The 113179-nt window shown below is 39.6% G+C and overlaps 1 protein-coding gene across 1 annotated transcript; it reads left to right on the top strand.

Moving 5' to 3' along the window:
• Positions 1-39868: 39868 nt before the first annotated feature.
• MAP3K1 (mitogen-activated protein kinase kinase kinase 1) lies at positions 39869-108037 on the top strand (the record flags this gene model as incomplete). The annotated part of the gene is made up of 20 exons (XM_080692488.1): positions 39869-40326; positions 77704-77854; positions 81086-81286; positions 84589-84789; positions 85280-85396; positions 86009-86157; positions 88582-88703; positions 89289-89370; positions 89489-89672; positions 92113-92391; positions 94434-94555; positions 97115-97206; positions 97450-97639; positions 97936-99220; positions 99575-99727; positions 100856-101018; positions 101808-101939; positions 103580-103722; positions 104586-104717; positions 107888-108037. Exons 1-20 carry the CDS (start codon positions 39884-39886, stop codon positions 108035-108037), a joined length of 4491 nt encoding a protein of 1496 aa, XP_080548614.1. The 5' UTR covers positions 39869-39883.
• Positions 108038-113179: the final 5142 nt, after the last annotated feature.

Here is a 113179-nt window from a genome sequence, read left to right on the forward strand (position 1 = left end):
AATTCACTAAATCTGGGAGTATCAAAGCAAGTACCTACATAACAAAAGTAGTATTTGGGACTCAGGCTCCCAGCATTCTTTTATTTTGTTCAAAGAGAGAAAAAAAATCTTTAAAAAGAAAATGAGAAGACCCTAAGAGGCCAATGCAGTCCTCTTCACACTTTATACCACAAGTAATTGTGTGTGTGTAATATGCTCATAATAATTACACAGATATAATTAAACACATGTGGAAAGGCATACTTCATTAACAAATTAACCTGTATTTTACAATATTTGATTTTCTTAGAAGACCAAATCACATTGACATATACAAACAACAATCAAAAAACGAGAAACTTGAGCTTGATTGTTCCTTGTTAAAAATTCAGTATTACAAATTATGTAAATAAGTCCATCTCAAGTAATGTCCATCAGTACATTCCATCTTAGAAATGCTTCACCAACAATAGCTAATGAGCTTACACCACAAGCTTGTGAGGTAGGCAATCTTATCTTTGTTTTGTGGATGGAGAAACTGAGGAAGAAGGAGGAACTGGCTTGCCCATGGCAGGGCTCAGCCAGCTACCGATGAAGAGTAGACTCTACGTAAAGACAATTCCTTTAAATTCTTGTCTCTTAAAAATCATGAGACACAAAACCAAACCAAAGGAGAAAATAACTCAATTTATAGAAACAAGCTTTGGTAAAGGAATAGGTACTTTTTAAAAGCTAAGGGCAGAATTGTGAAAACTAATCATTTGTATGCACCCCAGTTTCCTGCTTAATTGCCCCACCTCCTCTAGGTTATCTTTTTAGTCGATGAGAAGTTGATGATAACTTTGTCTTTTGAGCTTATTTTCTTTACTTTTTAATGAGCAGGTTCTTGTGGAACCCCAATTTGAATATATAGTAAGCTTATGCGATATCTAGCAAACATGGCTTTCCTTTTGTTTACATAAATTAATCTTCAAATTCTCAGCAAAGGGAAAGAGAACAGCTCCCATCTAATCCCCAAGCCTTCCCTAAATGATTTCAAAAGCTACATCAAGTGTGAATCTGTAAAGTGAAATCCTTCATGAGTTTGTAAATAGCTTTAAATAAAGCCCTCCAATAGTAATCTGGCATGAAGAGCTTGTTTTAGTAATTACTAGCTAAGCAGCTGTTTTGTTAGCATCTTCAGCTTCTTTTACCCAAGAAAAATCGGAACACGAATCACGCAGACAAGAGAAGCCAGATTGCTTCCTACAGTAGATGTTTTTATAGGTTTTTCTCACAGGGCTTTTGCAAGTTTCAGAAAAGTAAACACACACACACACAAAAAAAAGAGATCATTTTGAAACATCACACTGAAGAAAACATTGGCCAATGATATGGCCTATGTATAATTCAGTGAATTTTGTATTTCATGTGTCTCTGCTATGCTGTAGTCAGGTATGCATGATGAGAATCCAAACTAGCAAAATATGAGCCAACTCCTCTGAGGCCGTGAAAAGTCTGTCATATGCCACGGGAGGGTAAAGTAGGATTGACTTCTCTAGTCAGTGACTCCAGAATGCCAGTATCCTCACCATTTGGTGCTGTCCATTTGGAAGTGACAAGAATAAGAAGCGTATGTTAATCCATCATTTCTAATATACTAAGTATTTTCTTAGCACTTGAGATAATACATTCATAAGAATGCTATGTAAATTACAAATAGCAGTCCCTTTTGTGGACAGGGATGGCATATATTTCAGTAATATGGTCATCTTTAAGCACTTCCTTGAATTCTTTACCAATAAAAAAATCATCATCTACCCCAATATCTGCATATATGTTCATTCATTAACAAATTATATATGTATACTTCTCTACTAATATATTACATACATTAGAAGAGGCACAAGAGGAAAATTGAAAAAATGATAAGAAAATAAACAGGAATTCTGTTTCTAGTGTTTTCTTTCCTGCTCCCAATGGATTACCATGAAGACTATTATTCTACTGCAACATAAAGTTCATTTAAAAAATAAGGGATAATAATTATAATTAACATTTGCATAGCATACGTAAATACTGCTAAATATTACTAATTCCTGTGCTTTGTATACATTAACTTGTTTGGTATTGGCCTTATGCAAGAGGTATAATTATTATCTCCATTTCACAGATGATGAAATTGAGGCATAGACTGATCACTTAATTTATCTATGGCCGCATAATTACCAAACAGCAGGGAAAAGATTTAAACCCAGGTAGCCCAGAGTTAGACTCTAGTTAATCTGAAACTTGAAGGCTTGGCAAGTTATTATACTAACCAGTATATAATAGAGGCTCATATGTATCAGCTCCCGTAGCACCTACATAATGGCACTTGTCTTACCATAGTATAATTGGTTTAAATGTTTGTCTCCCCCACTAGACTGCAAAGTACTTGAATACAATACTGAAGTATTTTTATATTTACATTGCAGCACTGAGCACAGTGCCTGAAAAGCACTTGGGAGGCATTTATTGAATGAATAGTTAGATAAAAGAAAGAAAATAATTTTAAAAATGAAAAGATGGATGAATTTAACTGAATTATTAAATATCCACTAAAATTTGAAGGTGCTTGAAATAGTGATAGGAAACTCTCCTAACTAGCAAAAGTATTCACAGACTTTCTTCCTAATAAGAAATTGATGTGTTGTTAAACCAACATGTAGAATAAATAATCTGCCAGTGATAGCCACACCTCTTCACATAGGAATACTGTCCCGTTCATGAGCCTCCAAGCCCTTGATCTTAGAGAAACCAATAAAGGTGAATGAAGAAAAATAAGAATGTTGTTTCTGGAAAGAATATGTCTCTCAGGAGTCTTATTCATGTTTTCTCTAATGAAAAGAACAAAACAAAAGGAGAATCTACCCTCATGCTCTGAAAGCAACAGGAAATCTGTTTCATCACAAACTTAACCTGGATACCTCTAGATTTAAATATACATAAATATATATATATATACTTAATTACATATATATATACTTAATTACATATATATATATATATATATATATATATATATATATATATATATATATATTGCCATTCTGGGCATTCTACCTCCAAGAAACACCCCTACCTATTTTTTTTTTATTCTTTATTTCTTGACAGGGTCTCACTGAGTTGCAAAGGGCATCACTAAGTAGCTGAGACTGTCTGTGAACCAAGATCCTCCTGTCTCAGCCTCTCAAATGCTGGGATTACAAGCATGTAATGCCACCATGCCTGGCTATATATTTTAAACATACAAATAAATATAAGTGCATATATTAATGAAGGGCTCACCTTTATGAGTTAGAATCCAGGTTTAATCTAGTCTTAATCCTGCATATGTGTTTACACTTTCATTAGCAATATGCTTTGGAATACAAAGCTACAATGCAAGTTACCCAGACTATAAGACGGACACGTATGCACAAACCAAGAAAGTTAGTGTTTCCTTCTTTTTTAGTGGTAAAAATCAGCATTATGATATGATAGCCAAACCTTGAAAAGTTTCCTCTTATATTTGAAGGTGGAAAAACTTCAGGGTGCTTTGATTCAAACACACATTCTAATAAAATGTATGATTATTTCACAGTAATAACTTCTGTACATAGCTTACAATATAAAATCCTTTTCATCAAAACAGTGACCATGGACTTGCTTTAATATATCAAATTACTACTTAATGTAATATGATAAGTTTCATCTAAATACTACAATTTTTTTTGGTGGTACTGGGGTTCCTGGAAGCCCTTCTACATCTAGGCTACACTCCCAAACATCATATATATATATATATATATATATATATATATATATATATATATATATATATATATATTGTTTCTTTCTTTGTTTGCTTTGAAACAGGGTCTCTTAAGCCAGCATAGCTGGCTTCAAACCTGGGAGATCCTCCTGTCTCTGCCTCCCAAGCGTGAAGATTACAAGCGTGGGCCACCGCGCCCGGCGATACTACATAATTTTGACTGAACTCCATTGCTTTGTATTCTTTCAAATGCAAGGTAGTTTTATAGAAGTTGAATTTTGACCTTCTTTGTTAAAATTAATATTTGGCCACATTTAATTAGGCTGATTTGGAGTTTCATTTAGCAAGCAGATATAGTTCTCTTTGTTCTATACTATTGCCTACCAAACTTATATCACTCTGAGAGCTATGCATGTCTTGTCTTTATTTTCCTCTCTCCAGGTTCATGTCTGCTACAGTACCCACAAATTGTTATTGACTTGAATAACCACTAAAGGACTTAGCAAAGCTAGTGTTTTTCAGATGTGTTATTTGTTCTGATACATAGAGAGGGGGCAGAGTTCTGCAACTTAAAGTGTAGTTAAGTGGACCCTTAAAGCAGTACAGCATCACCAAAGAGCATCTTAAAAATGCAGAATCTCAAAACTCAGGTACTTTACTGTGTGTTTGAAACAACTGGAGATTTTAAAAGGCAGATTCTGGTTTAGTAGGTCTGGGATGGAGCTGAGGATTCTGTGGTTCAGGGAGCTCCCAAGTGATGCCTGTTCAGCTATTCCTCAGATAACTCTGAATGGCCAGGCCTAGGAAATGATCCCATGATGACTCTGCATCTGTAAGGTCTTCTACCTCAAACAGAGAGATTTACTGGGAAAAGTCAGTAGTTGATAAAAACAAAAATTGCTAGCATATCATTTGTAACTAGCCTTTAGGTAGACCATGATATTCCTCTGTGGGAAGCCATTAAGGCCTTCCCCTAGATTGGTGTCTCTGACTCAGCTGACTGTCCTTCGCCCAGAGTCAACAAGGTTTGGGGTTATGGAAAGTTCAAAGAGGTCTGAGAGAAGATCAGGTGGTGATGACACGAGGGTACTGATAGGCCTATCTGTAATGTGTGTGTTTTGTATTGGTCTTTATTGTATTCTGGTGGTGGTAGCATGAGAATGTTGATTGACCTGTAGCTGTGTATAAATACCTCTGGAAAAACAAACCCAGGGGCGGCGTCGGCACAATAAAGACGAGATTGACCCAGAAGTTGCATTGGCCAGGAGTGTTGGCACAATAGAGAATACTGACCCAGGCATAGTCGTCGACCCATAGGAAATATTGACCCACGAACGGGGGTCGACCAGTAGAGATAGTAGGCTGGCGGCTCCCCCGCGTTAGGGTTAAAAACTCTTCATCCTCGCGCCTCACTTCAGAACCCTACTCTTGCCGGCTGGCTCCGGCATTCCTCTGCTCTTTATCTCCATCTCCTAAGTAAACACTCAATCATGTTATATATTCTACTTGTTAATGTTATTAAGACCTACACTTGTCATTTGAAATAGTTATTTTTAAGACAAACGAAGAGATAAAAATATAGCTGCCAAGTTAAAAAGGAGGACTTGTCTGTTAAAAATGTTTTAAATCTTACTGTGATTATTATTAGTTAAGTGTCTACCCAAATAAGGAACTCCTGAGCATCCTCAATTCTAAATTGTTAGTAAAAACCTTGGGAAGTCACCTAATTTATTTCTTCACCTACAAAACAGTCTTAAAATCACCAAAGCATGAATGTCAAATGATGCCAACAAAATACATTGATTCCTCAGTATAGACAGTTCTCAGAGTGTAGTCCCAGGCAAAGCAATATCAGCATCCCCTGAGAACTTTGTTAAAGAAACCAGTTCTCAAATCCCACTCAAGATATACCAAATAAAAATCTCAGGGTAGGGCCTGGAAATCTGTTTTTGACAAACCTCAAGTGGTTCTGATACATGTTGAAATGTAAAAACCACTGCTTTCTCTATAAAATGCAATTGTGATCATTCTTAATCAGACTTCGCCACATTTTAAAGGATTTTTCTATTGTTAACTTAATTTCACAGGATTGTGTGAGACAAAGAAATTTTAATAGTATAAAAGCAATATGAATTGATTCCAAGATATGAATATGAGATACTGGGGAATCTCATTTTCAACAGATAGAAATGCTTAATTCAAAACTAAACTCCAAAGAAATAATAGGAGCTCTCAAGATGCAAGAAATTATACAGGAAAACAAAGGCAAAGAGAAAGCAAAGGTTGACACTATAACACAGTTATTGGGTTCAAATGCTCATATAGGGACAAGATATGTGGCCTGAGCACACAGTTAGTAAGGAACTAAAACTGAGACCACTCTATAAGTCTAGGGAGGTACCTCCTCAGTAAAAGAAGAACTAGACAAACAGCCCTCTGCCCAAGAAAGCTGGTCTTTTCTTCAAGCTTTGAGTAGAAAAAAGAAGAATTCTGTGGATGACTCAATCCCAGTTGGGCCATGTATGCATGCAGAATCTGGTTTGACATTTAATATACTGTAGGAGGTAGAGATCCCAAAGTAAAATCCTCAAGCCTATTGGTACAGCAGAAAACATGAAATCTCCTAGTCGGGGTGTTTTCACAATCAGGAAGGGTAGGAGACAGCCCTAGAAATTTAGAGAAAAAGTGTGAAAAATCATTTTAAAACAAAAGAGTCTACCATTGAAAAGACTTTGGCTGAAGCTGGGCGTGGTGGCACACGCTTGTAATCCCAGCATTCGGGAGGCTGAGACCTGGAGGATTGCGGTTCGCGGACAACCTCAGCTACTTAGTGAGGCCCTGTGCAACTCAGTAAGACCCGGTTTCAAAATAAAGAATAAAAAATAGGGCAGGGGGTATAGCTTGGAGGTCAAATGCCCCTGGGTTCTCTCTCCAGATCCGCAAAAATAAATAAATAAATAAATAAATAAATAAATAAATGACTTTGGCTGAGAGAAAACTACAGATTGCACCTTAGTAGAAATAAAGTTGCATCCAGAAGGAATTACCTTCAACTCAACAATAACAACAACAATTACAAATAACCTGATTATAAAATGAGCAAAAGTGGGAATAGATCTTTCTCCAAAGAAGATAAACAGCTAATAGCATGTGAAAATGTGCCCAGCATCATTAGCCATTGGAGAAATGAAAACCAAAATCACAATGAAATACCATTTCACACCCACTGACTGCTATAATCAAGAGGCTGTTAGCAATAAGTGTTGGTGAGTATGTGAAGAAATTGGAACTCTCAGACACTGACTTTGGGAATATAAAATGATGCAGATTTTGGGAAAATATTTTGACAGTTTCGCAAAACATTAAACAAAGTTACCATGTGACACAGCAATTCCTCTCCAAAATGTATGCCTATGAGAATTGAAAATATACCTCCACACACAAAAAGAACAGCTTTCATGAATGTTCACAGCAGCATTGTTCAAAATGTATCAGAGGTGGAAAAACTGAAATGTCCAAATGATGAATGGACAAAATAAAATAAATCCATTCAATGAAATATTTTCAGCCATAAAAAGGAATACAGTACTGATTTGCACTGTAACATAGCTGAACCTTAAGAACATGCTAAGTGAAAAAAAGCCAGTCACAGAATCACATCTTACAGGATTATAGTTATGGGAAATGTACAGAGTAGACAATCTATACTACGACGAAGTAGACTACTGTTTGTAGTAGAAAGTAAAGGCTAATTAATGTGTACAGGCTTTTATATGATAGTGGTAACAATATCTTAAAATTAGACAGTGATAATGGCTGAAAAACTCCATGAATATGCTAAAAAAAAAACCATTGAATTTTATACTTATAAATGGTGAATTTGGGCAGGGGTGTAGCTCAGTGGTTTAACACATTCTTAGCATACCTGAGGTATGATCCTCATATATGGAGTTTGACCCTCAGCATTAAAACAATAAATAAAATCGTGAATTCTATACTAGGTGAATTATGTCTCAAAAATTATTATAGAATTTAAAAAATAAGAAAAATGGATGCAGATAAGTAGAGCTTAGGGAGAAATATATAAACTCATATGGATACATTAGAAAAGATGAAAACTAATAGGTTAGTTTCCAACTCAAAAAATTAGAAAAATAAAACCAACAAAAGTTGAGGGAAATAAATAATTCAGGAAGAACAAAAATTAACAAAAAGTATCAATAAAAACAAATTCTGAGGCTTTGTGATAAAATAGATAAACCTCTGTTCTGACTGAAAAAGCCCAAATTAAAACACTAGATATGGTTAAAAAAATTAGAACATTTACTGCAAATATAGCATAGATTTTAATTTATTTTATTTATTTATTTTTTTAGATTTGCCAATGTGTCAAAGCCTTTATTCCTTTTTTTTATCTTTTTTATTTTTTTTATTGGTGCATTATATTCATACAACTTATTGGGGTAAAAAACTTGTGTGTACAAACATGTACTCATCGCTGATTTAACCCCTACCCAAATCCCACCCCATTCCCTCCCCGTCCCTCCCTCCCTTGCTTGGCTTAGTGATTGACTTCGATATGTTTAAATACATTGTGAGCTTTAGAGATTTTCCTCTTCCCCCCTCATTTCTCCTCCTTTAGGTTGACTTGTTTGCTCCTCTTTTCTCCCTAACTCTCACATATTAGGGAAAGCATCTGATTTCTTATTTTTTGTGACTGACTAATCTCACTTAGCATAATGTCCTCCAGTTCCATCCATTTCCCTGAAAATGATGTAATTGAGGTTTTTTTTTGATGGCTGAGTAAAATTCCATTGTGTACATATCCCACAGTTTTGTAATCCATTCATCTGTTGATGGACATCTTGGCTGGTTCCATAGTTTGGCTATGGTGAATTGTGCAGCTATGAACATAGATACACATGCATTAGTCTGGTAGTTTGGTTTCTTTTCTTTTGGGTAGATACCCAACAGTGGTATTGCTGGATCAAATGGTAGATTTGTTCCCATTCTTCTGAGGATTCTCCATACTGTTTTCCAAAGTGGTTGCACTAATTTGCAATCCCACCAACAATGTCTTAGAGTTCCCACTTCTCCACATCCTCGCCAGCATCTGTTGTTGTTTGTGTTTTGAATGATGGCCATTCTAGTTGGAGTTAGGTGAAATCTCAGGGTAGTTTTGATTTGCATCTCTCTGATTGCCAGTGATGTTGAGCATTTTTTCATGCATTTATTGGCCATTTGAATTTCTTCTTTTGTGAAGTGTCTATTTAGTTCATTTGCCCATTTTGTTATTGGATGCTTTGTTTTCTTAGTGTCGAGTTTCTTGAGTTCTCTGTATATTCTATATATTAGTCCTCTATCAGTGGTGTAGGTGGCAAAAATCTTCTCCCATTCTGTTGGCTCTCGACTGAGATTCTTGATAGTTTCCTTTGCTGAACAGAAGCTCTTCAGTTTCATGCAATCCCATGTATTGATTCTCCTTTAATTTTTTGTGCCTTTGGGGTCTTGTTGAGGAAATGTTTGTTGTCGGGGCCCACTCGGCAGGACCGAGGTGGCACCCAGGCTTGTTGCCAGTGTGGACTCAAGATGGCGCCTGGGCTTGCAGCCAAGTCACGAGGCTCACGAGGCTGGCGGTGCCCTGAGCCTGCGCAGTGAGCCCTATCAGGTGCCTTACGGATGATTAGTGACGCAGCGCCTCGTGCTACCACCTGCCCGCCCAGGAGAAGGTTAAAAAGCGCGCATGCCCTAGCGGGCGAGAGCTAAGAGGGTTGGTGGACAGGAAGAGCAGTTTCTTGGCGGACTGCTCTGGGCTCCGAGCTGGGACGGACATGTTCACAAAGCCACCACTGTGACCGGTGTGTGCTGCAGCAGAGACGTAGAGTGCCACGGAGGAGGGTTGGTGGAGTGATGAGGGAGGAGATAGAAGACTGATGTTTTTACCTGAGAGGGCGTTGAGAGAGCATTAAAGAGGAAGGAGCTTCATCAACAGAGTCGGCGTTCGTGTGTTTCTTCCCTAGGCTCTGCTGGTCAGAGCCCTAGGGACGCGACAAGTGGTGCCGAAACCCGGGAACGAGGAAGGGACAAAGAAGGGACGAAGAAAAGAAGAAGAAGAAGAAGAAGAAGAAGAAGAAGAAGAAGAAGAAGAAGAAGAAGAAGAAAAGTTCGCAGGTAAGCGACAAAATAAGATAAGGCTCGCGGATAAGCGAGGCTCGCGGATAAGCGAGGGACAGCGCTGTGAAGGTTCGCAGGTGTTGCGACGATAGGAAATAAGGCTCGCGGATAAGCGAGGCTCGCGGATAAGCGAGGGACAGCGCTGTGAAGGTTTGCAGGTGTTGCGATGATAGGGGTGTAGGAGTAAATAAGGCTCGCGGATAAGCGAGGCTCGCGGATAAGCGAGGGACAGCGCTGTGAAGGTTCGCAGGTGTTGCGACGAAAAGGTCTAAGGTTGCTAAAGTGAAAGCAGCCATTTTAGAAAATTTGAAAGCGAAAGAGATTTCTAAGAAGGAAGAAGCTCTGTTAGAATCTTGGTGCAGATTTCATAGAAAAAAGAAACGCCCTGAACCTTCCGCTCCTCCCCCTCCCTCTCCTAATCCGCCACCATAGATGGAAGACACCTGAGGTTAGTTGGAAAAAAAAAAAAAAAAAAAAACTTAGAAAATGAAGAAAGAAACTAAGATAGAAAATGAAGGCGCCTAATATGTAAATAGTAATAAAGGATAAGTCAGAAGATTAGTTCCTAACGTAAGAGTTGTAAAAATATACAATGGGTCAAAAATAAGTTTTTTGTTTTTTGCATATATGTTAGAAGATATGCTCTGTGTTAAGTTTCCTAAGGAAGAAAGGAGTGATATTCAAAGAAGGCTCAGATCCAAAAACTTTTCTTTTTCCCCATTCATCAGCACAGGCAGTGGAGATTTTGACAGTGATTCAAGTATTTATGCTCTATGATTCCACTCCATTCAATTTAATTTCAGATAGCTTATATGTAGTACAGGCACTTAATAGCCTTGAATGTGTAGGACATATTGAGGGACAATCTACTATTCTTCTATTATTGGCTAAGTTACAACAATATATTTGGAGCCGAAAATGTTCCTTCTATGCAACTCACATGCGAGCTCATTCACGACTTCCTGGACCGCTTGCTGAAGGCAAGCATAGAATGGTCCGGATCCAGTGCTAACGTGGGGTCGAGGGTTGGTGTGTGTTTTCCCACAGGATAAAGACTCGCCGATTTGGGTTCCTGAAAGATTGGTACGCCATGTACAGGAGCCAATGGAGGATGTCAAGCGACAAATGGATATTGCTAACTCTGTTGGTAATGTTTCACATTAAAATGGGTGAAAAAGATCTTTGGGGAATTATTTCTACTTTCCCTCTTCCTTTACCTTGGTTAATGATAGTTTAGGTTGTTTTATTGATACCTGTTTTCTGACTTTCTGCTATGCTTCTATGCACCCTTGGAGACTTTGGAATTTCTGCTCTTATTGCTGTAATTGTGGCCTCTGTGGCCGTGGCAGTTATTGCAGCCACTATGAATGCTCTATCCTCACATGTGGCTGCTGGCATGGCTCAGCAAGCTCAATTATCTGGACTACATATATAACGTATGTGCAGTAAATTTCTCCCATGCAGGCAATTTGTCTTGTCAATTAAGCAAGATGCTTCTGGGGACTTGGAGCCGTGAATTTGAACATACCATGATTAAGCTACGAGCGTCCATTGCTGCAATTAATTCTACCCGCGTAGAAGTCGCCGCAGTACAACAATGGATGGACTTGATACATGGAACATTGGGTTTTTTAAAAGACTGGGGTGGCATGGCGTTCTGGGCATTCTTGCTGGTGGTAGCATGATGTTTCCTGGTTGGATATATCAGGCGAACTCGACAACGCACACTGCAACAACAGCGCATATTGGTGCAAGCTATGGCAGCCCTTGAAGCTGGCTTATCTCCCCATGTACGGCTCAGTATGCTGGATCGGTAGTCAGTGACAGGTAAGATCGTCCCCGGGACCTTTCAACCTAAGACAGGGAAACAATCATGCTATTGTTCTCCCAATGACGGGTAAGAATGGTCCTTGAGGGTCGGCAACCTAAGACAGGCACGATCCCGAGCCTTATTTTAATAAAACAAAAAGGGAGATATGTCGGGGCCCACTCGGCAGGACCGAGGTGGCACCCAGGCTTGTTGCCAGTGTGGACTCAAGATGGCGCCTGGGCTTGCAGCCAAGTCACGAGGCTCACGAGGCTGGCGGTGCCCTGAGCCTGCGCAGTGAGCCCTATCAGGTGCCTTACGGATGATTAGTGACGCAGCGCCTCGTGCTACCACCTGCCCGCCCAGGAGAAGGTTAAAAAGCGCGCATGCCCTAGCGGGCGAGAGCTAAGAGGGTTGGTGGACAGGAAGAGCAGTTTCTTGGCGGACTGCTCTGGGCTCCGAGCTGGGACGGACATGTTCACAAAGCCACCACTGTGACCGGTGTGTGCTGCAGCAGAGACGTAGAGTGCCACGGAGGAGGGTTGGTGGAGTGATGAGGGAGGAGATAGAAGACTGATGTTTTTACCTGAGAGGGCGTTGAGAGAGCATTAAAGAGGAAGGAGCTTCATCAACAGAGTCGGCGTTCGTGTGTTTCTTCCCTAGGCTCTGCTGGTCAGAGCCCTAGGGACGCGACAAGTGGTGCCGAAACCCGGGAACGAGGAAGGGACAAAGAAGGGACGAAGAAAAGAAGAAGAAGAAGAAGAAGAAGAAGAAGAAGAAGAAGAAGAAGAAGAAGAAGAAGAAGAAGAAGAAGAAGAAGAAAAGTTCGCAGGTAAGCGACAAAATAAGATAAGGCTCGCGGATAAGCGAGGCTCGCGGATAAGCGAGGGACAGCGCTGTGAAGGTTCGCAGGTGTTGCGACGATAGGAAATAAGGCTCGCGGATAAGCGAGGCTCGCGGATAAGCGAGGGACAGCGCTGTGAAGGTTTGCAGGTGTTGCGATGATAGGGGTGTAGGAGTAAATAAGGCTCGCGGATAAGCGAGGCTCGCGGATAAGCGAGGGACAGCGCTGTGAAGGTTCGCAGGTGTTGCGACGAAAAGGTCTAAGGTTGCTAAAGTGAAAGCAGCCATTTTAGAAAATTTGAAAGCGAAAGAGATTTCTAAGAAGGAAGAAGCTCTGTTAGAATCTTGGTGCAGATTTCATAGAAAAAAGAAACGCCCTGAACCTTCCGCTCCTCCCCCTCCCTCTCCTAATCCGCCACCATAGATGGAAGACACCTGAGGTTAGTTGGAAAAAAAAAAAAAAAAAAAAACTTAGAAAATGAAGAAAGAAACTAAGATAGAAAATGAAGGCGCCTAATATGTAAATAGTAATAAAGGATAAGTCAGAAGATTAGTTCCTAACGTAAGAGTTGTAAAAATATACAATGGGTCAAAAATAAGTTTTTTGTTTTTTGCATATATGTTAGAAGATATGCTCTGTGTTAAGTTTCCTAAGGAAGAAAGGAGTGATATTCAAAGAAGGCTCAGATCCAAAAACTTTTCTTTTTCCCCATTCATCAGCACAGGCAGTGGAGATTTTGACAGTGATTCAAGTATTTATGCTCTATGATTCCACTCCATTCAATTTAATTTCAGATAGCTTATATGTAGTACAGGCACTTAATAGCCTTGAATGTGTAGGACATATTGAGGGACAATCTACTATTCTTCTATTATTGGCTAAGTTACAACAATATATTTGGAGCCGAAAATGTTCCTTCTATGCAACTCACATGCGAGCTCATTCACGACTTCCTGGACCGCTTGCTGAAGGCAAGCATAGAATGGTCCGGATCCAGTGCTAACGTGGGGTCGAGGGTTGGTGTGTGTTTTCCCACAGGATAAAGACTCGCCGATTTGGGTTCCTGAAAGATTGGTACGCCATGTACAGGAGCCAATGGAGGATGTCAAGCGACAAATGGATATTGCTAACTCTGTTGGTAATGTTTCACATTAAAATGGGTGAAAAAGATCTTTGGGGAATTATTTCTACTTTCCCTCTTCCTTTACCTTGGTTAATGATAGTTTAGGTTGTTTTATTGATACCTGTTTTCTGACTTTCTGCTATGCTTCTATGCACCCTTGGAGACTTTGGAATTTCTGCTCTTATTGCTGTAATTGTGGCCTCTGTGGCCGTGGCAGTTATTGCAGCCACTATGAATGCTCTATCCTCACATGTGGCTGCTGGCATGGCTCAGCAAGCTCAATTATCTGGACTACATATATAACGTATGTGCAGTAAATTTCTCCCATGCAGGCAATTTGTCTTGTCAATTAAGCAAGATGCTTCTGGGGACTTGGAGCCGTGAATTTGAACATACCATGATTAAGCTACGAGCGTCCATTGCTGCAATTAATTCTACCCGCGTAGAAGTCGCCGCAGTACAACAATGGATGGACTTGATACATGGAACATTGGGTTTTTTAAAAGACTGGGGTGGCATGGCGTTCTGGGCATTCTTGCTGGTGGTAGCATGATGTTTCCTGGTTGGATATATCAGGCGAACTCGACAACGCACACTGCAACAACAGCGCATATTGGTGCAAGCTATGGCAGCCCTTGAAGCTGGCTTATCTCCCCATGTACGGCTCAGTATGCTGGATCGGTAGTCAGTGACAGGTAAGATCGTCCCCGGGACCTTTCAACCTAAGACAGGGAAACAATCATGCTATTGTTCTCCCAATGACGGGTAAGAATGGTCCTTGAGGGTCGGCAACCTAAGACAGGCACGATCCCGAGCCTTATTTTAATAAAACAAAAAGGGAGATATGTCGGGGCCCACTCGGCAGGACCGAGGTGGCACCCAGGCTTGTTGCCAGTGTGGACTCAAGATGGCGCCTGGGCTTGCAGCCAAGTCACGAGGCTCACGAGGCTGGCGGTGCCCTGAGCCTGCGCAGTGAGCCCTATCAGGTGCCTTACGGATGATTAGTGACGCAGCGCCTCGTGCTACCACCTGCCCGCCCAGGAGAAGGTTAAAAAGCGCACATGCCCTAGCGGGCGAGAGCTAAGAGGGTTGGTGGACAGGAAGAGCAGTTTCTTGGCGGACTGCTCTGGGCTCCGAGCTGGGACGGACATGTTCACAAAGCCACCACTGTGACCGGTGTGTGCTGCAGCAGAGATGTAGAGTGCCACGGAGGAGGGTTGGTGGAGTGATGAGGGAGGAGATAGAAGACTGATGTTGTTTTTACCTGAGAGGGCGTTGAGAGAGCATTAAAGAGGAAGGAGCTTCATCAACAGAGTCGGTGTTCGTGTGTTTCTTCCCTAGGCTCTGCTGGTCAGAGCCCTAGGGACGCGACAGTTTGTCTGTGCCTATGTGCTGTAGTGTTGGACCTATGCCCTCTACAAGGAGCTTCAAAGTCTCTGGTTTAATTTCCAAGTCTTTGATCCATCGTGAGTTGACTTTTGTACAGGGTGAAAAAGTGGGATTAACATCCAATTTTCTGCATATGGTTAACCAGTTTTGCCAACACCATTTGTTGAAGAAGCTATCTTTTTTCCAGTGTATGTTTTTGGCCTCTTTGTCAAAAATAAATTGGCTGAAAGTGTGTGGACTTGTTTCTGGGTCTTCTATTCTGCTCCATTGGTCTATATATCTGTTCTTTTGCCAGTACCATGCTGTTTTTATTACAATGGCTTTGTAGTATAGTTTAAAGTCAGGTATTGTGATTCCTCCTGCGAGGTTTTTGTTGCTGAGAACTACCTTGGCTATTCTGGGCTTTTTGTTATTCCAGATAAATTTAAGGACTGATTTTTCTATGTCTGTGAGGAATGATCTTGGTAGTTTAATGGGCATTGCATTAAATCTGTAGATCACTTTTGGGAGGATGGCCATTTTAATGATATTTATTCTTCCAATCCATGAACATAGAAGGTCTTTCCATCTTCTAAGATCTTCTTCGATTTCTTTTTTCAGTGTTTTATAATTTTCTTTGTAGAGATCTTTTACCTGCTTGGTCAAGTTTATTCCTAGGTATTTTATTTTTTTGTGGGAGATCCTGAGTGAAAGTGTTTTCTGAATTTCTTTTTCAGTGGATTTACGGTTGGTGTACAGGAAAGCTTCTGATTTTTTAAGATTGATTTTGTATCCAGATACCTTGCTGAATTTGTTGATCAGTTCTATAAGCCTTTTGGTTGAGTTTGTTGGGTTTTCTAAATATAGTATCATGTCATCTGCAAATAGTGAAAGCTTAAGTTCTTCTTTTCCTATTTGTACTCCTTTGATTTCCTTTTCTTGCCTTATTGCTCTGACTAGAGTCTCTAGTACTATATTGAAGAGAAGTGGTGATAGTGGACATCCTTGTCTCGTTCCAGTTTTTAGGGGGAATTCTTGAAGTTTTTCCCCATTTAATATGATGCTGGCAGTGGGCTTATTGTAGATTGCCTTAATAATGTTGAGATATGTTCCTTCTATTCCAATTCTCTGCAGTGTTTTTATCATAAATGGATGTTGAATTTTATCAAATGCTTTTTCAGCATCTATTGAGATGATCATGTGGTTTTTGTCTTTGATTCTGTTTATATGATGAATTACATGGATTGATTTTCGTATATTGAACCAGCCTTGCATGCCTGGGATGAACCCTACCTGGTCATGGTGAATGATTTTCTTGATGTGGTTTTGAATGCGTGTTGCTAGTATTTTGTTTAATAGTTTTGCATCCAAGTTCATCAGAGATATAGGCCTGTAGTTTTCCTTCCTTGAACTGTCTTTATTTGGTTTGGGTATTAGTGTGATGTTGGCTTCATAGAATGTATTTGGGAGAGTCCCGGTTTTTTCTATTTCCCGAAATAGTTTGAGTAGTATTGGGATTAGTTCTCCTATAAAGGTTTTATAGAATTCACTTGGGAAACCATCTGGTCCTGGGCTTTTCTTTGATGGTAAGCTCTTTATTGCTATTTCAATCTCTTTGATTGTTATTGGTTGGTTTAAGTGTTCTATATCTTCTTGACTCAGTTTAGGAAGGTTATATTTATCTAGGAAGTTGTCGATTTCCTCCAGATTTTCCATTTTGTTGGAGTATAGTTTTTCAAAGTAGTTTCTGATAGTCCTCTGGATTTCTACGCTGTCAGTAGTAATGTCTCCTTTTTCATCCCTTATCTTCATAATTTCAGTTGATTCTCTCTTTTTTTTTAGTTAGGTTGGCTAGTGGTTTATCAATCTTGTTAATTTTTTCAAGAAACCAGCTTTTGGTTTTGTTGATTTTCTGTATTGTTTTTTTATTCTCTATTTCGTTAATTTCTGCTCTAATTTTAATAATTTCCCGTCTTCTGCTGGCTTTGGGGTTCAATTGTTCCTGCTTTTCAAGGGCTTTGAGGTGTGTCATAAGGCTATTTATTTGAAGATTTTCTGTTTTTCTTATGTGAGCACTCAGTGCTATAAATTTTCCTCTTAATACTGCCTTCAAAGTGTCCCAGAGGTTTTGATATGTTGTTTCTTTATTTTCATTTGTTTCTAGAAATTTCTTGATTTCACCTCTTACATCTTCTATGACCCATTCTTCATTCAGAAGTGTGGTGTTCAGTCTCCACATGTTTATGTTGTTTCTCTGGGTCTTCTTATAGTTGATTTCTAGTTTCATTCCATTATGGTCTGAAATGACACAGGGAAGTATGTAACATTTTTTAAATTTGCTAGTGCTCATTTTGTGTCCCAGGATGTGATCTCTTTTGAAGAAGGTTCCGTGAGCAGCTGAGAAAAATGTAAACTCTGCTGTAGTTGGGTGAAATATTCTATATGTGTCCAACAGGTCCATTTGGTTAATGGTGTTCTTTAGTTCTGAGACATCTTTACTGACCCTTTGTCTGGAAGATCGGTCTAGTATTGTGAGAGGTGTGTTGAAGTCTCCCAGTATTATTGTGTTGGGATTTATGTGTGACTTCATGTCACAAAGAGTTTGATTTATTAAAGTAGCTGCCCCTATGTTTGGGGCATAGATGTTGATTATTGTTATTTCCTCTTGCTGGACTATTCCTTTTACCAGTAAAATGTGACCTTCTTTGTCTCTTCTAATAAGTTTGGGTTTGATGTCTAACTTGTCTGATATCATAGTTGCTACTCCTGCTTGTCTTCGAGTACCATTAGCATGGATTACCTTGCTCCAGCCCTTTACCTTGAGTTTGTTCCTATCTTTACTTGTAAGGTGTGTTTCTTGTAAGCAGCAGATGGATGGATTCTGGCTTTAAATCCATTTTGCCACTTTATGTCTTTTTATTGGGGATTTGAGGCCGTTTACATTCAGTGTGATTATAGAGAGATAATTTTTAATTCCCAACATGTTAAGATCTTCTGTTTGAGATACTGTTTATTCTTCTTTGCTTAGTTGTCTGATGGATGGGAATTCTTGTTTCTTTGGTTCTGGCGTGTATTACCCATTTCCTCTTTGCAGTTAATCTCCTTGAGTATTTTCTCTGGCGCTGGTTTTGAAGACATAAATTCCTTCAGTTGCTTTTTGTCATGGAAGCTTCTTATTTCCCCATCTAATTTGATGGATAGTTTTGCTGGGTAGTAAATTTTTGTCTGGAAGTTGTTTTCTTTCAGAGTTTGGAATATGTTACTCCAAGCCCTTCTGGCTTTCATAACTTGGTTTGGGAAGTCTGGAGTGATTCTAATTGGTTTGCCTCTGTATGTCACGTGGCCTTTTGTTTTGTTTCCTTTAAGATTCTCTGCTTGGCTTCCACATTAGTCATTTTGACAAGTATGTGGCGTGGGGATCCTCTTCTCCGATCCTGTCTAAAGGGAGTTCTATAAGTTTCCTGGACCTGTGTATCGACCTCTTGCTCTTTGTTTCGAAAATTTTCTGCTATTACTTCCTTGAAGAGATTGTTGATTCTTTTGGTTTCACCTTCTTTTCCCTCTCTATTCCAATTATTCTTAGGTTAGCTCTCTTGAAATGGGCCCATATTTCTTCAATGTCAGATTCCTGCTGTCGGGTTTTTTTTTTTTTTCTAAATTAGAAACTATGCGTTCATTTTTAGAATGATCATCTTCAAGAAGCGAGATTCTATTCTCCATGTGGTCTAATCTGTTGTTTATACTTTGAATTGAGGCCTTTACTTCATTAATTGCATCCTTTATCTCTTTTTGACTCTCTCTAAATTCTTTTCGAAAGTCCTCTATTATTTCTAAAGTTATTTTCCTAATTTGATCTTCTAGAGATCTTTGGATTTCTGTGTTATCAGATTCTGATGTTGTGGGGTTGTGGGCATTCACTGCTCCATTGTTATTTCTCTTTCCCATGATTTTGGAAGTTTGTGCCTTCTCTGGGTTCTTCCCTGAGTCACTACGAGTTCACTTAAGATGCTCTGGATCTCGAGTCTGTGGTATCTCAGTCACCACTACTCCTTTACTGGGTTGTATCACAAAGTCTCAGACCCAGGGAGTCAATCAAGGCTGCTTAGACAGTGGGGGTTGCCAAGTTGGGCATTCTCCAGTGGGGAGTTGTGACTATGGTATGATATCTCTGCCACTGCCACTCCCCCACTGGGCTGCACTGCTAAAATCTCCGACCCAGGGAGACTATCTGCGCAAGTCCCTGGGAGTGCAGTACTGGGATTTCTCCCCTAGGGGCTGCAATTTGACTCATGGTTGTTGAGTGCGCTGATGGAGCTGTAGTGAACTCGGTGGATTCACTGCTGCCGCCACTGGCAATATGGCACCACTGCCACGCCCTCAGCTGTGATGCGGCGTATTTCTTCTCTGGTTTTGAACTCTGCTCTGAGTCCTTGCCAGTTGTGCTGTGCCGGGCCCTTAGGAGCTTTAGATGTTCCCTGCACCAACAAAACTGCTGACTGCTGCCTGGCTGTTCAGCACCTGCTCACCTCGGCTCGCTGTCCACCCCTCCTCTCAGGCGCCTGGTGGCTGGTTGAGTGGGTTGGTCTAGGGCCGTCTGGTGAACTCGCCGCTGCCGCCAGCAGTAAGACGCTGCTTTTGCATCCTAGGCCGCGAGGCCAGAGTACCTCCTCTCTGGATTTGAACTCTGTTTTGAGTCTCCCTCCTCTCTGGAGCCTGGTGCTGCTAGGGGAGATGTAGGCCGCGCCACTCCGGCCGCTCCGCGCCGCGGCTCTGGCTGCTCTGCACCACCTCTGGCTGCTCCAGCTGCTCCGGCCACTCTGCACCACGGCTCTGGCTGCTCTGCACCGAGGGTCTGGCCACTCGCGGCTCTGGCTGCTCCGGCTGTTCTGGCCGCTCCGCTCGGCTGCTCAGGCCACTCTGCTCCGCGGCTCCCCCAATCTGCGCTGCGGCTCTGGCCGCTCCGGCTGCTCCGGCCGCTCCACACCGCGCGGGCGCGGCACTTCGGGCTGGTTTTTTTCCGGTGTCTTGTTTTTCCAGCCCTTTTTCTCTGTCCCTTGTATTTACCGTTTTTATTTCTTTGCTGGTGGTGTTTTCTGGCTCTGAAAGGCGCTAGTTTTGTGGTAGTAGAGTTGGATTGTTAGCGGGACTTGTAAGTGCCGCTTTCCTCCATCCCATCTTCCCCGAAGTCCCTTTATTCCTTTTTAAAGGGCCTCTCAGGCCTTCTTGCCAGCCGCCTTTAAAAATATGGAATGCTTTACAAATTTGCGTGTCATCCTTGCGCAGGGGCCATGCTAATCTTCTCTGAAAAATAGTGATTTTACTAGAAAAAAATCTATCTAACTTCTATGGAGAAAATTATATTCAATAAGAACATGAAGGCCTGTATATTTGGAGAAAATCTCCCTCTATTTTCCTGTAGTAACTTTTCCAATAGTACTTTTGTAAGTTTATCTACCCAGTCCCTACATGAGGATTTTAGTGAGTGATAGGATACTATACCCTTTTGGTGTTATTTTCTCTACTGGATCAAGGTAATTTGTTAAATTGTTCCTGGCATTGGAGATCTGCTCTCCTTCTCATGCTTCTTAATTCCAAATGACATGAAGTAGCAGAGCTTCTATTTTGCAAACTCCAATTTTCCCTAAATTCCAATGTCTTCTAAAGTTAAAGAGAAAGGGAGTAATGTCAGCAGACCATGTTTTTTATAGATCTAAATCAACATTCCCTAACCACTCTTATCAATAATAAAAGCGATACTTTGGTCACTATCCATCCATCTCCTACAGAGCAATTGTGAGGCAATAGGGAGATAGTTAATGTTCCCCTAAAATCCCAACATTACCTAGTAAATAATCTTGAACGCTGACTATGCGCTATGCACTGTTCTAGGTTCACTTTGTGAGTTAATATTCTTAACTCCCCCGTAAAACCCTAAGATAAGTACCACGATTATTCTTCATTTTTACATGCAAAGAGGCACGCTAAGTAAATGAAGCGGTACACCATCTCATGGGCAGAGAGAGCCCCCAAAATAGAAGCCAATTATCTCTAAATTAATCCATAAATCCAATATGAACTCCAGTGAAGATCCCAACCACTAATTTCAATGATCTTGATGATTAATTCTAAAATACATGAATAGAAGAAATAAGAAGAAAAAGCAAGAAGATGTTGAATAAAAACAATAGAGAGCAAGTGCTTCATCCTACTAGATATTAAACTTATTAAGATAAATCCGTGTGGCAGATAAGTAGATCAATGGGAGAGATTAACAAGTCTAAAAATAGAATTGGGATCTATGAGAACCTGGTGCCTGGGCAGAGGAAGCTTCAAATCTGTGAAGCAAACAATACACTATTCTAATTAGGGATCTATATGGAGTAGTAAATCAGGCCTTATAAATTAGGAACAATATAATTGGGCTTCACCTCACAATATTACAGATTTAAATCTATGCTAATTAAAGGTAGATAGAGGTATAAAGGTATGACAAATAAAACTTTAAAACCTAAATGTGCCTTAAAATCAAATGTTTAGGCAACAAGAGATAGCATACCTAAAATTAAAAGGCATTCACATACTGAAAGAAGACACATACCTGGAAAGTTCTCAGGATCCATTATCCCTAATGTATACTTCTTAGAATCCTACAATTTATTGTTTGTTTGTTTGTTTGTTTGTTTGTTTGTTTATTGCAGTGCTGGGGATGGAACCCAGGGGCATTCAACTTCTGAGCTACACTCCCAGTCCTATTTTTTATTCTTTTTTTTTTTGTGTGTGTGTGTGTGTGTGTGGTACTGGGGGTGGAATCCAGGGGCTTTTCTGCCTCCAGGGTATATTCCCAGATCTATTGTATACTTTATTTGGAAACAGAGTCTCACTAAGTTGATGAGCACCTCACTAAGTAGCCAAGGCTGGCTTTGAACCTCTGCAATCCTTCTGTCTCAGCCTCCCAAGGCCTGAGATTACAAGCGTGCATCACCATGCCCGGCTCTTATTCTTTATTCTTTATTTTTTGTTCAGGATCTTTAAATTCACACATTTTCTTTTTTAAAAATTTTTTATTGGTGCATTATATTCATACAACATAATGAGGTAAAAATCTTGTGTAGACATACATTCACACATCACCCAGCCAGCCCCCACCCAGTCCCCCCCACTCCCTCCCCATCCCTCCTTCCCATGCTTGGCTTAGTGGTTGACTTCAACATGTTTAAGTACATCGTATGCTTTAGAGAGTTTCCTTCTTCCCTCCTCCCATACCCTCAGTTAGGTAGTCTTATTTGCTCCTCTATAGGATTTCCTTTTTCATCTAGAGTTCCTCCTATGACCCATTTCTCCTTAGCTTTCGCATATTAGGGAAAGCATCAGATTTTTTGTGACTGACTAATCTCACTTAGCATAATGTTCTCCAGTTCCATCCATTTCTCTGAAAATTATGTAATTGTGTTCTTTTATGGCTGAGTAAAATTCCATTGTGTACATATCCCACAGTTTTGTAATCCATTCATCTGTTGATGGACATCTTAGCTGGTTCCATAGTGACTATGGTGAATTGTGCAGCTATGAACAAAGATACACATGCATTAGTTAGGTAGTTTGGTTTACTTTCTTTTGGGTAGATACCCAGAAGTGGTATTGCTAGATCAAATGGTAAATTTGTCCCCATTCTTCTGAGGATTCTCCATACTGTTTTCCAAAGTGGTTGCAGTAATTTGCAATCCCAACAACAATGTTTTAGAGTTCCCACTTCTCCACATCCTCGCCAGCATCTGTTGTTTGTGTTTTGAATGGTTGCCATTCTAGATGGAGTAGGTAAAATCTCAGGGTAGTTTTAATATGCATCTCTCTGATTGCCAATGATGTTGAACATTTTTCTGGCATTTATTGGCCATTTGAAGTTCTTCTTTCATGAAATGTTTATTTAGTTCACTTGCCCATTTTTTGATTGTATTATTTGTTTTGTTTTAGTGTTGAGTTTCTTGAGTTCTCTGAATATTCTAGATATTAGTCCTCTATCGGAGGAGTAGGTGGCAAAAATCTTCTCCCATTCTGTTGGCTCTCAGTTGACAGGATCTCACTAAGTTGTGGAGGGTCTCACTAAGTAGCCGAGGTTGCCTGCAAACCACAATCCTCTGGTCTCAGCCTCCCGAATGTTGGGATTACAAGGTGTGCACCACCATGCCCGGCCTTAGAAATGGATTTAAACGCTATAAGGAACAACAACAAAATGTCCATAATTTTTCCTCATAGATCCATGTAGAATGCGTTGCTTGAATGCGGATCGCTAGGGGTATGCCCTCAAGGTGACTGTGGGACTCTGGACCTTTCCTCTTCCTCTTTTATTTTCTGGGCATAAAAAATTGTTTTGCAACCAGGCATCCTCATCATTGCTATCCAGTACCCCCACTAGAGGCCTAAAAGCAACAAGTGCTCCAAGAGAAACCTTTTCTCATAATTTAATTATCACAGGTATTTTGGCAATGAAAAACTGACGAACCAAAGTTGTTCCTAGCAGAAGCAGAAGGCTTATGCAAAAGATCAACACGAGCATATCCATTATGCAGTTCTCTGATAGCAGACTAATTGTTAAACCTGAATTACAAGGCACTTCATGGGCTCTGCCTATGGACAAGGAAAGGCACTGGCAGACATAGCCCACCCAGGATTCTGAGTGTGCGGATGCATGGATGAAGATGCTTTCTTATTTAGCCCTTTGGAAAAGGCACCAAACAAATTAAGATTTGAAAGACACTGTTGTAATACAGATATAATCTGAAGAATCCATACTCCTGTTGTATGTAGAAAGTTAGGAATAAACCCTGAGCTTCTAAATGGTAACTTACTCACCACTCCCAAGGAACAGAATTGCAATAAAACATCTAGAAATCTAGACTGGTATGATGGCGCTCACTTGTAAGCCCAGCATTCGGGAGGCTGAGACCAGAGGATCGCAGTTCGCAGGCAGCCTCAGCTACTTAAGTGCGGCCCTCTGCAACTCAGTGAGAACTGTTTCAAAATAAAGAATAAAAAATAGGACAGGAGTGTAGCTCAGAGGTCGAATGACCCTGGGTTCCATCCCCAGACCCGCAAAAAAAAAAAAAAAAAAAATATATATATATATATATAGATAGATAGATAGATAGATATAAATTAAAGCAACAATTGTTGATAACTTCAGGAAAAATGACAATTGTTTTTTATGAATTAGCTATGAACAGTGGCCATGATGATGGAAACACCAAATTCTCACAAAATACAAATTAAACTTCAAGTTCAACTTAACTGTGAAAGTAGATGGGATGTGTGGTAAGGATGTGCTCTAATGGAAACACAGCAGAGAATGCCTAGAATGGCAGAATGAAGAAGGGGAAACACAGCATATTGAAAGACACATAAAGGTAAGCATAAAAATAAGCAGATGAAAGCGGTGACCGCAGCTACCTCTGAGGGGGATGAAATGTGGGAAGGGAAGCAGAGAACCATTGGTTTTTATGACTAAACTTTGGAAAATATTTGAATCTTTAAACTGGTTTTTTTGTTGTTGCTGTTGTTGTTTTTGCAGTACTGGGGATGGAACCCAGGGGCATTCTACCTGTGAGCTACGACCCCAGCCCTATTTCTTATTCTTTATTTTGAAACAGGGTCTCACTGGGACATAAGCTAGTAAATGATCACGGTCCAAGAATAACTGAATCTCTCAGGCAACATGGGAAAGGTTCAGTGTCTCCGTGTGGAGGAGAGACACTGAGATGGCTGAAATTTCAAACCAGTTAACCACGTGGACAGGTATACTTAGAGGGGGAAAAAAAATAACATTAAGCGGGACGCGGTGGTGTATACCTGTAATCCCAGGACTTGGGAGGCTGAGACAGGAGGATCAGAGGTCCAAGGCCAACCTCAGCAACTTAGTGAAAACCTCAGCAACATGGGAAGATCCTGTTTCAAATTAAAAAGAAAAAAATTTAAAGAGCTGGGAGAGTGGCTTGTAGGTTAGACGTCCCTAGGATCAATCCCCAGTACAAAAAACAAATAAATACATAAAATAACATTATACTGTTCATATCATCCGCATCACACAATTAGCATATTTGTATATACTGTGTTGTTTTCCAATTATGTAAAGTAAAATTTAGTACTTTAAGCCAGGTGTGATGGCGCACACTTGTGATCCTAGTGCTTGGGAGGCTGAGACAGGAGGATCGCACATGTTCAAAGCCAGCCTCAGCTACCTAGTGAGACCCTGTTTCCAAATAAAGTATAAAATAGGTCTGGGAGGCTGGGAGTGGTGGCGCATGCTTGTAATCCCCGCGCTTGGGAGGCGAAGACAGGAGGATCACATAGGTTCGAAGCCAGCCGCGCTGGCTTAAGAGACCTTTTTCCAAATAAAATATTTTAAAAAAGGTCTGGGAGTATAGCTGGGAGGTAGAAAATACCCTGGCTTCCACCCCTAGTACCACCACAGGGAAAAAAAAAAAAACTAGTACTTTATTTGTGCTATCACTTTCACAAACTGTTTTAAATCCCCATAATCATCATCATCAGTAGTAGTAGTAGTAGTAGTAGTAGTAGTAGTAGTAGTAGTAATACCAGGGGATTGAACCCAAGGGCATTTTACTCCCATCCCTTTTAGCTTTTATATTTATTTATTTATTTATTTATTTTTGTGGTCCTGGGGTTCCTGGAAGCCCTACCTCTGGGCTACACTCCCATACCTATTTTATATTTTTTTATTTGGAAACAGGGTCTCTTAAGCCAGCGTGGCTGGCTTTGAACCTGTGTGATCCTCCTGTCTCCGCCTCCCAAGCGCAGGGATTACAAGCGTGCGCCACCACGCCCAGCTTTTATTTTATTTTTGAAACAAGGCCTTGTTGGGCTGCTGAGAGTCTTGATAAGTCGCTGAGGCTGGTTTCCAACCTCTGACCCTTCTATTGCAGCCTCCCAAGTGCTGGGATTCCAGGTGTGTGCCACCACGCCCAGGGTCCTCATTATTATTTTCACGACGACATAAACTCCTAACTTCTGAATGCTTTCTTGGTTCCACAAAAGTAGGGATAGAGTAGATTCTCTATAAACATGCCATGGTCAATTGATGACTAAAAAACCAGGCTTCATTGATAGTTAATAAGTAGAGAAAAAAAAACCCAAATCTATAATTTCTAAAATTACCTTCTAAGTGCTTTGCTGTGTCCTGCTTTATGGGGAAATATGACTAACACCCTGTAGTACTTTCTATGTTCCAGACATTGTTTCAAGTGCTTTACATATTTTAATTGTTCGCACCTCACACTGATTCCATAAGGAAGACACTATTATTATCTTCCATCTGCATATTTTAAAGATGAGGAAACAATTTCACGAAGAGATTAAGTAATTTGTTCACGATTGCACAGTCAGTCAAGATTTAAGCCCAGGCGCAGTGTGACTCCAAAGTTTGCACTCACATATATGTATTACATGTTCATACAGACATGGCATGGTACTATTATGTAGTATCAGTTCCTAGCAGCATACCAGGTCGTAACGTGCAATGGTTCACAGACTGTGAAAGGGATTAGAGAAGACAAAGAAACTTAGTATCTGCAACAGGTGTCCACATGCCAGGAGCAGGAAACAGAGGTGTCTACACTGTGGGGCTGATAGCCAAAAACAGAGTCACTCAACAAGTCTAATAAATCTCTACCCTACAGGACTATAGCAAAGTTCCGAGGAAACTAAAATGTGGGGAAAGTACCCAGGAATACAATAAATAATTCAGCCAATTTATTATTTGTGGAATTCATTTTTGGCGAACTGATTTGTAGCAATTCACTGTCTGTGAAATTATATTTGCTGCATGGACCTACTTCAACAGCTAGAACTGGAATGAATAAGCACAGGTTCAGGTCTGCAATCTTCTACCCACAGATCTTGAATCCTTTCTCACTGCAAGCTGTAAGGAATACACTTTACAGTGTAATTTCCTCTTCTTCCACCACCACCACCTCCTCCTCCTCCTCCTCCTCCTCCTCCTCCTCCTCCTCCTCCTCCTCCTCCTCCTTCACACACACACACACACTCACATTGTCTCATTTTTTCAGGCAATGCATTCTAATATTTCCTACTGTATTCTTTTCTTTTGCTTTTAAATACTGGCTATAATTCAATAACACCATTTCCTAATCATTCAACTGGTTGTGACCTTCAATTTAGAAACCCTTATTATAGCCAGGCATGGTGGCCCATGCTTGTAATCCCAGGATTTGGGAGGCTGAGATAGGAGGATTGCAGGTTCACGGCTAGCCTCAGCTACTTAGTGAAGCCCTCCACAACTTCGTGAGACTCAGTTTCAAAATAAAAAATAAAAGCCAGGCGTGGTGGTCCAAGCTTGTCATCCCAGTACTTGGTAGACTGAGACAGGAGGATCGCCGTTCTCAGCCAGCCTCAGCTACTTAGTGAGGCCCTCCACAACTTTGTGAGACCCTGTTTCCAAATAAAGAATAAAAAATAGGGCTGGGGGTGTAGTTTGGAGGTAGAATACCCTTGGGTTCAATCCCCAGTGGTGCAAATAAATAAATAAATAAATAAATAACTACATAAAATATGTAAAAAAAATTTTTTTAAAGAATGAAAAATAGGTTTGGGAGTATAGCTCAGAGGTAGAATGCTCCTGGGTTCAATCCTCAGTATCACACTCAGTATCACACTGTATTAGTATGTACTAATACATAATATATATATATTATGTATTAGTACATAATATATATATATTATGTACAATATTTATAATAGTTGGATATACCAATTCCCCTAATCTGATCATTACATATTATATACATATATACAATGTACTAAAATATCACACTATGCTTCCATAAATATGTGCAATTATGTGTCAATGAAAAATTGTAAAGTTATATTTTTTAAAGAAGAAAACCTTATGACAGAATACCTATTTAACCTTAACTCTACAGTAGAAGGCTAATATTCCTATAGAACCAAACGAACATGTTAAATGCCATTTGGGAGAAGATGCTGGTACAATTCATGCCCAGTCTCTGGGTACCGTTCTCCACTGCAATAAACTGCTACTCCAAACCCTGCTGTCTGGCTGTGGGAAGATTGCTCAGCTGCCAATGGCTAAGGCAGCCACTATGGCTGGGAGGTTGCTGAGGAGCCGGCTGAGGAGCTGGGAGGGACATGCCTTGATGGAAAGATACCTTCTCAATGTTCCTCCCTTTCCCCTCCCAGACCTACCTGTCTCACTTTCCACTGGCACGCCTTGCTGTCTGCCACCTTGGAATTGCTCATTTCCTTGCTCCACTAATAAACCGAATCCCATCTTAAGCTTTTCACTTCCTATTCTGTCTGGAATTAAGTTGCAAATCTTCTGAGGCTTCTTGGGGGATACAGTACTGACAGTGAGATGGTCAGATGAGATAAAATTTACTGCTTTATTTTTATTATTCACCTTGTTCCTTTTTCCCACCCGTAGGCCCTGGAGGGAATGATAGAATTGCACATAGATTCTTCTGATAGGGTTTCCAGTGCAATAAATTTGATTCATCATTGTTTCAAGAAAAACCAGACTTTGTTTATAGTGACTGAGCTTTCAGATCATCCAGCTAAAGCCACTCTTTTATGATGCTATTTCTGATTCAAAGACATGTAAATGTGGAGGATGATAAAATCCACGCCAAGTGCTATTGCACAAAGTTTCTTCATTTCACCACGCATTTTAAAAATTGGATACTGATTATACTTCAAGTGTAAAATGCTGAGGGCCTATTCTGCCCTTTTGAGTTCAATTAAATTTTTAATTACGCAGTAAAGGGAAGCATATCAGGAAGGAGCCACAACTTTTAACCATGACTCCTCTCAATTTAAGAGCTAAGTAACAATGAAATTTTTATCTGCAAGTCTTCACTGAGGAGGGGACTATGCGGTTTTTTTTGTTTGTTTGTTTTGTTTTGTTTTGGTGGTACTGGGGATGGAACCCAGGGGCCTTCTACCTCTGGGCTACACTCCCAGACCTATTTTTTTATATATATATTTTATTTGGAAACAGAGTCTCTTAAGCCAGTTGAGTCTGGCTTCGAACCTGTGTGATTCTGTCTCAGCCTCCCACGCCCTGTGGGACTATGCATTTTTATGCATTGTGTTCTCTTATTTGTCAGTTGTGACTGTCTCCATTTGTCCTTCTACAGATGGACTTGTATCAGCCCTACTGGATGCAGATAGCAAAGATTCATATGAAAAGCGAAGAATAAATAAAATCGCACCTATTTTCAGGTAATCATAACTTCTAGTTTTCCATTCTTTGCAGCGGGAGCTTTCCATATTGGAGTCAGCCCAAATTTTAATTTAAGAAGAACATTTGATTAACGTTCCTCCAGTTGCAAGGCCTTTATAAAGCAAAGTGTTTTCTTGGCATCTCTGTGAGATTTTTCCCCCTTCCTTATACACCTTCATGTATCTATCTTTAGATGGAGAAAAGGCTGAACTTGTACTTACTAAAAAGGCAAATGTGAAGCGCTCAGTTTGCAAAGCTGGGAAATTATAAAGGTAAAAATATTAACTCACTATTCAAGTGTCCTGAATATCAACTACACATGTCAGGTGATTCTAGTGAAATGGGTGCAAACTATTTTGAAACTCCAGGTTCATGGTGGAGCATAATGCTAATGAAGGAGATGGCAGGCAAGGTCCCCATTTGAATTTCTCAGCCTTATTCAAAGATATTCTGTTCCTTTTGTTCCTCTTAAACTTCAGACTCCAGAAAACTGCCAGGAAATGATGAGCTGCTACTTTGCTATACCCTCACTACTTAAGAAACCTTCAATTGCATGGTAACTGATAAGCACTTGATAAATATTTCTTGTCTAATTAAGAAGTGACTTATGCAAAAGATATTTTTTTTCCAAAGCAGCAATATAAAGGAGCAAGAATACTGAATCTAGAGCTAGGAGCCAGCAAAGTAATTTGAGATAAGATATACAACTCCTTCTATCAATCCATTTCCAAATCTGTTAAGTGGAAAGAACCTTATTTACCTGGAAGAGGCGTTGTGGGAGAATTAAATGGGCCGACAGTCAGCAAAATACCCTACTCACAGAAAATTCTTAGAAAACATTAGGTAATAGAATCCTATATTATTTATTTTCAGGAGAATTTGTACTTAATGTACAAATGTTTGTACTTAATGTACAAAAGAAAAAAATGTTTTCTTTTCAGCAATAATATTTATTTTTATTTTCTGGATTACCTAGTAACTCTCCAACCTTAAAAATAATCACTCATTTAAAATAAAAAAATAATCACTCATTTTAGCCGGGCGTGATGGCACACGCTTGTAATCCCAGCATTTGGGAGGCCGAGACTGGAGAATTGTAGTTCGAGGACAGCCTCAGCTACTTAGTGAGGCCCTTTGCAACTCAGTGAGACCCTGTTTCAAAATAAAGAGCAAAAAATAGGGCTGGGGGTGTAGCTCGGAGGTAGAATGATCCTGGGTTCCATCCCCAGTACTGCAAAAAAAAAAAAAAAAAAAAAAATCACTCAATTTTGCAAAGTACAGAAGCAAGCCAAAATGAAAAGAATATTAAATATTTCAGTGGAAATGAAAAGGATTACAATTTTTCTTGAGATAGTAATAAGTTCACAGAGATGCTCAAGCTCCTAGGTAAACATCCATCAGGGAGACTATGAATAAAATAGTAATATCCCCAGGGAAAGGCAACTGCAGATTTTCACAGAGAATGCAATTGATTGTAGTCTTTACCATTACCATCTTCTTACCAAGAATGGTTGTGTGTGTGTGTGTGTGTGTGTGTGTGTGTGTGTGTGTGTTATGAGGGATTGATCCCAGGGGCATTCTACCTCTGAGCTATACTCCTGGCTCTATTTTTATTTTTCATATTTTATTTTGAAACAGTCTCACTGAATTTCTGAGAGCCTCATTAAATTGCTGAGGCTGGCCTCAAACCTGTTAATGCTCCTGTCTCAGCCTCCCAAGTACTGGGATTACAGGCGTGTGCCACTACGTCCAGCTAAGAATGGCTTCTTGACAGTTACACAGTTTAATAGTATTATCATTCTTTACTACATTAACATGAAAATTTATGACATACTACCCTTCAAATAAATTGAAAAGGCATTCAAGGAAAAAGGACGAGATACTAGGGAAGGAGCCTAAAATCAACCAAGTTAGAAGAGGCCACTCCGAGCAGAGGCTCAGGAGACTGAAAGCTTCAGGCTGTGACTGGCCAGACAGTCTGGAAGCTGCCTCTTAACTTGTGCCAGAGCTGATGACCATCAGGGGCTGAGACCTGAATAGAAGAGCTGGGCCTGTGGCCTGTGCCTGAAACTGCAGCGAGAAGCGCTTGTCCAGCCAACAAGCCTGCAAAGCCACTGGAGATCAGAAAAATGCAAATATCCTGGAACTCTACAGCCATCCCTCTGGAATCTAAGTTCCAGTGGGTAGCTGGCTGTTTCAGGAAGATAAGGAATACCTTTAGAAAAAGATGGCAATTTAAAACTAGCCTAGACTTGTTCTTATATTTCAGGACGTTTTGATTCCTGATCATATTCCAATGTAATTTTCATCTCTCAATATTTTAGTATTTGAAAAAAGTTTAAAAACCTAAACTTTGCTCAAATTAGGTTTGACTCATCTTGTCAATATCTTATTTCCAAATAAGGAAGTAAATTTTGTGTGCATATGAGTATGTGTTACTAGGGGGTCTACCTCTAAGCTATACCCTGGCTCATTGTTGAGGGTCTAAGTTAGGAAGTGCTGACCTCAAACCAATGACCCTCCTGCTTCAACCTCTCAAATATTATGATTACAGGCATAAATTTTTAAAACAAAATTTTTAGAACCTCTGAACTATCAAAATTGATTTAAAATAATATTAAAAGATTATTTCCATAATCTTCCTCTGCCTAATCCAAAGTTTGCTTGCTTTTTTTTTTACCTTAAAATGAGTTGGCATGTCAGTGTTTTCATATACATTAATGAACAATAATATTACTCAAAGATTTTACACTACGGTATTTAGTAATAAAGATACTCTTGATTTACCCAGCATTTTAAGCACTTCTCAAAGAAAAAGCCATTCTTAGTTTACTTTGCTTCTCTCAGACTGGGATAGGATACAACTTACTTTGTAATTCACAAAATTGAGGACAGTAAATGCTGCTGTTGAAGCTTCCACACATTGCCTGCCATATTCTACTGCAATACGACCCAGAAGATTCTAAGCAACAGATGTATCCTACAGTTGCCAAGAAGTATGTGTATAGAGGGAAGTAGGGGGATCTCTGCAGAGTGCCATGTTTTAAAGTTATTGCTGCAATGTTTACTTTTTCATCTTAGAGTTGTCTTTGTAATTTAATTAGGGGTGAAAATTAATGATGGGCATCTTCTTAGGAAATGCAGACGGATAGTGCAATAAGTCTGACAATCAAGATTATTTCTACATCTCATGAGTTGTGTCTGTTTTTTCTTTTCTTTTTCTTTTGGTTCTGAAGATGGACCCAGTGGCATCCTACCTCTGAGCTACACCCATAATCTTTTTTTCTATTTTTCATTTGAAAGAGGGTCTTATTAAGTTGTGGAGAGTCTCCCTCAGTTGCTAAGGGTGACCTGCAATTCTCTTATCTCAGCCTTCCAAGTACTGAGATTACAGGCATGCGCCCCCCACGCCTGGCTGTATTTTTTCCCCCTTTGATTTTGAACTTAGTAGCTAGCATCTCAGCCTTCCTGTACTTCTCTAGTGGCTGCAACATCCTGCAGCTGCTCTCAGTGGCCTGCCAGTGCCTCAGTCCAGCTCCATTTTTCTCTCCCTCACTTCTGCCCCAGGAGAAGGGTGCATGTGGTCACCTGATCAGCTTTTACAGGTACAAACCTTGAAATGTGGAAGATTAACATCTGGCACAGTGGTTGTCCAATGAGGACAGCTGCCAGGGAAAGGTTACCCTACCCACGCCCATTCCTCAGGTGGACAGCCCTGGGGCACAATCAACCAAGCTCCTCAGAAGGCTCCGGAGGGATCCTGCCCCAACCGCCCCAGACAGAGGAAGCCAGCTGGAGAGGGCTCCTGGACTGGCTTCTCCCTCCTTGCTCCTGTTCCCCTATCTCCTCATATCTGCTTTCTGCAGGGACAGAGGATTCAACTCCTGCCAACGCAGGCTGTTTTTTTTTTGTTTTTGTTTTTTTTTTTTTTTTTGTCCTCAGCAACCTCCAACATTATCTGCTTTTTTAAAAAATGTTGCCAATCTAACAGGAATTTTTTGTAGCTTACTAATTTAATATGCACACAGATTAGTAATCAAACATAAAACATACTTTTAAAAAGCACCAGGTAAACCACAATCAAGGATCAGTAACTTAGCCTAAAATAAAAGCCATAGAAAAACACTCTGTTGCCTCTCCTGACCTCCATGAAGACTTTTTTTTTTTTTTTTTTTTTTTTTTTTTGCAGTCCTGAGGGTTGAACCCAGGAATGTTCATCCTCCGAACTACCTCCAGCCCTATTTATTTTATTTTATTTTGTGGTGGTACTGGGGATGGAACCCAGGAGCCTTCTACCTCTGGGCTACACTCCCAGACCTATTTTATATTTTATTTGGAAACAGGGTCTCTTAAGCCAGCTGAGGCCGGCTTTGAATCTGCCTGATCCTCCTGTCTCAGCCTCCCAAGCGTGGGGATTACAAGTGTACAAGTGTGTGCCACCATGCCTGGAGACTGTTTTATTTTATTTCTTAACTTTGAAATAGGGTCTAAGTAAGTTGCTGAGGCCGCAGATCCTCCTGCCTCAGCTTCTCGAGTGCTGGGTTGACAGGTGTGCGCCACCATGCCCAACTGAAGATTTTTTTTTTTCATCCAGCAAGGATGATGGCAAGCAAACGCTACCAGACGTCTTTTCCTGCTGTCTTCTAGCCCTTGAAATACTAAAGCTGGTTAAGCAAATAGTTTGAATCGGAGCCTTTGTACATAGGTGCCAGACTTTCATAAACCAATAGATATGAAATGAGGGTTAAATATCATCAGTTTCAGTTGAGAAAACACTGAGGCCAGAAGAGAAGTAACCAAGTGACTCATCCAACACGCAACACGACGGCAGTGGCCCCAAACGGGACTTTTCCTGCTAAATAACAGGGCCCTTTCTACAGAAGTGATCATTTGGCTTTTTCAAATATTTTTACTTATGCTACCTGGTAAAACCCTTTGTTAGTTACCTTTCCATTGCTGTGACAAAATACCTGAGATAATCGACTTAATAAAAGAAAAGGTTTGTTTTGGCTTATGGTTTCAGAGTTTTTATGTTTCTAAGCAATATACTCATCAAGCAAGCTTCAGAGGCCAGACAGATACAGGTGCTGCAATGGAAATCTGGCTTGTGCATACCAAAGTAGTCGTAAGAGTGAGAGGAAAGGGGTGAGGTTCCAACAGTGACTACTACATTGCCATATTAATGACTAAGTGTGTACAGCTTGCCAAAGGCCACATAGCTAATCATGGAAGGGCAAAGACTCAAATACAGGCCTGGCTGACACCAAAGCCCTCTTGTCTCTAAGATGGTGACATGGTGCTTCCCCCATAGAAAGCTTTCAGTTTCACAATGTCTACTCTGTGCCTGATTCTGGTCCCATGCTGAGGATGATAACAATATCAACTAATATTCATTGAAAATTTATTGCACATAATTTTTTTGTAATAATCCTACTAGGTAGGCACTCAATTTTTACAGTCGTAATAACTAAGGCTTCGAAGAGTTAGTACCATGACCAGGGTCACACAACCTGTAAATCAGAGAGCTGGAAATGTTTACTCTGATAGTTTCTGATCACAAACTCTTTGATACCATGTTACCTACAATAATGTCAAACACTGATTATATTAATATCAAACACCATGTTCTAGGCTAAACACTTTTACTTGTATTCTCTTTTAATCTTCTCAACAATCCTATCTGTAGACAGATAATATGGTAATATTGTAATGTTGTTATTATTGTGCCTTTATTTTTAGAGGAGGAAAGATTTATTGGGACTATGGTTTAAGTCCATAAATGTCAGCAGCTGCAGGGGCAGGGAGCGTGGAGGGACAACTGCTCCAGTGCCACGGGGTTCGAAAGCTGCTCTCACATCATGAAGGCCATAAGCTACTCCACTATCATGGAGGCTAGAAGCCACTCTCACATCATGGCGGCCAGAAGCTCCTGTTATAACATGAATGCCTGAAGCCGCTCTCACATCATGGAGTACAGAAGTTGCTGTCACATCATGGAGGCCAAAGCTGCTCTCACATCATGGAGGATGGAAGTTGTTCTCACATCATGGAGGACAAAATCTGTTCCCACATCATGGAGGCCTGAAACTGCTCCCACATCACTGATGCTGGAAGTTTCTCTCACATCATGGAGGATGGAAGCTGATTTCACATCCTCCATGTAGGAAGTCGCTCCTACATCATGAAAGATGGTAGCCACTCTCACAGCACGGAGGACAGAATCTGTTCCTACATCATGGAAGACAGAAGCTGCTTTCAATATGAAGGATGAAAGTGGCTCTCACATCATGAAGCTACAATTTTTTTTTAAGTAGAAAAGTTGGTACAACTTAGAATTTGGGGTTAAAAGGATAATGTAAAGCAGTGTATCTCTTTCCCCCATTCATAGGGGCATATTGGTGAAGACCCCCATGGGATAATTTTCAATTGAGATGATTAAGGAATTAGGGGATAAAAAACTGCTTTGAAGCAAGAACTTTGAAAGATTTAATGAATAATGTATTACATATTCTATTTGTTAGATATGTACAACATATATATATATATGTATGTATATATATATATATATCAGCTAACTACAGAAAAAAACAAAGATATTTTACATTTATTAGTAATAATGAACATACACTGCAGCTTTGAAGTTCAAAGAATGGGCTGTGGAGCTGGAGTATCTAAATTCAAATATTGGCTCAGCTCCTTCCTGGCTGAATACTTTTGGTTAAAGTTACTTAACCTCTCTGTGATTCCCTTTATCTGTAAAATGGAGATAATGAGAGGACCTATCTCATAGGGTTGTATGTAGATTAAGTAATTTAGCATTCATGAAGCCCTTATTACTATACTAGCACATATTATATTCAATACATGCCATTATGTTTAACAATATATGCTAATAATAATTCTAGCACCCATCCTTCTCTAAAACTTCCAGGAGTTTCCTCCTACAGCCTTTCAGGTTTATGTTTTGCAAATGGTACACACCTAGAAACATTTTTCCTTTCAATAATAAGCTTCCATGTCAAATGTTCAATGCCTTTTGACTTTATGACCCTCAGTACTATCTTGGCCCCAATGCAATTCTCACTTTTGCACCTCCTGCTGCCCTTCAGAAACAAACCTCACAGATTTCCTAAAGTGCAGTTAAGTGGAGGCTGGTTAGGAGACTAGTTACTATCATGTCACTCATAGCACCCTTGTAGGGGACTAGTTATTCCGCAGATGACAAGATGTCCTGATTTAGAACATCTGGAAACACCTGGGAAGTATGGTGTTTGGAAAGACCATGCAGAAATCAAGTTTCAACCTCATCTTTCCTGCAAGAATTACAGAATATTTATAAACCTGAGAGCACAGCATCTTTTGGCCTATTCTCAAGGTTTCATTCTTAAGGTTTTATGTCTAAGAAGACACAGATCTCACAGAGCTATGATGTGAATAAATTCATATACCAATGGATCTGAAATTGAGTCAGCCTGATAAATGCCCACTAATAAAAATATTCATAGGTGGGAATGTTTTGTTTTTGTAGACATTAATAACAAATACTAATATCTCCCAGGAAGGAGAAAATCTCTTGCATGTCCACAATTGGTGCTTAATAAATATATAAGCATGAAAGATGAAGAATATACAAACTGCAAAGTTTCTGCCGGTACATAACATCTTTTCACTTGTAACGTCTGTGATAATTGTGCGCAACCAGAAAATAGGCAATGTTTAACTGGATCCGCCACAAGAATGTTGTGTGACCTCAAGTGTGACTCAGGTGATTCCCAGCAGCACTTTGTGGTAGCTGGGAATCTAAAGTGCTTGCAAAAATTGTCATGGTGTACAAGAAAGACTGCAGTATCCAAGTGAGAAAGGAAATAAAGAACTCAGAAATAGTAAATGGAGTTCTCAGTCTAGAGGCAAACTTGGAAGCAATACAAGTCTCTTTTATGCCATTAAAGAAATCAAATTAAGGCCATTTAGAGTCTACAGTAGCTTGATATTTGACATATGCCCCTGTGCAGTGATATAAAACAGAAGCCAAACAGTACCAAAACCAGAGCTAGACACTAATCATGCTTCAGACTCAGGAAGTCGGGTAGGAATTCATAGTTAAATGTTTTTCAAAGAATACTTTATATTAACAAATGGCAGAGGAAGACATTGTGTTTTTAGCCCAGCAGGTCCTTTGACTATTTCTCTCTCCTAAGAAAATCAGCATATTCATGTGCAGATACTTAACAACACCAAAATATTTACATGAAAGATTATGGGAAAATTACTCAAAGCCCCCAAAACTATGATAGGAAAGACCAGCACTTAGATTTCTCCATGTAGGTGTATAGGAAATGAAGGAAGTGAGAGAAACGTAGCTAGTTGATAATGTTGAATTTTTTAAATTTTAATTTTAATTTTAATTTTTTGTGGTAGTGGGGTTCCTAGAAGCCCTTCTACCTCCGGGCTACACTCCCAGACCTATTTTATTTTTGGAAACAGGGTCTCTTGCGCCAGCGCGGCTGGCTTCCAACCTGCGCGATCCTCCTGTCTCTGTCTCCCAAGCGCAGGGATTACAAGCGTGCGCCACCATGGCCGGCGATAATGTTGAATTTGATACCAACTCTCAGTATGGCCCTCAGTTTCAAACACTATACAAATAATAAAGCAAAAGTCAACTGTTTGCTGGAATCCTATTTTTACTTTGCAACTCTGGCCAAACTTCAAAATTGGTCCAAAGGAACGATTTAGAAAGGCTAAAGACTTCCACTGCTTTTTTCATTTACAGGTACCTGAGTTCATGTGTGTAAACTGAAAGGTGTGTGGTGGTGGTGCTGGTGGTGGTGGTGGTGGTGTGTGTGTGTATATATATATATATATATATATATATATATATATATATATATGAAGGAGGAGAGTTTATCCCTTTTAAATTTAGAACTTGGTAGGTGTGGCCATTTGGGAAGACCTGGGAAATAACTGCTGTTTGGGTTGGATGATATGCTTGACTACCATTAAAAAAAAAAAAAAAAAAAAAACATAATTACAGCCTAAAATGTAGACCTCAATTTTTAACAGATTTATCTAAACTTTCAAAATGTGTGCCATTAGATGTAACTATCTAAAACTACCCTATGGTAGATGTTCAGCAAATATTCAAAACACTAAGATAATATGAAAGCCGGACTCTTAAAAATCCCCTCTGATACCGCCTTAACATTATTATGCTTGGGAAGGGAGCTTTTTTATTCGATCTCCAGAAGTCAAAAGAATCATTTTGTAGATAGTCCAGGCTTTTGTCTAAAGACATGAAGTCTGACAAGAGAGGTCCTTTATCTGCGTGAAATACTCCTCTCACCGCCCCATGTCTTAATTAATGTTTCACAAAACAAATCTAAAGATGCTGCGCCCGGGTTCTGGGAGATTTCCTATCCCAGGCAATTGGCTAGAGAAGAAGGGAGGAGGGAAATAAACGCGGCTCTGAGGCTGTGCTCAACTTGAAAAAAAAAAAAGTCGAAAATCATTAACATGCAAATGTTGCTTTCCCATCCCAAAGCACCTTCTTTCTCCCAGGGCTGCGGGCTCGAGCGCCGCGCCGGACTGCCGGGGCGCTCGGGGGAGGGACTGGGCACCGGCCGTCACCTGACTGCCGGGAAGGGGACGTGCGGCCCGCAGCATCGGCTCGGGGAGGGCGGACCTGGCTGAAGATGACATGAGCGCGCACTTCCTGGCACTGCGCTAGTTCCTTCCTAAACGTGCTCTAGAGGTTCTATCCTGCTTTTCCCAGGACTGCCAAGGAAAAAATAAATAAAGATGGGCAGGGACGGCCTCCTCTCCCCTCCCTCCCGAGCCGGCGGGTGGGTGTGCGGGGAGGGGGCAGGGCAGCTCCAAGCCGGGGGTTTCCGGATGTGAACTAGGTATTACAAGAAACCTTGAAGTTTTGTTATTTGTAGCACGAGGAAGTGGGGTGGGACAAAAGAGAATGAGTGCTTTCTTTAAAGAAAAACTTTATCTACTCATTTTGGTCCTTGGCAGCACGTCTGCTAAACGCCGGGTCTCCTCCTCCCGGCAGTCAGGATCCCTCCCGGGCGCCACCTGCGCATCCCGAGCTGGGCGGCCGGGATGTGAGTGGGAGGTGTCCCGCGCCGGGACCCCCGCGCCCGCTGCAGACGTGACACACTGCAGACCCGCGGGCCTGCGCCCCCTCCGGGCACCACAAACCCAAGTTCGAACTCATCCTGATTTCTTTCGGAAGGTGCAACTCTGGTGGGGCGAGCTCCCGCAGAGCCGGGCCGAGGTCCCGGCTGCCGGGTCTCCCCGGCCCGGCAGCGGCGGAAGCGCGGGTGCGGGCCTCGAGAGCCCACCTCGTCGGCCCCCCGGAGCCGAAGCCCCGCCCCGCAGCCCCGCCCACCTCGCCCCGCCCCGCCCCGGCCGCGCTCCCGCAGCTAGCGCAGGGCCTACGCCGGCGGCGCAGCGCCCGCCCGCCCGCCCGCCCGCCCGCGCTCTCCCCGCCCCCTCCCTCCTCCCTCGCCGCCAGCGAATGTAGCCCGCGAGAGAAAATGGCGGCGGCGGCGGGGAATCGCGCCTCGTCGTCGGGCTTCGCGGGCGCCGGGGCTGCGAGCCCCGAAGCGGGCGGCAGCGGAGCGGCCCTCCAGGCGAGCAGCGCGCCTGCGGCGGCGGGGCTGCTGCGGGACCCCGGCAGCGGGGGCCGCGAGCGGGCCGACTGGCGGCGGCGGCAGCTGCGCAAAGTGCGGAGCGTGGAGCTGGACCAGCTGCCCGAGCCGCCGCTCTGCCTGGCCGCCTCGCCGCCGCGCTCCTCCACGTCCCCGTCGCCGGAGCCCGCGGACGCGGGCGGGAGCAGCTTCCCGGCCGCCGCGGCGCCGCCGCCTCCCGGAGCCGCGAGCCGCGGCGCCCACCCCGCCGAGCCGGACCGCGGCGCCCCGAGCCCCGCGGGGCCCGAGCCGCCCGCCGCCGAGCCGGCCCCTGCAGCGGCCCCCGCCGGGTGAGCAGCGCGGCGGGGCGGGCGGAGGGCAATGAATGAACCGGGCGCGGCGCCCCGCCCCGCTCCCCGGACCCGCGCACCCGGAGCCCCCCGGGGTCCGGCGGCGCCCGGACCGGCCGGGGCGCGGCGGGACGTGCGGGAGTTTGTTATTGTTTGCAGCATGTGACAGGCGTGCGAGCCGCGCGGCGGGCGCCCTCGCGGCCAGGTGCGGGGCCCCGTCGGCCTCGGCCGCTCCGGGGCCGGGCTCTGCGGGGCTGGCCGGGGGCGGTGGCAGCAGCCCTCCGCGGCGCCCGGGCCGGTGTCCCCGCAGGGCGAGGCCGGAGGTCGCGCAGGGCCGGGGCGGGCGGGGCGCCGTGACAGGCAGAGCCCGCCGGGGGCTGCGTCCTGGCCAGGTAAGGGGGCGACGCCTGTCAGCGCGGCGCTGCAGACCCCACCTCCCTGGACCTGCAGCGCTTCTCCTTGCGGGCTTCCAAGGGGCTGCAGGGGTTCTGGGGGACCCGACCTGCGCCGCTAAGGCTCGCGTGACTTGTGTCTGGAGTTTGCATTTGGCCTTTGAAGTTTGCATTTGGCGGAGTGGCGGAGGAGGCTGGGCCGGATGTGTCAGCCATTCAGGGTCTGAGCGCGCGGCCGCTCCCCGCAGCCCCGGCGCCCGGCCCGGCCCGGTGCGGTGCCGCCCGCGCTGCTCGGTGCGGCTGCCCCGGCGCCGCCGCATTCCAGGGGCCTCGGCGGCCTGGGCTGCAGCTCAGACGGGTCTCCTGATGCATGCAACTAGGAGACGTTAAGGTAACTAGATCAGCGGGTCATTGGCTTCGCCCTTTTTCACTATTCGAAAAATTTTTGTTAAAAGCAATTATTCGAAGTGTGACAGCTATAACCTTTCTTTTTAAACACTCTATTGTATACAGAAACACGAAGTCTTCATCCGTGTTTATCACTTCATGGGTGATAGTTACCCATTGCCCTGTAGACTTCTCTGACATTTACTAAGGGTGTAAAGGGTGTGTTAGAGTGAGATGAATTTTGACAGGAGGAACCCTTGGTTTTGCTTAAATATCTAAAGCGATTTGACCCGTTTTTGTGCACTTAGTTGTTGGCTTAAAGTCATAGTTCATTTATTACTTGGGAGTTACCCCCTTTAAAAAAATATGCTCAGAACTGCACCGGGGCAGTGTTGAAAGATTTGTGATTGGTAGTTTTCTCTCTGCACTTGTACGCATCTTGGTCTCACAACAGATACATTTGCCCTACAGTTTCCTGTTTCTTTGCAGATTGGATTATAACTAAACCAGAGTAATTCTTAGAAGGCAGTTGTTTTTTACACATCATTTCCAGATTAAAAAAGTCAATAAAACTTAAACCCCAAGTTTGAGAAATTAGGTTCGTCTCTTCTTGTGAGACCTCAATTTTGGGAGTATAGTGTATAGTTCAGCCAAAATCTGCATTCTAGTTATAATGAGCTATGGATACAGCTTAAGAGGACCCCCTATAAAAATAATACATGGAAGTTGTTTAGTGTTGCCCTTGACACAAAATAAGAGGAGTAAGGTGGAGCAGGTAGAATTCAGGCTCCGAGTAATCCATGCTTCATTTCTGTGTTTTTCTTTGTTTAAGGGCTGGATTATAACTGCACCGTATATGAAGCAATAGATTAGTAAGCACAGTCTTTTTATAAAAAAGAATTTTATTAGCCAGAATGCCGTTGGTTCATCCCAAGTAAGCCCAAACACTGTAGTCAAATGTTTATTCCCCATCCTTCTGAAATATAGTGATTTTTTTTTTCAATTTACTTGACAGTGTGTTTGAAATTCATTTGAATTTGTTGGTATAAAAACTGATTTTAGAGAAAAGACTTGGATCAAGTTATTTTCATGTATTTTTTGTGTACCCTGTTGAATTGCTATTACTTAACAATTTAAAGTCTTAGAAAGGTTAAAGTCTTAGAAAAAGTTATATAAGATCTTATTTGAATGGCACAATTTTCATTTTTGACAATAGTTACCTTCATTCTTTCCAGAGGAAAATCTGACATTAAGATTTTAAAATATTTTTACGTTTCATAGTAGTAGAGGCCTGAAGACAGACCCCTTCTGTTTAAGGATCTGTTGTGTTTTTAAAAATTTGAATTCTGTGATTTTTTTTTTTTTACTTCAGAATTTTCTTCTGACCTTTGGGAATAGAAATTTGTAAGTATATAAAAGACATTTACACATTTACAAACATAAATTATATAAATAATACTAACTTAAATCAAAGGTTTTTATGTGTGTCTCTCTTTAGTATAACATCAGAAATCAGTGAAAGTTCTGTGCCTATAAGTGGCGCCCAAGGGTTGGGGATTTTTTTTCCTTATATTACAGAATTAGGGGCTTTCTTCCTATTTACTGTCTTTGAAGAAAAATTACAGTGTTACATTGAACAAGCTGTTGTGAGTTTGGTAGATATAATTACTCCATCCTATTTTTGTAACTTAAAAAAAACCAAACTATCAATTTGCTGGCCCTATGAAAGAACAAGATAGGCTGTACTTGTTAATGTTAGTTTTTATTTTAAACTAAAGATATTTTATAAGCTGCATTTATATCCTCATATAGCCCTCAGTTTCACTTCCTTTTAGAAGCTGGTAGAATGAAAATATAATTTAGTGACCTTTTTTTTTTTACTGAAGAGGAGGTATAAGAACATTAGTACCTAAAATTTAAGTCTTTATAAAAATTAAATTGCTGATTTTATAGTATAACAATAGAGGTAGTCACATAAGTTAATCTTATGAATTTGTAGTTATGAATTGTCTCCAAATTTTATTTTAAATCAGGTAAGAAAGTTATTGCATTCCTTAAAGATTAACCTTATTAAATATAATTCTGGAAGAAAAATATCAGGGCTAGAATTGTTGCCAACTGTTGTTTTCTTTTCATATCTGATCTTGGCAGGGGTGACTGGTTAACCAACATTCCTTAATATATGATTTCCAATACAGTATAATAACTCCATTTTGTTAGATAGGAAAAACAGGAAGTGGCCCTGTTCATTGATACTCTCACATCTTCCATAGCACCTCAAGCATAATATATTGAATGTTCTAGAAATGGTCACTGACTTGTCAACTTGAGGACTTCAAAATGTGGAAAGAAAGGAGTGTTCTTTTGGTTTCAATAAGAGCAAAAAACCAGCTACAGCTTGCCTAGGCCGAGTCTGCTAATCAGTTTTTGACACTGGCTGTGTGCATTCCAGAGGAAGAAGTTATGGGGTGGCAAGTAGTTAGTAGGGAATGGATTACCCAGAGGAAAAATAATGGATATTCAGAAGTGCTCTGAGTTGGAGAGCGCTGCTTTTTCGTTCTGTACCCCTGTGATTTTATTGGGTTGAGGGGGATGTCTTGGTATGGAAGCACTGGGAAATGTGGCATGAAAAAGTAAGTCCCCGGTGGCTGCTTAAGAACTCCATCATGATTATTATACCTCTAACTTTAGAGTGCTTTCTTATATCAGATATACCATGTGTAGTCCTTGGACTTGGATATTTTCGTGAGTTCTGTTCTCTCAAGTCAATCGTTAGAACTATTAAAAATGTAAGCTGGGCGTGGTGGCGCACGCTTGTAATCCCAGCATTCGGGAGGCTGAGACCGGAGGATCACGGGTTGCGGACAGCCTCAGCTACTTAGTGAGGCCCTCCTCAACTCAGTGAGATCTGGTTTCAAAATAAAAAATAGGGCAGGGGGTGTGGTCAGAGGTCGAATGCCCCTGGGTTCCATCCCCAGACCTGCAAAAAAAAAAAAAAAAGAGTAAATGGAGGCTTGAGATGTAGCCAGTGACAGAGTGTTTGCCTGTCTTGTGCAAGGCTCTGGGTTTGATCCCCAGCAAAGCGCATGCACACGTACACACACACACACACACACACACACACAGCAAATGGGTAGAATATTAATATGGTAAAATATGCTGTATTAGGAATGACCCAATTCTGTCTTTAAGACTTTTTTCCTTTGTACTGGGGATTGAACGCAGGGGCATTCTACCTCTGAGCTATATCCCCAGCCCTGCTTTTTGTTCTTAATTTTGAAATAGGGTGTTACTCGGTAGGTGAGAGTCTCACTAAATAGCTGAGGCTGGCTGTGAACCTGTGATCCTCCTGTCTCAGCCAACCAAGTACTGGGATTAAAAGCATGTGCCACCATGCCCGGATCTAAGAACACTTTTTAATCATTAAAGAAATCAGAGCCAGAATTAAATGGCTCATTGCAAAGCACTGAGATTAGTCAGGTACTCTTTTCAAAATGTGAAAATTAAAGAGAATTTTACCCATGGCTTAGAACATATTCATTAAGGATGTAGATATATGTAGATACCATTTACATACCACCTTCCTTGCCTTCTATGTGTCAGGCAAAATTGATCTCTCTGTCTGTCTGTCTCTCTCTCTCTCTCTTTACACACACACACACACACACGCACACACACACACACACACACAGAATTTAATCATCACTGCAGCATCTAAGACATTGTAATTTCTGTTTTCAGAAACTAGGGATGCTAAAACCCTGTGATCACACAACTAAAAGACATAGCTAGGATTCAACCCCTAGTCATTCTGATTCCACAGTCCATTCCTTTTCATTATTCTGTGCTGCCTCCATTTACTTTTTCAAATTAATAATCAATTTAATTGATGATTTTTATGATGGAAATTGTTCAGCGGGATTACCTTGTTATCTACCCATTGCTGTTTCTTCATATGTTTATGATGCATTACTTTCTATAACCTGGCCTTATGCACACATATAATACAAGTAAGTGGTATTTAGACCCCCATGACATTTGGCAAAGAGGATGAATGATTAGTGTTGACTGTTTCTTGGGTTTGTTGATTAATGATGCATTAAATGATAAGTGAAGGGAGATAAGTTAGATGGAATTAGCACTACTCATTTATCTTGATCATCAAAGCTGAGGGAAACCTCCATTATTGCTGGATCCTGTTCCTTTGTTGCATATTAGATTTTTTTCATTCAATATTTATGAATCTCTGTAAGGTGCTGTGTGGTAGAGAAAAAGGTCATCAGTGCACAGCCTCAGCTTCGGTTGGTAGGTTGTGGTATGACTCTCTTTCACAGTACCAAGCTAAGTGCTGTAAGAGAGATGGATATGGAGGGGAATCCAGATTAAAGTTCAGTGCTTGGGTCTCACCCACAACATTCCATGCTGTATTCTTGCAGTGAAACAGTGGTACCTCTCTGGAAGTAGTTGGTTTTCCAAATTAGTAGTCATGGGGGGTGGGTTTGTTCTGCCTTCTGCTTGTGTGTTCAGCCTACTAGTTTTTGCCCTTGTCTTTGGTTGCTTTTCCCTTCTCTTAGGACAGATATGCTTGAGTTTTGAATCACAGTAATTTCAAAGAGAAATCTGGATACAGATTACTTTCAAACTATTTCTGCCTACTATCTTAGGAGGAGTGTATGTGTGTGTACATATATGTATGTGTGTGTCTCTATGTGTGTGTGATTATTTTTTTAGAGAGAACACATGTGCACATGCACTGCAAGTTAAAATATATGATTTGTTTTACTGCAAGTGAAAACTAAAATGAGAGTGTGGGGAGCAAGAAATTCAATATCTGCCAATACCAGTTTTAAAATTAAGTATTTATTATTAGTAACAGCAACTCTGCTAGTTAAGAAAACAACAAAGGGAAATGCAAAATGTGCTCTAGGGCATAAGATGATCAAGAAGATATTCTTGTCTTGATCCACTCTATGGTATGTCACTGTTGATTTAGGAATGTTTGGTATGGAAGGTCTATATTAGTGACTGAGTCCTTTGCAATCCAGGCTGGTTAGTTTGATGTAATAGATGGAGATGTAGAAGACCACCAAGTGAATATATCTGAAAGTACAAGTTTGTCACCTGGGAATTATAAATGTAGCGGTTGGACCTCTTGGAGACTGGAAGAGGTCCCTGGAAAGCATGGTACTCCTTTACACAGTGCTGTCTGTAGTGCAAGCTTAGTGATGATGGGTGTGTGGGAGTGAGGAGAGGGGAGAGTGTAGATACCGGACATACATGGAACCTCTGCTCTTGACAAGTAGATGTTATTGTTACTTTTCTGTATTGCCTAAGTAATCATTTAACTGACGCGTTATCAAATCACCTTCAAACTGGTCTAACAGCATGTAGAATACTAAACATCAGATGTTAACAAACTAGGAATTCTATCTTATTCTTTGTACCATCTCCCAGCACTGATTTTTTTTGTCTTTTGCACACTGTTTAGTAGTTAGTTGGAGTTGTTGGTATTTAGCAAGCAATTATTGATAATTTGACCAATTCTACATAATGTAATATGTACAATAATTTATGTCTCAATGACATAAAAATGTCTCAATGACATATTAAGTGTAGTTTCAAAATAATTGGAATCATGCAGAAGCTGTCAAATTGAGTTCCTGTTCTTGCAAGTATCCAGTTCCTTGGGTTGATGGGTAAGCCTTCCTAACTTTTTCTTTAACCTTGGCAGTTTGTCCTTGGTGACCCATCTTCATCCTGTGGAACATTAGTGTTAGATCCTTTGTGTAGTCTAGGCTTTCTCTCATTCTTCTCCTTTACCTCTAGCAAAGGTTTATTGATGCCTTTAGATGCACTGTTGCTTATTCACAAATGATTGCAGAGTTTATTTTCCTAGCCATGACCTCTTTTTTTTTTTTTTTTTTATTTTGCGTGTCTGGGGATGGAACCCAAGGGCATTCCACCTCTGAGCTACACCCCTTGACCTATTTTTATTCTTTATTTTGAGACAGGGTCTCACTAAGTAAGTAGCTGAGGCTGTCTGCGAACGGTGATCCTCCAGTCTCAGCCTCCAGAATGCTGGAATTATGCGCATGCACCACCACGCCTGGGCTGGCCTCTTCTAAACCACAGACCTGCAGCACCTCCCTGTTTGCGGGGCACTTCAATACTCAGAGTCCAAAACTCAAAGCACTATCTTCCCTAAGCTTTCTGCTGACAGGCTCCCTGCTCACTAAGTGGCAGAAATAGAACCTGGCAGTTTTCCTTGATGCCTCGCTCTTGCTCCTCATGCTTGGTCTGTCCTCAGGTGCTGGTGATTTGACCTGTTGTTGCAGCCCTGCTCCCTGCCCATTATCTGTTTTGGACTAAGGTGCAGACCCCTTGCTATGTTAAGTCCTTCTTTCCCTTCCAATCTGGTCTCCATATTACACAGCCAGAGAGATCATAGATCTGATCTTAACTTCCTCCCTCCAGAAAAATGAAATGAATGAATCCTTAGCATTCTCTCCTGACTCCCTGCTGCGTCTGGCCCTTGCCTGCCTCTTAGCCCTGCCTGCTCAGGTCCATCTCAGCTCACACTTGCCCTTACTTTCATCAGGCATGCTTTCCTTTCACCCCCACGCCTCAGCACACCGCCTCCCGCCACAGGGCATTTGCACACTCCCTCTGCGCACAGTACTCTACCAGGTCCCTAAGTCAGCTCCGAGGTTAAGATCTTAGCCCATTCACACTGCCTCAGGGACTGATTAGCTCTACCTAGGCAGGCTTTGTGGCACAGTCCCTACTGTCATCGTTGGGATTTACGCTTGTTTTCTCATTGGCTGAGTGTCTGTTTTTCCCAGAAGACAGTGAGACCTGGGTGGGCAGGGGCTGTGGCTGGATGGGGCCAGCACCTAGCAAAATGCCTGGTATTGAGTGGATACTTGGTGAACATGTTTTGACTAAGGATGAGAGGGATGACGTGGCATGTCCAAACTAGCGGATCATCTGTTCTTCTGCTTTGGTCAGACATAGCTTTAGGACCTAGCTGAGAAGGCGTTAAACTGCAAAAGCCTAGCCTAAGTGTTTGCAGAGCATCAGTTTGTGATAGACTTGTTGGACGGTATCTAGACTCAGTACCTTAAGTGTAGTAGGGCACCTAAATGTGGCACAGAGCAAATAGCTCTATTGCATGATGGCCTTATGTAGGTTAGAAGAGTTTATGTGTATATAACTTTCCTGTAATTACTAGGGAGTTGAGAATATATGAGTAAATATACACATAAAGATATCATGCATTAGCCGGGCGTGGTGGCACACACTTGTAATCCCTGCGCTTGGGAGGCGGAGACAGGAGGATTGCGCTGGTTCGAAGCCAGCCTTGCTGGCTTAAGAGACCCTATTTCCAAATAAAAATACAAAAATAGGTCTGGGAGTGTAGCCTGGAGGTAGAAGGGTTTCCAGGAACCCCAGTACCACCACCAAAAAAAAAAAAAAAAAAGATATGCATTAATATAATAAGTTCTCAGAATGTTATCTAAACTTAACATACCACTTTTAGGATTCTTGTCTCAAAAACTCTACTTCATTGAAAATTGATTAATTTGATAAGTCAGCCTGGGATAAGTAAGTTCACATTTGTATTAAAAGATTTGCTGGACAACTACTGTACAACATCTCAGGAGCCAAGAGCCCTTGTAACAGAAAACTTACTGTTGGTAATTTAACCCAGCAGTCTCACTTTTCTAGAACACAGTTTAGCACTTAAGAAGTAAGAAAAAAAGGCTCTGAGCAGCCAAAGTGTCTGGAACAAAATCTGTGCTTTGAAGTCCTTTGATTTGATACTCGGAAGAGTTCCCAGGGCATTTGCTCTTGCTCAGCTGTGACACTTATTTAGATAATGTCCTTGCAGTCTTGTTCATTTGGTATTCCTACCATGTGGCACTTAAAAGCAGGAAGGATGGCAGAGTGAGCACTGCAGGAGGTGACTTCCTGAAGGCAGCCTGTTTGGCAGACCTTAGCCAGAGGGAGGCAGAAGAGGACATGAGAAATGCATTGGGGGCCACCTGGTGTTGGTACAATGCGCGCCCCCCCCCCGTAGTTTCTAAGATTATACATTTATTAAATCATTCAGCACTACTTTTTACAAATCAGGTTCCAAGCTTGTAAAATGAGTGTGATCAAGGTTACATATTCTTTTTATTTATGACTGTGACTCACTATCAAAAAGTTGTCTTTTTTATAGTCTCAGTGAATTAAACAGTTTGTAATATCTATTAAGGAAAATTTTTATCCAACATAGTTTTAGAAGTAGTTTTATTCTTGAAGTGGTAAGCCTCTAAATTATTGGGAAGATATAGTTCTGTAGCCTTGATAATACTAAATAAGTGAGGTATCCTTTAGAATTAACATTAAATTGGATGCTGCCCACCAGAAATGTCTTGTTGGTTCTCTGTGTGGAAAACCCTTTTCACTTTATTTGTTTGCCTGTGACATTTTATACCCTGTAATTTCTTTGAAATATATAATATTAAGTATTAAGCTGCCACCACTATATTTTGACCTTTTTCCTAGTTAGATTTCATGGAGCAAGGCATTAAGCTCCAGTTTCATAGCATTGACCAAGTTATGTAATTATGGAAAGGTTTTCCATTTAATGAAATGGTTACTTGCAAATATATTCTTAAGGTCTACATGTTCTAACATGTTTTTGTTTTGTGGTACTAGGGATTGAACTCAGGCTGAGCTACGCCCCCAGCTCTATTTTTTTTTTTTTTTAATTCCTTATTTTGAAATAGGGTCTCACTAAGTTGCTTTGGGTTTCACTAAGGAGCTGAGGCTGGTTGCAAACCTGTGATCCTCCTGTCTCAGCCTCCCAAGTACTAGGATTACAATGTGCACCACCATACTCGGTTCTAAGATGTTATATTTTAAAACAGCATTTCATAATGTTTTACTCTCCCCTCCAAAAAAAGAAAAAAAAAATCTTTGCCATATTTGTCATTGATTTTTCTGGATTTTACTTGGTGCTTTTACTTCCATTTAATCTTAGATTTAAAAAAAAAAAACATGTAACAGTTTGATATAAACATTAAATTTTCTGAAAAAGTTTTAGTGTTTTAATCTCAATTTATTTTGAATTTTGACAGTAGGTTCCATGCATTTCAGTACATTGGCCTTGGCCTTCCATGGTGCTATACTGTTTTGCAACAAAGTGTTAATGCTATTTATTTGTATTTCAAGGTCCTGATGGTCTTCAGAATTTATAGAATTAAACTTTATCAATAATATCGTTGGACAGTTCTTTTGAGAGCGACAGAACCATTTATTTTTAAATTATATTATTATTATTTAACAGTATGTTGTTAGTTGTCTTGGTGAACATAGAGCTTTCTTTTTAAACACTCTGTAGTATTTCATCATACAGTGCCTCAATTAGCCAGTTTCCTATTTTCTGACATTTATACTTTTTTGGGTTCTTATATTAAGCTTTAGTGACTTATCATAGATATACATCTTTATAAATTTGTGCCTTTAGTTCTTTGAAATGAGTATTCAGAAGTGAACTTGCTGGATCAAAAGGGTATACATATTTAAAAATTTATCATATACCCAAATTACCCCATAAGACATTGTGTAGTTTACATTTAATTCAGTGTCCATTGCTCAACATTCTTGCTAACATTGTGTACCATTAGTTTTTCATTTTTGCCAGTATGGTGAATAAAATATGGCATCTTGGCCAGGCATGGTGGCACATCTTGTAATCACAGCTCTTGGGAGGCTGAGACAGGAAGATCACACAGATTCAAAGCCAGCCTCAGCAACTTAGTGAGACCCTGTTTCCTAATAAAATATAAAATAGGTCTGGGAGTATAGCCCGGAGGTAGAAAAGCCCCTGGGTTCCACCCTCAGTACCAGTAAATAAATAAATAATATGGCCTCTTACTTTAATTTGCATTTCTTAGATTTTAGGGTTTATTGTACATCATGCATTTATTGGGAGTTTCTTGCTTTTATATATTTTTTTCATACATGGGAGAGAATTTTTATTGATTTATAATAATATTAACTAATAATAACTTTGACATTTGTTGCAAATATACCTTTCCCCTTTTGTGACTTTCATTATATTTCCTCATTAAGAAGCTATACATTTTTGTTTTTAAATTTCAGTTATTTTTGCCGGGCATTGTGGCGCACGCTTGTAATCCCCGCGCTTGGGAGGCTGAGACAGGAGGATCGCACGGGTTCGAAGCCAGCCTCAGCTACTTAGTGAGGCTCTCAGCAACTTAGTGAGACCCTGTTTCCAAATAAATAAAATATAAAAAAGTTCTGGGAGTATAGCCCGGAGGTAGAAAGCCTCTGAGTTCCACCCCCAGTACCACAATAAATAAATAAATAAATAAATAAATAAATAAATAAATAAATACATTTCAGTTATTTCTTTGGCGACTTCCATGTTTAGGTCATGTGAGAGCCTTCCAGAGTGGCACTGCTATGCAGTGATTAAGAGTACAAAACCAGGTGCTAGCCAGGATTTCACTACTATTAAGCATTGCTACTGGGAAATGTCTTAACTGCTTTGCACATCGGTTTCCTCGATTGAAAAATGAAGATGATAATTCCCATGTTGTTGGGAAGACTGAATGAATTCATGTTTGTCACTCTTAAAGTGCTCTCTAAGTTGTAAACACTATGCTAGTAGTCAGTATCAGTATTCCCCATTGTAAGATTTTTAATAATATTTTATCGGTTTCATGTCTGTATGAAGTTTAAGGAAAGACTTAAGGCTCTATCTAACTTTATTTTCTTGAAATGGTTGGGTAGGTGTCCCAGTACTGTTGGCTGAGTAAAAAAATTCCCTTTATAATATACTGAGTTTTCAATATACTCTGAAATTCCCAAATACATTTATTTTAGAATTTTTTCTTGCTCCAAGGGTCTAAATTCTTAAATAACCAAATTTCCGGTTTTTATAATTTAAAAGAAAGCCAGTCATTTACTAGAAAGGAAAGGATCTATCAGAAGATTGTCAGCTGTATCTTTGCTGATTCCTCCTTGTTAATATTTTGGTGCCTAAACTTTCTTGGTTTGGTGATAGAACCTTGCATCCAACTGCTGCCCATATAGATCCTCTTGAAGGGACACCTCAGCCAGGCACTACAGCTGTCACCTGTCCACACTTAACCCCTAAACCTTCCCCAGCCTCTTCATCCTTGCCCTCAGATCTTGCCCTTTGGTTGCCTGTCTGGGTAAACACTGCCACCATCTCCCTAACTTGTCTTCTTACTGTCTGGCTTCCCAGCCTCTGCCCAGCCACCAATTCTGTTACACTTTCCTCTGGCCTGGAGTCAACCCACCTTCTCTACCTCCATGGCTGCTGGTCCAGGCATTGCCAGCCTTTACTTATTATCCTCAGCATGAAGTCCAGACAGCATAACCTTGCTTAGACATCCCTGGGAAACAGGCCTCTTCTCACCTCTTGCCCCCCCTTCCAGATCACCTGCTCCAGTCATTCTGTACCTGGCTCTTAGTTTTATTCTCTCAGCTGACCCTTCTTTCTTAATGTGCTGAAAGCCCTTTCCTCTATCCAGAATACACATATTCTGTCTCCTCTGGTATTCTATTAAAAATAAGTGTGGCTATTGGTCGAAGTAAGTACTCCACTGTGAATTCTGCTCAACTCTTTAAGGTTTCTTGGTGTCTGAGCTAGATTTGCCACTTCAAACCTTGTTAGCTTATCTTCTGTCATACACGTAGTCGTGACTTTCTCAACAGTAGTGTTTGTACCCTTGATCAGTGCTGCCACCACTCCTGTTGAGGGGAACTTCTGGTGGCTACTGTGAGCCAGGCACCTGACCTTATTAGGGACTCAGTAGGGAGGCAGTCTCCATTCTTCTGTCCCTGGGCCTCTAGAGTTTACCTGATGACAAGGGGTGATGCTGGCCTCAGTCAGCTGAGGAGGGGGAAGTACTGGGTAATGTGAGGAGGAATGCTGAGTCCTGAAGGATGCAGAGATGTGAAACAGGCTAGGACCACATGCAGGGTGGCAAGTATAATTCAGGTGGGTCCATCTGGGAGGAGATGGGGTGCAGACAGGACCCAGGGACCATGTGGTGCTAGGGCAAGACTCAGGGCTCTCTATCTCATTATTTCTACACTGCCAATCCTTAGATCTCAGTGCTTAGCAAAATAAAAAGCCTTTGTAGTTGGACAGGTAACCACAGTGCCGGGAAGTGGGTCAGGAGGCCCAGAGGAGGAGATGCACCAGAGCAAGAACAGGACAGCCTGAGGTCACACATCCTGGAGCTGGGTTCTTGCACCTCCAGGAGCACCTCATGGTTTCAGAGGCACATTTTGGGAAATGTTCTCATGCAAGATGAATTGCAGCTACTCTTCCTAAATTTGATTTTGAAACTATGCGTTTCTATTTCAGATGGTACCATGGAGTGATTTAGAACCTCAGCCAGGACAGTCAGACCTGTTAGCTACTTACTGGTGTTGGACTCCAGGGCAGCCACTTGACTCCTCAGAACCTCAGATTTCTCATCTCTAAAATAGGGTTACTGGTGGTAATTAAATTATGTAATGAAACATAATTCTTTTTTATTAACACATGGTGATTGTACTTACTAATGGGGTTCAGTAGGTATATGCATTGTTTCCTAATTGTAAAAATTCATATTTAATTATATTTTGGGGGCTCTACTCACATAATTTGCAGAGTTGACAGTTACTGAAAGTACAGGCTTTAATTTTGGATCCTTTTATTGTATTCTGTTCTCTTCTGTTCTACTTCATTTTTTTTTTTTTCCTGTAGTATTAGAGATTGAACCCAGCAGTGCTTTATCACTGAGCTGTACTCCAGCCCTTTTTTCTTATTCCTTATTTTGAGACAGGGTCTCACTAAGTTGCTAAGTTTTGATCCTCCTACTTCAGCTCCCTGAGTGGCTGGGAATAAAGGCACGTTGTCATTGCAACCAGATTTATTTTTTCTTTTGAATCTGATAATTTTGGTCTTGACTTCTAGGAAATGCTGTCTTTCAAGTAGATTTGGAGTAAGATGGTTTGGCTGGTGTAGTCCTTGTGATTGATGCACATCCACACAGCCTTTTCCATGTCGTTTTCATACATTAACTGAAGCCGCTTATAATTCATTGTGAAGTACTGGACATCAGCAGTGATTTTTTTTTTTTTTGTCTTAGATTCCTGGTAGAGAAGAATTATTTGACCCTGCCAGCTTTTCAATCACAACTGCTTGACAGCAGTTCTCTGGTTCTGGGTCAGCTCTTTAGACACTTCTCTGGGACATTTACTACCTGCGACTGGCACATGGTTTCCAGAAAAGCTGGAAGGAAGAGAGCAGATCCTTGGGTCTTGGTTGCTTCAGCACCATTCTCTAGCCTGTGACTGGTGGTGATAACTGGCTACAGGTTCTGTCACCAATAAACAAACTAGACTGTCAGCAGCAAACTGAAATCATCCTGCAGTTGTGTAAGTGGATAGTAGAACATTCCCTCCACTGCAAGAGGATTAGTGCCGAAGATACATGAGAACAAAGCCTTCCCTCTTCAGGCTCAGGTCAAAAAAGGCAGTTTGAGCATCAAAGAGAAAAGTTTATGCTCAAGAACTTCTTGCTCTCTCTTCTCCCTCTTCCTGGGCCAAGTTTTGTTGATAAGATATGAAACCTATTAGTGTCTGAAGTTGGCTTTTTTTTTTTGGTGGTACTGGGGGTGGAACCCAGGGGCTTTTCTACCTCTGGGCTATACTCCCAGACTTATATTTTATTTGGAAACAGGGTCTCAGTAAGTTGCTGAGAGCCTCACTAAAGTAGCTGAGGCTGGCCTCGATCCTGTGCGATCCTCCTGTCTCAGCCTCCCAAGCACTGCGATTACAAGCATGTGTCACCACGCCCAGCCAAGTTGGCTTATTTCTGAATCCAGCATCTTGCTAAGAAATGCGTTCAGATTTATCTTGTGCAATCTAATGTTGTATTCTTGTTGAAGGGTTCCTAAAATACTGAATGTCACAGATTTCAGTTAATGAAAAGTTAGCAGAAAATTCCCATCTAAGTAAGAATATGTTTGACCTTGAGCCCAAATTAGGGTTTTCTGTTTTTGTGAATTCTATCTCTCTCTTCTGTTTCTCCCTCTCTCTCCACTAAACACAAACACGTACCATGTGGCCCTTCCCCCATACACACACAGATCTTGCTAAAGCACTGCCTTTTCTCCCTTGCTGCCAGGCTGTTGTTGGCATGCTGCCGTGTTGCAGGATTTATACTGCTCACACTATAGCAAGGCTGTTGAAGTGCCAGTACATGTACCCTCTCTACCCTCTCTTGTGTTTCCTGAATGCATTTAAACACTTGATCCAGTTTTATAAGTCATTGTAATTAAATGTTACCTTTTGCATTACACTTTGGATTTCCTATACTATGCTTTTAGTCCAAAGCTGACTTGCTGTTCTCATCTTGTTGGGTCTACTCTGCCCCAGCTATTTCATTTTGTATGTATATAGAGTGCTTGAACTAAGTTTTATGTTGCCCAAAGAGTAAATCAAATCAGTCAAAAGTTAGCCCAGAGAGCTCATTTTATGTTGTCAGTGATATTTTAGTGCCTAATCTATGCTTGGTTTTCTAATATACCATGGGAGATTACATAAAAAGCATTGATAACAGCACTTAGGTATTTTGTAAAAAGTTTCTGCTTAGGAATATATTTAAGATGTTGATTCACTCTTTCCACTAGGCATAGACAGATATGTGTCAAATATTTTCAAATACAATATTATTCTTTAAATCATTAAAATATCTTAGGCTGGGTGTGGTAGCACATGCTTGTAATCCCTGCACTTGGGAGGCTGAGACAGGAGGATCGCACAGGTTCAAAGCCAGCCTCAGCTACTTAGGCTCTCAGCAACTTAGTGAGGTCCTGTTTCCAAAAAATATAAAATAGGTCAGGGAGATAGCCCAGAGGTAGAAAGCCTCTGGGTTCCACCCCCAGTACCACCAAAAAAAAAAAAAAAATCTTAGAAATTTCATCATTTTGGCCTTCTAGATCTCTCTTCCACAACATATGTACCTATGAAAATGAGTTACAATTATGTTTTTTGGGGATAATTTGTGTGAATTTGGGGTTCACAAACCATAGTCACTGCAGAGACCTGACAGCCATCATTGGTTCATGCAAGATGGTGTCTCCTGCCAGTTTCTCCCTGGGACAGTGAAGGGAGACGGTGCTATCCGTGATCTTAACTGTTGTGGCGTTTACATTTTTCCCAGTAACACTCTGGAGTTTCTTAAACTCCAAAAATGAGATAAAAACGTGTGTGTCACCTTGGGCTCTAGGTGACAGAGGAACGAGCTGCGGTGCTATAGCTAAAGCCGGGTCATTCAGATACTCCAGTAATTGTTCTTCCTGGACAAGATTTGCTCAAAGCAATATTGATCTATTCTTCTTACTAGGCTGTGCAGCCAGTGGGGTCTTTTTAGGAGAACTGAGCAGGAAGGAGAGAGAGAAAAAGAAGAAAATGGGGAAGAGGTGGCTGGAATTAATCTCTAGAGCCAGTAAACTACAAAACCCAATCAGGTGTGTTTCTAAGGAATTACACTCTGAGAGAAGAAGATGGACTGCAAAAGACCTAGTTCTAAATTTTTTTTAACACTTGGTTTCAACTTAATGTTTTCATATTTCTTCGTTTTGTAATTCGAGTTTGGTAAGATCAGCTGCCAAGTGTATTAAAAAAACATGGTAGCATGTTCATTTCTATATTTAATAAATGACATTTGGAATATTGTTTCTTTTACGACTTTAAATATTTACAGCATTTTTGAACATTCTAGTTTTATTTCAAGATATCTCCTATTTCTTAATACTAATGCAAACTTAGAAACATGAATTTCATGAGGATTTTTTAACTTCTTGAAGTAATCAAAAAAGCTATACTTTATGTGAAGGTGGAATGATGGGGATATTTTTAAAACTAAAATTATTCTGATACTAAACTCATTTCTTTCACTGTTTCTGTTCAAATGAAAGACCTAATTCAATTGCAGCTCAAATTTAAGGGACTAGACATTCCATGTGGACATAAATGATTTCCTCTTTTTCCTTTTAGCTGTTAGAAAAGGAATGGCCAGGTGTCTTCACACCTGGCCATTAAGTTGAAAGATCTTACCCAGCTCTCGGGTTGCTTATTGTGGTAGACTGAGTGTTAGCATCAGCTTGGACTTGTGATGTCTGACCCCATTACTTTCTTACCACTTCTGAGAGCTAATTTCTTTTAAGTTTGTCCTACTCTTTAAAATGAAAATAATGATACCTTTCATACTTCCAAGTTTTGGGTACATAAAATGAGATGGTGGACGTGAAAGTGCTCTCAGAAGGGCAAAAATAAATGACTGGGATTCATGGTCACAGAACTTTAGAGTTCACAATGACCGACAGTGGACATAGCATTAAAGAATGTCAGGGATTTCCTTCTTCACTGCAGAAATGAGCTTGAGACTGACCAGACCTAGTTCATCCGTGCTTTTCATCATTTTTTCCTCTTCTTGTCTTTCTTAAAATAATAGTTCCTCTGTCCTTAGTACACTGGTTGCATTGTATGGATTACCTTATACCATTGTAAAATAAGTGTAATTTTATTCCTATTTTACAAATGAGAAAGCAAAGGCTGAGAGAAGTAACTCGGCAAAGCACCAATACAGCTAGTGACCAGTGAAGCCTGTACATGACCTCTAGCAGTTAGACTCAAGACCTATGCCCTAAACCTTCATGATCATCTTGTAGGCACTTTTTAACCTTTTTTTTTTTTTTTTTGGTGGTACTGGGGTTCCTGGAAGCCCTCCTTCCTCCGGGCTACACTCCCAGACCTATTTTATATTTTTGAAACAGGGTCTCTTATGCCAGCACAGCTGGCTTCGAACCTGCGCGATCCTCCTGTCTCCGCCTCCCAAGTGCGGGGATTACAAGCGTGCGCCACCACGCCCGGCCCTTTTTTTTTTTTTAATTAAATGATAGGTTGAAATTACATCAGGATATGTTTCACTAACGTGGAAATTATTCATTTCCTTATCTTGGCTTTTATCCATCCTTCCTCATGTAGTGTATGCTTAAGTGAAAAACATATCCAGTGATAACATTTTAAATTCTGTTTATGTCTTCCAAAAATATAGGAAGCATCAATAAAACATTTTCATCTTTTTTTGTTGTTCTCTGAAATTTATATAACACAAGGCAAAGCTGTAAACACAAATAAATGTAGACTTCATTGTTTATTGTGCCAAAAAAGAGGCTTAGACTCCAGACTAAAAATAAGCCTAAGTTTCCTTCATGCTCACATTTTTGCCATCAGAATGGGAGACGTGTTGGGTGTGCACATGCATTAAAAGCAGTAATTGTTAACACTTGTGGGGCACTTTACCCTTTACTAAGGGCTCGCCTAAACTTTGACTCACGCAGGCATCATTACTGTCCCATGGTTGGTGGGAATAATTACAAAGTTGGGTGGCAAGGGAGAGGGTGACGCCCCCGACTGGCTGCTTTGTGTTCCGCACAGTCCCTCCCTGCCTCTCTCACCTGAGGAGTCCTGTGCACACCCCCAGGGAGCTTCCTTTGGTACTTTACTTTTTTTTTTTTTAATGTCTTTCTTTATAACTAGCTCTAGCTAGTAGAGCTCTTTATTAAGGGGGGGGGGATAGTTTTCATTTTCAGCAATTTAAGCTGATTTTAGACTTTATCAGTGCTGAAGTGATGTTTATTAATTGTTAAGGCCCGTTTATTAAATTTGTGTAAAAGATGATAATATGTAAGGTCAGCACCCATATGAAGTTATGCCTAAATGGATTTAAATTCTTTAATATTGAATTTCATTCTATTCTAGTGAAATAAGTTAAGAATACCTGCCTATCAAGTGTGAGGCCTTTATTTAATGTTCAGTGGGCATCTTGTTTGATAATTAAAAGAGCTTAGTGACTCTGAGAGAATTCAGTAATCTGCCTTTCCAACACACAAAGAAGATTATATTTGAGTTTAACTATAGAAAGAGCACTCGGGTAAAACTGAAACCTTCCAGACAAGATAAGTATCTTTGCCCCTGAACTATGTCTCTGACATTGCATCATTTTGTTTTCTTGAATAATAATAGTAACGTTTGCTGTCCTATAAATTTTATATGCAAGCCATTTGTGGTAATTTACACTATTCAGTGCATTGTTGTGTTAATTAACACACTTTGTGTATGCTACTGTGCTAGGAACTGAGTTATCTCCAGGTAAAAGCTGGAGGTAGGGAAGTCACAGGAGAGTTTAATTCTTGTGATTACTAGCTAGTTATTGATTACTTATAGTTTTATGAGAAACTCTTAGAAAAAACTGGGCTGTAGTTGTAGCATATGCCTGGATTGTATAGTATTCGTGTATGCAGGCTATGAGGACATCTTGAGAAATAAAAATAACTAGTGTAAAATAAGCTGTGCTTAATTTTACATCCTACCACATTAATAGTAATTTCACCTTCAGGATTGAAATTTCAAATCCTTGAATGGTATTTCTCTACTATTGATGTCTTTGCTCAGTTTAACTGCGATTTGCTTCAAATGGGTGTAGTGCTAAGGGTTAAGAAGTGTCTGGATGGTTCCGGTTGGCAGTTGTAATTCCTTGCTAGGAAGGCCTAGACTCATACCTTTGAAGGGGCAGCAGGGAAATGTTAGCTTATGTTCCTCCTTGAGAGCCAGCATTTCCTGGAAGAGAGCAGAGAGGGTCCCACACCTTGGGACGTGGCCAAGTAGGTGACATAGGTAGACGAAGGGCTGAGAAGAGGATTTTCCCATTGTCAGCACTGGACAAGGGCTAGGCGGGCGTGGGTGATTCTCCAGGCGAAGCAGTGGCGGGGAATGACTGGAGCTGGAGGAGTGGAAGGGGGGAGGTGCCAAAGCACAGGCTGCTCTGCAGAGGCCTGAGGTGGGAAAGAGAAGTGGAGGCATGAGGGTTTAGGACAGGAACATAGGGGTTAGACAGGAAAGGGGGGGATTCTTAAAGCCAGGAGAGTTGGAGCCAAGAGGGGAGGTGAAGCAAAGAAGTTTCATTTGTTGTTAGAGAGCATCCTTTTCTGAGAAAGTGACTACTCGAGGAGGAGGCTTTGAAGAGTTGATTGAAGCCAGCCTGCAATGAAGTTTGCTCTGGTTATGAAATACATACATAGGAGTTCTCTCATGTTTAAATTAGTACAGTTTGGTGTGTGGTTCATTTATTCACTCAAAAAATTATTTAGAATTGGCTGTGTGCCACAGCTAGGAATATAGCAGTGATGAAATGCACAAATCTCTGTTCTTATAGTGATTACATTCTAACAAAAAGTTATAAGTATGCCCAGAACCCATCAGCACAGTTTCTATTCGCATAGCTTTTCCCCTGTTTTGTGGACTTGCTTTAGGATAATATGAATATGATATGATATATGATATGAATTCTTTTAAAGTGACCATCTTTAACCCAGTTTTAAAAATAATTACTTTTTAGAAAAATAATTTGAGACTATTCAGAAATACCCCTCTAGATACTTCTTATTCTCTTGCATACTGCCAGGCTTTTTTGGATAGATGGTTATAGGCAAGGCTACTCATTTGGTAGTGGTGTGTTTTATAAAGCGTACTTCAAACAATGCACAAAATTTACTCAAGTCTCGTGGCTTTAATTCATTTGAATTTTAGTTATATTTGTATTTTTAACATAAAATTTACCCTATGCACCCCTTTTGAGAATCTTGGAATAATACTGTCACTTTAGAAATAGAAAATCTATTTTATGTTTATACTGTGGTTCCAAATGCATCCTGCCAGCTGTATCCTCCCCAAACTAGGAGAATCCAGGTCTGAGGAATGTGGGTTGTGGATCTGACACTGCCCCCTCTCTGGACACACTCATTCCCTGACCTGCTGACCCAGTTCCCTTTCCTTATCTCAGGTTGCTTCCCTAGTGGAATGACTCGGACCTCTCCTCCTTCACGCACAAAATCTTTGGGAGTTTTCTTTAAGGCTTTGTGTTTCCACTAACCACAGGAAAATCAACAGTCATTAACAAAATTACAGACATGGGTAAGGTCCAAAGCTATGGGAAAAGTTGGTTTTTGCTGAAATATAAATGAGCTCTTGGTTTTTAGCCTCTTTTACGGACCATGTTTAGTGTTTCCTTGGGAATGATGTCTGTCATTTTCCCCAAGACTGGTGTCTGAGCTCTTCTCTCTACTTGCAGTGCTCCCAGGACTAATGGCAGATGTTTGCCCTACACAGAGGTCTCAGTGAGGCTCCTTGACAGCCCAGAGAGCTTTCTTGTTTGGAGGCTCCTGTCTCTGATGTATTGCTTCCTCCCAGCCTGCCATGTACAAATGCTGAGCATAGGAAAGTCAGTATTGCTTGAGTGGAAGATGAGTAAGACAAACCTTGCCTTCAAGTAAAGCACAGCCCCAGGGGAAAGGTCATACTCATTATCCAGCACGTATTCACTGACCACCTCCCTGTGCCAGCCTTTCTGCTAGGGCAAGGGACACAAAGTGGAAACCTATTTCCATCCTCAGTATCTCACGGTCAAATACTGGAGACCCGGAGAGTATAAGGCCATCTTAACAGGGTACCGTTTGCAGAGCGAGGGTCAAGGAAGCGCCCTCACACTGTGGTATGGAGGCTGTGACCAGTCAGGAAGGCCGAGGGCAGCATCTGGGACAGATTCTCCCAGTAAGGGGTGAGCCTTGAGTAAGAAGGTAGACCCTGTGGGCTGTTAAAACCACAGGATGTGCCTAAGAAAAACTAAGCAAATTGGGAGCTTTATTTTTGTTTTTTGCTTTTTCTGTATGCTAGATACACTTCCATTTTATTAACTGTCAGCTTTGTTTTCATGTTTCAGTTTAAAAGAGTTGAGGCTTATAACTTTGGGCCGTTTTCAATCAGAATGATAGTGAATTGAGTCTAAATTATTTTCAGTAAAAGGAGTAGTCATGTGCCTGCTTATAAAAAAAGTTAGTTGCTCTTGTGTTTTTTGTAGGAATAATACGGTTTCTATATAAGTGCAGTTCTTTGCCCCATTTCCATTCAGATTATTCTTTTATATCTGAAATCATTAAAAATGGAAAATGATTAGCCAGGCGTGGTGGCGCACGCTTGTAATCCCCACGCTTGGGAGGCGGAGACCGGAGGATCGCACAGGTTTGAAGCCACCAGCCGTGCTGGCCTAAGAGACCCTGTTTCCAAATTTAAAAAGCATTTAAAAAAAAATAGGTCTGGGAGTGTAGCCCGGAGGTAGAAGGGTTTCCAGGAAGCCCAGTACCACCAAAAAAAGAAAGAAAAGAAAATGAATGTGGTGAAAGCCTTTTGAAGCATATACCAGACTGTCAAAAACTTGCCGGTATCAAGTAAACGCATTTTGGTTTGTATTAAATTGTTGTCTTTGCTGTAGTGAAAAGAAATTGGCATATTTATGAACAATCCAGGTTTCCACTGAAATAAGGAAGACATTATTTAGGAAGACAGTGACCGACTGTGTTTACAACAGCATGTTGGAGTTAATGTGCCCTCTCTTTCAAGTGATTAGTGAACAGAGGTCTTTGCTATTAATAATTGCCTAAGTGACATTTTTAAGGAAAGAGTGCCACCTACTGAATAAAGATATTTTTGTTCTCTTACTCAGTTCCTAGAGTCTCTTATTTCACTTTAAATTCCTAGTTTCTATGACTATACTACAATTAATTCCAGTAGATAACTTATGCCAGACAGGGAGCCCATCTTTCAGTGGATTAACTAGAGTGCCTAGGATCCTCAGAGGGTGTTTTTGCCTCCAAAACAGGTGTAGAAACAAAACCTAAGCACAAACATGATTCAGCACTTGGCAAGTTTTGAAACCTGCCCATTAATGCACTCAGTATCTCACAAGTTTTTTTGTTTATCTTAAGCTGGACATACGAATACAGCGAAGGGGAATAGATAAGTAAATGACTGAGAAGAAATAAACTGTTCCAGGGAGTAATTGAAGGGAATTGAGGAACATGTGACATAAGCCAAGACCTACTGGGAGACTTCAATGTCCTGGGAGTTAGGATTCAAAAGACCAGTATGACTCTTATTAGCATTGTATACCAGTTTTTCTTCTTTGAAAAAAAAAAAAAAGCAAACCATAATTTCTGTGACTTGACACAGATTGAGTATTTCTGGCACTTATTCCAGATCTTGGGAGAAGTAGGCAGTGTGGCTACAGCAAGCCCTGGCCTGGGAGTCAGAGCTCAGCTTGAACTGAGGCCTGGTCAGAGGATGGACACACTCCCTTTCTCAGTTCAGGCCACTGCTCTATATCTTTGGATTCATGGTGCTTAAGCACGGAAAATGGTTGTGTCTTATAAGGACAAGAAATTTGTGATGCTAATTTAAAAAAAAAAAACAGAAGACTTAATGTTTTTAGTGTAAAACCTTAAAATCTGTGCTTTGTGCTGTCTAACGGTGGTTTGATCTTTCTTAGAGAGCTCTGATGGCTTCATACAAATAACTTGTCGCTCTTGATAGTAATTTTGGATTGCTTTTGTAATAGGGACGATCAGCGCTGAGTCTAAAACTTTATAGCAGTATTTCTTTGCCTGAGTTACCACAGAGGGTACGTAGAGCTGCATAGCTACCAGGCAGATAGTAGCACCAGTACTGTTAAGAAATGATTCTCACACTTGGAAATATTGGGAGCCAGTGGATTATGGGAGCAGCAAATAATATTTTGTACAGGCATTTCAGATTTAACAATTAAAGGGAGTGTATGGTTCTGATTAAGCTTTATTTTTTATGCTGTATCTCCCCATCAGGAACATAACATGTATATACTGGTGGTAGTATATGGATCATAATTTTCGCACTGAACAGCCCCTGCTTCCTCCCCCCAGCCTCCGAGACACAGCCTTGTACAAGAGTCTTCACATTCTACATGTTTCTAGTCAATGTTTTTACCTTCTGAAACTAGAAAAAATAGTTGTATTTTTTTTATTTTCATCTGTTTTTCAAATAACAAATATTGTTAAAAGAAATTAAGCAGCATAGTATAGGATGAGAACAGGGCTTTGAAGTCCAGAATTCTCTCTAACTGTGGATAGGTAGTTAAGTAATTGATCTTTCTGCAAGAATTTATCCTCACAACAGAGATGATGAGACTTGCTGATAGCCTTGCTGAGACAGAGCCACTGTATGGACGGCATTAGAATGTGCCTAGAATAGAGGCAGAACTCTGTAAAGGCTAGCTCTAGAGGTGAAAGTGGTTGTTAATTTATTGTGACCCTGCCATGTACTTGACACTGTTAAACATGCACTTTCTAGGTTCTTTAATTTTAAAACTGAAGTGAGAACTATATGCAAAGGGCTTTAGAACAGGGCATAGCAATGGTGAATGAGTCATAAATATTAGGTATTATGATTACCCCCGTCATACAGAAGAAGAAATTAATAGGAAGCCTGGAAGTTAGCGTCCTTCTAAGCACTTCACATATTCATTTATTCCTAATAACAACTTAAATGGTAGGAACTGTTATTCCCACTTTACAGTGAGAAAGTTGAGGCACAAAGCAGTTAATAATTTAGGTCTGGGGCTGGGTGTGGTGACGCACGCTTGTAATCCCAGTCCTTGGGAGGCTGAGACAGGAGGACCCAGTTTGCAGTCAGCTTCAGCTACTTAGTGACCCCTGCAACTCATTGAGAACCTGTTTCAAAATGAAAAATAAAAAATAGGGCTGGGGATGTAGCTCAGAGGTACATGCCCCTGGGTTCAATTTCCAGTATGGCAAATAATAATAATAATTGTTATATATTATTATTATTATTATTATTATTATTATTATTTAGATCTAAGTCATACAGGTAGTAAATGTCTGGATTTGAATCAAGACAGGCTGGGCTAACGCTCATACCCCTGATCTCTGGGCCACACTTTTCTGTTATGGTAAGGACTTTTTACCTTATCTGTCCCATCCTAGGAACATGTCTTTCAAGGTGTATGATCTCTGTTGACAAAAGAAGCTCTTTCAGTTTTTTTTGTTTGTTTGTTTTTGTTTTGTTTTTGTTATATACAACCTAGGTTTCCTCATGGACCCAAGTCTGTTAAAAATGGGATCAGTTTGATGGAAGCTACCCAGATTTTACTGTTTGAGGTGGCTTTTGCCCCCTCAGTATTTTGACAGTCACTCCCTCCCCCTTGCTCACCCTGTGCTTCCTACAGTCCCCAGTGTTGGGCCTTGCTGTGCTGGTGAACAACTGGTCAGTTGCCCTGTGGCCTTCTCGTGGACAGCATGCCCCTCAGCTCTTGCCCTCACCTCCCTTGCTTAGTTGAGCTGGGCTTGCGGTTGATGCTGATTTCTGCTCTGGCCTGCTTCACCACGTGTCTCTGAACACATGAGTGTACTGCTGTGCTCCTACACTAGGGTCTTCTGCAACAAAATGAGATCCATTCTCCAGGTCTTTTTTTTTTTTTTTTTTTCTTTTTGCAGTACTGGGGATGAAACCCAGGGGCATTCTACCTCTGAGCTCCACCCCCAGCCCTATTTTTTATTCTTTATTTTGAAACAGGGTCTCACTAAGTAGCTGAGACTGTCTGTGAACCGTGATCCTCCTGTCTCAGCCTCCTAAATGCTGGGATTACAAATGTGCGCCACCACGCCCTTTTTTAGAATTTTATATTCTGTGGCTTTCTTGTAGCCATGTAGAGATTTTTAGTTTTTGTTTTGTTTTGTTTCTCGTAGCTTCTTTGTCTTCACCCCTAAGTCCTTGGCAGAAAATGAGTGGACTGGGCCAGGGGTGGTAAATCTTTGTGACAAACTCTGGCCTCTGCCAGTGGTTGGATTGGGCCAAGCTCCAGTTTCTGATACTCACTTCACTTAGGGTGGGCTTATTCCCGGAGACTTTACCCATCTTACCAACTGTTAAATAATGCTCCCTCCCATGTTGAATTTTTGGAGCCTTAATTACATGCTGAATTTTCTGATAGCTTAACAGGTCTTACATTAACACAGCTGATGTTTCTTCTCTGGATTTTTCTTGGAAATACTGACTTATTGGAGTGAGAGGTCTAGAGAAGATCTAGTACAGATTTTCTTGCAGTATATTCCTAGAGCACCGCTCTAGCAAAGACATTCTGCTAAGAAGGAATTCCACACCAAAAACGTGTGATAGATGTTCATACCTTCTTTATTTCATGGAGTCTCATGTGTGTAGGCTATCTCAAAATAAACTTCGTTTTAGCTAGTGTTTCCTAACCTGCAGAATCACAAAATGTTTAGTGTTATAGAATATTTTTGCCTTCTTCAGTTGCATGCCTGCCAATCCTGTTTATATTTATATATATATATAATATACACACACACGCATATATATATATAATATACATATATATGTATTCCTCTTATATGCATATATATATTCCTGTTACATATACATTCTTTTTCAGGTACCACCTCCTATGTATCTTTCCAGATCTTTCCTAGATAAATTAACAATGGAATGATTCTGTTGCCACTCTCTATGGTACTTTAAATATTTTGTAGCAGTAATGCTTATCTTTATCTTTTTCTTGTACTTACTGGACTGTCTGGAGGAATCAGAACCCTGTCTTATTTTTCTTTATTTTATTCTCTTGCCTAGCCCAATGTGTACACATGGTAGGTGTGCCAGCATTCATTGGAGTGATTTGCTAGCATTTGCTAGCATAGGATAGAGAAGAAAAGCTGCATTTGTCAGGAAGCCATTCTTCCTCATTTTGCCTGTCCCATTTGACATGCCTTTTACCAGCCAGAAGGAAGTAGTAGAGTACTAGCTATTCCACAGGACTTTGAAAGAAGTCATTCTCCTACCACTGGCTATAAGAGAGCTTTGTGTTCTAATTTATCAGTGTCCCCCGATTTTATTAACATAGAAGGTACTCACTCAAAGTGTTACATATTTAACTTTAAGCAATGTTTCTTAAAATTTGGGAAGAAACATGTGCAGTAACAGATGGCTTTTCCCATTACTAACTTATTCACTTCTCAGAAAAATGCTCAAACACGACCCATATTTCTTCAGAGATGCTCTATAGTTTAAAAAAAAAAAAAGGAGTCACATCCATTTGGAGATGGTTCAAAGGAAAACATACACCAGAACTTCCACAGAATACCAACTTGAAATATTTTTGATGGAAACCAAAACAGTGAAGGAGCAGCCTTCTTTTCTGGGAAATGCTGCTCCCCCCCACCCCAGCTGCAGGTCACCTGGGAAGAGCTGCTCTGCAGTAGCGTGCAGGAAGTTTCAGTCCATTCTTCCAGTGGAGTGTGAGAGCTCATTAGGTTTGTGCAGCATTGTCTTGTAGACATTCCCAGCCCTTTATTTATCAAGCACAAAAGGGAAGTTCTTGAAAAGAAACACATTTAGCCAAATACTGTTAGAAATTAACATCCTTTTCCTTGCTTACTGATCTGCATTCAATAATTAAGAAAGATGATACTCACAAATATCCTACCCTACCTCCACCCAAAGTTTTCTAAACCCTCTCCATCAGCTATCAAAAACATGACAAAGAAAGACATTTTTAACAGTGACTATCAAAAGAATACAAGGACACGGGCCTTTGTTAAAAAGGAACAAATGGAACTGGGTGTGGTGGCACACTCCTGTAATCCTAGTACTTGGGAGCCTGAGACAAGATCACAGGTGCAGATCTAGCCTCAGCAGTTTAGCAAGGCCCTCTGCAACTTAGACCCTGTTTCAAAATAAAAAATAAAATTGGGCTAGGGGTATAGCTCAGAGGTAGAACACCCCTGGGTTCAATCCCTAACAATAAATAAATAAATAAGAAAGAGCCGGGCATGGTGGCGCACGCTTGTAATCCCAGTACTTGGGAGGCTGAGACAGGAGGATCACGCAGGTTCAAAGCCAGCTTCAGCTACTTTAGTGAGGCTCTCAGCAACTTACTGAGACCACCCTGTTTCCAAATAAAATATAAAATAGGTCTGGGAGTATAGCCCAGAGGTAGAAAAGCCCCTGGGTTCCATCCCCAGTACCACAAAAATAAATAAATAAATGGGAAATGGGACTATATTGATCTCAAACTTCCTTAGAAAACATCAGCTCTCAGAAAATTATTTACATGAACCCTGAACATTTTTGTGCATTCCTGAGTGAGAAGAAGGGAGGAACAATAGTAGAATTTAGACATACCATTATGACAGTGTTTACTTTGATAAGTGAGAGAAGTAATTTTGAAATATATTTAGTTTAATTAGTAAATATCTCAGTAACTTTATAGTTAATTTCTTTTGCCTATCATTGATAGTGGAATAGCATCGTTTACTTGTTACTAAAAATTTTCATATAGTGTATGAACTGACGTCTTAAAAAATCATTCATATTTTTGTCCAGCGCTAACTTATTTTTAAAGTTTTCACTTGTCCACATAAATATTATGAACAAAAATTTAGTTCACTCTTTTTGACATGCCAGAGGATTTCTCTGAACTTGAGTCATAGGTTACTGTAGATTTCACAACATGTTGGTTTCACTGTAGTCAGATTTGTTTTCTTTTATGCCCTCCCACAAGGGATGTTATAACCTAAAAATATCTGTCCTCACCGCTTGCTTTTTCTCCTCAGCTGCCTTCTCTCTCTCTCTTCCTCTTCCTCTCTCCCCTCCTCTCCCTCCCTCTCCTTTGGGGCTTTGAAGGACTGGGGATTGATCCCTGAAGCATTCTACTTTGAGCCACACCTCCAGCCCTTTGTATTTTAAAACAGGGTCACACTAGGTTGCCTAGGCTGGCTGAACCCGTGGTCCTCCTGTCTCAGCCTCCCAAGTACTAGGATCACAGGCTTTCTCTGCCACAACTGGCTTCCTCAACTGCTTTTTTAAAAGTAATGTTATCTCTTCTCAAATTGCTAGTCTTCTAAGATTTTTATTTTTGTACCAGGCTTACTTTACTAACTTGATTAGTTTTTTAGTTTTCTTTAAAATTCTTACCAATTCTAGAAGCCATCGCGCGTGCAAGTGTGTGTGTGTGTGTGTGTGTGTGTGTGTGCGCGTGCGTGCGTGTGTGTGACTAATGTGTCTTTTACCCATCATAATAGTACCAGAGTCTGTAGTTGGTAGTACGTTATGCACATATTATTTTATAGTTTTAATGGTGAAAATTTATAGCACATAAAATTTGAATTACTGGTACTTTATTTAACAATACCTCAGAGATATTTAATATTTTATAGAATATCAGTTGCCCTAAATATATTCATATATTTCTAACATATAAGAATACATGGTATAGGAGTATGCAATTAAAGTGTGTGTGTGCCTGTGGTTGTACATGTGCATGTACGTTTTATTGGGGATTGAACCCAGGGGTATTGTAGCTCTGAGTTACATGCCTAACTACATATATATTTTAATTTTGAAGCAGTATCTCACTAAGATGCAGAGTGTCTTACTAATCCTGTCTCAGTCTCCCAAGTACTAGGATTCCAAGTGTGCACTCAATTCTCTTTTTTAATCTTTTGTCTTCAGGTAACTCCACAGACTAGGTCACAAGTAATTGACTGCAAAAAGAGAAAGTCATGTACAGCTTCCAACTTCAAGAATAGTTCAGTACTGACTAGCAGCTCCCTGCCTTTTATTAATTTCTTGTTACTATATTTGCATCATTATTGTTAAACCCGCACTATATAAATTACTAATTTGGAAGTAGGAAAACATTTTGAATATCCATCTGGTTCTCTTTGAAATTGTTTACATGTCCCCAAAGGACTGATTTGTGGTAAGAGTTATAGATCGGTTGTTAAGGACTTTGTGTGTCCTTTATCCGTTATGTGTGTTGCTTCCTAGATCTTTGTTGATTAGGAATGATAACAAGCTGTTGGCATCTATTGCTCTGAAATTCTTGCGAGTCATTGCAGGACAGGACAGGGAAAAGGCCTTCTCTGCAAAACACCCTTTTCTTGTGGGGTTCAGCTAGTAGGTGGGTAATTGTAGAATGATTGTCCATTGTTTTGGCTAATTTCACACATAATCATTGCATATACATGGTTTTATTTTCTAAAAATCTTGTGATTCCTGCTGGAAATTCTTCTAATTTTAAAACTCAAGTGGGATGATATTTTAATAGAAACTAATCTCATCGTTTCAGATAAATGGATTTATAGTATTTAAGCTGTATGACAATTTAGAATATTTTATAAATGTTAAAATCACTTAGGTGGTGTGAAACTGGTTATGTTCATTGTTTATATTATTTTATTTAGCATATATATATGTGTGTGTGTATATATATATATATATATATATATATATATATATGTTCTAATATAGCTAATCAGAACATGGCTTTTTGAGGGTTAACTCTGTGCCTGTATCCCTCAAAGGACTATAGAGATTTTTGCACAATGCTAGAAATAGTACTGACCGTAAAGATTGCTGATGACAGAATCAACATATTATAAAAATAATACCATGGCTTTACCCACCTTAAGAAATCAACAGTTCTTTGTTGTGCTAAGAGAGAATATTTACCCTATATGGGGGGAAAGTTTAAAAAGTGGACCTGTCAATCTAAATAGGATTTGTGCCATCTTTGAGTTCTCAAGGTCAAGCAGTGTGTAACCTGGAATAAAATTTTTTAGGGAACTAGCTTTCATAATGTGAGCCCTTTTATGTACTATTATTTCTTGTGTAAATATAGGCACAGTTTATAGATATGGAGATACATGTTCAGTTTATAAAGAAGAAAGAGTGGTCTTTACCAGTGGTTTTACATAATCACTCTTTCCCAGAACAAGAAAAAGACCAACAGTTGTTGGTATATCTCTGGAGCAGTGGAAAACCGAATTGTCCCACAGTTGAAATACATAGTTTTATTTCTTGTTTTTGTTTTTCTCTTTCTAAGTACCTCACATCTAAGTCATCAGATTTTAAGGAGGTCTGAAGTCACTCCTGTCTGAGTTTACCCTATATCTTTTACATACAGACTGTTCCACCTAGAACATGTAACTTTCCCTCCCTTGTCTTTTCTCGTCTGTTTGGTGGGATCTAAGCGTCTCCGTCTCCTGTCACTATTAGGATTAACTGAGCTGGCCTAGGTGGAGTTGTGAGCGCAGTGCCTGTGGTGAGGAGCGGTAGCCGCTACGGCTCCTGACACTCTTCTCTGTCCTTATCTGAGTCATTCCTTCTCTTGCCTTTAACCTGGAAACTTACTCAAAGAACACGGTGAACTAGAATTGATTTCGAAGTTAGTTCCTCCCTTTTTCTTCTCTCTCCTTGGTAACAAAACTTGAGAATGTGGTAAAGTAGGAGTGAGTTCCTACTGATAGGATTTCATAGATGGCTCTGAATTATGCCTCTCCACATTATCTGGTATATTTTTGAGGATTCCTGGTATACCCAAACAATCAAGAATATTTTTCTTTGTAGACTTAACCCAGAGTCTAGGCTGTTACAGAAATCTTTATTTATTGTAAGATTAAATCCTGTTAATTTAAAGAAATGTTTTATTTGATAATTGTAGCCTTAGCTGCCCATAGTACAGGGAAATTTTCTAATAATAAACAGAATCAATGTGCTGCTTTAATTCTGGTAGTAAAATGGTTGGCATCATAAAACTTATAAAATTTCTTTGTATTATTATCAATAAATACCAGCATGGATATGAGTGCTAACATGTTATAAAAACAAAATCAGATTTGTTAAGTGTCTCACCCTCAGAGTGAAAAACATATATATATATATATATATATATATATATATATATATATATATTTTTTTTTTTTTTTTTTTTTTCTTGGTGGTACTGGGGATGGAACCCTTCTACCTCCGGGCTATATTCCCACACTATTTTTATGTTTTATTTGGAAACAGGGTCTCTTAAGCCAGCGAGGCTGGCTTTGAATCTGCACGATCTTCCTGTCTCTGCCTCCCAAGCTCGGGGATTACAAGCATGAGCCACCACACCCGGCAAAAAGCATATTCTTTAGTGTCAGATCTACTGACACAGATGTGAATGCTGGTCTTGCTATCCACTTACCACTGTATGACCCCTGGCAATTTTACCCAGCCTTTTCAAGCCTCAGATGGTAATGACCTCATAGGGCTGTTTGGAGAATAAGGTAAATTATACACAGAAAACACCTTACACTTTGGCATGGAACATTTAACTCTTTCTATTACCATGCTGTAAGCCTGGCAGTTATTTCTTCCTATCATTAGTTACTAACTAACATTAAAAAAGAACTATTTAAGAAATAAATTTTCATGTTAAAAAAGAATCATTTATTTATTTATTTATTATAGTGGACTTGATACAGTTCTATTTTTGAATGTTGTTGAGTGTTTTTGTGTGCCAGGAATTGTGCACAAGTTTAAGGCTCTTTGAGGTTACAGGGAACGGAGATGTGTTAGGGTATATTTCGTTCCAAAATAAAGAATCCATTAAATTGGTTTCTCCATTGCAACACATACACATGGTCCCCAGACAGTAGACATTCAACACCCAGGATAGTATATTAAAGTAACTTTAGTTGTACAATCACACATAAAAGGACCCAGGAACAACTCTTATTTTATTTTTATTGCCTCTCTATTACTACTACCTCTTCCTCTTGACTAAGTCCTCTCATTTCCTTTATTTCTGTCTCTTTGCTTCTGCTTACTGCCTTGCTACATTTTCCAATTTTGGTACATTCTTCCTGCAGTGACACTTTTTATGTAACTTCCAGAAAGAGAATCTGACCGGGATGTACAATGCCATCTAACATAGAGGCCTTTGGACCAAGGTCCATTCCTAAACCAACCAACTGCAAACTGTGGGATGGGTTCAGATGTATGGAGCGTGGCGCCCTAACAATCAGACGCACCCTCAGAGGGGAGTGGCCTTCCAGAAGAGGACAGTGGGCCAGGTACCTTTTGTGGCCTGTCCAGAACATCTGGCACTGATAGAAAAGTGAATGAAACATAACTTGTCCTATAAGATCTCCAAATGTAGTAAGGGAGATACGTACTTAAACATATACTAGATTTTATGCTGTATTGCATTTAATATTTAGCATGCTAGGAGGGAGTAGCTAGCTACCATAGAATGGTGGTAGGAAGTTCTTTACTGAAGGCATGAGATAGCAAAGGTTTTCCTGGCAGGGAAAAACTAGTCATGTGTAAAGATGGGTGTGAATACCTCAGTGAACTTAGGAAGGAAGACTCTGAAAATAGAATAATGGTTGCCACCAGAAAGTAGGTCTAGTTTTGGTAATGATGAAGTTAGTAGCAGGATTAAACCCAGACCTAGAAGGAAATTATTTTGTAGAAGGGAGGCGAGATCTACAAGAGAACAGCACAGTCAATAATGGCTGGCACCACACTGGTCAAATAAAGGGAGGGTTTTGTTTGTTTGTTTGGTGGTACTGGGGATAGAACCCAGGCTCCACCTGCAGGCCACACTTCCAGACCTACTTTATATTTGTTTGGAAACAGGGCCTCACTAAGTTGCTGAGAGCCTCACTAAGTAGCTGAGGCTGGCTTCAAACCTGTGCAATCCTCCTGTCTCAGCCTCCCAAGTACTGGGATTACAAGAATACACCACCATGCCCGGCCCAAGCACTCAGTTTTGAGCGGGTGAATTCTGTAGGTCTAGGTAGGATTAGAAATCTAACCTCAGGATGGAAGGAGTCCTTACAGTTCTAAGTCAATCATAAATTCACTCTGGGGAATATTTAGAAACTAAACACACAAAACAAGAAATCATGTTTCTTAATTGAACAGGAAAGGAAGATAAAGCCTGAACTTTAACAATGTTTAAGTTTCTTGTATTTATCTGGCTAAAATTTTCCCTTTATTTTTTAAGTTTTAAAGATAGTTTCCCAAAATAAATTTTGCTTTACTAAAATCAGTTACTTAAAAGTCAGAATATATAAGTGTTTTAGTGAAAATAGCAGGTAATATCTATGGCAGAATAACTCCCCAAAACATGTTTAAACACTGTGGGACAGAGATAGCTTTCATCTCCTAGTGACTCTGCAGCTATTTATTTCCTTTAATTTAAAAACATGTTGGTTTTCTGCTGTGCTAGTTAAGAGGCATTCAGATTTCAGATATTAAAATGTGAAAATACACATTAAAATTAATTATGTATAATTATTATGAAGAGACTAGAAAGAATACTTTGGCTTATATTTGCAGAGTTAAGGTAGAAGAGTGTATAGGATGGCTAAAGAATTAATAAATGATCATTCAGTATATATGTTAATACCTATTACAAGTCAAACGTTTTTAGATGTTGGGTATATATAAATGGGTAAAAGACATGGTCCCTGCCCGCCCTCATGAAGCTTGTAGTTGTGAAAGAAGGGGAGGTAATTTGCAGATTTTACTAGTGAGACTTTCATCAAATTCCCAGTTCCCACTTTAAAGGAACTGGGAATCCCTAAGTGAGACTGGGAAGATCTCTGAGGAGGTTGAGGAAAACCTAAAATATGGGTAGAGATTAAGTGGACAGAAGGTGTGCAGAGTGAGAAGCAGCCTGTGCAGAGCATGAGCACAAGTCTCAGAGTTACGGAGACATTGAAAGAGGTAGGGGGCCAGGCTGGGCCTGGGAGGCCAGAGCCAAGGCGAGGCCTCAGTGCACAACCTCAGAGGCACAACAGACATCTTGGGGACCCTCCAGAGGGTTTTAATGGGGAAGGGAGCCTGGAGGCTCTGAGGCCTGGCTGGATAGGAGTAGGAGTGGAAGAAAAGAAGCCCTTAGGCGCCTCTTGCTAGTTCACAGAGATCACCAACTCCACCTGGACGGGTGTGGGTGGAAGATAGGTATTCTTGAAGGTAATTTGTCAGCATTATCAAAGTCTTAATTTGTATACATTTTGACCCACCAGCTTCATTTCTGAGTATTCATTATAAAGAAATAATCTCATACACAAAATTTTGGCTGCTAGTGTGCACATTCCTGTTGTTTATAAGAACTTAGTATAAAAGATCATAGTTGCTGGGCATAGTGGCACACCCTTGTAATCCAGTACTTGAGAGGCTGAGACAAGGAGGAGCACAGGTTCACAGCCAGCGTCAGCAAGTAGTGAGACTTTCATCAACCTAGTGAGAACCTATCAAAATAAAAATAAAATAGGGCTCGCTGGGGGTATATAGTTCAGAGGTAGAATGCTTCTGAGTTCAATCCCCAGTGGCCCCTCCTGCCAAAAAAGATGATAGTATTTTCAAACAGGTGGAAAGGAAAGAGGTAAATCATGCAGACTCTTAAGGAGTTCACTTGGCATCTGGGTGTTACTAGAAAGAGTGACGCTGAAAATACAGGGCATTTAGACCCTCTTCTTCCCAGCACTGCCAAAAAACAAACAAACAAAAAGTCGAATTTCTGAAAAAAGGCCTTTTTGAAACAAAGTTGGAGGACATGCAAGATCAGAGGAAAAGGATGAGCGCCTTTGGGCGTGCAGGAGCTTCCGGGATAAAAAGTTACCACATTTTTGAGAACTAGTCTGAGAATTTAAACACATCCCACAATATTGTTACTGGAGGAAAAAAATATTTGCTTTTCATGGTAGAGACTTGGAAGTGAATGTTGGCCATGCAGAGAGCCCACAGATGTGATTTGCCTGTAAATCTGAGCTTCCCTCAGTAGGCATTGGCTGAGCGAGATGGGTTTTGGGGGAAACATTTCTAACTCTTCTTCTCTGTTATTTCCTGTTTTGTGCTACCTCTGTGTCCCCTCCCTCTCCTCTTCTCCCTTGTCTCTCCCTCCGCCTTGGTCTCCTCTTCCATCAGTCTTCTGTTCCCTCTCATTTCCCTCTTCCATCCTTTCTTACCCCTATATATACCCCTAACAGTTATCTAATGTAATCAGAGCATGGAAAATAGCTATTTAATTTTAAGTAAATGTGATGGTCTTTTTTGTAAAAAAGGAACAAAACCCCTTTTCCCTGCCATATTCCTTTATGTGACTGTTTCTGTGTGACAGAAATATTCTATCATATGGTCTTATTACACATTTATAAGATTCAAATTACATGTTATACACTCTTTTTGTTCCTAAAAATAGCCACATTAGTGCTGGTTCCTATTCTACGATATCAATACTTCCTTGAAACCACTTACACATTTCTGCTGAAGTGCCTGTTTGTTTAGCTTTAATTAAGACGGTTTTAGTGGGTCTCAGAAGACATGCTACTTCAAAGTTGAGTTTACTGGAAAATTCCTGGAGGAGTTTGAATTTGTCAAGGTTATCATCTCTGGTATTTCCATATTTTCCTTTTTTCTAACAGTGTAGAAAAATCACTGTTCTATAACTTTATAGATTTTTCCAGAATAGTTTTTGAAGGTAGGATAGCATTTTAAAAATTGTTATTTCTCCAAGAGTACAGTTGCTTAAACTGTTTCCTAATGAAGCTGGTTTTTAGATTTATGTAGAATGTGGGGGGAAGTTATATTTTGAAATTAGTGATTTTGGTATGAATGATGCTTTATCAGAATTTCCTAGTCATCCCAGCATTTGGGAAGCTGAAACAGGATCATGGCTCGTGGACAGCCTCAGCTATTTACTGAGACCCTTTGCAACTGAGCGAGACCCTGTTTCAAAATAAAGAGTAAAAAAGTAAGGCTGGGGGTGTAGCTCAGGGGTAGAATGCCCCTGGGTTCCATCCCCAGTACCACAAAAAATAAAAAAGAGTTTCTTTTTACAGAAGGAATTCTCAAAAGGTATAGTTTAAGGGTTATTTTATTCTAGTAAAGGTCAAAGTGTTTGGACCAGATAATTTTACTCTTTAGATATAGAACACTCATATCTTTGTCACAAAATCATTCTAGGAAAATATAAATTTAATCATTTAGCCTTCGAAAAATTATCTCAGGATTATAATCTAGTTAAATTTCATCAGCTTATTAAATACTTAGTTCATTTCAGAAAATGAGTGTACCTGCTGGACTCTGTATTAACAAATTATTAGAAATCCTGCAATAAAAGGTTCTAAGACCTATCTTCTCACGTCTCTTACGTTACAGGAGTGCGTTAGGGTGGTGGGATTTATACGTAGGGAAGTACTCATGGGTGTCTTTGTTAATGCCGTGCTTCATGCTTAGGACCCATCTTGGTAACTATTTGAGGACAAAGTTCAATATTAGTAAGCCTGAAACTTGTAAATAAAGCCATTTATTTATTTATTTATTTATTTATTTATTTATTTATTTATTTGTGGTACTGGGGATGGAACCCAGGGGCCTTCTACCTCCAGGCTATACTCCCAGACCTATTTTATATTTTAATTTGGAAACAGGGTCTCACTAAGTTGCTGAGAGCCTCACTAAGTAGCTGAGGCGGGCTTCGAACCTGCGCGATTCTCCTGTCTCAGCCTCCCAAGCTCGAGGATTACAAGCGTGGAGCCTTTCTTTTTTAAAGGCATTATTAAACGTTTACCTGGCAGCATTCAACACTATCCACACTATAAGTTCAACAGTACAGTAGTTCATAATTTACAGTATTTTTATACCTTACTTAAATTATTTGGGGGTTTTTAGTGGCTTTTGGTTACATGTTCGTTGGACGTATGAAACAAATAATTTCTCAGAAATAAAATTCTCATTCTCTTTATTCCTCCCTCCATTTCAGTCGCGAGATGGAGACTAAAGAAACTCTCAAAGGGTTGCACAAGATGGACGATCGCCCAGAGGAGCGAATGATCAGGGAGAAACTGAAGGCCACCTGCATGCCGGCCTGGAAGCACGAGTGGCTGGAGAGGAGGAGCCGGAGGGGCCCTGTGGTGAGTGGCTGTGGGGTCCTGCACCCGGGAAGGAAGCCCAGGACAAGTGGAGACTTGACACCTAAGCTCTCCCTGAGGTTTTCTCTTCTTTATTTGAAATGCAGTAGTTTTATTTGCTTATTAATCTGGCCGCTTGTAGCAAATCATAATGAAAACTATACTTGTTAAGCGATTTAAACTGTTGTAGGAACTTAACTATTTGGTGGAGAGTTAAAAGCTTAAAGCAACACTGCCCTCTAATGTCAGTATCTAAAAATCCTTTTATTAGAGTTTTGTATAGTACTTCTGACTTTTAAAAAAGCAAATTTTTCAATTTTTTCAGGTTTTCTTGATTTTATCTCTAAGATAGGATCCAAGGATCTTAATTCCAGGAAAGCAGAACACATTAAATAGGCCCAAGGAGTTTAACAGTTAAAATTGTATGGGCTTTGTTAAAGTACAAGATTGGCCTTGTGAAATGTGATTCTTCATTTTTCCAAAGGAAGAAGTAGATCCAAGTTGTTACTGTGCCATCTATTCACACCATGTGTCTATTTAAGTTTAAATTAACTAGACATAAAAATAAAAATGTAGTTTCTCAGTCTCGCTGGCCACATTTCAAATGCCCCATAACCACACACTGGTTGGTGGGGCAGTGGCTACGGAATACTCCCATCATCTCAGTGCTGTTAGAGGTCCAGCGCTCACAAAGCTCAGTAGCTCAGTGGCCCTTAAGACTTTGGACACACTCCCCTTGCTGAGTTTTAGTTTGTTACATGTATTCTTCCTTCAAGTTCTACTTTTAACCCATGGAGCCATGTCTTTTACATGCCAGCTCTTTTGACCACCATAGTGCCCCTGAGTCCTTTCCTTCCCAGCTAAACTTCTTTGTTTCTTGCATTTCTTTTTCACATGAAGTGTATGGTGAAAACCCTTCACCATTTTATTATTCACATCAGGGAATGAAGAAATAAAGAACTTACCTTAGAGAAGAGAACATTCTATTGAAACATCTTGTAGAAGATGGTAGTTAGAGGGGCAGGTTTCTATTTGATCAGTATAAAGAACTGTTGGTCCATGAAGGCCATCTGAAGTTGGAATGTGCTGCTTCCCAAGTGCCGGAGCCAGCCGGCAAAAGTACGGGTTCTGAAGAGAGGCTGAAGAATTCAACTCTTAGAATTTGATTCCAAGAGTTTTTTTTAATTCTAACATGGGGAGGCCGCCAGCCTACTATTTCTACTGGCTGACCCCTGCTCCTGGGCCAATATTTTCTATACTGGTCAACCTACTGGCCAACGCCTACTTCTGGGTCAATATCATCTCTCTCTTCTGCCTCTCCACTCCTGGGGTATTTATAGAGTTACAGGTCAATCAGTATTCTCGTGCTATCACCACCAGAATACAATACAGACCAATCCAAAGCACATATGTTACAGGTAGGTAGGTTAATCAGTACCCTCGTGCCATCACCATCTGATCTTCTCTCAGACCTTTTACTTTGAACATCACCACCTGATCTTTTCTCAAACCTTTTACTTTTGAATTTTCCATAACCCCAAACCTTGTTGACTCTGGGCGAAGGACAGTCAGCTGAGTCAGAAATATTCTTTTAGGGGAAAACCTTAATGGCTTCCCACACCCAAGCTCTCTGAGCTAGAAGGATTCAAACAGAGCCTAATATCACAAAGCAGAAATCATAACTTTTTTTTTTTTTTTTTTTTTTTTTACTTTTTTGGTACTAGAGATTGAACCTAGGGGCATTCTACTTCTGAGCTACACCCCCAGCCCTATTTTTTATTCTTTATTCTTGAAACAGGGTCTCACTAAGTTGCAGAGGGCCTCACTAAGTAGCTGAGGCTGGCCACAAACCTGCAACCCTCATGTCTCAGCCTCCCGAGTACTGGGATTACAAGCATGTGCCACCACACCCGGCTAGAAACTACAACTTTTAAATCACATTCATCCTTTGTTAAGCATGAACAAAGACTACCCAGATTTCAAAAGCTAAATTTTATTTTTTTTTCTCCTGTCCTGTCCACTTTCTAGCAAATACAGAACATTGTCTGTGTATGTAGGAAGAGAATAAAGAGGGAAGAGATGTTTGGAACAAGATGCATAGCACATAGTCGTTAAGCTTAATGACTGCATCCTGCATTTTATCCCTAACAAGTTTACTATCTAATTGGGAGGTCTGATTTTGGTTTTGTTTTGTTTTGTTTTTACTACGTTTTATGTAAGGTACATCAGATCTTTCTTGTGTAAGAAAGCATATTTTGAGGTGGAAAACGAAGGTTTATATACAATAAATAAAAAAGTAATGCAAGAAATGCACTTTGTGCATAGGTGCTAAGAGCATGAGGGCCCTGGGAAAGAGAAGGAATGTGAGGTTGGTAGAGTCATGGGAGGCTTCATGAAAGGCAGGATTTTAACCGCACCACAGTTTTCCTCAGGAGAAGGCGTGCTACCCGGGCGCTGCGGGCTGGAGGTGAGGATTGAGAGTTAGTGGAGCACAGGATGAGGCAAGCGTGGCGGAACAGTGACTGACCATAGAACAGGAGTAATGGGAGGAAGAATTTGGCCTCTTTGATTCTGTCCAAGCCCTAATACTTTAAAAAAAAATGCATTTCTACTTGAGAGATTGGTTTTAAGCTTCTAGCCTCTTTTGGTTGTCTGCGATACATGTCTAAACTATTGTAGAACAAGATTGTTTCTATTCATCAGTCAAACTGAGTAGGTAGAACTGTACTCAGTATTGTTTTTAAGGCCCTGTATTTTTAAAAAATAAATAGGAAGGAAAAGATCTTCTGTTTCATCAAATAAATTTACAGAAGTGCTTATTTTTCACATTTGTTGACTAACTTTTGATTATTGAGTTTGAATGTTAAATAAGTTAGGGCATTATAGTCTCAGATGGTGGTACCACTTCTAAAATTTTGTACAGTAACCTTTTTTATTGGTACAGAAGAAGGGCCACTGGCATGCTAGGCAAGAGCTCTACCACTGAGCTACACCCCAGCCCTGCACAATTACATTTTAACTAGTAGTAAACCCTAAATGGCTGGCATTTGGGTAGGTAGAAATTATCTTTAATGTTAATGGCTTAAAGTAATACCAAATAAAAGTTGGTATATTATTTGCTATATTTTTATAATATTTTATTATGACTCATAAAGTTAATTTCCTAGTCTATGATGTTCAAATGTACTTATATTTCATATTTTTAGTAATAAAAATATTATACTTTTTACTCAGGTGGTAAAACCAATCCCTATTAAAGGAGATGGATCTGAAACGAATAACTTGGCAACCGAGTCTCAAGGAGAAAGCCAGGCAAGCGCCACATCGCCAGCCCCCAAAGGCCACCGGAGCCCATCTCCTGGCAGCTCCCCGTCAGGTCGCACGGTGAAATCAGAATCTCCAGGAGTAAGAAGAAAAAGAGTTTCCCCGGTGCCTGTAAGTTAATGTTTCAACAAATATGTTCCCATTAGTTTTAGATTCACTTATAAGACAGAAACGGTTGATCAGCCATCTGGTAGAGGGGAGTTTTTAAATCTGATCTCATGAGGTGAACAGAGTGGTTGGGTTCTTGAGATCCTTGCTGGGAGTTAGTTCAGAACTAATTTTATGATAAGATATATATTATTTCTTTTGCTGCATTTATAATTGCAATGGTGGGTAAAACTGCTGGACCTTCACCTATATTTTGGCCCTGATGATAGAATTTGTACTCTTTATTGCTACTTATTGTCCATTAAAGAATGAGCCACTTTATGTAAGAATACCTGTGATGGGCCTTTGACAAGAAATAAAATTTTTTTTAAGTCTCAATTCTTATTATATACACACCTTTTTAAATATTCTGTGATGAAATGGGAATCATGCATAAAACATTTCTCCTGCATATCAAAATAGAGTGGTTGCCTCAAGGAAAAGCATTTGTGTGGTTGTTGGAGTTGCAAGCTAAACTAGCGGCCATATTTTTTGTGGGACAACATTATTTGAAAGAAGGACTGACCAACAAACCTTGATTATTCAGACATGGATATTTGGCAGATATTTTTCTTAAGGTGAATTCAGTAAAACTTATTCTTCAAGGAGAATAAAGTATTGTTCACCAGTTTTAAAATTTGAGATTTCAAAACAAAAATTAAATCTCTTATCCATCACTGTAAGCTTGACCCTCCCCCCACAATATTTAACTTTTCTAATGAGATTGGTGATATCAACTGTGTTATTAAAAAATAACATTGTATAATGAATGTGAATGTTTGGAAGATCTATATATCCATGTGACTTAGTGAACCAGTATTTTCCTAATGACCAGTATATGAAATAAATCACTCAGAGGAGCTATATAAACTATAAAATTTGCTATCTGAATTTTAGCCTGTAGAAAAAGGTTGTTGGTATGCTTTTATATTTCACATTACAGTGCCTTCAAGAAACCACTTTTTGTACCAAAGAAGATATAAATAGTTATTTAAGGAAGCTATCAAAATACTCCTTTTTTATAGCTATGTATGTCTGAGACCAGACTTTCTTTCATAAACATACCCTAATCAAAATATCATATCACAGTAGATTGGATACAGAAGCAGCTATGAGAATATAGCTATTTTCCTTATTTATTTATTTATTTATTTATTTATTTATTTTTGCGGTGGAACAAAGGGGCATTCTACCTCCAAGCTATATCCCCAGACCTATTTTTTATTCTTTATTTTGAAACAGGGTCTCACTGAGTTGCCAAGAGCCTCACTAAGTAGCTGAGGCTGTCTGTGAATCCCGACCCTCTTGTCTCAGCCTCCCAAATGCTAGGATTACAAGTGTGAGCCACCATGCCCGGCAGCTGTTTTCCATATTAAGCCAGACATCAAAGAGATTTGCAAAAAGATAGGTAGTACCGTCATGAGGGGAGTTCTTCTAGTGGTGAGAATGCATGTTGAAGTACTTTCTAACTTTGAAGAGCCCAGGAGTAAAACGGAAAAGTGGTTGAGACAGTGACCATCAGGAAAAATTTGGGTTTTCCTCAGATCTGGAGTTATTAAAGCACATAAGTCCTTCAGAAAGTACATTTTTTATTACCAAGATAATAACCATCATTTTCGGCCTCATGAACCTGCAAATTGGGCAGGGCTCAGGAGGGGTAGCTTATCTCTGCTCATCATGGCTCCTTCTGAACCTGGAATTACCCAGGGCAGCCTCCCCACTCACATACATTGCATCTGCTGGAATGCTGTAACTCTTAATGGCTGTTTGGTGTCTGTTCCTCATAACATGGTGGCTGGATTGCGACAGAAGTGTTTCAGGAGAACAAGTCTCCATATGCAAGGTCTTTTCAAACCCTCTACTTGCATCATGTTTGCTAATGCCTTATTTACCAAAGTTAGTTACATGCCTAAACCCAGTGTTCATGTGGTAGGGATTACACAAGGTAATAAATAATTGGAGATGTGGTTCATAGGGACCATCAGAGTAAAACCATATCAGGAGTATAAATAGAATAGCATCTTCCCATTCCACCTCTAACCCCCTCCCCCGGAAAAAAAAAAAAAAAAAAACCACTTCTAAAGCAAACTAAACAGGAGGCTATTAGCCTGCAGTTGTTTCTATACCTGGAAATGAAATTGAGCTTGGCCAATCACAACCGGCCAACTGCTTATGTAACTAGGGGCCACCCAATGAAGCAAATGCCTCTCTGTAGCCAATCCAGCTATTTCTTTATTTTCAGCCTATAAAATTTGGCTATTTATACTGCTAAATCAGAGCTTTCTTACCCTCTTCTAGTTTTACCTGCTGCCTGATTCATGAATCATTCTTTGTTCAAATAAATTCTATTGAATTTATCCTATTTGTCTAAAGTTTTCCATTTAACAGCACACACCAATGCTCCCTTTTCATTTGGAGGATAATATTTTGTATGGATATATATTGTACATAATGTTGCTTTAAGCATTTCTGTACAAGCTTTTGTGTAAACTTATATTTTCATTTGGGGGGGGAGTCATTTTTAGCAGCAGAATTGCTGGATGATATATTTAACACTTTGAAGATCTGTTATACTGTTTCCCAAGACAGATGTACATTTTACATTGCCTCATGTTTTTGCTAGCATTTATTATTTTTAACTATTCAGGTAGGCATCCAAACCAACCAGAATTTCCTCTGGATAGTGAGGAAAGACCAAGTTCTGGGAAAATCAGTGGAGTGTAGAAAGAGTGATGTGTGTTACTGTCACCAGAGGAGAGTTTTTGTCAGCCTTCAATAGGTGCTTTAATTAGGAAGAGCATCTGTAGTGTGTGCCTTGAAAGGAGTTCCATGCAGTGTTTGTAAATTACCAGTTACAGAAGAGCATTTCTTGCAGCCTTAAGTAGAAGCCGGGATTGGGGTATTTCATTTTTTACCACTAGACAGAGTCATTTTGCCTGCTTATCATGTTTACTTTTTATGCTTTTAATTTTATTTTACATAATACTTCTCAGAGAACTCAAATGTTTATAGAATGATTTGTAAGTTACCATATGGTTGTGTCTCTCAGAGATTTATCATCAGTTGTAAGGATGACTGAGATTCTAAAAGTTTATCCAAGATATATCAGATAGCAACATTTTGCCTTAGTTTCATTATATTTTATACATGGAGGCATTTTTCCAGAATATAATCTGTCACATGGCTATCTAGTATGACCCTTATGAGGATCTTCGTTTTTAATTGAGAAGTGAGAAACTTACCTGATAAAAAACAATGTTGTGAAGTTTCAGAGTGGCAGAATCACACCACCCCGAAGGGCCCCCTCACCAGATGGCTTCTCACCGTATAGCCCGGAGGAAACCAACCGCCGTGTGAACAAAGTGATGCGGGCCAGGCTGTACCTACTGCAGCAAATAGGACCCAACTCTTTCCTGATTGGAGGAGACAGCCCAGACAATAAGTACAGGGTATTCATTGGGCCGCAGGTAGGATTTGTCACCATTTTATATTTCACTAGTATCTGTCATTAACTCAGATTTATATTCAGTGAGGTTCTTAGTTACAAGAAATATCATATATGAAATAGAGTTTATCTTATCAGAAAAAGTAACCTTGAGTAAAGACAGTTTAATACATATTTTGAACTAATAGTGATATTTTTATGACTTAATATCTTAAGAAAAATTTGGTCAATTCAGTAAGTAAGAGATTAATTCATGAAATATCTGTAAACTTTTCTTATGTGAGAATATAAAAAACATAATACATACTTTAATATAATCTTAGAAATACTAAAAACTTAGATAAACTTAGAAATCCTAAAAGGGCACAGATTTATTAATCTGTAGATTTTCTTTTCATTCACAGAACTGCATACTTTAATATAATCTTAGAAATACTAAAAACTTAGATAAACTTAGAAATTCTAAAAGGGCAAAGATTTATTAATCTGTAGATTTTCTTTTCATTCATCAGAACTGCAGTTGTGGGCGTGGAACATTTTGCATTCATCTGTTATTTGTTATGCTTCGGGTGTTTCAATTAGAACCTTCAGACCCGATGTTATGGAGAAAAACTTTAAAGAACTTTGAGGTAATTTTTTATAAATGCATTATAATAAAATTTGTCAATAAATTTTTAAGGTAAATTCCTGAAATATGTTCATGAGCACTAAATTTAAATAGACTTGATTATTTTGAAGCTTTGAAGGTATATAAGAATTACTGGGTGCTTATTAGTGGGGTTTTTTTTTTTTTTTTTTTTTTGGCACAAGGAATGGAACCCAGAGGCATTCTACCTCCAAGCTACATACCTAGCCCGATTTTATTTCCTATTTGGAAACAAGGTCTCACTAGGTTGCTGAAAGCCTCACTTAGTTGCCAGGCTGGCTTTGAACCTGTGATCCTCCTGTCTCAGCCTCCCAAATACTGAGATTACAATACAAGCACACGCCACCACACCTCGCATTATATGTAGCTTTCTTAATGATCATTGCGTGATTAATTTTTCTTTCAAAATGAAAAAACGTAAACACTATCCTGGTTTTAAAATGTTGTCATTCATAAACTCCGTATGTTCTTTTGAAGTCCTTTAATCAGGTTTATGAAAAATTTTTGCAAATTAAAGATTATTTCAACCACTCAAACTCTTCATGTGTATAATTATGGCACAAATATCATTGTTACTGTCTTTTTCCAATGTTAGGTTGAAAGTTTGTTCCAGAAATATCACAGTAGACGTAGCTCAAGAATCAAGGCTCCATCTCGTAACACCATCCAGAAGTTTGTTTCACGCATGTCAAATTCTCATACATTGTCATCATCTAGTACTTCTACATCTAGTTCAGAAAACAGGTTAGTATTTTTTAAGGAATTAAGCATTAATCCAGTGTTGCTTTTTAATTTTAGGGGAATTTTTTTAATCCGCTGGTTAAAGTACTCTTTATTGAACCTTGGCTTTCATGTTAAAATCAAGGGTAAAGAATTATTAAAGGTCATCTTTTTATAACAACTAGAGTGTCCATTTCATAAAACAAACCAGGCAGCAGATCTAAAGTATTAAGTAGCTATTGTCTATCAATCATTACTTTGTGCCAAGCACCTAATACATTGTCTCATTCTGTTATAACAACAACCTTTTTGGATAAGTTTTTATCATTGGTGTACAGATAATGAAGCTGTGTAATAGCAGGAAATTTCTGTAGTTCTTTTACAAGTAAGTTATACTCAGCAACTTATTAGCAAGGCCCTGTTTCCAAATAAAATAAAATAGGGCTGGGGTATATTCAAGAGGTAGAATGCCTCTGGGTTCAATCTCCAATACAAAAAATAAAATAAGTACATTACATACAAGGCAAAGTGGTTTTCCAAGATCACTTTCAGCTATAGAATTTTAAATTGTATAACCTAACTTCTTTCATAGATATTTCCAGAGAATGCTCTGTACAGGCTATTTCATCTGTAAGAGTAGAAGCATGAGCCAGGCATGGTGGTGCCCACCTATAATCCTAGAAACTGGGAGACAAGAGAATCACAGGTTTGAAGCCAGATTGAGCAATTTAGTGAAACCCTCAGCAACTTAGCTGAGGTCACACAGCTCATTGACTGAGCATGGCCAGAACCTGGTATCTTGGCTTCTAGCTCAGAGAGCTCGTATTTCTCACTTGTTCTAAGTAGAATGAAGGGGGAAAAGAAAAGAAAAAAAAAAAAAACACAAGCTTTATTTTGTCTAGCCTCCCAGCCCAAACTTTCTCTTTTGGATTGGTACTTCTTTAGCTTTATATTTTGTAGAAAAATAATAAATGCTTAATACCAGAGAGCCAACATTTGATTGGGAGAAACCACAAAAGTTTCAATCATACTGATGATATACTCTGTGGGTTTAAATTTCATGTAATCACATTTTATATATAAAGATTAATTAAGCCAGGCGTGGTGGCGCACGCTTGTAATCCCCGCACTTGGGAGGCAGAGACAGGAGGATCGCGCAGGTTCGAAGCTAGCCGCGCGCGCTGGCTTAGGAGACCCTGTTTCCAAATAAAATAAAAAAAAGTAAAAATAGGTCTGGGAGTGTAGCCCGGAGATAGAAGGGCTTCCAGGAACCCCAGTACCACCAAAAAAAAAAAAAAAAAAAAAGATTAATTAAGCCGGGCATGGTGGTGCACACTTGTAATCCCCGCGCTTGGGAGGCTGAGACAGGAGGATAGTGCAGGTTCGAAGCCAGCTTCGCTGGCTTAAGAGACCTTTTTTCCAAATTAAAAAACTATAAAAAATAGGTCACACACACATACACACACACACACACACACACACACACACACACACACACACACTAATGATGATGATGATGATGATGTTATGCCTTTTTTACCCTATATTTTAGACATCTTTGATTTATGGATCTCTTTGTTTTTAAAGTTCATAGTGTGTGATATACCGTATATATTTTTTAACTTCTTGATGTTCATTTGGTTGTTTTGATTTTTTCATTATGATAATCTCAGTATCATTATTCCCTTATGTGTTTCTAGAAGTCTAGGTGAAGGTTATGTACATTTAAAATGTTACATTTTTGGAGTGGTGGCAAATTCACACTTGTAATCCCAGCATTTGGGAAGCTGAGACTGGAGGACCGCAGTTCGCGGACAGCCTCAGCTACTTAGTGAGGCCCTCTGCAACTCAGTGAGACCCTGTTTCAAAATAAAGAATAAAAAATTGGGCAGGGGGTGTAGCTTGGAGGTCAAATGCCTCTGGGTTCCATCCCCAGACCCACAAAAAAAAAAAGGGGAAAAAAATGTTACATTTCTAAAAATGGACCAGATTATACTGCCACCAAAAGTGTCAGAAATAGACACTCAAATTTGGACGTACAATAGATGAACTATAAGGTCCCCTAGTACTTGTAGTCTTGAAATTGGTACTTGTAGTGTCTCTGTACATAGTCAAATATTATAAGCAGTTTTTTTATTCAGAAGGTACAATGGCAGAATATTAGGGATACAAATACTCTTTCTCAGATTACAGTTCATGAGTTGGATTGTATTCATAATAAGAACAAGTTAACTCAATTTCTAAATGCTTAGGTATGTGAATCTGACTTCAAATTACTGTGCATTCAGAGGATAAATAAGTGTCCTCATGGTTAATAGAAGATGCTTTTAAATAAGAATTTCTAATTCATTTATTCATATTCTAAAGAAACAGTTCTAATTAGTATATGGCATTAACTCTGTCTTGCATTCTTTTGTACTTAGTACTTTTACTTCCCCTTCCTTATAGCATAAAAGATGAAGAGGAACAAATGTGTCCTATTTGCTTACTGGGCATGCTTGATGAAGAAAGCCTTACAGTGTGTGAAGATGGCTGCAGGAACAAGCTGCACCACCACTGCATGTCAATCTGTAGGCGGCCCCTTTTCTCTGTTTACTCAACACAGTTGCTGTCTGGATTTTATTGGGAATTGTAGCATGAGAGATTGCTGAGAGCAGAAGAAAGTCTCTTTAGGCCCTGTGTAAAGTTTTCAACCAGTTTAGGAGTTTAGGATCTGTTGGGAGTTGTTCTGTATATGCAGAGATGTACCGTATAATGGGATATATGTGGAAGGGCACAGAGTTAGAAAGAGTTCTTCCTGGAAAGTGTACACGGGTGTGCGTGGAGCGGAGGGGGCAGAAGGAGGTCTGGGAAGCTTCACAGAAAGAGAAGCATCGCAGCATGGCTGAGGATGACAGCAGATAAGCAAAGGAGGCAGAACACTTAGAAAGATAGTAGGGACAGTGGATATTTTCCTAACTTGTAAAATAGTATTTGCAAAAGCATCAGAAGAGCTTAACCTGCTATTTTTGCCTGCTTTCAAATATTCTGTTATTGTTTGAGGTTCCTTCCATCGAAGTGCCATAATAACCATTATGAACAGTTATGACATATAAATACTTAGTGTTGAGTATTTAAAGGTTTGTAAGATTTTTTTTTTTTTTTTGAACTTGCAGGGGCGGAAGAATGTAGAAGAAATAGAGAACCTTTAATATGTCCCCTTTGTAGGTCTAAGTGGAGATCCCATGATTTCTACAGGTAGAAATTTTGAATTAATGACTTGCATATGTTTAATAAAAGATGTTTTCAGAGTGTGGTTTAAATCTACAACTGTTTTTAAGCACGTCTTCCATTTGTATTTACATTTGCATTTTAGCCACGAGTTGTCAAGCCCGGTGGATTCCCCTTCTTCCCTGCGTGCTACACAGCAGCAGACCACACAGCAGCAGCCTCTTGCTGGGTCACAAAGAAGGAATCCGGAGAGCAATTTTAACCTTACTCATTATGGAGCTCAGCAGATCCCCCCTGCTTATAAAGATTTAGCTGAGCCATGGATTCAGGCAAGTAGTTCTTTGGTCTTCATTTCTCAAGGAAACACTTGTAGATCGATTAATGTGTTTGTCCTTTTCCCCCACTCATTTATAATTTAAGAAAATACTTTTGCTTGCCTCCATCATGACTCATGGTTCTCTGAAAATTTTAATTTTGGTATCAATATTCTGCTCCTTATTATTCAGCTTAAGTTTCAAGAATTCTTTGTAGTTTCACATATCTAGAAACATCTCTTTCTGAACCAACAGACAGAAAAGACTATCCAAGGGTAGAAACTGGAACTCATAAGTGTTTTCTTTTCAGTATTTCATTCCCATTCCTACCAGGAATTTCTGTCTTGTTTATTATTTGCCATCCTTTAAACTCAGTGTCTCCTTTCTATATCCTCCCGACATATGATGGATTCTTGCTTAGTGGACAGATAAGAAAAATATGTAGTATTTACCTTGTAATATTCATTTTTATTTATAAGGACAGTTTTTATTCTTTTTTCTTCTGGTTGAGTGCTTTCTTAATCCTCAGTAAGAATTGTGTTGGTGTATAATTATTTTCTTGGTTGTTGAATGCTTAGTCTGTTACTTAAAAACTGTAGTATCCAAAACAAGATGGTATCTGTAGTTGGCATTAGTGAAGTAAGACAATTATTTTTGATAATCTGTAAACTCTCTTGAATACTATTAAATTTGTAATATTAACTCAGATGTATTAACTCATTTAGCTTCTGTATCGTTAGGATTTGTTTCTTTTTTGTGTGACCATTATATTCCTATAACTTTGGGATTCTCTTTTCTCATCTTGCTAACAACTCATGAATTAATAAAATCCATGAAATTAATAAGTACATCTTAATTCTTTTATTTAATTCATTAATGATAGGGAACTTATCATGGGCCCTTACCCATTGCTTCAAGAGCCCTCAAAAAGCTTTCAGATTGATTCTGCACTTTTAGATGCCATTCTTTTAAGGCTGTAGTTTAGTTTATTTTGCTTAAGCTTTGGTTTGATCTAGTCTGCATATTACCAGTTTTGTTTATGTTTAATTAAGATTGTCATGTAAAGCTGAGTGCAGGGGCACACAAGACTGAGACGGAGGATTGCAAGTTCAAGGCCAGTCTCAGCACCTTAGTAATCCCCTGTTTCAAAATAAAAAGTATAATAGGGTTGGAGAAAAGCTCAGGGTAGACCACTCCTGGGTTCCATCACCAGTACCACACAAAACAAGAATGTCCTGTAAGACAGAATTAAAATTTATGTAGTAGTATGCCTCTTAATAGTGCTAGAAGATTTTATTCTTTATGGTCTCTATAACAGAACACCTATAAATAAGTATGGCATGGTCTGTTTTTCCTAAAACTGCTTATTCATCTCTAGTATTTAGAAAGTTTTCACAATATAAACTATGTTAGGTATTAACCTTACTTTTAGATAATTGGCCCATAATGTCAATTCCATTTACCTTTTCCCTTCTTTAGGGACTCTGAGGCTTTGGGGCTGCAGTACTGAGGACTAATAACACATTAATTCAAGGTCCATCCTTGTCCTTTGCTTATTCATTCATTTATGTATTTATTTATTTATTTATTTATTTATTTAGTGATACTGTGAATTGAACCCAGGGGCATTTTTTCTTCCAAGCTGTACCCCTAGCCCTTTTTTTTTTTTTTTTTTTTTTGAGACAGGGTCTCACCCACGTTGCTGATCCAGATTCTATCTCAGCCTCCCTAGCACCACTAGGTGATTACAGGCGTGCACCACTACATATGGCTTGTTCTTTGCTCATTAAAAGCATTTTTTTGCCGGGCGTGGTGGTGGACCTTGTAATCTCCGTGCTTCCAGGAACCCCAGTACCACAAAAAAAAAAAAAAAAAAAACCACCTTTTTTTTAGCTACTTGTTTTATACCTCTTCATTCATTAAAGTCCCAGGGTTTTTTTGTTTTGTTTTTTTTTTTTTTTAGCCTTCTCGTACAAAAGTCTAGTAAATTCTTTTGACTTACTGTCATCATCTGTAAGAGAAGAAGTCTGTTATTTTGAAAACTCTACTCCAGTGCTTTTCTTGATTTGGCTTTTTGAAAAATATTGCTCCAGCCTTTTCTCTTTAAACTGCCTTAATGTGAATATAAAGTTGGAGTTCTTCATAGTTTTTTCATTTCTATGTTCTTTGGACTTTTTTTGTTTTGTTGAACATGAAGAGTACAGGCATAAAAATAAGTATATCCCTCTTAATTAGTGGAATTTACTCTTAATTTTACTTTGGCTAATAAATTAATAACTTGATAATTACCAGTTAAATGAATATAAAATTCCTCCTTATGATTTTTAAATGGCTAGAAATACTTGAAATTGTGTTGTATATTGAAGAATTAAGAAACGGTGACTTTTTTAATAAAAAAAAATGTGCTTAACTCGGTAAACTGTGGGTTCATTACTTTTTCTTCACATTGACATAGGTATTTGGAATGGAACTCGTTGGCTGCTTATTTTCTAGAAACTGGAATGTAAGAGAGATGGCTCTCAGGCGTCTTTCCCACGACGTTAGTGGGGCCCTGCTGTTGGCTAACGGGGAGAGCACTGGAAATTCTGGGGGCAGTGGTGGAAGCGGCCCGAGCGCCGGAGCTGCCAGTGGGTCTTCCCAGACCAGCATCTCAGGAGACGTGGTGGAGGCGTGCTGCAGCGTCTTGTCAATGGTCTGTGCCGACCCTGTCTACAAAGTGTACGTTGCTGCTTTAGTAAGTAGCTTTATTTCATAACCACATCTTTACAGATGGGCTTTGTTTTGTTTGTTGCTGGTTCATAGATACTTTTGGGTTTTTTCGTGATATTAGGGATGGAAGCCAGGGGCTTTCTACCTCTGGGCCACACTCTCAGATCTATCGTACATGTTATTTGGAAACAGAGTCTTACAAAATTGCTGAGAGCCTCACTGAGTAGCTGAGGCTGGCTTCAAACCTGCGTGATCCTCCTGTCTCAGCCTCCCGAGTACTGGGGTTACAAGTGTGCACCACTACGCCCAGCTTCATTTATATTGCTTTCTAATGCAAAGCCTTGGGTTTGATTCCTAGCTCCATATACATACACACACACATAAAAAGAAGCCCGGTGCAATGGCACAAGCCTCTAATCCCATGATTCAGAAGGCTGAAATGGGAGGATTGCAGGTTCAAGGCAAGCATATAATAATTTAGCAAGAGCCTGTTTCAAAATAAAAAGGATTGGGGTTGTAGCTCAATTGTAGAATGCCTGTTTCCAATCCCTAGTACCACAAATGAGAGACAGAGAAAGGGGCAAGGGGGAGGGAAGAAGAGAAAAATTTTAAATAGAAGAATTCTGTATGTTTTTTTTGCCCTTTCTACTATTTAAATTTTCATATCAGGCCGGGCGTGGTGGCGCACGCTTGTAATCCCCGCGCTTGGGAGGCAGAGACAGGAGGATCGCACTGGTTCGGAGCCAGCCACGCTGGCTTAAGAGACCCTGTTTCCAAATAAAAAGTTAAAAAATAGGTCTGGGAGTGTAGCCCGTGGGAGTGTATCCCAGAGGTAGAAGGGCTTCCAGGAACCCCAGTACCACCAAAAAAATAAATAAATAAATAAATAAATTTTCATATCAGCACAAATAAGTAGTACTTGAGTGGTTGGTTAAGTTAGTTAAAGTTACCAAATTTAGAATTGTTACTAAAGAATGAACACAAAGTACAGAAAATAATATATTTTTATAATTGATCTTTTGAAGATTAATTTTTCTAGGAAAATTTATTTATTATAAACATTTTGCTTGGTTTTTAATAAACATTTAATAAACACAAGAGAGTTCCACTAAATAGACACTGAGTTGTTTTTCTGGTTTAACCTGTTTAGAAGTAATCTTTCATGTACGGGTAGAGTGATAAAGAGGTAATTTTTGAAACTAATTTTAACCTTCTCCATTCTGAGTGTGTATATTTTTAGATCATTGTTTCTCAATCCCAGCACTGTTGTCATTGGCCAGATAATTATATGTGGGGGGTGGGAGAGCATCAGGTTGCTATCCATGCACCATAGGATATTTAGCAGCAACCATGGTCTCTATCACTAGATACGAATAGCAAACCTACTCCCACCCCTCTACCTCCTTAATCCTCCAGGTGTGACAACCCAAAATGTCTCCAGGCGTTGCCAAAAGTCTCCTGGGTTAAAATCACCCTAGTTCAGAGTCATTTTTTAAAACTTGGTCTGTAAACTACCTCTCATCATTTTTTTCCCTAATCCATGCCCTAATTATACCTAATGAGTCTTCTTGAGAAGTAATATACTGTGATAGTGTGAATGTAGGTTTCAGTTCAGAACTGAGTGATCTCAATTCACCTATAATCCTAACTGAAATACTGAATAATGTACTAGTTAAACTGGGACTATCCTAGACAATGTGGACATATGGCAGATTAAAGAGACCTTGATTCAAATTCTATTTCCCATTTGCTAGCACTGTGACTACAGGAAAAATACATAATGTCTCTTAAACTTTAGATTTCTCCCCTGTAAAATAATGAATACTTACTTAACTGTTAGATTTGAAACGATATTATTTAGAAATCTCTAGCCATAATGCCTAACACATCATAAGAACATTGAGTATATGGTACCTTTTTTGTTTCTTAAACACTACTTTTACTCCACTTTGGGTTATAATTCATTCCTATTTTTAATTACTTGGTTGCTCAGATCGTCTCAGATTGGGTTGTCACTGATGCTTCCTAAATGTGACTAGACTGACCTTCAGGCTTTTTTTCTCCCAGAAAACTTTGAGAGCCATGCTGGTATATACTCCTTGCCACAGTTTGGCAGAAAGAATCAAACTTCAGAGACTTCTCCGGCCAGTTGTGGACACCATCCTAGTCAAGTGTGCAGATGCCAATAGGTAAGGCCTTAGTGATGAACTGCTTCATACCATCTAGTATTAAAATGCCTACCAGCAAGCCTCAAAGCTAATATTTGATGCATATTTGTTAAACGATTCTTAGAATACTGTTTTCTAATGTGAGCTTTGAAATTGAAATATCAGACTTAGAGTTCATGAAGACTAGAGAAAGGAGCTAATGACGATTGAAGGCAAACTAACAAAGTACGTGGACCTGCACACTGTTGTATTGCAATTGATTCTCTTAAATGACTTCTTAATCAGAAGTACAGTTGACAAGAACAATAACTGACATATCCATTTCCATAAGGTATAATCTCAGAGAATGAGTTATCCAGGATAGCCATCAGTAATATCACTGTACTTGCCATGCCTTATTTTCAGGCTCAAAAAGAACCCCTTTCCATTATTTTCAGTGCAAGGAAATTTTACTCTGATTATAACAGTTTGATTTTTTTTTTTTTTTTTTTTTTTTTTGGTGGTACTGGTGTTCTTGGAAGCCCTTCTACCTCCAGGCTACACTCCCAGACCTATTTTTACATTTTTTTATTTGGAAACAGGGTCTCCTAAGCCAGCGCGCGCGGCTGGCTTCAAACCTGCGTGATCCTCCTGTCTCTGCCTCCCAATCACAGGGATTACAAGTGTGCGCCACCACGCCCAGCTTTGAATTTTTTAAAATGTCATATATTCTTACATTGCCCTTGCAAATTGATAAGAAACAAGGATGATCTCACTGGGGTTGAAAATATGAAATAGAGACGTATGAGGTTTGATGAAAGTAAAACTGAGCACAGCCATGCTATTTTATTTTATTTATTTATTTATTTTCTTTATTGGTGGTACTGGTGTTCTTGGAAGCCCTTCTACCTCCGGGCTACACTTCCAGACCTATTTTTACATTTTTTTATTTGGAAACAGGGTCTCCTAGGCCAGCGCACGCAGCTGGCTTCGAACCTGCGCGATCCTCCTGTCTCTGCCTCCCAAGCACAGGGATTACAAGTGTGCGCCACCACGCCCGGCTACAGCCATGCTTTTTTAGACCAGTGGTTCTCTTTGGTTTTTCTTTTCCATAAAGTAAGAGGAAAAGATCGCTTTCATTTAATAAACATAGCTGTAGTAAGTAATTATTTGGAAGTTCGCATTTCTTTATATCCCAGCAGATCTCTATTTGCAGACAGCTTTGAATCTTCTTTGTTTTGCTTTTGTTGTTACCACCCATTCAGAGTTCTCTTAATCCAGTCTCTTTTTCCTCCTCAATTCATATGAGTTAGTTTGCAGAGGGTCTCAAAAAGTAGGTTCCTAGCTGGGCGTGGTGGCGCACGTTTGTAATCCCAACGCTTGGGAGGCGGAGACAGGAGGATCGCGCAGGTTGGAAGCCAGCCTCCGCTGGCTTAAGAGACCCTGTTTCCAAATAAAAAAATATATAATAGGTCTGGAAGTGCAGCCCGGAGCTGGAAGGCCCCTGGGATCCATCCCCAGTACCACCAAAAAAAAAAAAAAAAAAAAAAAAATTAGGTGCCTTGAGTGCTTGAAGCTCTGGGATCAATCCTCAGCACTAGAAAGAAAAAGTTGGTAGTACTTACCTTAGACTAGCTTCTTATCTCATGAAGTCTTATCTTTTGTTTCCACTCTTTTCTCACCTAAGTCTACAGATCAAAAGTATTGGAAGTTTTTTTGTTGCTTAGAAAAAGCATTGTAATATCTAGAAAACATTGGCAAATTAACAAATAACTTACAAATTCCATAGGAAAAATTATGTCACTTTTCAATATTAGAACAGGTAATTTTCTGAGAACTTTGGTGTTTTCATGGCATTCATTGTGTTTCTCATTTTCTGAAATTCTAAAGCCAAGTCATTTGCCTGGTGGCTTGAATGATTGACACCCCAAAAATACTATAAAGGAATGTTTATGATATTTTAACTCACTATGGAGAATATAATAGAATATAAGGATTTTGGATGCTAGGTTTTATTTTTAATTCAAAACATGCTTAATGAAAGTTCAGAATTAAAATGTGAGAACCAACATTCTTTTTATATATTGAGATACAATAATGAAAATAAGTTTTTTTTTAATGCAATACTGGAGATTGAACCCAGGGGCATTCTACTTCCAAGCTGTACCCTCAGCCCTATTTTTTATTCTTTATTTTGAAACAGGATCTCACTAAGTTGCAGAGGGCCTTACTAAGTAGCTGAGGCTGGCCACGAACCTGTGATCCTCCTTTCTCAGCCTCCTAAGCTGGGATTACAAACATGTACCACCATCCCTGGCTGAAAATAAGCTTTTTATCTGACTTAATATTCAAATCAGCACTTGCTTTCTAAGAGACAGCAATAAAGATTCTATGCTTAACCTACATGATAAGCTAAATTTATGAAATCTGACCTAACGTTGCTTAGTGACATTGTCAGTGTGATTTTAATAGTAGAAAAGTAAATACCCCTGAAAGTGTTGTCTTCCCACTTTCTCACAAGTCTTTACTACTCTAATATTGATATCTATTATATATTATATCCTAGATCCACAATTAATGTTGCTTTACTTTCATTTTTAGCCGTACAAGTCAACTGTCGATATCAACACTGTTGGAATTGTGCAAAGGCCAAGCAGGAGAGTTGGCAGTTGGTAGAGAAATACTTAAAGGTAGTAATAACTTTTTACTTAAAATTAATGTTGCATGTTTTATTGTTTTCTTTATTCCTCCTGGGACTGTTAGAGGATTTTGAAGTAATTGTAAATTCACTCAGCTAAAGTTACAAAAAGGAGTTAATCTAAGAGAAATGTTTAATATAACCCAGGGTATTTTCATTATCCTCACATCATTTAATTATATTTTGTTTTAAATTTTAGTATCATTTTTAATAATGTGTTTTAACTTTCCTTTTGTAGGATCCATTGGTATTGGTGGTGTTGATTTTGTCTTAAGTTGTATTCTTGGAAACCAAACTGAATCAAACAACTGGCAGGAACTCCTGGGTCGCCTTTGTCTTATAGATAGACTGTTGTTGGAATTTCCTGCTGAATTTTATCCTCATATTGTCAGTACTGATGTTTCACAAGCTGAGCCTGTTGAAATCAGGTGATTTTTCTTTGAGAAATATACAACTTTCCTCTTCCTACCTACCTCATATTCTCCCCAAGAATGATGTTTTAGATCTATGAAAGATGCAGAAATTAAAGAACATAGATAGATTACTAATATCGTAATAGTTGATTGGCATAGGAGCCTCAAGTCTCATCTCTTAAAAATTTATAGATCCTTTATACTGAAATGCTTTTTGATATTTATAAGCTATAAATTGCCTTTTAAAGTCAATACATTTTTCAATCATTGATCTTATTTAGTGATTGAATGTGTGTTTGTTTTTCTTTCAGATATAAAAAGCTGCTGTCCCTCTTAACCTTTGCCTTGCAATCCATCGATAATTCCCACTCAATGGTTGGTAAACTCTCTCGAAGGATCTATTTGAGTTCTGCAAGAATGGTTACTGCAGTGCCCCATGTGTTTTCAAAACTGTTAGAGATGCTGAGTGTTTCCAGTTCCACTCACTTCACCAGGATGCGTCGTCGCTTGATGGCTATTGCAGATGAGGTAGAAATTGCTGAGGCCATTCAGCTGGGCATAGAAGACACTTTGAATGGTCAACAGGATAGCATTTTAGAGGCATCTGCCCCTAGTAGCTATTCAGAAACCACAGAGAACAGTTCCCTTGAGCACACAGTCCATTTAGAAAAAACTGGAAAAGGATTATGTGCTACAAAGTTGAGTGCCAGTTCAGAGGACATTTCTGATAGACTGGCCAGCATTTCAGTAGGACTTCCTAGTTCAACAACAATGGAGCAACCAAAGCCAATGGTTCAAACAAAAAGCAGACCCCACAGTCAGTGTTTGAACTCCTCTCTTTTATCTCATCATTCCCAGTCAGTGTTCCCAGCCTCGTCGACCCCGTCTTCATCTGCCCCATCTGTACCAGCTGGCTCTGTAACAGATGTCTGTAAACATAGACCTCAGGGATTCGTTCCCTGCAAAATACCTTCTGCATCTCCTCAAGCACAGCGCAAGTTCTCTCTGCAATTCCAGAGAAACTGTTCTGAAAACAAAGACTCAGATAAACTTTCCCCAATCTTTACTCAGTCAAGACCCTTTCCCTCCAGTAACATCCACAGGCCAAAGCCCTCTCGACCTACCCCAGGTAATAATACAAGTAAACAGGGAGATGCCTCAAAAAATAGCATGACACTTGATCTGAACAGTACTTCCAAATGTGACGACAGCTTTGGCAACAGCAGCAATAGTAGTAATGCTGTTATACCCAGTGATGAGACAGTGTTTACTCCCGTAGAGGAGAAATGCAGATTAGACGTCAACACAGAGCTCAACTCCAGTATTGAGGACCTTCTTGAAGCATCTATGCCCTCCAGTGACACAACAGTCACTTTTAAGTCAGAAGTTGCTGTCCTCTCCCCGGAGAAGGCTGAAAATGATGATACCTACAAAGACGATGTGAATCATAATCAAAAGTGCAAAGAAAAGATGGAAGCTGAAGAAGAAGAAGCTTTAGCGATTGCCATGGCAATGTCAGCGTCTCAGGATGCCCTCCCCCTCGTTCCTCAACTACAGGTTGAAAATGGAGAAGATATCATCATTATTCAACAGGATGTAAGTATAGTCTCAAGAATTAGAGTTTCCTTGGACCATCTTAAAATAAATCTAATTCCAGAAATGTTGATTTTAAGGCAAACAGGTTGTTCAGATATAACTATTATTGTATATATTGATATCTGTATCATGTAAACAGCAGTACTTCTGGCCTATTTCAAAGAATTTCTGGTTGATTTTGTAATGGTAATCACTTCTGCATTAGACATTGGTTTTGCCATCATTGTCTATTCAGAGGTCAAGTATATTATAGGTGGTTTGGGAAACAGACTGAACAAGAGTTTGTCAGGCTAATTTTACAAGATTTATTCTTTTAATTTAACAGTAAAAAGATTGCTTTCATTTAATATGTAGACACCAGAGACTCTACCAGGACATACCAAAGCAAAACAACCTTACAGAGAAGACACTGAATGGCTGAAAGGTCAGCAAATAGGCCTTGGAGCATTTTCTTCTTGTTATCAGGCACAAGATGTGGGAACTGGAACTTTAATGGCTGTTAAACAGGTAAATATCTAGTGAGTACACGAGTAGAATTATTCAAATTATAAAATGAAGCATGCACAAGTTTTAAAAAATGAGAAATATATATGTGTTTGTATCCATGTGTTTATGTCCTTTAGTTAAGTTTTGAGAAACCTAAGTTTCAAAGTAGAATGTTGCCAAATTACCACAGACTCATAAATTCTATTTATTAAAAGTTGAAGCATAAGATACAATATCAAGATAGGCCTTATAGCCGGTGTGGTAGCACATGCTTGTGATCCCAGCATTCAGGAGGTGGAGACCAGAGGATCATGGTTCGCAGACAGCCTCAGCTACTTAGTGAGGCCATTCACAACTCAGTGAGACCTTGTTTCAAAAATAAAAAGATTGCCGGTCATGTTGGCACATGCTTGTAATCCCAGCATTTGGGAGGCTGAGACCAGAGGATCAGACAGCCTCAGCTACCTAGTGAGGCCCTCTACAACTCAGTGAGACCCTGTTTCAAAATAAAGAATAAAAAATTGGGCAGGGGGTATAGCTCGGAGGTCAAATGCCTCTGGGTTCCATCCCCAGACCCGCAAAAAATAAATAAATAAATAAAAATAATTTAAAAAATAATAAAAAGACTTTAAAAATAGGGCTGGAGGTGTATCTTAGAGATAGAATACTCCTAAGTTCTGTTACTCATACTGCAAAAAAATAAAAAATAAAAGGGATAGGCCTTCTTGATTTTTTTTTTCTTTTGGCCTTTTTATAATTAATAGAAGTATGTTTTCATACTCCGTCAGCAGTGTAGTGGTGTGATACTGTCTGTAGTATCCTTTTTATAATAAGCATTGTTATCAGGATATGAAAATAATAAAGCTTTCTTTTTTAAAAATTCTATCACTTCTCCAGTGATTCATTTTTACTCTTTAAACAGTTGGAATTTTGATATCTCAGGTTTTTATTATTTTTTGATATCTCACTGCTGCTTGACCTAGATTTTTACTGTCTAAAAGAATCTGACTTGGTTATTGTACTCATAAGCAGATATGTCATATGCTATTAATGTATTAGCTAGTTTGTGTTTGTCTGTTTTAGTTGTTAGTGAGAACTTGATAGAAACATCAAAATTCAAAACTTTGTGAACGTGTTTCTTTGAAACAGGTGACGTATGTCAGAAACACATCTTCTGAGCAAGAAGAAGTGGTTGAAGCACTAAGAGAAGAAATAAGAATGATGAGCCATCTCAATCATCCAAACATCATTAGGATGTTGGGAGCCACGTGTGAGAAGAGTAATTACAACCTCTTCATTGAGTGGATGGCAGGTATGTTCATGTTTAGGGTTTGGATTAATAGTACATGGACTTAAATCTCTGGTATTAAGTTTAGAGAAACTTGATAACTTGAAAAAAAATTTACTCCAGGTAAACTAGAACTGAGACATAAATGTAAATCTTGTTATCTTGAATAAAGACTGAACTTTATTTTCTTTCATACAAGTGTGTATAATAAGTGGTTTGAGATGTGATAGAGTGCACTAACTTTTTAGATTTGTGTGTGTTTTAAGAGTGCATTTCAGTTTACTCGTTATTTCTTAAGTGCACTTCATAAGGATGTACAGAGCAAATTGTCTATTACAAACATTTTTAAATGAGCTCATTGAGTTTATGACTTGTCCCAGGTCAGAGCCAGGAGATTGTGGGATGTGAAGCCTAACCATGGGCCTTCTGGCTCTTCCCCTGTTTTCTTTACCTTCCATCAAGTAACATATTCAAATGGTTTACACAAATCAGTAATGAAGCTATTTCATATTTCAATTGAGAAGATAGATAAATGGATTTTATGTCCCCGAAATAGTTCTACCCCAAATTCTTAACTTTTAAAGCTTTTTGAAATCTTGGCCCGCCAGTAAACTAGTTTCATGAGAATTCTATTAAAATGTCTCCTAAGTAATAGATTTCTGAGATGCTACCGGAAGTCAGCTTTACTTCTCACTGTAGGGAATGAGTTGAACATTTCAGGTGTGAACATGAGCTCATACAGTGCGGGCTTTGGTTTAAGTTTCTGATGTTTATAATTAATATGGTTGTCACTGTGGTGTACTTGTGTTTCAGGAGGCTCAGTGGCTCATCTGTTGAGTAAATATGGAGCCTTCAAGGAGTCAGTCGTTGTTAACTATACGGAGCAGCTACTTCGCGGCCTTTCCTATCTCCATGAAAACCAGATCATTCACAGAGATGTCAAAGGTAAGAATTCTTTTAATTATCTTTTAGTAACAATAAGAAAATAAATGTCATTTTAAAACTTGAACATTTGTTTACAGTTTCTAACCTAAGTTTCAAACTATAGAGTTATCTTTCTGGAAAATTAAAATGGTTAGAATATTAAAGGAGATGGAAAGATTATGACCTTTCCCATTTTCCTGATAATTTTATACTATCAGAAATTATAAAATTCAAATCTCTTGGTTCCCTCACTTGTTGACTTTATGTTGTGCTGACCCCCAGGAACTTCTTGTTCTCCTTTTATTTAAAATATTTTATGTATGTAGCCAGGCGTGGTGGCACACATTTGTAATCCCTGTGCTTGGGAGGCTGAGACAGGAGGATCGCACAGGTTCGAAGCCAACCTCAGCTACTCAGTGAGACTCCCAGCAACTTAGTGAGACCATGTTTCCAAATAAAATAGAAATAAGGAATAAAAAAAATAGGCGTGGGGATATAGTTTGGAGGAAGAATGCCCAAGTTCAGTCCCCAGAACTGCGGAAAGTATGTTATGTATACACAGTGAAACTTTATTCAGCTCTAAAGAACAAAGGGATTGGGGTTTAGTTTAGTGGTGGAGTGCTTGCCTAGCATGTATGAGGCCCTTGGCTCAATTCTTAGTATCTAAAAAAAGTAAGCCATTTGCAGGAAAATGCATGGAACTAGAAAGCATTATATTAAGCAAAATAAGTCAGACTCACAAAAAACAAGTGAATGTTTCATTTGTGGGAACTAGAGAACAAAGGGGAAAAAAAGGTCCCATGAAGACAGAAGGGAGCCAGGCGTGGTAGCACACGCTTGTAATCCCAGCAGTTGGGAGGCTGAGACAGGAGGATCACAGTTCAAGGACAGCCTCAGCAATTCAGTGAGACCCTGTTTCAAAATAAAGAATAAAAAATAGGGCTGGGGGTTTGGCTTGGAGGTAGAACGCCCTTGGGTTCCATCCTCAGTACTGCAAAAAAAGAAAGGAAGGGAGGGAGGGAAGAAGGAAGGAAGGGAAGGAAGGAAGGAAGGAAGGAAGGAAGGAAGGAAGGAAGGAAGGAAGGAAATAGATGGGAGCCAAATAGGGGCGAAGACGGGGATCCAGGACAGGTACTACAAAATGAAATTGATGAAATTATATTATGTGCATGTACAAATATGCCACAATGGAATCCATTATTCTGTGTTAATGATTACTTTTTTATTTAGCTGCAATTATGAAATGAACATATGGTTTTAATTAGTTTAGATCAATATGTTTCAATAAAATTTTGTCTTAAAATATAAAATACACTAAAATTTGCATTTTTGGGCAAAGATTTTGTTGAACTTTGTTATATTGAATGTTTTTCAATAATTATTCTTCAAAGATTCACTAAATCTCTGCCCTTATCTGTGTACACCTTAAGAATGATTTTCAAACATTCCCTCTCAAGCTTTCGAGTTGGCTTATGCCACAGACACCTGTGTGCCTTTAGTCATAGTGAATCGAAGGGAGATAGGGCAGCCTTTTCTGCACGTCTGACAGCCTACTTTTTTTGTCGCTATCCAATTTTATTAGTAGAATTTTACTGTTGCTGTTGGTTTTATTTATCCTTTTGTTTTTAACATAAAAGGTCATTTGCTCTTTCTGTTGACAGGTGCCAATTTGCTAATTGACAGCACAGGTCAGAGGCTGAGAATTGCAGATTTTGGAGCTGCAGCCAGGTTGGCATCAAAAGGAACTGGCGCAGGAGAGTTTCAGGGACAGTTATTGGGGACAATTGCATTTATGGCACCTGAGGTGAGAAGTCATTTTGGAGTTTTGCATGACAGCATTATAGTAAATTATTTCATGATGGTATTCAGTATGCACTTAGAAGTCCCTGGATCTTAAAACCAAGGTTTTATAATAACATCCTACATGTTAGATTCTTACTCCAATCCAGCCTTTCCATCTTTGTCTAGACAAAATTCCAAGTGATAAAATTTAATAGATTTGCTTAAATGCTATTTATAACAAAGAATTCTGGGTAGTGCATAGTTGTTTTGCAGTAGATCCAAAGTGGACATAGTGTACATATTTTTAAATTGTCTATTTCAAAGGGAGTTGAGCCCCCAGAAGCAGGCCTTGTCGGTAGTGGAAGTTTTTTGTTTTGGGGTTTTTTTGCGAGTCTGGGGATGGAACCCAGGGGCATTCGACCTCTGAGCCACACCCCCAGCCCTATTTTTCATTCTTTATTTTGAAACCAGGTCTCACTGAGTTGCAGAGGGCCTCACTAAGTAGCTGAGGCTGTCGGCGAACCACGATCCCCCGGTCTCAGCCTCCCGAATGCTGGGATTACAAGCGTGCGCCACCACGCCCAGCTGTGGAAGTTTAACAGAGCATTACTCTCTGAGCTTGGCCTCTCCTATTGTGTTCACACCTTTTCATGTCCATGTGGCATGCCTGTCTAATTGCCTCGTAGTTTACCAAGAGCAGGGGCTGCTTGGGAATTCTGTGATGTTTATTTTTGTGCCACATGGAAGATTAAGCTAGTTAATGAGATATAAGGCAGTCCAAGTAATTACTGTGTGCTCTGAGGTAAAAAATTAGAATCTATAACTACAGAGTTATTCTCTTTCTAAAGTGAACCATATTTCCAAGTCAACTCTGCTTTATTTTAGGTACTAAGGGGTCAGCAGTATGGAAGAAGCTGTGATGTATGGAGTGTTGGCTGTGCTATAATAGAAATGGCTTGTGCAAAACCACCTTGGAATGCAGAAAAACATTCCAATCATCTTGCTTTGATATTTAAGGTAATTGTGGTATAAAAATTACTTCTTTATGCTAAAATTGGCAGGACTCAAATTCTTATGGGTTCTCCCTATTAAACATAACAAAAATTATCTTCCTTGAAATGAATATATATGTAAATGTCTCCAGGAATTTGTATGTTGTTGTCACTTTAAACTTTGTGTCATTGATAGTCAGATTTTTGCTATTTGAGGTAGTTGTGGTATATACAGTCTCTATAAACATCTGATTAGCAAATACTGAATCATTCATTGTTTTTACATGTCACTTTAAAAACTTCAAGTTCAAAAAACAGAATATACTTGAAGTTCTTTATACATTTACACAATTCTGACAGTTTTTAAAAACCTAATTCACCGTAACTTACTTATTTTAAAAATCCTTTACACCATATCAGTTGTGAAATTTTATCCGCCCAAATCTACTACTTTCATTTCTACCACAGAATGGCTGAGATTTGGGGCTTTCGAGTAGATAAGTGATAGTTAAAAGCATGGGCTTTAGCCGGGCGTGATGGCACACACTTGTAATCCCAGCGCTTGGGAGGCTGAGACAGGAGGATCGCATGGGTTCAAAGCCAGCCTCAGCTACTGAGTGAGGCTCTCAGCAACTTAGTCAGACCCTGTTTCCAAATAAAGTATAAAATAGGTCTGGGAGTATAGCTAGGAGGTAGAAAAGCCCCTGGGTTCCACCTCCAGTACCACACACACATTAAAAAAAAAAAAAAGCATGTGCTTTAGAGTCTTACCGACCTGGTTTGAAGCCCTGCTCCTGTCTTAATGGCCATATGACCATTGGAAAATTACTTTTTGTGTCTACACTTGATTTCTGATTTATAAAATAGGTACAGTAATAGCACGTACTTTGTGGGGTTGTTATGAAGATTAACAGAATTACCCCTAGGATTGAGTCAGGCACTTAGCACGTAGTCACCCCGCACCTGCATCACCTTCAGCCCTTACGTCACACGTGCAGTCGCCTCTCTGACAGTTCTGTTTTGCATGTCGCTCACTTTGCCTCTCTTCCGTGTTTCCCGTGTTCCTGCGCGCATGTGCGCGCGCGCGCACACACACACACGCACGCACGCACACACACACACCCTCTAGTTCCCCAGACTCCCAGAGTACTCCAATGTGTGACTGGGTCTGATGCTTCCTTTGTTGGTGTCATGGTTATTTATGTTCCTCTCTTACTTGCTTTTTAATAATTGATTAATTTTTTTTGTACATGTGGTACTGGGGATTGAACCCCAGGGGCATTCTACCTCTCAGCTATACCCCCAGTCCTACTTTATTTTTATTTTGAAATGCGGTCTCACTAGATTGATGAGAGTCTCACTAAACTGCTGAGGCTGTCCTTGAATGTGCAGTCCTCCTCCTGTCTCCGCCTCCCAAGTACCGAGATTACAAGCGTGCACCACCACGCCCGACTTTACCTGCTTTCTAAACTCTAAACCTCCTTGAAGTCTGTTCGTGTTTGATTCATTTTCATGCCTTACAGAATCTTATAAAGAAATTGCTCAATAAATACTCCTGGTTAGGATCAACCTGAAAGTTTCATGTTATTTTCAAAATTTTGATAAAACCCTGGAAACAGAAATGAGTTTCAAGTTGGCACAGTCCACATTTTAACAGATTTCATTGCATTCTGCTTCATAAGTAGAGTTAAAGAGGATTTTACCTGTAGCATTTTCAGTGTCCTTAAACTTCTAGTAAATAATCTGAGTTTTGTGGTAGCACCACAGACAGAAAAATAGCTTTCTCAAATACTTTCATACTTTGTGATAGTTTAAGTAGCAATAGCACTTTTTTTAGAGAGACAGTTTGGCAATATCTGCCAGATTTTGAATGCACTTATTCTTTGACCCAACTGTGCTCATTATTAGGAATTTACTTGTAAATTTATTCATCAGGATTCATTGTCCTGTTGGCTGTAGTGCCCTAGTACTGATGATACTACCCTGACTCGAACCTGAACACTAACTGAAGTGTCCACCAGTAAGAAAGTGATCAAGTTGTAAGAGTGTAATGTAAAGCTGTTGTTGATTTAGAAAGTACTACATGATATTATTAAGTGAAAAGAGAAAGTATAATAAAGTGGTCCCTCCCCAGCTGCCTTCCCCTTACAAGACACTGAGGTTCGCATTGGTTTTCTCACATAGGTACATACTGTTGATGGAAGTGTTTCTTGCATTGATTCTCCCCCTTCCTCCCCGCCTCCCTGGCTCCACTGAAGAGTCTCCTTTACTGTCTAAAGTCCCTCTGTATCCCAATGAGAGAAAACCTATGACCCTTCACTTTCTGTATGTAGGTATTTTATAAAGAAAATCGACAGCAACTTAGCAAGACCCTGTTTCAAATAAAAGGGACGAAGGGTGTAGCTCTGAGGTAGAATTCTCCTGTATTCTATCCCCAATACCACAAAAAGAAAAGGAAAAAAAAAACCCTAAGTTGTGAATATGTTGACCCTACCCCACCCCGTGAAAACAGAGTTGTTAGCAATGAGTGACTACATTTGGACAAGGGGAGAAGGGTGCCCTTTGTTTTGTTTGTTTTTATTTTTTTTCCCTTCTATAGTATATTAACTGAGTATATCTTGTGTGTGTGTGTGTGTGTGTGTGTGTGTGTGTGTGTGTGTGTGTTACTGCGGATGGAACCCAGGGGCTTTCTACCTCCGGGCTATACTCACAGACCTATTTTATATTTTATCTGGAAACAGGGTCTTACTAAGTTGCTGAGAGCCTCACTAAGCAGCTGAGGCTGGCTTCGAACCTGTGCCATCCTCCTGTCTCAGCCTCCCAAGTGCTAGGATTACAAGTGTGCACCATCACGCCCAGCTTTTATGAGTATATCTTGATATAAGATCACAGACCTTACAGGATTTTTCTTTGTATCATTTTGTATTTTTTAGCCCAAAGCATTTATAAAATTACTAGTGTGGGGGAAAGAGAGAGTTTTCTTATGTTTAGAAATAAGTAGGTTTAAATTATTTAGATTTATTCCTAACCTGTTTATCAAAGTCAGTTCTTCATGGTGTTTGATATTAAGAATTAAAATGTGTCCAGTATTAAAGAAAATTATTATGGCGCATAAGCACATGCTGACATCAGAGGTTGTGAAACTGTGTCTGAAACTTGTGGAAGGCCTCAGTGCTCTGGCTCTTTCTCCTGCAGATTGCTAGTGCAACAACTGCTCCATCCATCCCTTCACATCTGTCTCCCGGTTTGCGTGATGTGGCTCTTCGTTGTTTAGAACTGCAACCTCAGGACAGACCTCCATCAAGAGAGCTACTGAAGCATCCCGTCTTTCGTACTACGTGGTAGCCAATGTCACAAGTAAACTACAGTGGAGACAGGATGCTCAACAAGAAAAAAGAAAAGACTTTTGTGGGGAACCACGTTGATAATCTGCTGGCCCTCATGCCCTGAACAGCTATGAATGAGGCCAGCGGGGAACCCTTACCTAAGTATGTGATTGACAAATCATAATCTGTACCTAAGCTCAGTATGCAAAAGTTCACAACTTGTGCAGAAACTGTAAACTGTGCCTTTCAAAGAACTGGCCCTGGGTGAGCAGGAAAGCAGTGAAGTTTGCATGACTAAATAACAGAAGCATTTTTTTTTTTTTTGGAGCACTTTTTCAGCAATATTAGCAGCTGAGGGGCTCAGGATCTATTTTAATGTTTCAATTATTCCATTTCATAATAGTGATCACAAGCAGGGGGTTCTGCAGTTCCGTTCAGTTTTTTGTTTTTGTTTTTTGGATTTTTTTGGTCACTGGTTATAAAAATCAGTATCTGCCTCTTTTAGATCAGATTATGGTATGAGTAGCAGTCAGTATACTTTATAAAGTTGATATCTTCAATACCCACAGTTGGCCTTTATTTTTTTAAAGCCTGGGCAATTGTGGTTTATTGTGCATTTTACTGTTGGCCCGTTCATTTCGTTATTGGAAATTATGGTTCTGTGTTTTCATTTCACCTTCATTTTTGTTTAATATTCAGGGAAAAGGTGATCTTTTCAAACCAGAAAAAAATAAAAAGAACTAGGTGTGAACTAAAGTTTATTAAATATCTTGCTATTGCAAGAGTTCTTAAATACAGACTTAATTTTTTTTAAATTGGAACATAATTAAGTACTGCCTATACTGAGTCAGTCACTGCAGGTTAAGTATAAATTAACTGAAAGCCAATTGTTTTTTGTGATGTAACTCACAACCAAGAGCAAGGTTACCTTGAAACTTACTAGAAAATTTTAGTGTTTTGGTTTCTTCTGCTAAACTATAGGAAATTTCACACCACTTAAGTCCTACTCTATTTTTAACAATACACTGTTCACCATGACCACTGATAATAACACGTGACTGCTGTCTTCCTTCTACCATGCATCGTCTCTCTATACTAGGCCTGGCTGATAGTTAAAGAAAAATTAACTACTCAACTACAAATCAGTAATGTTTTTAAATAACAAATTTGCTTTGAACTTTGAAAATATGTTCAGAAAAAAAAAAAAAAACTAAAGTTGACTTTCATTTCCACTCTTAATCCCTCAGATGTTGTAGTTACTTAATGGTTTTAGTCCAGAGTTGAATTCTGATGCATGGAATCCTGAAGGAAAGTGGTAGCTCTTTTATCCTTGCGTGTGTGTGAGAGAGTCTTTTAAATCAAGTACTGATTAATTATTAAATACAACTTTGAGATGTTAAATTTTAACTCTTCAGAAGCCAGTGAGAAATAGAATTGGTTATTCTCAAAGACTCAGGATAAACTAAATAAGCTATATAGAGTACATTTAGAATGTACAACACAAATTGGAAGTAAAATAAGTTACAAGATAAGTTTACAGGGATGTATTGCATATAATTTTTAAAAGGCAGTTTGTTTTTTTATGTAATTGTGTTTCTTAGTGAAATTTTACATTCCTTTGTTTTGGAAAATGGGCAATATTTGAAGAGTTAAAAATAGTACAGAAATGTGAAGTTTGGTAGCTCTAAATGTATTGTACTTGACTTTCTTTTTTCTTTTTTTTTATTTTTGACTACTTAGAATTTTCACAATTCTAATAAGATTGTTTCCAAGTCTCTCATGTGCAAGCTTTAAAGGATGCACTCTTGCCATTTTTATGTACTGGAAGATCATTGGTCAGATTAATACTGTGTCTGACAGAAATGTAAACTGTGTAAACTGAGGAACCTCAGCTAATCAGTATTACTTTGTAGATCACCATGCCCACCACATTTCAAACTCAAACTGTCTCTAGATGTCAAAATCAATTGCGTTTGAGTTTGTTTGCAGTTCCCTCAGCTTGCTGGTAATTGTGGTGTTTTGTTTTTTGTTTTCAATGCAAATGTGATGTAATATTCTTATTTTCTTTGGATCAAAGCTGGACTGAAAAATTGTATTGTGTAATTATTTTTGTGTTCTTAATGTTATTTGGTACTCAAGTTGTAAATAACGTCTACTGCTGTTTATTCCAGTTTCTACTACCTCAGGTGTCCTATAGATTTTTCTTCTACCAAAGTTCACTTTCACAACGAAATTATATTTGCTGTGTGACTATGATTCCTAAGACTTCCAGGGCTTAAGGGCTAACTTCTATTAGCACCTTACTGTGTAAGCAAATGTTAAAAGAAAAAATCTCTGGGTTAAGAAAATTTGGCTTAAATGTATCCTTTGTTATTTTAAATATATCGAGATATTTTAATTAAAATTTTTACCCCATTGAACCAATTTTATAGTATTTGTACCTATTTTGGTGTTTTGTCTTTATAGTAAATAAAAGTTTTTGGACAAAAGTTAAGTATTACCTTTATTTTTTCTTAAATTATTTTATACTCATAAAATCAGTTGCTAGAAGCCAGGCATGGTGGCACATGTCTGTAATCCCAGACTTGGAAGGCTGAGACAGGAAGATCGCAGGTTCGCGGCCAGCCTCAGCTACTTAGGCCCTCTGCAACTTAATGAGACCCTAAGTAAAGGATAAAAAAATAGGGCTGAGAATGTAACTCAGAGGTAGAATGCCCCTGGGTTCCATCCCCGGTACCACACACACACAAAAATGTTGCAAGAATATCACAAATAATTTCTACATACACTCCATCCAAGGGCCCCAGTCAGATTTCCTCAGCTGCTCAGTTATGTTCTTCATAGCCAGAGGAGTCAAACCACAGTCCTGTGTTGCTCTTAGTGTTGTGTTCCTTCAGTCTCATTCAATCCAGAACTGTTTCTTCTTTGACCACAGGACTTAATATATCTTACAATTAAAGGCTATTGGTTTATAGAAATCTCTCCATTTGAGTTTAGCACTTCTTCATAGTTAGGATCAGAACATGCGGTTTGGGCTGGAGCATCACCCAAGTGCTGCTGTGCTCCTCTCAGCATTTCAAAGCAGGAGGCATGTGAGGGCCCGTTTGTCCCATTGCCAGTGATGCCATCGCAGTTATTCTCTCTCTTTATGATTGATACCCACCTCCCTGTGAAGTATTCTGTGGAGGCCATACAAGACTATACCCTGGCTATTACTCAGATGGCTACCAAATTGTAGGGTTTTTTTTTTTCCTACATTTCATCTATATTGTAGTGTTTGTGTATGTGTGTTTTACTGGGGATTGAACCCAGAGGCATTCTACTACCCCCAGGCTGATTTTTTTTCTTTCTTTCTTATTTGGAAACAGGGTCTCACTAGGTTGATGAGAGTCTCACTACTTGCTGAGGCTGTCTTTGAACCTGAGAGCCTCCTGTCTCAGCCTTCCAAGTACTGGGATTACAAGCATGTGCCACCACACCCAGCTCTTCTATATTGTATTAGCTAACATTTTGCTAGTAAGAAGTGCTTCCTCTTCCATGTATTTATCATGTGTCGTCACGTATTTGCTCAAATTGTCACAGATATGACCAGTTGGAGCTTCTGAGAACTAGCATCTCTGTCCTTGGCAAGTCGCTATAGTCCCATGTTGCCTGCTTTGGTGCTTAGGTCAGCCATTTTGTCCAAAGAGCCTTGATTCCTTTGATGGAAAATGAAAAACAACATATATACAATGTATGCATATTTTGAACATATTTTGACCAATAATGTCTATAGTTTCTTTAGTATAGTAACTAGTTCAAAGAATATCAACCCAAAAGAAGGAAGTAAAGGTGAAGCAGGAGTAATATAGGAAACACATAGGGAAGTGTCAGACCGAAATCCAACTGTGTTGATAATGTTAAATACCATTAAATTAAATATTCATGCAAAAGCAAAAAATTAAAAGCCAAAGTCTGAGTACTAGAAATGCTCATTGCTACTGAGTGTCACTGCTCACAGTTCTTTATAGAACTGGAGTGTGTGTGTGTGTGTGTGTGTGTGTGTGTGTGTGTGTGTGCACGCACGCATGCACGCACACACAGTTGGCACACAGATACAAAATAGTGTACACAAACTTACCTGTATACACCCACACATAAACCATGAGTTCGCACTAGTCTTCCAATGTGAACAAACACCAGCGAGGTTCATTCAGGCGTTCCCTCTTTCCAAATGTGTAACTCCTTTCTCAGTGACCCTGGCTTTTTTCTTTCTTTCTTTCTTTCTTTTTTGGCAAGCTTAAACAATTTTTATTATTACAAAGGTAGAAAAAAGAACAATAAAGCACTACATCAGAGAATGCAGTGGAGTGCTTTGAAAGTAAAACACTGGGGGTTTGAACATAGGACAGTTTTTATAAGGACTCATTATCTCCCATCCTGCTTAACCAATAGTCTTTTTACCTGCCCCTGACCTAATGTAGGCTCAGGCCCACCCATTATCTCAAGGTTCAAACCTTTGTTACAACCAAGATGTGTTACTTGGTTAAAAAGGTCACAAGTCACATGGTATATGCCCTCTTTGAAGAAGGCCTGTATGATCCTCTCCCATCCTCGAGGAGTTTTATTTTGTAAACTTGTCTTTTAAAGTATGGAGTAAACACAAACACCTTGTTGGTGTTTGTTAAAGTATGGAGCCCTGGGCTATAAGTTTAGTGTACTTAGTATATCAATATAGGGTTCTCTTAACTTTAAACTACTGTGAGAATTTAGTATATGTTTTAACATTCTATGTTTAGCTGGGCTAACAGCTAACTTTTAGCTGACTGAGGTCAATATTAGCTGCAGCTCTTGGCTGACAGCTTAGAGGCAGAGAAAAGGATTTTATTTTGTCTAAGCATGAAAGTATATTCTTACTAGCAACTAATACAGCTCTTATTAACAATCAATGCAGGCTCAATCCCTCCTATTTTTATTAACTTGCATACACCCATAGCAAGGGAATAGGGTCGTCGAGGTCTTTCTTTGACTACTTCCATGCTGCGAAGGGACAGAGTGGGGCCCCAGTTTTAGGGTACATGCAAGCAGCTTGTCTTTGAGGGAGTCAGATGGGTGACCTGTTCTGAGTCTCTATGGCCATCCAAGGGGCTTTGATAAATCTTTATTTTAGGTTCCATTTGTA

The sequence above is a fragment of the Muscardinus avellanarius genome, assembly GCF_963383645.1.
Source record: "Muscardinus avellanarius genome assembly, chromosome: 1".
In the NCBI taxonomy this organism is placed as follows: domain Eukaryota; kingdom Metazoa; phylum Chordata; class Mammalia; order Rodentia; family Gliridae; genus Muscardinus; species Muscardinus avellanarius.